Below are 144,179 nucleotides of genomic sequence, written 5' to 3'. Positions count from 1 at the left end.
GTTATAAGATAGACGAATATTGGCTGAAAAGAGCTTGATAAGGATACCTTAAACGGGCCTTATTATCGGGCTTGAAACCGACGGTACCAATGACCTGTCTCAACTAACAACTTTCTGTACACAAAATATAAGTACGCTCTTAAAATTTGGATTTTCCTTTTAATTGAGCACTCTGCTGGAATTCTTTTTCCAAAAAAACTAATCATATATATATATATATATATATATATATATATATATATATATATATATATATATATATATATATATTTGTTTTATATATATATATATATATATATAAAACATATTTTATAACATATATATATATATATAAAAATTTTATAATATATATATATATATATATATAAAACATATATAGTTTTATATATATATATATATATATATATATATATATATATATATATATATATATATATATATATATATATATATAAAACATGGGCAGATAACTCGCATCATATCCTCTGGTCTTATCTTGTTTGATACTGAAACAAACATGACGCTACACTTCTAACGATTAGATAAAAGAAGTGAGACTACAATAAAGTTACATAAACTATTGTGAGACTACAATAAAATGTTAAATCTAAGTGCATCACACACACACACACACACACACACACACACACACATATATATATATAATGATTATATTGCTGTTGTAAATCTAATGAAACTCCGGTGTTTAAAAGAAAAAATCGCTGTATTATTGTATAATTTTCTTTAAAAAGTTTGAACAATAGAACTCGTATATTCACATTTGAAACCAGTTGAAATTAGTGACCTGATGACGCTAGATGCACATAGAAATTACAGCAGAAACATTTATGCAAATATGTAGCCAATAATGTTTGTATAAATAAAGAAAATTGTTATCTATGTATAATTTATTTTTAACAATCCATTTGGGATTGCATATATATATATATATATATATATATATATATATATATATATATATATATATATATATATATGCACTCCCAAATGGATTGTTAAAAATAAATTATACATAGATAACAGTCGTTTATTTACAGTTTATTTCGTTGTGGTAGGGTGGGGAGAAAACAAAGGTATAAAAAAAGAGGTATCCCAACCCTTTCTAAATGATAGACCGTCCATTGTTTTTCGGCTTGTTTGGACGCAGAAACAACGAAACCAATGTCTAACTAGGGTAAAGTCTAGATTTGAGAGGAAAAAGAAAAAATCGGTTGGAGAGTTGAGGAGTATGTGATATCCTTCCAAGATAAATGCAATTTGGGAGAGGCTAGGGTTGAAAAGAAAAAAATTGAAGAATGAGCATCTTAGAGGTTCCCTAATGGGAGGGGGGTATTCACTCGACTAGCTTAGAAACTAAAAGACTTACGTCAGGGACTGGGGTGTAACAGGACCAGGAACTGTGTGCACCATGCTCAAGCAGGGAATACGTACTCATACTTGACTTCTCTGCGTACACACAAACTTGCTACTTTTACTCTTTCAAAAACTGCAGAATGTAATCTTTTTCTAGATATTACATCTAATCTTGACCTTCATCCTGATCAGCAAAAGATTTAACCCCCGGTTTTCATTCAGACACAATGTCTACACCCCTATCTGTGCTATGGTCAGGATCATGAGAAATTCTATCTGTCTCTCCCTGTCCCAACGTTGTGGATGACATAGGATACGTTTAGCAGGTGAAGATGTTTAGGATTGATGCAAGCTATCACCTAATCGCCGGTATTCGCTGCATTCCCGGGCGAATTTATTAATCCAGAACTTTGTTGTATGGCATTCAGGGGTAATGTGTTCTGGGTCAATCACCAGGTCAAGGAAAACTCAGAGTTGTTAAGATCACTAAAACCTTGAGCCCAACTCCATTAGGAGCGGATCTTATGACAACTGTAAATGCTCAACAAGCAGATTGGCGGCAGCTTCCCCTCACTAATTCCCTATAGAGTTCTTTCCTAGAAATCAGAGAAAGATTACTGGACATTGGAAGGGGCTTGAGCATGACTGGGTATTTTCTGAGGAACTGCATATCGCCTCTTGACCTATGACGACTCTCAACTGAAATGATCGAGGATGAGGTCAAGAAAGGCATTATTAACTGCGGGGTTCCACACAGATTCCCCCATCATTGTTCAACAAGAAAGCCAGCTTCTTGGCATCTCGATCACACACCAAGTCAGACATTCCCAATCCCACCTCACCAGAGCCTTTTCCTTTCTCAAATAAGCGAGAATATGAGGCACTGGGGAGCCTTTAGGAATTTTGCAAGTACAGGATATACAGCCAGTTGGTACAAGATGAGAGGAAAGATGTAAGTGATGTACACCTCCGCCCTTTAAGGAAAGTTTCCTTTGAAACAAAGAGCTGACTAATACTTTGACCTTTTATTGTGCTTCTGACCAATTCTTTTCGCGTTTAAAGTCCAGTCTAAGCCATATATCACATGCCAAGGATTTGAACTGGGACATTTGTCCAACTGATGTGAAACTGCTCCAGGCGCCCAACCACAGACCAATCAACCGACTTGCTGCAGTTGATTTTGGGCTCTGTGATCGTTTCATAATGGGTGAGCATCTCTTTCACCATCTCAATGTCTCAGAAGCACAACACAAAGATGGTGATGTTATTGGCGAACACAGAGACTCTGGCCAGGGTTCCACCAGGCGAAACGATTCTGTGAAGGACCAAACTTACCTTATCTTACAAAGTAGCAGCTCCAATGCAAGGATGCAAAGCAGAAACAACAACGGACATACCTGACTCACCGACCAGGAGATGGCAAAAGATTTTCAGTGCTTTCCCTTGACCTTTGACATTGGCACAAAATACAGTACAAAGATCCATTTTTGAAAGTCCGGTTTAAAACCGGCAATCTCTAAAACAAATGCCAGGAAGCGATGGTTGATCCTGTCAAAAGCTTTGGACTGATCCAAGTTGATCAGTGTGGCTTCCACGTATTATATCCTCCCTCTAGGATCGTACCAATCAGGTGCAAGTTATTCTATATCAATCTCCCTTTCACAACATAGTTCTGCTCAGGTTCGATCAACTCTCTGATAACAATTTGCAGCCGAGTCAATAGGATCTTGGCTCAAATCTTTTACTGTGTTTAGCAGTTATGGGCCTGTAGTCGTTTAGTTCTTCCCTGCCAAGCTTGTTTCTTTTCCTCAGCAACGTGATCACTTTCTTGGTGATTGACCTGGAATGGAACCCTCGTCAAACCAATGCTTTAACACATCCATCAGAATTGGTATAAACATGTGCGACAACCTCATAATATTTAAAACATTACTTCTCTCATACTCTGAAGTTTTTAAACTATGTGCTAACCAGCAAAATTATAGCTAGTCTATATGAATGTTATTTTGCTAACAATTTTTCCTTTGAGGATAGGAGCCATTCTTTAAAATTCCATGGATTATGGAAATAATCATTTTTAATCTGTGTCCCTTGTTTTGAATAATAAATATTGTAAATTCTAATTTGCAAAATTTTAACTCCCTATTCCTGATGTAGTTTATACTATTTTCTAATATATTTTTAGATGTTGATCCTAAGATTTATTAAAGAACCGTTTTTCTTTTTTGAAATATCATTAATGCATCTCTACGCTATTTTTATTTATAGCACTAGTCAACAACAAATTTGTTATCTGCGTTTTTCAGGACGAATCTGATGTGCTGCATCTAAAAATCACATTATTTTTGCTAAATGAGGTCAAGTTTATGAGCTATGGCCACATGTTGTTTATGATTATAATTATGCAGAGACATCGTCAATTTAATTATAATATTTTTTTATTATTTTCTTATATGTTAATTATTTACTATTTATCATTATTACTTTCCATAACATTATATATATATATATATATATATATATATATATATATAACTACTTAATTTACTCGCATAAAATTAATATACGAAAGTATAGATTTATGCGTAAACTTTAAGTATTTACTTCAAAAGTGCTCAATACGTAGGTAGAGCTAGTTAGTAATTTATAAAATATATATGGCGATTAAGCTACACTGAATATTCCGCATTTCATCCACTCTAGGACTCTTCGCATAAGGGTCCTAGAGTGGATGAAATGCGGAATATTCAGTGTAGCTTAATCGCCATATATATTTTATAAATTACTATATATATATATATATATATATATATATATATATATATATATATATATATATATATATATATATGAGTGTGTGTAATCCTTACTCCTTTTGATGTATCTTCCTTACTGAATTGATAATTAAATCTATGTACTCCTGTATATACTTTCGTATTGTCAATATTTTTCCTTGTGTCTAAGCTCCACCTCACATGTTGAGTTTTTTATTATCTTCAATACTTCTTTGATTCCCCTATATTGTTAAGGGTGTTACACAGAGATGAGATGAGATGAGAGCCAATACTTATTGATTGGAATTCGATGCCTGCTAAGTTACTACACTGACTAACTGCTTCTCTCTCTTGGCTCAATCGGACTGACTGACTGTTTTCTAAGGAATAATAGTGGTCCAGGGATCGACCCCAAGGCACTCTCGCATTAATGTTATGCTGTTTGGATGAACGTCCATCAATGACAACCTGGATGGTCCTATTGTCCAAGAAGGATCTTATTATATTTAGTATTCATCCAGTTATATCATGCCAGACTTTTTCAAAAGCCTTGGATATATTGTCACCCACCTTATCCAGTGCATGATATATGTGTTTAGAGTTGTATATATTAATTCTATACTTCTTTGTGACATCAGCACGCGTCCCAAACATGTGAATCTCTTGCACATGCTCCTGCTTCCAACACTTGCCCTGGCAACACAAGTATGTGTTGTATTTGTGTATGTGTATATGCGTGTATGTGTACATATATAGAAACGGTGGATTGAAAGCAAATTGAGGGAGTTTTTGGAGAGGGCAGAGAGAATGTGTTGGTGCCGAAGTTGTAGTAAGAGTTATTTCATCTTAACTTTTTTTCTTGCAGTCAGTTGATTACCAGCTATTTCGGCACAAAGAGCAGATTATGGAGTTAGAGATTATGAAATTAAGCAAACATGTGATATTGCTGTTTAGTGGGGAATGTGATGCAGCTGGGGAGATGAAAAAGTGAAATTGATGGCTAAACTTCAAAACGTGAAAGACCTTGCTTGTTTCCTGTCATTTTTTTCTGTACCGGGGTGAGTGATGAACTTCAGTTAAATAAGGAACAGGTGGAAATTAGACTAGTGACAACGTTCACTGAAAAGCATTCTGAAGCATATGAAAAGCTAAAATGATTCAGGTGAACTAGGCTATCAGTAAATATTTACTCCTGTATAATTAATGATTGGTCAGACGAGAAATATACCTAGGAAACGAGCTGGCTAAGACAGTTAATCTAGCTTTCATTACGCGATTATCAAGTGACGTATCTATGGCACCACAACAGGTACCCCATATAAAGAGAATGGGCATCAGCAAACTGATACAAAATGCACAGCTTTTAGTCAGCAAAATAATTCGAGAAACTGGGACAATGGCTACAAGTATATAAAGCACTTCTCTGAGAAACAAAGTTCAAAAGGAATCATTAAACATTTGCTGCTTTAGATACCGAGGACTGCACTTGATTAAAAATTGTACGGAGCCATCTAGAGTCAGAGTAATATGATACGATTGTGGAAAATTTGGTACATTACACGGAAACAAGAAAGGAGAATCTTCTGCTCTAGTAGTTACCCCAGCAACAGAATAAAGGCACAATGCTTGTCTCTTTCAATTATAGAATTAACAGTGAATAATGCAGCAATCACAGCACTTGTCGATATGTCGATACCGGAAGCATCACCACTTTACTCGATTCCAAACTTCTGAGTGAGTGTGATAAAAATCATTGTATTTTTTTTTTTTTTGTAAGCGGTCAATTTTTTTAAACTTTGACCCCTGTTATGACCCCTTAACATTTATTATTTTGGGCTCAAATCAAGTTATTAAGTTAGATCCATGTCCAAGGAACCTATATTTAAAATGTCAAGTGTTTAGAACCAAAATTGGCGGAGGAGTTTGGTAGAATTCTCAAAGGTCAAATTGTTGAACTTTGACCCCTTAAGAGCCAAATTTCCTGCCGAAAACCGATCACATAGATTTTCCCAAATCTCAGTACCCTGTATATCAAATTTCGAGTCTGTAAACTGAATGTAGAAGGATCTACATTGACAGAGTTCTCTCTCCTCTGATCTTGAGTGCGTGGTACAATGGGGGAAGAGGTGGCTGGTCACTTTTAATGCATCCAAAACCAAGCTTCTATCTTTACATCATCAACGCTCTGATCCCAATCAGCCTAACAAAGTGGGACCTATTAGATTGCAGACAATTTTTTGGGCCCTATTCAAAAGGAAGAGACTACTAGTAAATGCACCAGCATCGATGTGGCAACAATACTCCATACGAGGGTGAATGATAGCCTTATAGAGGTACAGAATACTCTCAGGTGTGAGCAGTTTTCTAGCACAATAGAGGGAGCCCACCTTCCTTGTGGTAGCCTTCTCACCGTCTTCAATGTATTTATTCCCATTCATATTTTCTGTGAATGTTAAGTCAAGGAGTTTGAAGGAAATATTCTCAAGTAAGGAGTTATTTATCATGATTATCGGTGGTTAGAGAGACTTCTCGTAATCATTAAAGGAGAGCAGCTTAGTCTTACTCGCATTAAATGTCACCATCCATTTACGCCCCCATTCAACTACGGTCTGGAGGTAATTTTGTAAGGATTTAGCCATTGTCTTGGATTTGCGTACATCCATTCTTCCCACATGCATGTTATAGAGCGTTACATCATCAGTAAATATACCCATCTCAGACTCAATATTATAGAAGTCATTGATGAATATCAGGAATAATAGTGGTCCAGGGATCGACCTCTAAGGCACTCTCGCATTAATGTTATGCTGTTTGGATGAACGTCCATCAATGACAACCTGGATGGTCCTATTGTCCAAGAAGGATCTTATTATATTTAGTATTCATCCAGTTATATCATGCCAGACTTTTTCAAAAGCCTTGGATATATTGTCACCCACCTTATCCAGTGCATGATATATGTGTTTAGAGTTGACTGTTAAAATATCTGCAGTAGAATGACATTTTCTAAATCCGTACTCTTTGTCAGAAAGAAGATTAGCTTTTACAAGGTGGTGGATTAGTGCTTGATTGATTAGTGTCTCAAATATTTTAGCAAAGAGGGGAAGGAGACTTATAGGGCAATAATTGAGAGGGTCGGTCTTTCGCCAGAATTCTTGTGCATGGGTACTACAGGAGCCATCTTGCAGCTATTAGGGAAGCAAGATTCAGCAAGGCATTTGTTGTAGAGTTTAGAAAGTATGGTGGCTAACTCAGCTGAGCATTTCTTAATTAGTATAGCAGGGATAAGATAGGCCCACATGTCTTGGAGGTGTCTAAGATTTTTTTTATGAGATTGTGGACACGTGAAGCAGTGATTTTCAGATCATCTAACTTGGACTTGGACATGGGTAAAACTTTTTTATTTTGATTTGAGACCAAAATAATAAATTGTAAGGGGTCAAAATTGGGGTCAAAGTTTAAAAAATTACCTCTGCGCTCTCTACAAAATTACTCAGACAAATTTTGGTCTAAACATTTGAAATTTTACATAAAGTGTATTCACACAGAGGGCAAGTTATGATTAGTACATAGAGCCTGAGCAACGCCAGGCTGAACTGCTAGCCTATCTATCTATATATATATAAAAGTGAAAGTGTCTGTGTGTCTGGGTGTCTGTGTACATTTCCGTATGCAATAACTGTCAATTTTAAGCCTACAGATTCGAAATTTGATATACAGGGTACTGAGATTTGGGAAAATCGATGTGATTGGTTTTCAGACAGAAATTTGGCGATTAAGGGGTCCAAGTTCAACGATTTGACCGTTGAGAACTCTACCAAAATCCTCCTACAATTTTGGGTCTAAACACCTGAAATTTTAGATATAGGTTCCTTGGACATGGATCTAACTTAATAACTTGATTTGAGCCCAAAACAATAAATGTTAAGGTGTCAAAAAAGGGGTCAAAGTTTTAACAAAATTGACCTCTGCGGTCTCTTCCAAATTACTCAGACAATTTCTGGTCTAAATATTTGAAATTTTACATAAAGGGCATTCAGAGATAGGCAAGCTTTTTCATCGGTTTGGGTCGAAAATTTTTAGTTACCAATATATAAATGTATGTATGTATGTTTGCATGTCTGCCTAAAACTTTCAATAGAGGCGACGGATTTTACCAAGATTAGTATCGTTTTGAAGTTCGACCTTTCATACGACAAATATCAAAAAATTGGCTAAAAACATTAATATCTTCCCCTTCAAATAGGCACTTTTCTACTTTTTTTTGCCAATATTTTTTAAAGTTATCCTCTCCTTTAGATTGTCTAGCCTTAATTTTAAAAAATATCACTTCCGGTTTGGCGGTGGTCGTAACAGCATAGACGTTAGGTTTTTACCCCGTTCTTTTCCTCCGTCGCGGTACAGATTCGAGCCTGCCTTCCTACTTCCACATTTTGTTTTTGTTGTTCAACAGACACATCCAAACACCCGGGCAACGCCGGGCCGAAATGCTAGTATATCTATAAAAGTGAACGCGTCTGTGTATCTGTCTGTCTGTGTGTCTGTCTGTGTGTGTACATTTCCCTATGCAATAACTCTGTCAATTTTGAGTCTACAGACTCGAAATTTGATATACAGAGATTTGGGAAAATCTTTGTGATCAGTTTTCGGGCAGAAATTTGGCTGTTAAGGGGTCAAAGTTCAACAATTTGGCCTTTGAGAATTCTACCAAACTCCTCCAACAATTTTGGTTCTAAACGTTTGAAATTTTAGATATACGTTCCTTGGATATGGATCTGACTTAATAACTTGATTTGAGCACAAAACAATAAATGTTAAGAGGTCATAATAGGGGTCAAAGTTCAAAAAATTGACCGCTTTTTTCTTTTTTTTTTTTTGCTCAACATACACCTCCAAACCCCCGGGCAACGCCCGGCTGAAATGCTAGTATATCTATAAAAGTGAAAATGTCTGTCTGTCTGTGTGTGTGTGTACATTTCCCTACCAAATTACTATGTCAATTTTCGGTCTACAGACTTGAGATTTAGCATAAGGAGTAATGAGATTTGGAAAAATCTTTTTAATTGGTTTTTGGCCAGATATTTGGCTGTCAAGGGGTCAAATTTCAACGATTTGACCTTTGAGAACCCTACCAAACTCTTGAAATTTTAGATGTAGGTTATTTGGACATGGATCATACTTTTTAATTTGATTAGAGCCTCTTAACATTCTTTTTGGAGGGGGGGGGCCTCCAAAAAGAATGTTAAGAGGTCAAAATTGGGGTAAAAAATTTTTTTAAATTGACCTCTGTGGCCTCTACCAAATTACTCAGCCAATTTCTGGTCTAAACATTTGAAATTTTACATAAAGGGTATTTAGAGATAGGGCAAGCTTTTTAATCAGTTTTTGGCCGAAAATTGGGCTGTCAAGGGGTCAAAGTTTTCAAAAATACCTTTGCGGTGTCTAGCAAACTACTCAACCAATTTTGGGTCTAAGCATTTAAAATTTATACTATGTATAAATTTCACGGGTGTTCATACATGCGGCAAGCATTTTAATCAGTTTTGGGGCGAAAATTTGGCTACCCAGAGGTCAAAGTTAAAAGAATTGACCTTTGCAGATTTTACCAAATTTCTCCGCCAAATTTGGGTCTAAATACTTGACATTTTAGATGTAGGTTACCTAGACATGAGTCAAACTTTCTAATATATATATATATATATATATATATATATATATATATATATATATATATATATATATATATATATATTCATATGCACATACAGTTATGAACAGTACATAAGGCTCGAGCAAAGTCGGGCTAAACCTCTTAAAAACAAAATAAAATAAAATAAAATAAATAAACAAGAGAAAAGAAATTAAAACTATAAATTAAAATTTACAATTAAATTTATTATTCGACAGAATACTCCTTGGGGGATATTTATGCATGATTATATGTATACAAGCGCTTTCAGCGAATTTGAGTAATCTTGATAAATAAGGGTGAATTTAATGTATTGGTGACAGATGGCGCGACGCATCGGTCAGAGTACAATATATATATATATATATATATATATATATATATATATATATATATATATATATATATATATATATATATATATAGCCGTACACCTGCTTATGCGACTGACTGGCTGATTATTTATGAAACTGTAGTTGTATCGCTCGGGAAATGTAGTGGGGATGGGAGAGTCGCAGTTCATGAAGGAGAATGGAAAGGAAGCAAGAGCGATAAAAACGAGAGCGCTGTTAGAGAGAGAGGGAGAGAGTGGCAAATGCTCCTGACATATATTTCTCGTTGCTATGCAGTCCATAGCAACGAAGGAAATGCTGACGTCATTTCCTTCTTTCATGACGCTCCTCTCGAAATGTCTAACTTTACACACGATTATTTTAACCAAAACTCCCCCCCTCTCTCTTTCTCGTACACACACTCTTCGACTCTATTTTACCACTATGCACACCACATCACCACACCACTCTTTTGCTGATGAAACCACGAAGCAATTCAATCACAGCACTTTTTTTCGTTAGTGTGTGTGCGTGTGCGCGTATTAAGGCTGCATTTTTTCATTTAAGCAAACATTGTTAAAAATAACAGAAAGTTTCTGCTTTATAATAGACTTATTTTTCAATTTTCCCATTACCTTTTTCATAAAATCAAGAATATATATATATATATATATATATATATATATATATATATATATATATATATATATATATTATATCTATAAAAGTGAACGTGTCTGTCTGTCTGTCTGTCTGTGTGTGTGTCTGTGTGTCTGTCTGTGTACATTTCCCTACGCAATAACTCTGTCAATTTTTAGTCTGTAAACTCGAAATTTGAAATACCGGGTACTGAGATTTGGGAAAATCGATGTGACGGGTGTCAGCCAGAAATTTGGCTGTTAAGGGGTCAAATTTCAACGATTTGACCTTTAAGAACTCTACCAAACTCCTCCGACAATTTTGGGTCTAGACACTTGAAATTTTAGATATAGGTTCCTTGAACCTGGATCTAACTTAATAAAGTGATTTGAGCCCGAAACTATAAATTTTAAGGGGTCATAATAGGGGTAAAAGTTAAAAAAAATTGACCGCTATTTTTTTTTTTTTGCTCAACATACACCTCCAAACACCCGGGCAACGCCGGGCTGAAATGCTAGTATATATATATATATATACTTTTTATTTATTTTACCTAAGAATTAATATGTCGCAATGCTAAATAAAAAGTATATCTTGCGCTACTTCCGTATTGAGCACTCTTTTATTAACCTCCTTAGAACTTCATTGATTGCTTTAACCTCTGAAAAATATTAACCTAGAATTATATATATATATATATATATATATATATATATATATATATATATATATATATATATATATATAGTAGTAGTAGTAGTAGTAGTACTTACTAACCAGAAGTTTTTTCACTGATAATAACCGGTGGTGTTCCTTGGAGTTTGAGTGACAAAAAATCTTCCCCCATATCCCGTACTCTCCACTTCTCTCGATAACCATAATGAATGACTTTGCGTTGTTGCAAAAGCCGATTACCATTGATTTCTTGCTAGAAACGACCATTGATCTTTTCTGGGATTTTTGACAGTAATAAGGTTATCCTAGGTCCCAGTACAGCACTCATCCTGCGCTCTCTCTCTACCTGTTTTTTCCATCCACCTTGACTATTTTCTGTTGTATCAGTCGAGGCTAGTTGTTATTTATTTATTTATTTATTTATTTTTGTCTTTGGTGGTGGGGGAACAGTTTATAAGATTTTATGCAGTTTCTGTTTCCTCAGGTTCATGTGGTGTCCTTTCCATGTTTTTGTTTCATTTCTGTTGCTATTACTACTACTAAGCTCTGCTTGTGTATTGAGCACTCTTAAAGTAATTACTGAAAAAATGTATTCATAATATATATACTATTATATAAAAAGAACTTTGTCTGTGTGTCTGTGGGCACGTTCCCTATGGACTCGAAAACGGCTGGGTCGTTTTTTATGAAATTTCACACAAAAGTACTTTATGTGCCTGGCAATGTTCTTAGATAGGTTTTGTATCGAAATGTCTTCAATAAGTATCGATAATCAAAATAATCTGATGAAAGAAGTAGCAAACGTATGATCAAAGTTAACACCTTACACAGCCTAACATCACAAGTGCATTTGAGAAGTTTTATTACCACACAAGCCGAAAGGACTAACATATGAAATCAACTTTAGGTTTTTTGATATGACAGGGGCGTGTCATAAATGAATTTCTGTTTAAAGCACAAGTTCACAATGCTACCTGACATTTTCATTTTAAACTTAAATTCAAGCTATTATCACCGCACAAGCAATAATGCCAGGCATATAAAATCAACAGTAGGTTCTATGCATGTGTTCAAAATGAATGTTTCTGTTTAGAGCACAATTGAATCATGATACTTGACTTTTGCATTTTAAACTTTAATTCAAGGCATTATATATAAAAAATAATTTTATAAAATAAACAGTAGTTTCTCTACAGTGCAATGTAGACTACAATATATTGTGAACTTAGTGACTGCGAGAGGCATGTGAAGCTTCCTCCAAGGGCATCGTAGTAAGTCCCCAATTAGAGCAGGCAATCAATCCATTTAATTGAAAAATGGGCTATTTCATCGATTTTAATGACAATAAAAATATGGGAGTGTGAAACATTCATTGAACATCATTCAATCTCGGGCAACGTCACGTCATCCTGCTAGTATTATATATTTGGTTTTGGTATCTACTATAACAGTACTTAATGAATAGATAGAAGGATAGATAGATATTCTTTCATTGTTAAGAAGGAAGAAAAACAAGACACTTGATATCGTCAAGAAGTCGTGGTATGACATCCATTGTTATTTTTGTTCTTAAACTCGCCCTGAACAGAAACTTAAACTCTGTTGATTAGAGAGTTCTCTAAGGGGAGATAGCAATTACATACTATCACATCCCCTTTCTTTCAATGATAAGATGAAAAAATAAGAAAAGGAAATTTTTTTTGAAACGATGAAATAAAATAATAAGTCAATTAGTAACTGTCCCATCTCTAAAACTTTTTTTTTTTTTTTGGGGGGGGGGGTCTGTTTTAAAGTTGTTGTAAGTGTTTGTGTCTGGTACTCCATGGGGTGTTTGTTTAAATGGTGACTATTGCTTTTGCGTGCTGCTGGTCTCTATATTGGGCAAACAGTCTTTGGTAGGCTCCTGAGGAATTTCAGTTGAGTGTACCTCTGAGCGTGATGCGATTCTGGAGGGGTCTAACCCTAAGGTGCTGTCGATATCGAAGAAGGGTTTTTCCGAAAGGGGTCTGTATCATGTACACCTTGGGTCTCTGCTCATTTGTGTGACAAGGGCAGGAGACCACTCACTTGATTCTTTATTCAAAACATGTCCAGGTTGTCCTATGTGCAGTCTGGGCAGATCTTTTGTATCTTGATCATGGTGCATTTTCTGATTTTCTTGCTTCGGATACAGTCATGTCATTATCTTTTTTAGAGCTCTGACAGGTGTGAAATGAAAGGTGCCATGTATGTGATGATTCCTAGTGGCGTTCGATAGACTAGGTAACATTTCTATTTATGTTACTTTGCTTGGATCAAGGTGCATACCATTTTGATCGTAAATTGTACCAAAACTGAATCTGTTTCTCATTGATTGCACACTTTTCACGGTTGAAACAACGTCCTTAAAGTCCTTCCATCTGTGCAATTCTCATTAAATTGTGAAGGTTCTTGTTATGCTCTTTTTGAGTTCCTCCCAAAACAATGACATCATCGATCAGCCCTAGAGTGCCAGGGCACTTCTTCAAGATCATGTCCATGTTCTGGCAAAACACATCCTGAGATATCACCAGATCAAAAGGCATCCATTGGAAACAGAATCTTCCAAAAGGAGAGTTGAAGATAGTCAACAGTTGTGAGACTGCATCGAGTTTGATGGATCAATAGCTATTTCTGGCATCCAATTTAGAAAAGTATTTGGCACCAGAAAGCTTATGTGCAAGTTCTTCCATTGTAGAGGTCTTGTAATGGCATCTCATGATGGCCTTATCTAAATCTTTCGGATCTAAACACAAGCAGAGGTTTCCATTGTCTTTATAAACATAAACCAAGCTGTTGCCCCATTTTGTAGGCTCGGTTACTTTTCTTATGACACCTTGTTTTACCATATTCTCCAACTCAATCTGGATTTCTTCCCTCATATGTATGGGACATTTTTTTTTTTGTGAGTGTATAACAGGGTGGTTGTTTGGTTTCAGGACAATATGATATCCACCCTCAAAATTACCTATACTGTCAAAACGGTCTAGGTACATGTTTACCAGCTCCTGTGTTGATCTTATTGAAACTGGAGTTTCCTGAATGTAGAGTTACCAGTTTAAGGTCTCTCGTCGAAGGTAATCCTATGATGGTAGGCCTTTCTGTTGTCACAACAAAGAACTTGAGTGTCGTCCATTTTCCTTTGTGTGAACACGGTATTTTTATGGATCCGTACTATTTAATATTAGAACCATTATGTGCTGTTAAAACAGTTGGTTCATCCTTTATTGCACCGGGAACATCTTCTGAAAGGTACGTAACGGAAATGTATTGCCTTCAGCTCCAGTGTCAACTTTAGCTTTCAGAAAGTGGATGCTTGGGAGGTTGGGAGTTTGATTATAAAGTTTGTGAAAATCTCTGTCTAACGATCACTTTGTTTTTGGGTAGAGTCAAAAGATATTTGTTCAAACTTGTTAAATATCTCTTCATTGTCCCTCTGAGTTGCTATATTTCTGGCGCTTGTTCTGGTTCCTTTGTATTTCTCAGCATCTTCGTTTACTATTTGCTTCCGTCTATATTGTAAGTGTTAGTACATGCCTTGCTGCCTTCTCATTTTTGTTGGTGCAGACTTTGGCTCAATGATTTTTCTGTCCACAAGCTGAACATATGATACCCCCTGCTGGAATTTTCCACTTGGATAGGAGCCTCTACATCGTTTACCATGCTTGCATTTCACTGCATCTATCTCTTGCTTTGATACAACCTGCTCTATAAGTTGTTCTTTTGTTTCCTAGATATCTTGGAATTTGCACTTTAATGTCTTTAATGTCTTTAATTTACATCAGGCTAGAAAGTCATCGAAATTCTCCGATTCCCTTTCTTTATATTAAGGCAGATAAAAATGAGTAATGTTGAAATTCAATTGTGATTGTCATCTTTCTTCGAATTTTCGTAAAATGATTTCTGGGTTTCTTCTATCGACTTCATTTTCAAATGCCCAGATGTTGTACCTTTTAAGGCCTTCTTCTCCCAACAGTAACAGAATGTGATTAGCCTGTTTTTCTAACAGAATATTTTTGACTGAGAAATAAAGGTTACAACGCTGTTAAAGAATCTGAATGTTTCAGTTAGGTCTGCAGATGTCCAATACATAGACGGTTCGTTCGTAGCCATTACCGTAGTATTTTGTTCTAGACGATATTAAATTCACAGGGTTTTTTTTTTTTAATTATTTAAATATATGTACGTATATATATATATATATATATATATATATATATATATATATATATATATATATATATATATATATAACTTTTAACTTTCTTGAAGTTTTACATTTGGATTTTACCGTCACTGGATTTTTTATCTTCCACCAGAATATCCATTTATGTGTAATCACCTTTTTCTTTACCATATTCCCTCTGCTTAACTTATTTTGTTTTCAAGTAAGATCTTTGACTTACTTGTTGTTTCATCAAATACTTCTGCATGCAAAATCCGATCCCGCATTTTGCTAATTCCTACCCTCTGATGAGAAGGAGAGTATTTTTTCGAAACTCCACGGATTATAGTGTTTCCTTTTCAGATTAAATATGTTTTTAACTCATTTCAAAGTGTTTTTTAACATATTTTATTAACTGTTTGCTCATATATATATATATATATATATATATATATATATATATATATATATACTAGCAAAAGTACCCGTCGTTGACTGGGTTCAAAAACAGCCTACAGAAAATGGATTCTGATTTATGAAAGTATGATAGGTTATGAAAAGGAAGGGTTGTAAATTTGGGTTGAATTTGAGGGTATCAAAACCAAAGGAAAATATGATGAAAGTAAAAATAAAATAGATAAACCCCATAATTTATTATACCATACCTGTTCACACTGAAACACTTATCACAATATTCTGTGGATCTATATTAAAAAACCTTGTTAAACTTTGTGACATATTTCCATTCTATGGAGGTCAGGTGCAAACGAACGCCCCATAATTTTATTATACCATATTTCTTCAAACTGAAACATAATTATCAAAGTATACTTTCGCAGATAGACATGAAAAGTCTGTATTAAAGTTTGTGCCTATTTCCATTTTATGGAGGCCAGGCGCGAACGCTGACCCCACAATTTTATTATGCCATTCCTATTTAAGTTAAAACATACTTATCAAAGTATTCTTATGTACATCTATATCAAAAACACTTGTAAACGTTTTAATTTTTTATTTCCATACTTTGTGGACCAGGCGCGAAGTCATACCCCACAATTTTAATGAACCATTGTTCTGCCAGATCAAACATAGCCATTCCTGTGTCTCGATACATCTTCTATCATTATATGTAATCAGTTTTTTAAAATAGTCAACCATATAGGAGCCTATTCATGACACACACACACACATTCAGTTTTATATTATAGATTATGAGAGTTTTAAATTTGAAGGATATATACAATGAAAACAATCTTTACTCACGGTTTGTAATAAGACGTCGTTTGTATTGTTTCACCAGGTGGCGTGTCGCGTGCTGTTTAATTTTATGTTTTGAAATGTCGCCTGTATATATTTAACACATCCCATCTGCTTAGTTTTAGTTCAGAAGGGTAGAAACAAAAGGAACCACAGCTGCCACCATGAAATATTCTTTTAGTGTTAAGAAGGAAGAAAAACAAGATGCTTGATATAGTCAAGGAGTTGTGGTATGACCTCCATTTTTGTTCTTAAACCCACCTCAAACCGAAGGAGTTGTATACCTTAAACTCTGTTGATTAAAGTTTTCTAAAGGCAGGTAATGATTACTTACTATCATAGATAGTGGTATACTTATGGCAAGGAATTCGTCCGGCTCAACGTTTTTTGCCTGACGAATTTCCTTGAAAATGAAAGAAATGTTTCTGTGAAGCTATAAACACTGAAGAACTAGTTGGACCGTTATATTTTATGAATCTCCTACTAACGTTAGTTTGATAATATTGATCACATGTATGTGCATTTTCAGTTTAACCAAAAAATATAACGAATTTGAAACACTCATAACAGCAAGGAAGTAGGATTAGTTCAGATGGAACTGTATATATTTTTTTTAAAATATGATCTTGAAAGTTAAATTTAAGGTAAAATCTAAAGTATACACTTTATTATGGCTGTCATATCTAAAAATCAGAAATTGTAAAACAGTGTTAATCCCACATTAACCCCCCCCCCAAAAAAAATCCCAATTATTATTGGGCACATAGCTTTTGGCGGAATTTTTATTTTTATCCTTTGAAAGAAAGAAAGTTTGAATTTATCATTTAATTATAATTGTAATATTATTATATTTGATTGATAATTTATTATTAAACTCTTTAAAAAGATTAAATTAAAAAAAAAACATTCAAATTATAAAATAAAATGTTTGATTTAATTATTTCTTAAAAAATATTTTCAAAAGTATTTGTTTTTAATTTTCGAATCATTAAAAAACAGTTTAACTTTATTTGTTAATTAAAATTAAGTTGAATTTTTTCTTCTCCTTTTGGATTAACAGTAGTTTGCAATTTTCAATTTCAGATATGGCGGCCATGATGAATGGTATATTTTCTATTTTGCAGAAATTTAATTATTACGATATTATTTGGTTATTAAATTGAACCAAATTGTTGTAAAATATACTAATTAATTTTGTTAGGGTAATGTTATTACAGTGTCTATATTATTGGATTTAAATAGCTTCCAAACCTTTCAATCTTTTAATACATGACAATATGTTAAGAATTTTAAAATCAGATTCGACTTTCTATTCGACAATTTGAATGCTTCCAAATTCTTTCTTTTTTGTTAATGACTGACTTGTTTATGAAGAAACGGAAATGTATCCTGGTGAATTTCATTTCTTAATTATTATTTTTTTTAATAGGATTTGTAAAAAGCTCCTTTCTTTTTGTGCCTTCCTATCCCATTTTTTTATTGTTCAGTAAATAATCAATTAATAAAAAATAATAACAAGTAAGTCACGTAGAGGCGAGAAATACACACACATACACAGACATATAAGAATTGGTATCATAACTTTTATTAATGTAGAAGTGTGTCTGTAATACGGTCAACGCGATTCTCTCTCTCTCTCTCTCTCTCTCTCTCTCTCTCTCTCTCTCTCTCTCTCTCTCTCTCTCTCCCCCCCCCCTCGGTTTCTTCTTCCGAAACGGTCAATGTTCTTCTGACCATTTCTATCTCTGATCTCATCATTCTATGATTCTACACACAAAGAATATTGCTACTTTTGCCAGTTTCCACCTTTTATATGACAATAGTAAAAGTAATAGTAACATAAATGTAACACAAGGCCATCAGTATTTGAGTTCTACGAGAGAAAGAGTGTTCAAAGACTTATTAGCAAAAGTCTGTTACACAAAGCAACTTATCTGCTTACCTGACACAAGGCCTTCGAGTTTGAATCGGAAGGAAGTATGGTTTTGTACAGTTCTAGGAGACTACCCCTCCAGGCATTATTACTTCCTTCGAGTGGTGGGAGATTGTAGTTGCTTGAAGCGCTCCTACTGGGGGAATGCTGAAGCATCCAATTACAGTAAATTCTGCAACCACTCATTTTGGAGCGAAGCTGGATTCCCCATTATAAATTTGCTGCAGTGAAAAACTGGGAAATATTACTTACCCAAAACAAAATCATTTATATTTAATTTAAAAAAAACTTGACTTTCTTTTAATGAAGATAATTATTATTTATCAAATCCAATCATCAGAAGTGTATTTCTATTTTACACGTTTATATACATCCGAATGTGAGCTCAAATATGTTGGCCATCTCCTTGGGATCTGTTACAATATGCAACTGATCTAGAAGTTAACTTTGATTAAGTTGTGGATTGGAGCATGAAATGGGTCGTTTTGTTTAATTTTGTTAGGTCATCTCCCATAGATCAGTTGAAACATGCAGCTAATCTAAAAGTTGACCTGGGTTTAGTTATAAATTGAGGAACGAAATGGCTTGTTTCATTTAATCCTGTTAAGTCATCTCTCTCATATCAGTTGAAATTTACAGTTGATCTAAAAGTTGGCCTGTGTTCAGTTCTGAATTAAGATATGAAATGACTTGTTTTGTTTACTTATCTTTAGACTCAGATCTTGTCTTTCGAGTGGACAACTCTGAAGCACCAACTCAGAGACAGCAAACAACTCACAACATTTTCCATTTACCTGCACCACTTCCGTTAGCAGATGATACAAAAAAATACCATTTGCGGAAGTCCATTTTAAAGCTGACAGTTTCTAAAATAGCTAACAAGAAATGATGGTCAACTTTGCTGAAAGTTTCGTACTAACCCAAATTGATCAGCACATCCTCTTTATTGTATCCCTCTATGATCGTACAACTCAAGTGTAAATTGCTCTGAATTGATCTCCCCTTCACAGCATACTTTTGCTCAGGCTTGATCAATTTGCCAATGACAATCTGTAACCAGTTTGATAGGATCCAAGCCAAAATCTTTAATTCTGTATTTAAAAGAGTTATGGGCCTTAGTTCTTCCTTGCCATGCCTGTCCTGATTTTTCAGTAATATGATGACTCCCTTGGTCATCTTGTAGAAAATAAGAAAGTTTCATTTGAATATTGAAAACAACTTTATTGATCATCTTCGTTAACATGTTAATAAAAAAGAGGAATGGAAAAGAGGAAAGTGTAAGTAATGGAATAAGTTCATGAATATAAACAAAAACAAAAAGGTTAGGAAGTCCACGTGCTGTTTAATGAATCTCTCGCTAGGGAAGAGAAAATCGTTTATTTATGAAGAAAGGATGAATGTCCTGCTTGTAAGAAATGAAAATCTTCATTTACGAAGAATGCATACTGTACATCTGCAATGAAGTCAGTGTGGTCATGTATTTATGCGTGTGTGGATGTATAGTAGCCATCTTATATCTATGGTGCTTCTTGTCAAAGGAATAATAATGGTCCAAGGATCGACCCCTGTGGCACACTCGCAATTATATCATGTTCAGATGTACAACCATCAAGAACAACCTGGATTTTTCTATTATCTAAGCAGGAGTTGATTATGTTAAGTATGCATCCAGTAATACCATATGCTTTAATTTTGATGAGAAGACTATCATGCCAAACCCTGTCAAAGGCCTTAGATATGTTTAAGGCCACTGAACTAGCTTCCCCTGCCTTACCCAGAGCATTGTATATACACTCTGAGATTACAATTATATCTGCAGAACGGATTTGCCTAAATCCATACTTTCAGTCAGAAAGAAGTTTATTATCTATGAGGTGGCAAACTAGTGCTTGATTAATTAAGGACTCAAAGATTTTTGCGAAAAAGGGAGGAGACTAATGGAGCGATAATTAAGTGGGTCTGTTCTCTCATCAGAATTTATAAAAACTGGTAAAATAGATGCAATTTTCCAAGTCAGGAAAGCAAAATTCACTAAGGCATTTGTTGAAGAATTCAGAGAGAAACAGAGAAACCTCAGCAGAGCATTTTTTTTTAATAATATAGCAGGGATAAGATCAGGCTCAAATGCTTTTGAGGTGTCTAGGTTTTTTATGGCATTATGAACGAGGGAAGGGGTGATTTTTAGATCATAGAGTGCGCCTTTTGTCAACAAAGGGAAATTTGGGAGGGGGTAGTTAGTTGGATCTAAAGTGGAGTTGGAGGTAAACTGTCGGGCAAGCAGAGTTTCTTTTTCAGTTAAATTAAAGGTTAAAATGCAAAAGGTCAAGTATCATAGTTCAATTGTGCTCTATGCAGAACATTAATTCCAAAGGTTCCCCTGTCTTATCAAAAAACCTACTGTTGATTTTATACACCGAACACTTCTGCTTGTGTAGTGATAAAATTTCTCCCCCTAGCATTTCCTAGACAGTGTTTATGTAGATGACTGGAAGCTTTGCAAATGTTGCTATAATGATAGCATCTGGGAATTTGGTTGGATCTTCCACATCACTTGCTCGCCATCAACCAGATATTCAATAGAGGCCTCAAGTTCAACCTTCTTTGGCAGAAGAGTAAACCTGTACTGATAAACAAAGGGATGATCTTGCAGGCATTCTCGTCTAATTTAAAAACGAGAAGTTTTGCTTTTTCACTATGGAGTAAATACTGCCAACTGACTTATTCTTGTTCCTGGCTTAATTTGTTCTTGTCTGGTGGACAATTTTTATCAGATGTTGATAGCGTATGAGTGGGGAAAGTGTTAGTGTAGGTGTTGAATGTGTGTGAGAAATATTGATGGTGTAGTGGAGGGTGTTTTAGCTGGATTTGGTAGTTTAGGGAAAGATGTTATTACTGAGATTGTAGAGTAGAGGTTTGATTCCTGAGGTTGGTTTTGGTGGTGTAGCAGAGGAGTTTGCTGCATGTGTGGAGAGTTATTCATTGAGTGTATAATGTTGGGAGTTTAATCATGGATAGCACCCCCTGTTCATTACTGCTGTGACCTTTCAGAATTTCAGTTCCTTGTAACAGTATAAACTTCTGGTGAATCCTTTCCTTTCTCATTTTTGGGAAGTGGGGAGAGATATCACCACTTATAAAGGCAATATCACCTTTTCTGTGTCAGCTCCCTATGTGTCAGAAACCCAAACTGTTGGAATGGAAGCTTTTTCTCTGTGGATGAGTTATTGGGGTTGGTTGTTGTAGACTTTTCACTTCTGTGATGTGCTTGTCTCTTTCATCAATGTAAATAGATCATTTTTAGTTTTGACTGGTGCAGAATGTGGACATATGGAGAAAAGCATATAACACAAAAATCGCCAAGGTCAAAAAGGGGGCAGAGGAAAGAGAAATCGGAGTGGGGAGGAACGTTCAGCAAGACAGAAAAATGAGTGCTTTCTCTCTAAGCACATTTAAAATTTTAGAATGAGCTGATATGTCTTTACCTGAAAATGATTATGACCCATAGAAAGTGGGAGAGAGGAGATACCACAAAAACACAGCTTTCCTGTTAAGATCCATGAACAGATATTGCACTCTGATCTTATCGAAAAGGTTTAGAAGTAGATCAGATAGATGTTACATTTTGATCCTCGTCCAAAGACTGCATATAGATGGTGGCAATGACTGCATATCCATAGAATGCTGATTTAGCAGTCACATTCATCACTGAGTCTGTATGTTAGATATTGGCAGGCAACCCCAGGAAGAAAAACATTCATTGGGTTGCACACATGCAAATAAATTCCATGTGAGGACTGTGGGAATTTCCACCATTGTCTATTGGAATGAATAATTTGACCCAGAAATATGTGAGATGATATCGGTCAAAAGATTGAAACAATAAACAATAGTAAATATTAAACATTCCAACAGGAAAAGAATATTTATATAAATAAATCGTCACAAAGAGAAAGCCGGGCAGACGGTCAAAGAGAGTGAGGCTGTCTCATTTTTTCACCACCCAATATCTGACACAACCACGCACCCCCACCTCATGCAATTTTCAGCAACGTCAAAACACCAATTTAAAGTGATGGAGATTACTGGAAATCTGGAGAGACTTGTTGTCACTTAGGTTCCAGAGAACATCACACGTTGTTCTCAAAGAGAAATCATTGATGATGGCTTGTGTGACTGCTCCTAGTGAGTGAATAATGACTTAATTTATGCAGGAGTCAAATCAGTATCTACAGGATTTAAAAGAGAAACAAAATCCTATCAAAAGAATAGACCAATGAAGATCAATCCAAGCATGAAAAGTGTGCTAAACGTCTCAGTGCTACTGAATCTTCCTGACCATTACAATGTTGAATTCTCGCACGTGTTTTATATAATGTAAAAAAGGAAGAGATTCCATTTTCTATCATATAATTTTATCGTTTTTAATTTTTCCATGATTAGCAGGTTTAATCGTGAAAGATACCGCTTGCTGATCCATAATAATAATAAAGTGTTTTCAAACCATGGGATTTTTCCATTTACAAACACATTCGACGATAACATATGCTTCCTTTTTGCCTATATGAAGTCACGTTTCAGAGAAGATTAACGATCAAGAAAAAAAAACAAAAAAACGCTACAGGTCTCCCAGCTTGTAAGAGAGTCCCTCTGATTGCCTTTTCTGAAGTATTGATTTCAATAACAAACAGTAATTCATCATCGAAAATTTTTACAGAAGATTTGACAATGTCTTTTTGATTTTTTCAAAAGAGTTTACAACCATGGGAGACATTGGAAATTGTTTATTTTCACCCAGTAGACGAATTTTGGATAAATAATTAGGTATCCATTTGGCAGAGTAGGCAAACATACCAAGGCATCTTTTTAAAGATTTAGAATCAGAAGAGGGGGAAGCATTTGTAAAAGAGGGCTCAAACGTTCAGGGTCTGGTTAACGAGTTTCATCACAAATTTTATAATCAAGCAAGTTAATAGAACTAATTTAAGAAGGGTATTTCATGTGCATGAATTAGGGGAGTATCGTGAAGTCTTCGTACTCAAAACCGTTGAATGTAATATTCTTCAGATAGTTTGAGGGAAAGGGCAGATGATACCATAGAAATTACAGAATCCTGTTTCCGAGTAGACAGGTTCAAAGTTTAATGAGATTAGCACTAATAGAATTATCAGAGCTGCCTGTATCTATAAGGGCGGTAAGGAGTTTACCTTTTAATTTTACCATTTTAGTAAGAGGAGGAGAATTATCAACAGCGTTAGCATGAGTTACTATAACAGACGAAGTCAAACGTGAAGGTGTAGTTTTAGTAGAACATGAAGGTGTAGGTTAAGTAGCACAGCAAACTTTGGCAAAATAGCTGAGTTTACCACATTTTTGACATATTTTATCATGAGCAGGATAATCTCAGCGATCATCCTTACGGTAACATTTTCCTCCACAATTGTAGTATCGGTCATGAGTAGAAAGGGCAGCCAATAACTCTACAGAGTCACACTCCATATGCAGTTAAGCGTTTTTAGCAATAGTAGTGGCAGCAGATCCAATCTGAGAGGTATTCGACTCAGCACAAAAGTAAGCTTGTTTTTTTATGTTTTTTTAATGAAACGGTAACAATATGATTGACGAAAACGGAAAAACTAAACAAGAAACATTAAGAACTAAAACTAAAGGTACTAGTTAAATAAATCCGAACAATAAAAAAATAGGACGTTTGAAAACAATGAAAGACAGTTTTTACTAAAACATAAACGGACAAAGAATAAAAACAGAGCAATTAAACCTGACAGACACAAGAAATTGGGGGAGAGGGGGCTATATATGAAAACAAAAATGCTGAATGACTCAAAAACATGAGAGAAAAGCTCTAGGAAATTGAAGAAAGAAGAAACCCCGAAATTGAGGAAGAAACATTCAAAACGATTTAAAAAATGGCAAACTGAAATGTGACAGTCCGCAATTGAATAAATGCATCTTGGTTTTAAAAATTCACAATCATACATGAAGGTCTAACACACAAAAAAAACTTAAAATGCATACATGAAACAAACATACTAAAGTGGATAACTAAAGAAAGAACAATGAAACAACAGCAAGAAAAGTATGATGCCAAGTAACAGACCGATAACCTGTCTACTAACCATGTAAGAAATTAAATAGAATAACTACATAAACAGAACTACCACTCTCATAATAACTAAAACTACTTCTAAAAGAATAGAAACGATGCTGGAAAGCGACAAGATGGACGCATGACCTGCTATACAAAGACAAAAAAATCCTCAAGGAGGTACGAAATATTTTTTAAAAGTGCATAGTCATGGTATAGATTGATTACGACAAAGCCTATGATGGAATTCCAAAAGATTGTCAACTGGTGTATAAAATATTAATCTTATAGAGAAAGCAATATAAAAATGGAGAATGGAATTTATATCTGGAATACATATATATATATTATTTTTTATTTTATTTTTTTTTTACATGGAGGTCACCACTTATCAAGGCCCGAAGGCCACTCAGGGATAAGGGTTATTGCGTGTACAGTAATCAATGAGATAGTATTGTAGTAATCATTAGTATTGGAGGTTTTGATAGAGTGTCTTACTGTTATATTCCTAAATACTTAGGAAATAAAGACAAACGTGAGTTACACCGAGTGGTATGTGTAATGGGGTTTATTTATAATACAGAAACGTAAGGCTGCTCGCCTAAGGTAAATAGAAGTACATAGTAACAAGTATGGGGAAGAAAGTCTGATAATCAACACGTAAGACTATCCGTCTTACTGCGACTGCTTGTCTGCCGCTGTCTGCCGCTGTCTGCCAAACAGTCCAATATATATATACAGTTTGTAACCGGTGTATAGCCAGTTATGTTCCTTCACAACACCTCCCCCTGAAGCTGAAATCTTCCTGATTTTAGCTTAAATACCTCTTCCTTTTAGGGTCAGGGCTTAATCTCCTGGTAACTTTTCTCTTTCTTGCGCTTTTCCTTCTGGTCAGCGTTACCCGGGGTAAAGGTTTCTGTCCAGCCCGTATGGTCGGTTCAGGCGAAATATTCATTGTTTGCGGTACACACGCTGGTTTTGGTATATCAAAAATATCGCACAATGTTTCCATTGGTGTCTCTTCCACATTTGGAGACAGTCTGGGACGTATTTGATTTCTGTGTCTTTTGCAGACAAAACTTAATCCTTGGATGGTATAGACCATGCTCCCAATCCTTTTTTTGATAATACCTTCAACCCACTGATTTCGTCCATTTTGAAAATTTTTGAAATATACATTTTCACCTGGGGAGAAGCACTTGGTATTAAGGTTTTCTTTTTTGAAAACTTTCTTTTTCTCTGGTAGCAGCCTATCGAAGACAGATCTTATCTTTCTTGCAAACATTAGCTCAGCCGGGGAAGAATTGACATTATTATTAGGATTTGGTGTCACCCTGTAAATTGCTAAAAATGTTTGAATACATTGTTCGTCTGTGTCCGTAGTAAGATTTTTCTTAAGTGCCCTTTTAAACGTATCTACAAATTTTTCGGCCAACCCATTCGATCGTGGATGGTACACAGGTGTTGTCATATGTAGAATATTTAGTGAGTCACAGAATTCTTTGAATTCATGAGCAGTAAATGCTGTTCCATTATCGCTCACTAAGGTTTTTGGCACTCCAAAACGGCTAAAAATTTCATTAAGCGCACTCACAGTGTTTTTTGCTGTTGGATGTCTAAACTTAAATATTTCTGGCCATTTTGAAAAAGAATCTACAATAATCAAGTAAAAATAACCATTTATAGGTCCCGCATAATCAATATGCAGACGTGACCAGGGTAGGTCCGTCTTTGGCCATGGCGTCGTTTTTACTGGAGGATCTCGAGCTGCTAATTGACATCCTCTGCATGTCTTGACACATTTTTCAACTTCCTTGTCCATACCAGGCCAGTACACATATCCTCTCATAAGGGATTTCATTCTCGAAATGCCCGGATGACCTGTATGAAATTCCTTCAGAATTTTCCTCTGTAACGTTAGTGGAATTACGATCCTCTCACCATACATGAGCACATCTTCACAGATGGAAAAAGGCGTTGTTTGATCTACCTTTTTATTTTTTTTTATCCATCCCAATTGATTTTTCATTTTCTTAATGAAAATGTCATTTACTGCCTCTTTTTTTATTTTTTCGAAAGTTACCGGAAGTTCACGTATCATATTACACATTGAACTTGTACATTCACTTTCGTCTTTAAGCGCAGCAATTACCGTTTCTTCGAAACTTTCGCTTCTTTTAGGGATCAACCGTGATAATGCATCTGCGTGTCCTAACTTTTTTGAGGATACATGTTCCATCTTAAACTGATAGTTTAAGAGGGTTACAGCCCATCGCTGTAATCGATTCGCAGTATGTGTGGGAATGCCTTTCTTTGATCCAAATATGGTAAGTAGGGGTTTATGGTCGGTTTGCAAAATAAAAGATCGTCCATGGAGAAATCGATTGTACTTTGTAATTCCAAATATTATCGACAGCGCCTCTTTTTCAATTTGGCTGTAATTTTTCTCCGCTGCAACCAACGTTCTTGAAGCATGGGCGATAGCTTTTGTCCTACCATCCTCATACTTGTGAAGTAATACAGCGCCAACACCGTAATCACTGGCGTCCGTTGCTAGTATTAGTTCCTTTTCTGGATTGAAATGTGCCAATGCTAAGTCTGACAGTAGACATCTTTTGATATTTTGGAAAGCAGATTCACATTCCTTATTCCAGTTCCATTTAACACCCTTTTTCAGTAACTCGTTAAGAGGAGCTCTTAAATTATGTATGTTAGGGATGTAAATTGCATAGTATTGAACTAATCCCAAAAACGATTTTAATTTTGTCACTGAATCTGGAGCAGGCATCTTTTCAATTGCTTCAGTCCTTTGTGGATCCGGTCTTCGACCCTCTTTGTCGATTATTTGACCTAGATATTTAATTTTTTTCATAAAAAAATCGCATTTTTCTGGGCTCAATTTAAAACCAAATTCCTGTATTCTTTTGAATACTTCTTTTACATGCTTCTTATGATCTTGCAAATTTTCACTTTTAATTAGGATATCGTCAAGGTAGGCCATTGAAAATTCCAACCCTGCCAGCATCGTGTCCATAATTTGCTGGAAAATAGCAGGAGCAACCTTTAATCCAAAAGGAAGCCTCTTTAGCTTAAAAATGCCCTTATGAGTATTTATGCCTAAGTATTTGGAGCATTCATCGCTGATCTTAATTTGCAAGTAAGCATCTGAGAGGTCTATCTTAGAAAAAATTTTTCCTCCGTTAAGCTTAGAGAACAGATCTTCTGCGGACGGAAGGGGATAATTATGGTCCAATAGACAGTCATTTAAACCCGTTGAAAAATCTCCACAGACCCTTATTCTGTTATTTTTTTTCTTTACATACACGGTTGGACTTGCCCAATCTGTGTGGTTAACTTTTTCAATGACTTCCAGTTGTTGAAGTCTATCCAACTCTTTTTCGATTGCGTCCATCGCTGAAAAAGGCACATTCCTTTTAGGTTTGAATACTGGAGTGGCATTTTTCTTTAATTCAAATTTTGCCTCTGTCTTAATACAGAGTCCTAGTCCTTCGGCAAAAACATTGGGAAATTCAGTTTTCAAATCCTTCAGGAAGTCTTCCCTTTGGTTTGCTTTTTCTGCAGTTAAAACGTTACAAAACGAATTTATGGGTTTCTCCCATAAATTAAACAGGACAATCCAATCTACCCCAAACAGGCATGTATTCTTTCCTGGTACGACGTACACTTTGGATTTATGAGTCTGGTTAGCGAATGTCACTTTGCATTTTAATTCTCCCTTGAACTCTAATCTTTTGCCGCACACACTTCTCGCCGTCTTTCTGGTTTTCGTTAATTCAGGTCGACCTATCCTTTTCCATATATCTTCATTTATAATACTAATATCTGCACCGCTATCCAGAAGCAATGTAACCAGATGTCCATTTATCCGAACATCAACATATTTCCGTCTTTCGCAGCTTTTTTCTTTATTCATGCGAAGCGTATTTACATTATCGGTCCCTTGTCTTTTCTTCTGGGCACAGTATGTTCCCTTGTGACCTCTGAGACCACATTCATAACATATTTTGTTCCTAAACCAGCAGGTCTTATTGTTGTGTCTTAAACTACCACAACATTTACACTTTAGCTTTGGGTCTTTGTATCCTTTAAGGATCCTGTGTTCTTGGAACCTGGACTTTCTTGTGGTCCCTTGCCTTTTTACTTGCTGCACCTTAAAAATATTTTTCTCTTCAATGCGAGTGTTGTCTTTCTTTATGTTAATCAGACGTTGACACTCTTCAGTGACTTTTTGCAATGTTATGTTAGGATCCGCCTCCATAATTGTTAGGATCCGTGAACGTATATCTTTGTCCCTTGGTGCTGTGAGACCTTGTACAAAGATTAAACATTTAAATTGGTCTGCGGAAATTTCATTCAATTTAAATGATTCGCATAAACAGTTCACAGTGCAAGCATATTCTAGATAGTCTTCAGCTTCTGCCTTCTGAATGTTCAAACATTTGTATCTAGAGTGAAATAGGCTATCCCTTTTATCAAATATTTTCGACAAGGTACTAATTGTTTCCTCGAACGAAACCTCCTCCAGTTTTTTTGGTAGAATTAGATTTGCATACTTGGTGTTTTCATCAGTACCCAGTTTTTGTAGTAGCAGGGTAACTTTTTCCTCATCGGTCCAGTCTAAACATCTTTTCGAAAAAATTGTTTCGTATCTTCTGTAGTATGCAGGGAAAGTAACACCAGTATCCGGGGAGTAACGAAATTCCGTTAGTGAATTTGAAATACCCTCGGCAGAAAAATTAGTCTTCTTCCCGGTTGACGTTAGAATTAGCTTTTCTAAATTCTTTTGCTGTGTCGACATTTGTCGTTGTAGTATGTTTGTTTGTTCTTGTCGTGCCTCTAAAGTTTTTTGTGTTCTTTCCTGTTGTTGTTGCAGCTGTTGCTGTAGCTGTTGTTGTTGAATTTGTTGTTGTTGTTGTTGTTGCGCTAAAAATTGTTGAGTCATTTTTGTCTGTTCCTGGATGCTAAGGGCTAGAGCCTTAGTTAACTCTGCTAATTGTTCCATGTTAGCTTCTAGTACAAAAATGTCTTTTCGAATTCTACACAATAATTCCAAAGAAAAATCGTAAATTTACGTATATCGTAAATTAGTAGCAATATGCAGACACAACACGTTTCAACAAAGTTCATCCATAGTAATTCAACAGGCTTTGTAAAATAATTCTTTTTTTTTTTTTTTTTTTTTTTTTTCAACAACGTAAGTTCATACACAAAATATTTCTTACTTCCCACGACAAATAGTTCCAATTATTTATATAAAGGCAATAACAAACAATTAATTTTCCAAAAAAAAAAATATATATGGCTGCCGTTCCCACGTGGCATAACATGGTACAATAGTCGTTGTATTTATATTTTTTCTTTCGAAACTCGTAATCCTTTAGTGTAGTTTCGAATTCAACTTGCGACCATTTTTTTTTTTTTTTTTTTTTTTTTTCAAAATAAATATAAATTCCACTTTACCTTGAACATGTTTCTATAATTTCTTGTGAGTTCTTTACGAAGAAAAATCCGTACTTTTCGCTACTTTAGGTAGGAAAAATTTTTAAATTCATTGACGCACGTGGTCAAAAATCCTTGTGTAGTTTTTTTTTTTTCGTAAAACAAAAAATCCTTGCATTGTACACAGTCCTTGGTACGGTAATTTATCTCTGTTAAGAGAAAGAACATCCTTTCGTCGCCATTGTTATATTCCTAAATACTTAGGAAATAAAGACAAACGTGAGTTACACCGAGTGGTATGTGTAATGGGGTTTATTTATAATACAGAAACGTAAGGCTGCTCGCCTAAGGTAAATAGAAGTACATAGTAACAAGTATGGGGAAGAAAGTCTGATAATCAACACGTAAGACTATCCGTCTTACTGCGACTGCTTGTCTGCCGCTGTCTGCCGCTGTCTGCCAAACAGTCCAATATATATATACAGTTTGTAACCGGTGTATAGCCAGTTATGTTCCTTCACAACACTTACTTAAGGGGGCGGTTTGTCAGGAGTTTGTTTATGTTGGACTTGAAGACGTCCAAGTTCTAGTCAGGTGGGAAACAGGCAAGCGGCAATGAGTTCCACTGGCGTGCAGTTCTAAGAAAGAAGCTTTGCTCATGGAATCTACGTTTGGATTTAGGCACAGATAAAGAGTGGGTAAAATTGTAGACAGTAGTTTCAGCCAGACGGGTGTTTCTCGTGAAAGATTGGTGAGGGGGGACAAGGGATTGGAGCTCAGACGAGCACCTGCCATGGAAATAGTGATAAAACAAAGGCAGGCTCTCAACGTCTCTTCTGTGGTAGAGAGGTTGCAGGGACGAAAAAAGGGCATCCCCCACTAAACCACGAAGTCTATTTTGTACTGTGTCAAGGTAGGATAGGCTGTTTTTAGCAGCTCCTGCCCAGATGTGGCAGCAGTACTCCATCCTTGGACGTACTTGGCTTTTATACAGATAGAGAATTGCATCAGTAGTGAGATATCTTCTGGAGCGGTAGAAGGATCCCATCATTTTCCCAGCGTCCCTGGCAACAGATTTGATGTACATGTTCCATTTCAGATCAGGAGTAAAGGTCAAACCCAGAAGCTTGTCAAAACATGGAGTCTCTCCAAGACGAGAGCCATCCATTTCAATTGATGCCAGATGGGGATCAGAGCGTTTATGATGTAAAGATAGAAGCTTGGTTTTGGATGCATTAAAAGTGACCAGCCACCTCTTCCCCCATTGTACCACGTGCTCAAGATCAGAGGAGAGAGAATTAGAGAGAACTTTGTCATTTACAGCCTTTGATGTGTTGCCATAGATGGTCGTGTCATCAGCATAGATGTCAATGAATGATTTAAGTATGTGTTTTGGGAGATCATTGATGTAGATCAGGAAGAGAGTTGGGCCCAGGATGGACCCCTGGGGGACTCCAGCATTAGTACTGTGGGCCTCCGATTTCTGCCCATCAACCACTACTCTTATGAACCTATCGGAGAGAAATGATTTAATAATTGAGAAAACATTTCCAGTAATACCGTAGCTGGACATCTTCTGAAATAGGCCCTTATGCCATACCTTATCGAAGGCCTTTGATATGTCAAGAGCAATTGCCCTGGAAAGGAAACCTTTGTCAAGAGATTCACTAATCCTATGTGATATAACCGTTAGCACATCTGCTGTAGATCTTGCAGAGCGGAAACCATATTGCATGTCACTAAGAAGGCTGTTTCTGTTGAGGTGGTTGACTACTTCTTTATTTAATATGGATTCCAACAACTTACTCATGACACACAGGAGACTTATTGGTCTGTACTGAGAGGGAGATGACTTTTCACCTGAATTCTTAAATACAGGGCGTACTGATGAGGTTTTCCAGGGTGTTGGAAAACACTTCTCCTTAAGGCAACGCTTAAACAGTTTTGTAAGTATGGGGGCAAGTTCTGGTTGGAGCTTTTTCAGCACTATAACTGGAATGCCATCAGGGTCAGTTGCTTTATGAACACCTGACAGAGATAAGAATACAGAGACATTTTCCAAGGATATCCATAACACCACTACTGTTCATTATAGATAATTTATTATAGATATGATACCATTCAACATTATATAGACGATCTGAAACTATTTCCAAAATATAAAAACAAACTAGAAAAGGTGACAAAATATAACCAGAATCTTCAGCCAAGATATTTGTACGGAATTCGAAATAGAAAAGTGTGAACTACAAGAAATGAAAATAGGAAAACTTAAGACAGTAACAAGCATGGATCTACCAAAAATAGATGAGGGTATATGTGAACATGATACTTATAAATATTTAGGAGTTCTGGGAGCAGAAACCACTAGATTAACAGAAATAAAAGAATAGATCAGAAGATAATACCTAAGAAATACACAAAAACTCTTAGAGACTAAATTATAAAGTAAAAACTGATAAAAGGGATAAATGCTTAAGCAGTGTCCATTGTAAGATTGTTGAAGAGAGGAGCGAAAAATGAATGAACCAATCAGAATATTAGACACAAAGCAAAAGAAAGATAACAGCAACGACAAAGAAGAAATGACAAACAGAATGCTTGGTTAAAAAAGATGATAGAAACTCTAGAAGTGTAAGCCATGTTTAGTTTCAGAACAGTTTCCGATGGCTTGTTGTTCTACACGTCCTGAGAGGTGACTGGTTTGCAGTAGACAGTTCTCAAGTTGGAATCCATAGAGCAAAAGATTCTTCCCGTGTTGAGATGGAGAAAACATATGCGAAATTGCTACAGAAAGGTTTAATATTTATGGAGCAATTATGGTTTCTGATTGGTTTGGTAGCAGAACGTGAATTAATTCGATTCATCAGTTCCTAGCAGCATCGTTTATAAATAGAATCTCCCGACTATGCGGGATCATACCCCATTATACTCCAAAAATATTGTAAGGTCCTCTTTTATTTACAATCAAAGATGAAAGATCGTATGGCAAAAAAAATCAAGATAGACTGTCAATATTGGGATCTGGACGTCAGTGGGCATTGGAAGGTATGCATATTTCTTTTTGTTTCATGAATAAGAGATTAAATTTGTGTTTCTTTTCTGTTCGAAATGAGAAAATGGTTATTACTATTTTTAGCACATGACAGTAATGATAGTTATCGGTCGATAGGCGGTGTATATGAGATTGTTTACAAATGGCCGGCATGGTAAATACACACCACGACAAGGCGTTCCCCAGGATAATTGATCATTATCAATCAGAAGTAAATATATGATTTGTACTTCTTCACAAAGGTAACCTTTCTTCTTTGATGTGTCTGCCTGGTTGGAGTGGTGGATGCTTCTGGATTTGATGCTAACTGGTGGAGAAGGTTGCGATCATGTGATTAGTAGGTCAGATGAGATATGTTGAGCTGGGTTCTGAAGTAAAGAGAGTGCTGTATCAAAGACTATTTCTGCTAGAGAACATTCTAAGTCTTCTTTGAGTGAGTTGCATATAGAGAATAGTATTAAAGGTAGTTTATCTGCACCAAGCAGCTAAGTAAACTCCTGAAAGAGTGAGGACTGAAACTGTGCTCCACGATGCTGGACCCACCAAATATCACAATCTACTTCTGATGGACAGTTTTTGCCACTGTGTTAGCAGAGGTATCTCTGATGAGTACTGCTACTGGCCATCTGGAGAAACAGTCAACTACTGTGAGAAGGTACTGGTAATTCTATGTCAATGTGGATATGACTGATACGTGCATGAGGGTTGCTGAATATGCCTGGTGGAGATTTTGTGTTTTATTGTACCTTGCATTTCTGGCAATCACAGCATTCTGTTACCCAATTCCGGATGTCACAATTCATGTTCGGCTAAAAAAAATTGATTGGCAATGAGTTTGCTTGCTGGGATGTGACAATTCATGCAGGTGGTTGAAAATCTGCCTTCTGAGTGCCAACGGTACGTTGGGTCTGGGTTGATCCAGTTTTGTATCGCAGTACAACGTCCTACTGCTAAAAGGCACTAGCAATTCCTTCAGTTGCAGGGATGTGTTAGCTAAAACTTCAGGTGGGGTTGCGTTGGATTCTTGGACTACAGCTATCAAATCTTGACTGAGTGGGCTGTCTTCTATTGTGTTGACATCAGACCTTAACAGGGCATCAGCGACAACATTCTCTTTTCCTTTCACATATCGGATACCAGATGTGAACTGTGAGATGAAGTCTAAATGTCTAATCTCACAAGCCATATATTTGTCTGAGTTATTTGAGGGGGAAGTTGTCAAAGGTGTGTAGCCGGTTAAAACCATGAAATTTCTGCCTTCCAGAAGATGGAAGTGTTTGATGGCGAGGTAGATAGTCAAAAGTTCTTCAGAGAATGTGCTGTATCTGGACTGAGCTGGTAATAGTTTAGCCGAGAAGAATGCAATGGGTTTGAGTTGGTCACCACACTCCTGTTCTACCACTGCTCCAACTCCAGTGTCCGAGGCATCTGCTGTGAAATATATTTGTGTCCAAATGTCTTCATTGAGGTGTGCTAACTTAGTAAAGTTGGCTAGAGAGGTTATCTGATTGCCCTCCAGGGAGATGACTTTATTTTTTCTCTATAGAAGATTAGATAAAAGGTTGAGGAGATCTGAGCATCCTTGGATAAGTCTGTGGTAAAAATTTATCATCCCCATAAAGTGTCGCAGCTGGTTTATCGACATAGGTATTGGGAAATCTGGGATAGCTTTTACTTTATCAGCAAAGGAGTGATTCCACTAGCATCTGTATGATGCCCAAGAAAGTCAATGTGCTGTGCTCTGAATTTGCATTTGTCTGGATTGATTCAGAGGTCGTAGTGTGTTAGACGGCGGAACATTTCTTCTAGGTGTTTTTCATGGAGATCAACATCTCTGCTTGCCACCAAGATATAATCGATGTAAGCGTAGATGTATGATAGGCCATGCAAAACTTTGTCTATAAGTCTCTAAAACATCTGGGCTGCATTGCGCAGTCTGAAGGGCATTTTTGTAAATTCGAACATTTCAAAAGGGGTTGTGACTGCTTTCTTTGGAATGTCCTCTGGAACCACTCAAACCTGATATTTTGGTCAGGTCAATTTTTAAGAAAATGCGGGCCCATGCAGACCTGAGGCAAAATCGTGAATGTGGGGAACAGGATACCAGTTGGGCACTGTGGATGCATTGAGGTTTCGGTAATCCATGCAGATTCTTAAATCATTGTCGTATGGTGAAGCATATGGGCTGTTTGAGGGTTGGATTGTGTTGTCTGCCAGCATCTCTTCAAACGCCTTTTAGGGGTATGCCAATTTATGTGGAGGGAGTCTGCTTGGCCATGAATACATTAGCTGTCCAGTTGTCTTTATGCGGTGTTGAGTTTGATATTCGCCTACATCGGTAGGTTTAATGGGATGAGTAAGGTCCTTGTACTGACACAGTATTACTGCATAGTGTGAGTCGTGCTGTGTTGCCATGCTGATCCCAGTCATAATCAAGCTCGATAGAGTCCCTCTGATCTTGATGGAAGTTTTATTGTTGGATATGGTCCTTGTTTTTATATGCACAGCCAGGTTATAATGTACCAAGAAGTCAGCACCAAGCAAGGGTGTTTTGACGACTGCTACAGTCACTGGCCACTTGAAATTGCACCTGAGGCTGATGTTCAGGATAAGCTCCTTGTTCTTGTAAGTTTCTATGGTGGAACTATTTGCTGCTCAGAGTCGAAAGGGGATCGGTTTCAGAGTGAATCTGTTGGTGGGTGGTATCATACAAATAGCAGGACCAATGTCCACTAAAACTTTGAGGTCGTTGTTACGGTCCCACATGTAGAAGAAACGACTGTGTAAATATGTCCCGACAAGAATTGTCGTCACTGCCTGTCGGTCTATTTAATTCTCTGAGCTCTATTGTGATTGCAGGGAGGTTCGCATTTGTGAGCCTTGTCACCAAAGGATTGTTGGTACCTACATTTGTCTTTGTAGGGTCTTCATCCATGACTTCAGCTGCAGGTACAGTTTTGGTTCCAGTATCATAGCACTGGGCTTCACAACTCTGCCCATATCTGAGAAATGTGTAGAGACACATTAGGAAATAGGCCTCTGATGAGGTCTTTGTCTGAACGTCACATTCATTTGAGGATAACTTCTTTGAGAGAGATGTATGGGAGATGGTCCGGTGTGTTAAGAAGGATGTCTTCCACTTCTTTGACCATAGATGCTGGTAGAGCTTGTATGACTGAGGTGTACTTAGTGCCTTGCTGTGTGACTTTTCAGACTAAAAAAATTGCTTTGAGTTAAATTAAAAAAACCGCTTTGAGTTAAACTAACTCCTGGCATTTACTGAGTTGTATGGTGGGAATTGTATAAGAGCAGAGATATTTATCTCTGGTTTTGTGCTTTCTGCCATATTTGCCACAGCTATTTTTTCCTGACTGTCTCTAAAGATCACATCGGAGTCACCACTTGTTGTAGGGAGGGATGAATGAACCAATAGACCGTACAACTAAGAATATTAGACACAAGGCAAAGGAAGGTAATAGCAAAGACAAAGAAGAAATGACAAACACGGAGTGTCCGGTTAAAAAGGATGATAGGAACAGTCCAAAGATGAAAGATCGTATGCCAAAAAAAATCAAGATAGAGTGTCAATATCAGAAGCTGGACGTCAGTGAGCACTAGAAGGTATGCATCAGCGGGATGCTGACCTGAACATTAGTGGTCAGTGTAAGGGGGGAATCAGCGGGCTGCTTAGTTGGACGTCAGTGGGCTCTGGGAAGTGGGCGTCAGCGGGCTGCTGAGCTGGATGTCAATGGGCTCTTGAACGTGGGCTGCTGAGCTGGACATTAGGTACTGGTATGGATAACAGGACATTGAGAGACTCTGGAGTGGATAGCCTAACGTCGGTCGGCACTGGAAAGGGTAGCTTAATGGCTACAGGCACTGGAACGGGTAATCGGACATTGACAGGCTCTGAAGTGGGTAACCTGATGTCAATTGACACTAGAAAGGGTATCGGACGTTGACAAACTCTGAAGTGGGTAGCCTGAAGTTGACTGGAACTGGAAAGGGTAGGTTGATAGCTACAGGCACTGGAACGAGTAATTGTACATTGAGAGGCTCTGGAGTGGGTTGCCTGACGTCGATCAATACTGGAAAGGGTAGCTTGATGGCTACAGGTAATGGAACATGTAACTGGACATTGAGAGGCTATGGAGTGGGTAGCCTGACGTTGACTGGCACTTGAAAACTGCTGAGAGATGCAGAAGTCGCAGGAAAGGCTGAAGGAAGCTGTGGGAAGCGCTGGAAATCTGCAAGAGGCGCTGGAAAACTGTAGAAGTTGCTGGAAGGCTGCAAGAGGCGCACTAAGGCTGTCTGCTGATAGGTGGAATATATGAGATTGTTTACAAATGGCCGGCATGGTAAATACACACCACGACAAGATATTCTGGACAAAAACAATTTGAGCTTTTGAACCAGAGAACTACACAAGCAGAAGCTCATAGCATTTATGCTGGCATCCCTCAAGGTTTCATCCTGGGCCCAACTTTTTTCTTGATCTTCATCAATGATCTTCCAAATCTTAGATCATTCATAGACTTTTATGCAGATGACACCAATATCTATGCTGACACTTCAAAATCTTTCTGATTCTCTTTCTTCTGATTTTGAGAACTTGGTGTAATGGGGAAAAAAGTGGTTGGTTAATTTTAATGCATCAAAAACTAAACTTCTTTTCTTTCATTATAATCGCTCAGACTTCCATAATTGAAATGTCTTGTCTTGGAGTAACAAGCTTCTGGGACTGAGCTTCGCTCTTGATCTGAAATGAAACACATACATCAAATCTGTTGCCAAGATTGCTGGAAAAATGGTTGGATTACTCTACCACTCCAGTAGGTATCTCATTGCCACTGCAATTCTCTACCTGTACAAGAGCCAGGTATGCCCTAAAATGGAGTACTGTTGCCACATCTGGGCAGGAGATGCTCAGCATGCCCTATTTAGCTTTGATGGAGTTCAAAACCAATTTCCGAACCTAGTAGTTAATGCTCTTTTCTTTTCTCTGCAACCTCTTTCTCATGGAAGAGACATTGTGAGCCTGTCTCTGCTCTATTGTTATTTTCATGGCAAGTGCTCGATTGAACTCCAATCTATGGTTCTCCCTTGTCAAACTTTCACAAAAGACACTCAACTAGTTACAACCACTATATACAATTTCCCTCCACTCTCTAACTGTGCCTACATCTAAACACACATTCCATGAACAAAGCTTCTTTCCCAGAACTGCTTGCCTGTGGAACAGTTCCACTGGCCTGCTTCCTGGTTGAATACAACATGGTAGCCTTCAAATCCAATGTAAATACATTCTTTTTGAGCTGTTCCCATAAATAATCAAATTCTACCCAATTTACACCATTAACGATTACTACACTACCAACTTACATTCAAGAATCTTTATCCTCAAGTAGCCTTCAAGCCTTGATAAGTAGTGACTCCCAAGTAAAAGAAAAGCAAACAAAAAAACAATAATCCACTACACCAAAACGATGATACACACCATGTAAAAAGAGAGAAGGAGAAGAGGACTAGTAAGTATAGAAATCTGTTTGAATGAAACTAGTGAAGAATTAGAAAAAGGCAAAACACAGACAAGCTGATCATTGCTGCAATAAATGCCACCGAAATCAAAAATACAGGGAGCAGAAAATATTTTTTTTAAAAAGTCAAGAAAAGAAAAATGAAAAGAGAAACAGCTACATGGACGATTTATAAGACTGGCGGAAGAGATAGCACACAAAAACGCCTGGATGTGGTTACAAAAAGGGCATTTGAACAGAATCGCAATTGACTTTCACACAGATCAACACGATTAAAATGAACTAAGTCAAAGTTAAACAAAACACAAGGGGAAAAATAAATGTAAACTTTGTGAACAAAGCGACAAAATGGTAAATCACATGATAAATAAATGCAGTAAACTAGCTCCAAAAGAAAACAAAAATGCGATTACGGTGGGAAAATAGTCCATTTGCAACTATGCATTGCAACTACATTTTGTATATGTAGAGACACAATCCGGAAACAGTATTGGAAAAGAAAAAGCATAACAATGAAAATATAAACATACAAACTTATCCAAGCAAGGAAATATAATAATAGTCAACAAAGTGGAAAAAACTGTAAAATTGTAGATTTCATTATCCCAGCAGTTCACAGGGTGACAATCAAGATGACAGAAGAATGAAGTAAATGCATGGAACTTGTCAGAGAACTAAAAAGAATAGAGAACATATGGAAAATCATTACAAGACCAATAATTACAGGAGTACCAAGAAGCACTCAAAAAAAAAAAAAAAAATGGACAGAAAGAGTTGGAGAAATTGGAATCAAAGGAAAGATTGACACCCTACAATAAATGACAATGATGAAAATATCTGAAATATTAAAGAAAATCAACCAATGCAGAAAGCAGAAGCAGTCTACCCAACATAATTTTTAAAAAAATATATATAAAATGTGCATCACACGAGATTAAGGGAACAGAAACTGCAAAAACTCAAATGAAGTGACTTCTCCTATAAATCACACACGCACGCACACAGAATGCCCAATAAGAGGCTACCTTTCAGGCAAACTGAGCACGTGATAGAAATAGATAAAAAGGGTTAATACATGGCCTATTTTCTTTTCTCTGGCCAAAGTGAGCTGACTCCTTTCATGGATACTTTCAACCATAATCTTCTGTGTTTCAAGAAGAAGCACCATGGACTCAACATGGCTACTAAAGTTGTACACAATTGGACTTACTATAGCACACACACTTGCACATACACACACCTACAAGGCCATGACTTCCATGCTGGTATATGGTATGCATCCTTCATAAATGAACACTTTCCTTATAAACAGGATATTCATTCTTTGTTCATAAATCAACACTTTTCTCTTCCCTACTAGTGAGACATTCATTTCACACCATGTGGAGTTTCTAACCTTTTGTATACTTACCATACTTATTCTACTACTCATATTCTTCTCTTTTCCATTCTTTTTTTTTTTTTATTAACACGTTAACAAAGATGATTAATAAAGTTGTTTTAAATGTTAGAATGAGACTTTGTCTTCATATTCTACAGGTTCTATGCGAAAATTATCCATTGCCAAGAGAGAATTTTTTTAAATTTTAAATCTATATATGAACATGCTTAATTGTCTAACAATAGAGACCAATAAACATGGCAGTAAGTTGCACTATTATGTATTTAATTGTTTTCTGGGGGGTTTTTTCTATGAAGCTTATATTCACACACAAACACACACACACATACATTTGAATGCCTACTGGAGATAATTAGAATGCCTACTAGACACTGTCCTCGAGTGTCTAAGATCTCTCTGTACAGGGGTTTGTCAGGATAACCTTGTATGAGCATACTTCCTCCTACAAGTAAATCCTAACTAAATATTTATTCGCAGCCAGTGGTGTAGCTAGGAGGGAGGGGGGCAGACCACCACAGGTGCCAGCAACAAAATTTTTCAATCATGCTAAGGTGCTTAAAATAGTCTGAAAACGGAGAGGTTTCCTCCACATTAAAAATTTTCTAATAAATTGTCATAAAATTTGTAAGCAGAAAGAATACCTAAGTTTTCAGCTTTCATGTGTTTCAGTTGCAACAATTTTGGTTACTAACTGTTGTAATATTTTATCAGATGATATGGTGTTGTAACGCTGCATCATTAATAACAATAAAGTGAAATACAAAGTCAAAAGTGTAACAATTTCAGTCTTGTCTGTGTATTATTTGAACCTTTGTGGGAAACATTTGTTTGCTAGCAATCCATAATGTCTTGGCGGAGTCTTGAAGTGCTGTACACATTTGTTTTTTTGTTTTTTTTTGCTCTGTTGACCCATCACTGGACTATGCTGGTGAAATACATAAGTCTAATAGTGAAGAGACTGTCTATAAGTCGCTGGAGTACATGTGCTAATGCTGTGAAGCCAATGATATAGAAGTTAAACCAGTTTGAAAGCGACGAGACAAAAGGCACTCTGCACAATCAGTAACATGCGATTTTTTTTTTCTTCATTTTTTTCTTGTTTTGCTGGGTGATGTTTTACAAAAAGTCAACTTAGCCTAGAAGTATATGCAAACAACAGGTCTGGACACGGTTGCTACCAAATTAAAGGCTCTCAAAGCCTTTTTGAAAGAGCAGCACACAAAGGTTGTTGACAGTGCCGTCCAGCAAGCACTTGCCAAATGTAAAGAACTTGATATTCCTACAGAGAAGAGAATCAAACGAAAAATAAGAGGTTGATATCCATTATTTTCCTAGGTTGATATTTGTAATTTTCCTAGGTTGATATCTGTAATTTTCCTCGGTTGATATCTGTAATTTTCCTAGATTGAAATCTGTTATTTTCCTAGATTCAGTGATTTGCCGAGGTTGATATCTCTAATTTTCCAACGTTGCTATCTGTTATTTTCCTGGATTGGTGTTATGGCGAGATGAGCAATTCATTGCCGGAACTTTTTATCGAAAGAACGTTATCACCGGTCACCGGTTGTGAGAGCCTTCCCTGGGCGGGAACACTTAAAAAATGTAACATGCTGTCTCTGTAAATATTCTCAATAAACTTTTCTATTTCTTTATTACTTCAGAACCTCTTTATCCATTTATTTCCCTGGTGGAATACCTTTCTTGAATATCCTTTTATTACGGCCACCCACCGCAGGATATATCAATTGGTATCTGTTATTTTCAGAGGTTGATATCTGTTATTTTCCTAGATTCACAATTTATATCTTTCTCAAAAATTCCACACTGATTATAGGCGTTTGTACGTCAACATGTCACATTTTTTTTTAACTTTCCTAAACTTTTTTCACCACAACCATCGCATATTGCGACTGAAAGCGTAATCAGCTACTATGATATGGGGCCAAATTTATGGGAGCAAAGTGGGTGAGGAGTTGGGCAGTAAGATGTTTGTTCACATTACATTTAAATTTCTGCATGTTGGTATAGAGGGAGGAGAAGCAGTCAGCAGGAAGAAATACAACCAGTCCGAGGAAAAAAGCAATCAAACTAGAAAAATTTCCAACGTCTTGGTACCTGTTTTAATTTGACTGTGCCAAATGTATGAATTATTGTGCTGTTAGCTGCATGGACTCTAAGGATGTCAGGTTTTTATAGAATTCCTTCAGAACCTTCTAGGAACTTTAAGATGTTTGTGTGCTATGATTTGATTGGTTAAAAAGATGAATAGGCATTTAACTTGGCATGTGCACTTTATTAGTACAATTTGTCATCGGCAAGTAAGCATCTCTGCTAATAGCATTAACAACACTAGTAGGAGTACAGGCAGTGCTATTGCTTTGTATGGACATAATTTTTTTGTATAGCGAATGTTTTTTTCTTCACAACTACAACCACCTCCATGCACATATTTATTGCAAATTTTTTTTTTACGACATACTACCCAATTATTAAGGCCCAAAGACCACTCAAGGATAAGGGTTAATGAGTGCATGGTAGTCATTGAAACAACAGATTAGTCATCATTAGTAAAGGAAATTGGATAAAATTTGATTATTTAAAGGGATAGTTCAACAAGAACTTGTTTACATTGAACTTAAAGATGACTGTGTTATAGTCAGCTGGAAAGCAGGCCAGCAGAATAGAGTTCCACAGTTCTAGGAAATAAGTTCTGTGCAAGGAATTTGCATTTATATTTAGGTACAGAGAGTGGGAGAAATTGTTGATCATAGTTGTAACGAGCCAAGTGATTTTTGTGTAAGTTTGATTGGGGGATGGGATAGCATAGAGAGATCTTAATCATTTCTGTCCTTTGAATTGTTGCCATAGATGGTAGCATTGTTTGCGCATATGTCAACAAATGAACTTGGAATATAATTTGGGAGATCATTAATGAAGATAAAAAAAAAAGAGAGTTGGGCCTAGGATAGATCCTAAAGGCACACCAGCATTGATACTTTGAACTTCAGATTTCTGCTTGTATAAACCTATCAGAGAGAAAGAATTCAATGGTTGAGAAAACATTTGTAGATATTCCATAATTGGAAATTTTGTGAAATAGACCTTTATGTCAAACACTATCAAATGCCTTTGATATGTCAGGAGCCATTGTTCTAGAGAGGAAACCCCCATTGACAGATTCACTGATCTAATATGAAATTACAGTCAGTAAATCAGTTGTAGATCTCGCAGGTAGGAACTATATTGCTTGTCATTTAGGTTGTTTTTGCTGAAATGGTTGACAATTTCTCTATTTAACACAGATTCAAGCAACTTACTCATGACAAACAGAAGACTAATTGGTTTATTCTTAAATGCAGAAGACTGGTCACCAGTATTTTTCTATACTGGGCAATAATGTTTTCCAAGGAACTATTTCTCTTTTAAGCATCGATTAAACAGTTCTACAAGAATGGGTGCTAGTTCCGGTTGTAGCTTTTCGGGTATTATAATTGTAATATTGACAAGACTAGTTACTTTGCTGGCCTCAAGGTTCTTGATGAGTGTGGCAATATTACAAACAGATATGTTGATGTCGCTCAAATTATTTTTGGTCTTGGTAGGAAACTCGGGAGGTAGGTGGCTCTGATTGCATAGTGTTGAGTTTGATGCCAAGTTATAGGTAAAGAGATTGGTTTTGTCAGATACTGACAAAATCACCTCAGGCCCATTGATGATGGTTGAGATAGAGGATACACATCTGTTCAGAACCTTGTTTGTTATTTGTCAAAACTCATAGGAACCAAACCTTGGTTCTTCTACTTTGAACTTCACGGACTGAGCATATGACATTCTTACGTTTTCTATCATCCTTTTGCAGTGATTGTTGGCAGTCCAAAAAGCGACTTCAATTTCAAAACATCCACTACATTTAAAGCAATTGAAGTAGTCGTTTTTATGAGAAATGGCAACAGCACATTCAGGGGTGTACCTTGGCTGGTCATTTGGTTTCTATTAGAATTTTTTGGAGGGTATGTAGTTGTCAATGCTGATGGTTAACCAATCGATTAAGTCAGATGCTACAGCAGGCACATTCTTTTTTAATATAGAGCATAGGTACAGTTCCGATATGAACATCCGAAAACTGTTCCAGTCAGCCATCAAGTACTGTTCAATGGATATTTGAGATTTTGTTCTCTTTTGTTTTTATTTTTTTTGAGACAACCAAGTGATCAGAAGATCCTAGTGGAGACAGAACTGAGGATGAACACAGTTCAGGGAATGTTGTCAGAAAAAAGATCTAGAAGATTTTCAAATTGTTGGGTACTCGAGTGAGTTCATTAACAATATGTGTTAAATCATAAACAATAGAGAAATCATGACAAAACCTCCCTTTGTCATCTGAGGCCTTTTCATCTCTTTCTTTCTCCTAACATAGTAATTCAATATTGTGAACATTAAAATCTCCACAGATATGAATGTTGGCGGAGAAATGAGCAGACAGGGTATGATCAATTTGCTTAGAATACCCTCAAAGATAGCTACTCCATCATTATGGGGACTATAGAGGAGAAATATAAATGCTGTGCTATGAATAAGTACTACATTAAAGCACATGTGGGAATGTTTGGGGTCTTCTTTGGAGATGTTCTTGCCGCAGGGGAAGCTATCTCTAATGTTGGCACATTCTATTTCATATCCATGGCAATCTTGAGGGTCGGGTTTGGATGTGAAACCATAACTCCCTCCAACACACACACTGCCATTTTATTTATTCCATTGACAGCATGAGGGCAAAAGATGAAATTTTTACATTTAATTCATCAGAACTTATTTTTTTAATCATGGACCAATTAATATAATCAGACCATCATCGGTCCTGAAACATAGGTCTAGCCTTAAGTCCCCATGGCTATACTTTTATCTTCATCTAGTGATGGACCTTTCAAAACATGACTAGACACTTGTTGGTCAACGGAATTACTGCTCTGATGCTCAGAAGACTCAAAACGCACACAACTCTAAGTCTGTGTGGCAATACCTTTAACTTGTTAGTTGGCCATTCATCGTCAGATGTAGTGGTTGAGTTCTCCTTGTAGGTGCTCTGGTTTGACTGGTATATCACCTCTCTCAGCTACAGGTCTGTGTCGGGTTCAGTATAGATCTGAAATTTAACTGGATTATTCTCAATAATGAAAATAATCAATAACCAATAACAACTCAGATCCTTTTCTTATAAACAAAAATAGTTATCGCATTAATTAATTTCAGATACACTTTGTGCAAAGAAAAGTTAATTTGGGGCATTTTCTGGTGCAGGTTTTTGACTTAATTCAATTTTTGTTACAAGTTTCTAGATAATGTTTGTCTACTCAGCCAGTCATGGGAAAAGTTTTTCTTTTTACTTTGCTCTTCCGAGGAGGGATCCAGCTTTGGGCTAGAACCTAAAAGCTGATGCATTCGGTCTCATGATTAGTGTCAAGTTTCCGTTATCTCCTGAACAAAAGGTTTTGATGGAATTCCTAAAACCGCCTCCTATCTCTCTGAGATTAGCATTTCCTCCTCTGTGTTTAGAGCATAGCCCTTCTTCTATTACCTCCTCTTCCTTCTTAATCTCTCTTTCCTTTTTCTCTCCTTCCTCTGAAATCTTTCTCTCTCTTTCTCTCTCTCTCTTTTAATCTATATCTCTCTTTAATTCTCTTTCTCCCCTCTCTCTTCCTCATGAGGCCTTTTCAGCTCTTAACATAGTAATTCAATTATCTACCTTTTGGGGTGTTTCTTTTTGCTTGATATGCATCTATGAAAGACAGCAAACTTTTGTTTTCAATTTCGTTTTTCATATTTCACAGATAGCTTTAATAATTTTGTGTGTGTTAATTCAGACACTGTGTCGCCCAAGTGTCTATTTTACTTCATTGAGATATTAACTTTTCTCCTCGATATCTCGACATAAATACATTCTATCATTTCCCGAAATCTGGGCTCTCTTAGACCTTGTGTCACACCTATCACACCTAACCCTAACCCCTGTAAGCAAGGTAATTTGGCACTGCTCGACATATGATATGAGGTTACATTGCGTTGCATTTATAAAAGCTTCAAAATTACTTTTAAATTTTGAACGGTCATGATATAGTAAACAAGACAGTCATTTTGTATCCATTATTAATACTAGCAAATATATACACCTTCTCATCGGATATTTCTGCTATCACATCCTGTCTGCTCATCCCTTAGCTAACATTCACATCTATGGAGATTTCAATGTTCATACTGTTGAATGGCTAACCCATTCAAACAAAACAAATAATAAGTGGAGCTTCTGTCATGATTTCTCCATAGCTTATAACTTAACACAGATTGTTCATGAACCCACCTGTGTGCCCAACACTGACGGATAGTATGCAAGTCTCCTCAACCTTTTTATTATGACTTGCTCAGAAATGTGCTCATCTTCTGTGCTATCTTCACTCAGATCTTCTGATCACTCAATTGTCTCAATTAAGATAAAAACAAAATGTAATAAGTTCTCAGGTGTACCTCTTTATCATATAGTTGATAAGATAGCTTCCGAACATTTATATCAAATCAAATATTCCTCTGCGTTCCATGTTTAAAAAGAATATATCCTCTATAGTATCAGACCTGACTGCATGGTTAACTGTCAGTATAGACCATTTAATACCTTTTAAAAAATTCCAGTAAAAACCTAACAGCAAGCCATGGTTCACTCGAGAATGTGCCGCTGTGATAGCACACAGAAACTACTATTTCCATTGCTTTTAACGAAATGTTATGAAACTAAAGCCGCCTTCAGGACTGCCAACAATCACTGCAAAAGAGTAATAAAGAACATGAGGGAGTCATATGGTCAGTCCATTAAATCTAAAGTAGCTGAGCAGTACCTTGGTTCCCATGAGTTTTTGAAAATAACAAACAGGCTCCTGAACAGAGGCGTGTCCTCTGCCCCACTATCATCAATAGACCTCAGTTAATTTCATCAGCATTTGACAAAGCCAAACTCTTTGCAGCAAATTCTACTCTTTGCGATCAGGGTCGCCTACCTCCTATATTTCCTCCTGTGACTGAAAACATGCTATGCGACATAAAAATATATGTGTGTGATGTTGCCAAACTTATCAAAAACCTTAATCCCAGTAAAGCAACTGGCCCTGACAGCATTCCAATCAGAATACCTAAACTAGTTCCCATACTTACAAAGCTATTTACATGTTGCTTTTCAATGGAAATGTTTTCCAACTTGGAAAACTTCATCAGTTTGTGCTGTACTGAAAATTCTGAAGATCAGTCATCTGCCTCTCAGTACAGACCAATCAGTTTCCTGTGTGTCATGAGTAAGTTGCTGGAATGTATAATAAATTGAAAAATGTTCAATTATCTGTTAAAAATATAACCAACTTAGTGACATGCAATATGGTTTCCATTCTGCCAAATCTACAGCTGATGTGGTTACTGTAATATCACACAAGATTAGTAAAGGCAGCTTCATATCTAGGGCAATTGCACGACATATCAGAGGCTTTTGATAGATTATGCCATACAAATCTACTTCACAATATTTCCAGCTACAAAATAGCCGGAAATGTCCTCTCAGTTATTAAATTCTTTTCTTTCTGATAGGTTTATAAGAGTAGTAATCGATGGGCAGAAATCAGAAGCTTATAGTATCAATGCTAGCATCCCTCGGGGTTCTATCTTAGGCTCAACTCTCTTCCTCATCTTCATCAATGATTTCCCAAATCACATTCTTAGATCATTCATAGACATGCAAATGCCATTACCATCTATGGCAACATTTCAAAGATCAGTAATGACCAAGATCTCTCTGATTCTTTCTCCCTGTATGTGGTGCAATGGGGTGACTAATTAATATTAATGCATATAAAACCAAGCTTCTCTCTTTTCATCATCAATACTCTGATCTTTATCTGGCCCTAATTGAAATGAATGGCTTTCATCTTGGGAAAGCACCATGTTTTGGCAAGCTTCTGGGATTGACCTTCACTCCTGATCTGAAATGAAATCCATTGCCAAGATCACCAGAAAAATTGTTGGATCATTCTACTGCTCCAGTAGATATTTCACTGCTGATGGAATTCTCTACATGTATAATAGCCAAGTACATTCTAGGGTGGAGTACTGTTGCCACATCTGGGCAAGAGTTGCTCCAAACATTCTCTCCTGCCTCAACAGTGTACAAAACCGACTTCAGCATCTGGTGGGTGATGTTCTTTTCTCCTCTCTGCAGCCTCTATCTCATAGAAGAGATGATGCTGGCCTCTCTATGCTCTAGCATTATTTTCATGGCCGGTGTTTGACTGATCTTCACTCTAGAGTCCCCCACCCCAGAATGTCTTCACTACAAACACCCGACTAGCTACAAGTTATCTGCAATTCCTTTACTTTCTATCTATGGTCGTTTTCAAGTCCAATGTGAACATGTTTTTGAAAAGCCGCACTTTAAAATAAATTTTTTATGAAATTTCCATTACAATACCAATCAACCCTTATTCTTGATTAGCTTCCAGGCCTTGATAAGTGGTTACTATATGAAGTAAAAAAAAAAATAATATATATATGTATAATGTAAGTGCAATGGATGGAAGGATGCTATCATGATGAAGGAGCATATATTATGCACTACCTCCTAAAAGGAGGAGGTCATGCCTGGGAGGATGGTTTCATGACAATGGAATAGATACTACATTACACCTCTGCAAAAAGGAGGCGATAATGTTTGGGGGATATTGTCATAATAACAGCACAAATATTAAACTACACTCCCACGACAAAAATAAAGTAGGAGGTAATGCCTGGAAGGATGGTATCATGACAACAAAATAGATACTACTCTACACCCCCAGAAATAAAAAAGGAGGCAATGCCTGGGAAAATAGTATCATACCGAATGAACATATACTTCACTCCTACAACCAAAAGAGGAGGTAATGCCTTAGAGGATGATATCATATACTATACTACCCCCTCAAAGGAGGAAATAATGCTTGGAAGGGTGGTCTCATAGCAACACAACAAATACTATACTATCACCTCTCCCTCTCCCAAAAAAGGAAGTAATTCTTGGGAGGATGGTCGTAGGTACATGCATTAATGGTGGAAAACTGATAGGGAGACATAGTTTTCAAAGCTGGTTTATCATAATTTTCTTGTAGGTTTCCAATTACTTTTTAATTGTATTTGAAAGATTAAAGCTTAAAGTTAATTTCCAAAAGAAGAAAAAGCATTTTTATACGTGAAAAATAAAGTTATAATGAAAAATGTTTTTATATAACGAGACCGATACTGCACCAACCACACCGGGATTCTGCCCGATATGACAGGTGTTCTTTCGATCGTACATTGTCCTATCACAAGTTGGCCTATTGATTGTCTTCACCCACTGTGGGCGCTTTGCCTCTCGATCGAATCATCTCCTACCTTGTGTAGGTAGTCTCCGGGTACATCAATCAATCCACTGGTCCTTGCGGCTTGCTGCAAAATGAAGAGTCCTCACCACAAACAAACAGAACTCCGGTTTATAACAATAACAAACTATTTATTAATTTCATTACTTCATAACGGCTACTGTCTAAATTGAGGTGACTGACTATAGCAGTGAAACGATGTAAGACCAGACCAGTAAAGTCACAAATTTTCCATTAACACAGGCTAGTTAACATCATAACATTAGGCCCTGAGGGCTCCCAAATTGGGAGCACTTGATCAGCTCAGCCGTTCAGTTTGCTAGCTACGACTCTACTCTTTTTAGAATTCCTTTTTCTAAATCCAACCCCTTTTCCCCACCTCTCCTTCAGAGAGTGGTTACAAATACCCTTTCTTTCTTCCTCTTAGAGCTTATCTCTACCAAATTTTAACCCTCATTTGCACTGAGGTGATTACTTATTATCAAATTAGGAGTGATTAGTTATTCCAGGTCGAACAATGCTTGGCGGCGACCCTTACCCTTGACCCCCATTCTAAGTTGTCAGCCTTAATCAGCTAAGGATCTCTAGATCTCTTCATACCTCTCAACAGAGGTTTTAAAAACAACCTTTCATGTTAACAGATATATAACGACAATGAGATAAAAACAATTATTATTTGTTTTTCTCTTTCTGACAAAATCCCATAGACATTTCTGTTTTGTCCCAATCAGACATTAACACCCCCTCTTCTGCCCTCTCTTCCTCTATCCCGTCCAGTCAAACACCCCCTCTCACCGCAATATGCACCTCGCTGCATGCATTCATGACACCAATAGTGTCATATTTACAGTAACATTTGGAAACTGACAACTTGTCAGTTTCGGAATGTTTTTGTTTTTTTTTTACATAGGAGTTACAACTTATCAAGGCCCGAAAGCCACTCGAGGATAAGAGTTAACGAGTGTACAGTAGTCAATGGGATAATATCGTACTAATCGTTAGTAGTGAAAATTTGGTAGATTGAATTACCTAAGGAGACGGTTCAACAAGAATTTGTTTATGCTGGACTTGAAGATAACCAAATTGTAGTTAGCTGGAAAGCAGGCAAACGGAAGATATTTCTACAGGTGTGCAGTTCTAAGAAAGAAGCTTTGTTCATGGAATCTACGTTTAGGTGTAGGCACAGATAAAGAGGGGGAGGATTATTGATAGTGGTTCCAGCTAGACAAGTATTTTTTGTGAAAATTTGACGAGAAGGACCATAGATTGGAGCTCAGACGAGTACTTGCCATGAAAGTAAGGATAAAGCAGAGACAGGCTCGCAACGTCTCTTCTGTGGGAAAGAGGTTGAAAATAAGATCAAAGGGAACTCTGTCATGACCTTTCTAGCAACTCTTACCCAGATGTAGCAACAGCAATCTATCCTTGGACGTACCTGGCTTTTATATAGGTAGAGAATTGCATCAGCAGTGGGATATTTAATCAAACGGTAGAAGGATCCCACCATTTTTCCAGCGACCTTGGCAACAGATTTGAAGGTACGTGTTCCATTTCAGATCAGGAGTAAAGGTCAAGCTCAGAGCTTGTCAAAACATGTCAGTGACAAGTTTAGCTAAATTTTGAAGTTGAACAAATTCATTGTAAAAATCCTTTGAAAGATAAATATCAGTTTTCTGAAACTGTTTTAAAGATAATTAGTAAAGTCCTAAGATATTGAATTAAATAAATTTTTTAAAAAAGCCGCCTTTTTTTAAATACAAAAATAGCTTAATTAGCCTCCAAAAGTGAGAGATTCTGGCTTCGCATAATCAAAATCAACAAAAAGTTATCTAGTAGGAGTTCTACAGAAGCCCAAAATCTCAGAAAGTCAAAAAACTCTCTGAAAATGACATCGGGTGGTTGAACGGAGGGAGAGAGTGCAAAACCGACTGCCCCCCCCCCCCAGCCGTGCATCAGTACATTCCTATCCCGAACGTTTGTATAATTTTTACCATTTTTTTAATTTAATTATTTTTGTGTGTTCCTGTTTTTAAATTTTTTAAATTTTTATTTTTTTTTATTTTTCAAGATTATATAAAAATTGTTACGCATTTCATTCATGCAAGGAAAATATCAGAATCTTACAAATAAAAATATGGCTAAAAATGTAACCTTAAAAAAGAGGAAATATTTTTTGCAATTATAATTTTTGTGTGTGAAAATATTAAATAAACAATGCTTAATTCAATAGCATTAGTTTAAGAAATTAATTTTTCTTCGCGTTATATCGATTTCGTTAATACGGACTTTAGGGGCTTTTTTCGTAATGTTCCTGAAAAAAATGCTTTTATCATTATTGTTACAATTTACGATGCTTTATTTTCATAGAAAGATAAATAAATTCATTCATTTTTTATTTTATTTTTTTTTTCGCTACTGAAAACTATAACTTTAGTAAAGATGTTTTTTTTTTGTTTAAACAAAATAATACAGTTCCTCTAAGATTCAAATAAAAATAATTGGTTCGTTATATTCAGTGATCATTATTTGATAACTACTAAACATTTCATTAAAATTCCTGATTTTTGGTGAATTTTTAAGTAAAGGAGGGGGTCAAAATGTGTATTGAGCATTAGCATTGACTATTCATTTTGCACGTACCTATAATCATCATCACATACTACACTGTCCCCCCCCCCCAAAAAAAAAACTCCGCAATCCCAAAGAAGGAGGTAATGCTTGGGAGGATAGTTTTAAATTAGAAAATTATTTTTTAACTCACTTAAAATTGTCGATTAGAAAATGATTTATGCTTTTTATTATTATTATTATTATTATTATTATTATTATTATTATTATTAAGTAGCATGGCTATCCGGCGTTGTCCGGAAAAGTGTGTAACCGTCCCGTCCCCCTCTTTCTTTCTCATTTTCGCTTCAAGTACACCCTCCCAATCTCTCAACTGGTTCAATATAATAGAAAAAGGAAAAGGACAGAAAGAAAAAGAACGCTGCCTGAGTATTTAACCTAGTTTCAAGGTTGTTTTTGAAGCCACTACCAGTAAGTATGAAAAACAATTTAACTTTCTCCCCCTCCGCACTAATTTGGTCCCTGGTAATCCAAGGTAACGAATATTACAATATTTTGCTTTGCCCCAACCAGGTCTATGTCACAATGAATTTGATAATGTAAGGTTTATAATTGTAGTGTGTTTGATTTTTAAACTGACACACACGCACATAGAATTACGACTCTCGTTTAAATTGTTTGCTTTAAAAGTTTGAAAACAAAATCAGTACTTATGCAGAATACGGACAGTGCTGCTGAAATGATAACGCTGTTATTTAGAACCCCGTCCTTAACCTAGGGAAAGGAGGGCGTTTATTTATAATTTAATTTATAACTATTCGGTTATTTCACCTAACAATTTCAACAAAATATGCTGTAAAAATTGAATTTAACATGAAAATTCTATCTAAAAAAAATACCACGATCCGTGTTACTATTTTGTATAAGTACTGCAAAAACGAGTATTACAATTTATATATGTGCTCCTAAACCAAAACAAAATGCTCGCACGCGCTCCTATCGTATAAAAGAACCGATATTCTAGATCTTCACTGTTTGCCTTTTGCTCTTTCAGCCATCATTTGATGGGCGGTGTGGAACCGTAGTAAAAAGCAGCATTATGTGCTAGAAAAGCACTTTTCTGGTTTAGAATAAAAGTACGAAATATGACTATTTCCACTCCTGTTTTTATTTTTATTTTTGTAAAATATCTTTTTTTCCTTTTTTTTTTTTTTTTTTTTTTTTTTGCTTCCTTTAATGATGCCATCCTCATCCATATTCTGCGCGCCTTTTTATTTATTTATTTTGACAAACGTTAGCGACGCTCCCCAAAAGCATTTTTTACTTTTTTTTTTTTTTTTTTTTCGAAACCCCGAAATAATATCAATTAATTTAATCGGATTAAACATCACATTTTCATAATTACATAAAGAACAAATAAACGAATATAAAAAATATTCTTGTTCAATTTTTAGCAGGGTTTTTTCCCAAATGTACATTTTTTTTTTCAACCGACTAGTCTTCAACAGCAAAAAAAAAAAAAAATAAAATAAAATAAAAATACGACGCCTTCTCGAAATTTCGAGCAGGGAGATAATTCTACATTTAATACGGAATGAAATCTACAAAATTAACGTCGATTGTAGTTTCACGTCTCCTGAGTCCTGACACTTGTATTCATTTTAGGAGTTCCACCCGGAGCAAAGGAAGAGTTTACAAAGCCACTCTTCCTTATGTTAAGAATGGCTTTCTAAATTTGCCAAGAAAGATGTTAAACTATACAAGTACCAAGTTAATTGTTAAATCAAAATTAATAAAAATTTAGCCTTATGTCAAAACTCCGGATAGAAATTTTTTAAAAAAAATATTTTAGATTTTCGAGCGGGTGTTCCTTTTACAATATAAACTCAACGTAAAATGATCACCCACTTCTTGACCACAAGAGTAACCAGGTTTAATTTTCAAGATTTCTGAAATTTACGTGGGGGGGGGGGGGGAATAGTTACTTGTTAAAACTTTGGTTGGGAAGTAGATGATTATTTTGTATTAAGTGATCCTTACACTCTAAAGTTTTAAAAAAATATAGTTTGAAAAATTTTTACGTATTTTTTAAGTGGTTAACAGGTTCGCATGAGAAAAATAAAATCTCATTTTTCTATTACCAGCAAATGTTAGAATTTTTACCATTTTTTTAAATTTTGGGTTCATTAAATATAACCCCCCCCCCCCAAATAATTTGTTTTAGAATTTAGAATGGGGGTCCAGATCAATATCTGATGTAAATTTAACGTAAATTTCAGAGTCATTTTAACATTTTACGGCAGTTAACTAAATATTTTATCGCTAACCCTAAGTTCGACTGGCAAGGTCATAAAGCCACACGTATCCTCAAGAAAAGTATCCCCTTAAGAAACGCAGTGTTTATCTCCTACAGTAAAAACAACAAAAATGTAACTGCTTTAAAATGCTAGAATGGCCCGTAAATGGATCATTTTACATTAAATTTATGTGCGAAACTGATTCCCCACGCTAAATTTTAAAACATTTGTTTTTTGTTTGGTTTCTTTCCGCCATGTTTTTTTTTAACGGCTGTTCACGCGTAATCGCCTCTAAAAAGTAGAATCTCATGGAAGATTAGAGGGGGGTAGTGTATAAAAAATAACAGAATAAAGTTATTATATGAAAATGTGGTTCTGAATAGCAGTTTAAGGTCTACCCTTTATTTTGTTTTTATTTTAACATTTTAGAGAGGGGTGGCGTATATTACGTCCGCCAATAAATATTTTCCTGGCTCATAGCATAGTACAGTGTTCCGATGACCCCATTTAATCAGCAGTATAGCGTCGTACACATCATCAGATGATCCAACATATTTCTACAGTGAGTACGACGGCTTCACAATATCCTTATTTTTGTTGTGTATACCATTTTTTAAAATCTATTTCTTTTTACTAAATGTATATTTTATATATATTTAGCTTGTTAATGTTTTTGGATACGGTAGGAGAGGAGGAGCACGTGCGAAAATTTTATTTTTAAGAAAAAAAAAACTCGCCTTCTGTTAATTAAAGCCAGAAATAACTTTCTATTCGGCAGTCTAAAGTCTTCAAAAATATTTTCGGACTTTCTAAAGAATAACCCTCGTCTCTGAACCGTTTTTCTTCCTACCTATTTTGGTTCCTTGCAAAAACATGTTGGCCGACCCCCGGACTTAGGGTTATTGTAAGGGTTAAGATAGAGCATAACAAGAACACTCAGTTGGAGACTAGAGAGATTCTAATAAAAAATATCTATTTTAGAATATCAGACATTAAAAATATATACTAAAAGGTAGTAAACGTGATTACCAACAAATTATTTTGGGCATTATTAACACTCCTAAAAAAAAAATGTGCCCAAGAAACAAATATATAACAAATACATGTTACAAAAGGCAAGATAAGTTAATCTATCTACCTGGATAAGTTTTTTTGTGTTAACTTATTTTAAAGTGTTTACTAAGAGCAAGATGGCGAGACATGAGTCTGTCATCTTTGGAGTCCCGATAATCACTCAAAAATCGAAAATAAAACAGTGATAGAAATTCACCGAGTAAATGTCACGAAATACCTTTGACAACTTTTGGGCAGGAGCTGCTAGAAAGGACTTGTCCTGCTTTGATAGAGTTCAAAATCAACTTCGTAGCCTCGTAGGATATGCCCTTTTCTCTTCTCTGCAACTTCTATCTCACAGAAGAGATGTTGCGGGTTTGTCCCTGCTTTATCGTTATTTTCATGGCAAGTGCTCGACTGAGCTTCAATCTATGCCCCCCCCTCACCAAACTTTCACAAGAAACACTCGTCTAGCTGAAAAGACTATCAATAATTCCTCTCACATTTTATCTGTGCCTAAACCTAAACGTAGATTCCATGAAAAAAGCTTCTTTCTTGGAACTGCACGCCTGTGGAACTGTCTTCCGTTCTCCTACTTTCCAGCTGACTACAATCTGGTTGTCTTCAAGTCCAATGTAAACAAGTTCTTGATAAGCTGTTCCACTTAGTTAACAAATTTACCTAATTTCTATTACTAACAATTACTATATTACTATATTGACACTTAACTCTTAACCCTAATCCTCGAGTGGTCTCTGGGCCTTGATAAATGGTGATGCCTATAAAAAAAAAAGAAAACTTAGTCAAAAATGTTTTGCTTTACTGACTTATTTGTGGTCGATTTGCGTTAAAAATATTTAAAAGAAGTTTAAAGGAATTGGGAGTAAAATAATTCGATTATGTATGTACTAATTCCTGTATAATCTGGACGCAGATGTTTATTCCCCCCCCCCCCGTCACTATTTACCGTCAATTACATTGCTTTAAACTTTTAAATATTTTTTAACACAAATAGATTGCGAAGTAAAGCAAAATAAATTATTTTTTACCAATTTCCAAATTTATTTCCTTTAAAATATATTTTTGTTGGTAATGGAACGGTTACTAAAAGATTAATGGCTGACAGATGATGTTTTTTTACTAGTGTGACACTTTGAAATTTTGAAAGTAATTTTGTAGACTTTAAGCTGCCGAATATAAAGTAATTTATTGAACGCTGCTTTTCGCACGCGTCCCTCTCATTACAAAGAGCGTATTTATTTACTTATTTATTTAAATTTCTCGCCATGTTGGCAATTAAAAAAAAAATGCACTGTAGTAGTACTGTAAGAAGCAGTAGGTAGGTAGTGTAACTACGTCTTTTTTTCCTTCCTTTTTCTCTTTGTTGGTTATTCCTCGCTCCACTCCCATGTTCGGCTGAGTCGATCGCACCTAACTGTGTGCCTCCCTAGTCCCAAAATAATATCCGCCATTCTATCCAACAAATTTTTACTCACACACGTGGAGCTCCTGAGCTCCTCACATATTTGGAAAAAGGGAAAGAGAGGGAGAGCAAGAGGAACTTCTGCGATTTAATGTTTGTTCCAAGAAGGACCGGATTCTCCTGCTGTCGAAACCTTGCTCCTTTTAAAAAATGAGGTGTGTAGTTAATTACTCCTATTCACTCACACATACACACACACACACACACACCCACACGGCCACACACATATGTATGTGTACACTGACCCATATTAAAAAAGTATGTATCAGGGCGAACATATACGACCACAAATAACCCAATACACTAAATTTTGTTTCTTTTCGTAGTACGATCGATTTAATTATAGATTACAAATTAGTTCAGTTTTAGCATGGTGATCAGTCTATATTTTTTATGTGAGTTACTCTTGATTTTTTTTTTTTTTTTTTACCAGTTTAAATCCCGTTCGAGCGGAAACGCCTTTTCAAAATTTCGGATAAAGGTATCACTTTGCTCTTAAATTTGTTCATTAACACCTTCAGCGAAATCGCACACACCCTTGAAAAATGAAATGCTACTTTTTTAGTCGATTGAGTTTTAAAACATTGGCGGAAATAAAAATAAAATATTTTAGAATTTAGAGTGAGGGATCATTTTCGTATAAGTTAAACGTCTAATGGTCCCTTATTGTCGGGCTATCCTGTGTTTTAAGGCAACCGTTCTCCCCCATTAACCGTAACTTTAAATGCCAAAGCCGTAACCACGCATAATCACCTTAAACAACAGCAAAAAAATTAGTATAACCCTCTCACACACACACACACACACAAACGCCTAGAATTTATCTCCCCTCGCAAAAAAAGTTAGCTGCTCTGAAACGCTGGAATGGCTCGAAATGGGAAATGATTTTGCTAAATTTGCGGAACTAATCCCTTATTCAAGTGTGTTTTAGCATTTGTTTAATGTTTCACGTAATTGCAGAAAAATAGTAGAATCGCACCTTATTGCGGGGAGGGGCAAATATATCATAAAATCGTTCAATTTTTAGCAAGGTGATCAGTAGTTTTTTATGTAAAATGTATCCTTGATTTTTTTCCGAACAAATTTTCGAGCAGAGGTATATCATTACCTAATCGTTAACAAAAAATGTAGAACTCTAAAAACTAAACAGGTAATGTTCACTTGATCATAAGAGTAATTTAAGTTTGTTTTTATTAAATAGGAAATATTTTAGGTAATGGTGAAGCACTAAGCAGGCATAGGGGAAAAAATCGCTACCATTATGATTAACTGAACTCGCTTTAAAAAAAAAAAAAAAACATCATTTAAGAATTCCGTGCTTAATAATTCAATTTTTTTAAACCTATCTTGTGTGTGTGTGTACTGTATATATATATATACACTAATTATTACACGCAAATACACTCCGTTTACCAAATTGTGCACGAAAACTCACGCATATAGTTTACATATTTACTACGTATGCACTCTAGCTAGATTTCCACACAGCTGTGCTACAGTATCAGTAATAGTTTATTTTTTTCTTCCTTCCATTGGCAATTGTTATTTGTACTTTAGCTCAGCCTTTTCAGAAAAGGAATTAAAAATGATAATGACTGTTTCCAAAATTTGCATTTCTATGGTTTTCCAAGCGAGTTGTTAATCTTTCCCAACTTCATCATAAAATATTCCTGTCATGTTTTACGAGACAACCGAACGAAAAGTGGTAAAAAATATGTTACCAAAGGCAAGACAAGTTGCTTTTCTATCTGGATACGTTTTTGGTGCTTTAACTCACCTTAAAGCGTTTAAGTTTGAAACGCTTAAGTTAAAACGAAAAAAAAAGACGGTTACATGACCACCTTTGTAGTCCTGAGAATCGCTCAAAACTCGAAAACAAAAAATAATAATAAATATCATAATTACATTTCTTGAGTGGATTTCTATCAGTATTGCTTTATTTTCGTTTTGTTGTCTATTGTAAAACGTGCAGCTTGCATATAGGTGTAGATATTGCTCTGAAAGGGGCGTAGAAGGATCGTTTTTTCATAGACATATAATTAAAAATATTGTCTAGTTTACTTTTTAATGTAGTCTTTTTTTATTATTTGATTAAATATTTGATCGGTACTTTGTTATCAAAGTTACGTACAGACGAGAACAAGGGTAAGATGTCCCAACTGTTATGCTACTGCTACAGATGAGCCTAGTTTTGTTTCATTTCTCTATCCTAAATAATAATTTAGTAACGCTTATGATACTTCGATTCTTTAATACGACAGAGGGGCGTGCAGCAGCATTGCTATTAAAAGAATTAATCGTAATACTTGATTGTCTTGTTCAAACTAGAAATTCCGAAGGGACACCAAGTAGTACAGAAATGTCGGCCATTTTCATCTCTTATTAATAGATTTCAAAATGGCTGACTTGATGTGTTATCGTGACCTTTACAAAGGAATTTGCAAGGCTTTAAACTGTCGAATAGAACAAAATATTCGTTTCACTTTAATATTTTATTTTGGATTTCAATAAATATTCGATTAATACTAAACAATATAATAAATATGTATTTATCAAAGTTACCTACATGCATACAAAATTGTCAACTGGTTAAAAATTAACATTTAATTTTTTTAATTTGCTAAAATACTTTTAACTTTAATAAAAAGCATGTTATGATTTTAATTTTTAATCGAAAACGTTTTTACATTCATTTTTAAAGTATTTAAAAAAAAAATAAAAAAAAACTTGTGCAGATTACTGACCGTGCTGAAATAACGTTATTTAGAAAGCCATTCCTAAAATAAGCGGGAGGGCTTTGTTATTTATTTTGCACTTTCACCTAACAATTTAAGAGATATCACAAAAATTGATTTTAACTTAAATCCTATATTTACAAAAAAGAAAAAAAAAATAGCACCGTCCGTAAACAGCACAAGTACTAAATTTTCTTTGCTGCTGTTTAAGATTTGAAATGAAAAGAAAAAAGGAGAGAGAGGTAGTGAGTAGTAAATGGCTACCACATGTGCAGAAAGAGTGTGTGCACTACATGGTGTGACGAGAGAGAAGGTCGATTGTGGCGCGTGTCGGTGAGAGAGAAAGAAAGAAACAAGTATCCGCTCTTTTACTACATGTGATGACAGAGTGAGTAAGAGAGTTACTACATGTGGGTTAGAGAGGAGGTAGAAAGTGAGTTAGTAGCTCGCATCCTCCCTTTTAGAAACCGGCCTCGGGTTTTTTTCCCCCCTCTATATATTTCTCGCCATTCATTTTTTTTTTAAACATCAATATGTGAGTATATCGATTTCACTTTTTAAACACTCATGAATGTGTAAAAAGAAAATGTGTCCTCGTAGTGTTGCGAAAAAATATTTTGGAGTTGTCTTTTTTATGCATGTATAGTGTAGCTGTCGGGGATCTTCGTTCTTGTAGGATATTAGTTTCGGTGGTGATATGATTATTGGTACTACTGATAACAGCCAGGTCAGTATGTACACTACCCGGTAAGATCAAAAGTTATGTTATTGTATTATTATCTCTGATATTCACTCCATTAGCTAAACGTCATATTAAATTTTTTTTTAATTATATTTATCTCTAATATTATTTATTATAAAAAATAATTTATATTAAATAACTATTTATTCTAAATATATAATTATTTAATAGTAAATTATATTTATTTTCTTTGTTACTGACTTCAACATCCTCTCTACGCTTTCAATACTATCAGCGGCAATTATGATCTAATGTCCGAGGATCTTCGTAAAAAATAATGTTATATATAATGTGTGTGTGTGTGTGTGTGTGTGTAAACTTTATGTTCAAGGATAAAAATTTCTATTTTTAGTGTTTGATTAATGATCGCTATCAGAGACGCACAAATTGTTGAAAAATTTGAAAACAGAAAAGACTTTTTTTTTTTTTTTTTTTTTTAATTTTTTTTTTTGGAGGGAAAAAATCTTGAGTTTTTATTCTTCCTCTCGTATATTTCTATAATGTATATATAACTTTTTTTCTTTTTTTTTAAATTTATAATTGTTTCATTTCTGATGTTCGTATTCTTTCCTGGTTATTTTACATACAATTTTAAGCCCCCCCCCCCTCATTGGACCCGTCGATGTATTTAGTTCCTCGTTTCTGCATTTTCATTTTCTTTGTTTATATTTACAGCATAGACATTGTTTTCTCTCTTCTGAAACTATTGTGTTATTTTATATATTACATTTATGTAAAGTGCAATAAATACAGAAACGTTACACTTGGGATTATTCAGACTAATTTTATTGCGTTCTTTGTAAGAATATTTAAGTATTAACATTTTAATTTATTTTAGCTCATCATTATTCTTTACACAAGTGAACTGAACCATACTTTTTTTTTTTATTAAAGCTAGAACAAAATACTCGGAAGTCGCTTTCGAATTTCTCAGTCACGACGTATCGGTCATTTAAATCCATGATTAATGCAAATACCTTTCTTTTTTTTCTTTTTTACAATTATAAATTCATTTTTATTGATTTTTAATATATATCCAAATGCCCCGCTGTTGAATTTTCAATGGTGCAGCATCTTTTCCACTCTCAAAACATCTGTTAAAATTACCACGAGTCGTGGGTGCTGTAAATGAAAATAACGTTTAAAATTCCAGGAAACAAGTAGTTACCAAGATATAAAAATCATAGTTTCAAAAAGTGGGGGATCACTTTTCTATATTAATTTAACGTAAAATGAGTTTCCACTTCAAGGCCACACTTTTTTTCCGGGATCTATGTTCTGACCACCTTATCTTTGGGGTTTTTGATCAACCTGAAAGCTTTTTTGTCAACGTAACATGGTGGACTAAAAGTTAATGTTGGTATTTTTTCCCCCCGATTTTTATCTTTTTGCAGTTTCACGACGACATTAAACAATAAAGATAAATCTCCGTTTAATGAATCAAATTGTGCCAACGCGCATGTCTAAAGAATCAGATTGCACTAACGCGCATGTTTAAAGATGCGTGCGCATATATAATTGAAAATAAACCTAAAATTCGAAGTGAAGTGAAAGTGCTAAATTTTTGACCGGTAACTCAAATTCTTTATAACTTTCATATTCTTAAAAATCATAGCTTTTAATTTTCATCCATACATTTCTTAAAACTAATATTTCTAATTAATTGTAATAGTTTTCATATTCTTAAAAAGTATCTGTGACAGTGCAAATGCACTGAGGGAGGGACCACCTGAAAACCTTTAAGAAGTTGATTTACGGGGAGGTTGAAAATAAGGTGCGAGTGCGGAGAGTGATCCGCGCTATTTTTTTTTACATCGTATTTCCAAGTTTAATTAAAGTTTTATGATATTTTTTTTTATTCAATTGTAAGGTTGAAGTATAGAATAGGTACAAAACACCCTCCCCATGTTTAGAATGACTTTTTAAATAATAACGTTATTATTTACGTCCGGATCACTCTCTGCACTAGTATCAATAAGAAAATGCCTTTCCGAATAAACTCCCTCAACCTTCTCATGTTAAGAACGGCTTTCGGAATAAATACTCTTTGCAGATTGACCGTAATCGGGTGCCCCCCCCCCCGGTGCACTTTCACCAAAATATCTTGTCTTTTCAATTTTTTTTTACAGTTTATTGTAAAAAGTTATATTAAAAAAAAATAAACAATTTTATTGAAAAAGTAAAATTTAAAAGATATATCATGCATAACTGCCACTAATACTTGTGAGAGTTGTACAAATAAATACTTTGATACAATTGGAGACTTCATTGAAAATGAAAAAGCAAAATTTTTCTTCGACGCCATGGTGTCTTACCTAATAATATCCGTTGCCCCAAGTGTCAAAGACCATGTTCTTATAGAGAAGACTTAAGCGTTTGGCATTATCGCTATGTAGTGCCATGACATAAAAAAGAAAATGCTACTCCTTCAGTGTCAGTGACGCCAAGGGGACATTTTTTCATGCTACAAGATAATGTTTGTTAATCATTATTTTCACCATGCTTAGGATTATAAGACGGTCATGGACAACCTGAATATTTCCAAACCTACAAGTGTAGATTAGCGGTCTTTAGTGTTCAGAAGTCTTGTGAAAGTTAGCAGCAAAATCAAAAACCCATAGGAGGCGAAGGAATTGCAGTGGAGATGGAACCCCTTGTTTGGCGCCAGTACAATAGAGAATCCTCCACCAGATTTGGCTCTTTGGTGAAATAGAGCGAGTGTCGAAACAGTTTCATTCTCGTTCTAACAGACCCAGACGAACGAAAGAACGCGGATACTTTACTGCCTCTAATTCAAAAATTTGTGTTACCAGGTTCTGTCATATATAGTGACGTCTGGAAAACCTACAGCAACCTTAACAAGTATTACAGCCTTTGGTCATCAACTATTTTGAAACCCAAAACATTTAGAGCGCTTGTGGCACGATATTAAAGAGTCGGTGAGCGGCCAGCCGGCCAGGTACCTTTTCATCAGAAGTGAGATTGACCATAACAAACTGTTACAAGTTTTCTGTGCAGGCGAGGCGTCAGGCGACTACCTTTTCTCCACGTTAAAAAACGACCCTCGTGTCTAACTCCCTCCTGTGGGGAGGAATAGTAAATAGGTACATTATACAGTGAAGGAGGAAACTTAAGTCGCCTGCCTCTTAGGTTATCGGGTATACTGACTGACATCCAAAATGTACGCAAACAAATAATTTTCCCGCTACATGTTAATTGGAAAAAGCGATGTCTTAAAAGCGGGAAAATTATTTGTTTGCGTATATCTTGAATGTCGTCATCAGCATGCCCGATAACCAAAAAATCCTCCCTCGTCAAATCAGTGTTTTCAAGAGAATTTTTTTTCCTCCACTGGTAAGCACATCATACATATTTGTTAAAAGCAAATTATTTTAGTGTTTAATTGCTTTTTCTTTTATTCCATGTTCTTTTTCACAACAAATTAAGTAAAACAAAACAACTGCGCCCAATGCCCCTAACCCGCAGGTTACCAGAAAGTTGGGAGCTGTTTTACGTTGATTCCACCCCCGCCCCCCCCCCCAAAAAAAAAAATTGGTACTACTACAGTTTATCGCCGATAATGGAGACGCTATTGGGGGGGGGGAACAACTGTTGTCAAACTAAGAGGGAGAAATTCGTATTTTAAACTAACCGAATCATGAAATAAGTAAGAAAAAAAGATAATGATTACTTCCGAAAATAACTAATTACTACGTGCCCCAGCGTTGTATAAAGATGTTAAGAACAGCTTTCGGAATACTCCCCCAACCTCGAAAGCCGTTCTTAACATGGGGAGGTTAGGTGTTTATACTATGCGGGGGCACGTAGTAATTAGTTCTTTTCGCAATTAATCATTACCTAATGCATTTTTTTTTAATTCGTTATTAGCGACTTCGAATACCCTTAAAAAAATTATAATGGTCGGTGTTCTGTTCTAGCGTAGCAAGCACTGTATTTATCGTTATTTATTTCATGTTTGTTACGGTTATAGTTTTAAATATTGATTCCTCCCTCTTATTTTGATGACAGGTGCCCGAAAAAAATAGCGTCTCCAATTTCGGCGATAAACTGTAGTAGTACCAAAAAATTTCCAACTTTCCGACAGGTAAAAAAAAAAAAAAAAAAAATCTTTTATTCCCCCCCCACACACACACAGATGGCCGTAAAGTGAATGCCCATTTTACCTTAAATTAATGTAGAATAACGATCCCTTATACTTTTTATCGGAAATTGTTTTCGTGAATTTTCGGGTGTGCTGAAAACGAATGTTGCATTTAAAATTGGGGCCGGCAACTAGTTTTCACGATACTGAAAAGATACTTTTCCGCATGTTCGTGTAATAATATAACGCGTCTGCCATAGTTATCTATATTTGTCAAATTTTACTTGGTTTCCACCTTAAGTTTCCTTTTAAAATGACGTTTTTGGTTTTCTGGTATGCTGAAAACAAATATCGCGTTTACCAAATTTTCTGCAAATAAGTAGTTTTCCGGATGTAATTCTTTGTTATAAGCTATGGTCATTGTTGTACGCGCAGGCGCGCGCATTGTTTTTATTATTATTCAATTCTTCATTATCTGAAATTCATTACGTTGTTTTTGTTTTCAACAAATATGACCGCTGCGTTATATTACTACATGAAACATACGGAAAAGTATCTTTTCAGTATCGTGAAAATTAGTTGCCAGCCCAATTTTAAATGCGATATTCGTTTTCAGCACATCCGAAAAACCATAGAAAACAACTTTAAGTAGGTTTTGTTGGTCTACCAGGTCACAATTACCTAAAAGTTAATTTAATGAAGAAATGTGTCCATTTATTTTTTTCTCCATTTTCTGCTCTATAAAATAAGCCTATATTCAATCATTAAGGACTGCCAAAATTCACCACAGAATTACCCCACCCTAACACGATGTAACTTTATTATAAATTAATATTATCAGTATAACTTTTGCACCAGTTAAAAGAAGGGCAAAATAAACCAGTAATAATTTTTTTAATTCTTTTCATCATCGAAAATAATGAAATTGCGAGACGAAAATTGTGTTTACATAATTGACGCTTTGGGTTTGTATTACTGTACACAGATTCGAAAAAGTTGTCAAAAAACAAATATATAACAAATAAATGTTATCAAAGGTAAGATAAGTTACTTTTCTACCTAACTGGATATGTTTTCAGTGTTTTTATTTAACGTAACATGCTTATTCAGCTCGAAAAACATACAGTGTTTACCGATGTATTGGAAAATTCAAAATGGCGCCCGACTTTCTCTTTGACACGGTAAGTTTGGAAAAAAGTGTTATAAATAATAAACTAGACAAAATACTATTAAAACCCACCGAATATATGTCAACCTATGTCACGGTAACATATATTCAGCGAGTTTCTAACAGTATTTTGCCTAGTTTTATATTTATAGCGCCTTTTCCCAAACTTACCGTGTTAAAGAGGAGAGTCGAGTGCCATTTTGAATTTTCCAATACATCGGTACAGTATGTTTTTTGAGCTGAATAAACATGTTACGTTAAATAAAAACACTGAAAACATATCCAGTTAGGTAGAAAAGTAACTTTTTTTTATTATAGAACTTGTATAGTTAACAGGTGCTTCTGCAGTTTAATATTACACAAAAATTCTGTTTACATTAGGGGGCGGTGGTGTTGTGGCGGCTCTGGTTTAATGGTTAATGTCGACACGTTACTTTCGGAAAAACGGTTAATTAAACTACAGAAGCACCTGTTAAAAACTATACAAGTTCTATAATTGAATACCCACCTAAAAATAAACGAATGAAAAATAAGTATATTGGAACAATTATATTGAAAACATTGCCAGGGCCGCTGTGAAGAAAGTAAGCTCTCTCTACCGTGCTAGAAAACTACTGACACCTGAAAGTATCCTGTACCTCTATAAGGCCACCATTCGCCCATGTATGGAGTATTGCTGTCACATTTGGGCTGGTGCATCTACTACTAGTCTCTCGCTCCTAGAAAAGGTTCAAAAGAGAGTCACCAATCTGATAGGCCCTGAACTGGCATCTAAGCTTCAGCCTCTGTCCCATCGACGAAACGTTGCATCCCTCTGCCTGTTCTACAAGTATTTTAATGGTGAATGCTCTGACGAACTGCAGACACTTGTGCCCGCACGACGTAGACACTCTCAACAAACCCGACAAGCAGCTAAATCCCACCCCCACACAGTAGAGATCCCTAGATGTAAAAGATCTCAATAGTTTCTTCCCCAGAACCGCTAGACTCTGGAATTCCATTCCAGGTCCCTGCTTCCCCAACTGTACTGACATGCAGAAGTTCAAGTGTAACGTGAACTAACATCTTGCTGCCCAAATCCCAACATAGTGCCCCAGTAGTTGCTGCCCCTGATAGTAGCCCCCTACACCACAGTGGCAATGTGCCTTGTTTGGGGTGAAATTGTAATTTACAAAAAAAAAAAAAAAAAAAATTTTTTTTTTTTAACCGCTCGTGTAAGCTTACTGACACTGTCAGTGATAGCATTATAACATATGAAAAAATGAACGCATCTCTTAGTAAAAAAAAAAAAAAAAAAAAAAAAACAGCGCCGGTTTTCGGGGTGCTAAAAACGAATATCAGTTAAATTTGTTTTATGATATGAAGAAATTACTAGGTGGTCAGAAAGTGGGTGCTCATTTTACGTTAAATTTATATAGGAAAGTGATCTGCCACTTTTAGAAGTAATTTCTTCATATCATGAAAACTACTTATCTGCCCCAAATTTAAATGTGATATTCGTTTTCAGCACCACCGAACCTCTTTTAAAAGTCATTTTTAAGTTTTTTGAGGAGTTGGAAAAAGAAACTTGACAATGACTTTTTTTTAATTTTTTTTTTTTTAATACAAGAGAGAAAGAAGAAAAAATTAGGAAATTGCCCGCGCACCGCTATTTGGCCATTAACTCGACCATTCCACAATGAAGCCGGTATTGTGCTTTTAAACCAACTTATATATATATATATATATATATATATATATATATATATATATATATATTCTCAGTTTTAATTTGATCTAGCTTTTTATTTTCGTAATTTCAAGTCTGGTTTCAATTGTTTAGCATTATTTAAAACTAATTACCACTTGCGATGACGCGTTGCTCTTTTCATTAGTCGTCACCACCTCTTTTGCTTGTTTTAGTCGACCGACCGACATTGCGGACGTTTATAACTTTTTTTTACATGGGGGTCACCACTTATTAAGGCAAGGCCCAGAGGCCACTCGGGGATACGGGTTAATGGATAGTCATTGTGATTTTAGCGTAGTAAACATTAGTGAGAATGTTGTAACTTGGATTACTTAGGGGGACGGTTCAAAGCAGGCAAACGGAATAGTTCCACAGTAAAGGAGGATATTGTTTATGCTTTCTCATTTTCAAATTCAAAATTGTTTATCAGAGGTTTTTAAAAAAGAAAAAAATTTTATTCTCTTAGAAAATTAAAAGAAATCTTGGGTTTGCATTACTGTACACATAGATTCGAAAAAGTTGTCAAAAAACAAATATATAACAAATAAATATTATCAAAGGCAAGATAAGTTACTTTTCTACCAAACTGGATATAATTTTCGTGTTTTTATTCAATGTAACATGTTTATTCAGCTCGAAAAGCATACAGTGTTTACCGATGTATGTATTGGAAAATTCAAGATGGCGGCCGATTCTCTCTTTAACACGGTAAGTTTGGAAAAAGGTGTAATAAATAATAAACTAGACAAAATATTGTTATAAATTCGCTCAATATATGTTACCGTGACATAACTTGACATATATTCGGTAGTTTTTAATAGTATTTTGTCTAGTTTATTATTTATAACACCTTTTCCCGAACTTACCGTGTTAAAGAGAGAGTCGGCCGCCATTTGGAATTTTTCAATACATCGGTAAACACTGCATGCTTTTCGAGCTGAATAAACATGTTACATTGAATAAAAACACGAAAATTATATCCAGTTAGGTAGAAAAGTAACTCATCTTGCCTTTGATAACATTTATTTGTTATATATTTGTTTTTTGACAACTTTTTCGAATCTGTGTACAGTAATACAAACCCGAAATCTTAAAATCGGTATGCACATTGTAGTATCTTTTTTTTTTTTTTTTTTTTTTTGCCTAACTTTTCTATGACGATGTTAAAAGCAGAAATGTATTTCGAGTAAATATATCACAAATTGAAGATAAAAGATCAATAAATAATGTATTCAAATTTAGAACAAAAAGTAGTGTTTTTTAGAAATTTACCTGTAAAGTCCGAAGTTTAAATTTTTTTTTTTTTTTTTTTTTTTTTATGAAACCTTGGTCCTTGCTCCTTTTAATTGAAAAAAAAATTAGGGTTTGAATTAAATTTTTTCGAGCTTGGAAAGACAGAGGTGTCGAATTATTCAATATTTTTCAAAGTTTCTGACACACCTATTCCAGCTGTCCTGAATTTCGTTTTATTTTTGTTGTACCCTTGTAATATATATATATATATATATATATATATATATATATATATATATATATATATATATATATGAGAGAGAGAACTTGCGATTTAAAATAAAGTTATTTTAGCCAGGATTTACGTTTTCTGTTTTAAAAAAAAAAAAAACTTGAAAAAATTTTAAATGGTTACCATCATTTAAAGTCATTTTATTTAAATTTAAAAAAAAAAAAAAAAAAGTGGCTGTATTGATTGTGCTATCGTGACCCTTGCAATGTAATTTTGGAAGAAGTTAAACTGTCGAATAGAAAAAAAAAATAATTTACAACACAAAATACTCTCTCTCAGTAACTTTGAACCTTCCTATCAGCTGTGCAAGTGCATTGTCCTCTTGCTGTTTGAAATATCTTTAACTTAAATGTAACCGTTTTATATAAAAAAAAAAAAAAAAATACCTATATAGATCAGTTCCCATGATTGCCATATTGTCTAGTTAAAATTCGGTAATTATTTAGTGACGTCATCCACTCTGCACGAGGACAAGCAAGATCCAATTTTAGTACTACTATGCTAAACAATCCACATCTAAATTTATTACTATTACTGTCACTGACTAAATAGACGACCTTTTAACCTTTTGAACGGTCACTAGACGACTATGGTCGGTTTTAATGATGTCATCAACTATTGACCGAGACAGATAGGTTTAGTATTTATTTTTTTTTTTTTATTATTGACAACGCATCGTGAGCAACATAGCGTTTTCTTCTGTTGTTCCAATAGTAATGGAAACTGTGTCATAAGAACTTTTATTTTATTAAACATTGTACATAAACATTTATTTATGAAATTGTGACATTTTTTTTCTTACTTCACTTTTTAAATTAACCCAATCTAATAAGCAGTGACGGATCAATGGATGACATCTAACATTTGCGAACGCTAATCTTTAACATCGTTTCTTGTACATTATTAATCTACATCTATATTGTCATTGTTTTTTTGTATTAGACTTGACTAGATCCTGAAGAATGATAGGTTATTTGGGCATTTTTAAATGCTTGTAGGGTCAGGGTACTTTTGTTCACAATTTTGATTGATCTTATTTCGAAAGTTTTTGTCGGTCACTAGTACCTTTTATAATGCAATTAAATAGTGTATATAATGTATAAACGATTAAATACTGTCATGTACACACACTTCCATGTATACGTCTCCTTAAATATATTTACAAACGAATATTAAATTATATGCACATTACACTAATATACAACTATACACGATCAAAATACTAAAATCTATAATAACCGCTAGCCAGTTATTTCTCAAAGTTTAAGAGTGTGGTCCGGCTAATTTCATTGTCAGTCTTGTGTGCGTTGCACACGCTCACATGCCGATTAGGTACATTTGCCCTATTGACAATGAACTAACTTGACCATCGGTCTCGGACTTTAAAACGAGGGTGAGGGTATGTTGGTCGTGTATAGTTGTAGTGTTTGTGTATTTGAATATTCGTATTACTATAGATAAAAACTTATATATAGAATATTGGTTCCGAAATGGGTAAAATTTATTCCCAGAAAGTTTTGCATTATTTTTATGTCCAATTATGAAGCTTAAAATCGAGAGTACTGGTGTATTTAAGCAGTCTTGAATTTTTGGCATTGGAAAAATATAGGTCTTTTTTTTTTTCTTTTTTTTTTTTTTTTTTTTCTTTTTTTTTTTTTTTTTTTAGACTGTGATCTCAAAACATAACCATGTTTAAAATTACCAAGTGTAAGCCATGTTTAGTTTCAGAACAGTTTCCGATGGTTCGTTGTTCTAAACAAGTCCTGAGAGGTGACTGGTTTGCAGTAGACAGTTCCACAGAGCAAAATATTCTTACCGTGTCGAGACGGAAAATACATGCAAAATTGCTACAGAAAAGGTTTAATATTTATGGAGCAATTCTGGTTTCTGATTGGTTAGTAATAGAACATGACTTGATTCGATTCGTCAGTTCCTAGCAGCATCGTTTATAAATAGAATCGTCCAACTGTATGGGATCATACCCCATTATACTTCTTGTCTGATGGGATGTGTCTCCTAGCGGCTTCGGCTGCATGGAGACAGGGTAGTACATGTCAAGGATTCGTCACTTGACATTCAGCCCAACAGGTGAGGGGCCGGGAACCGGCCCAGCACCTGTTGGACTGAGGTACACCGCCTGGGTAATACCTAGGAGGTCCACCCTCCCAGGCCTTGCCACCGGGCTTTCCGGTGGAGCAAGTTTATTGCTTGCTGCCTGAGGCGCCCCGACCGGGGAATGCCGACGGGGTTACTCGGGCAATTTTTAACATTGCAGGAGTGCCCCTCCTTTAGGGGAGCCTGCGGGTATCCCACTTTCCAGGCCTTGTGCCAAATAATGCTGATGTGGGCAGCATTTAAATAAATACCCCATTATGCGTCCAAAATATTGCAACATGCTATTTTTTATTAAATAGATTTTTAGAACAGAAAAACAATTAAATTCAAATTTGTTCACAATTTTTATTGATTTTATTTATGAAAGATTTTATCGGCCACTAGTACCTTACACGCACACTCCTATATATATACGTCTCCTTAAAAAGCAAATACAAATATTAAATTATATACACATTACACGGATATACTACTATACCCAATCAAAATATTAAAATCTATGATGATCGCTAGCCAGGTATTTCTCCAAGTTTAAAGTGATCCGGCTAATTTCATTGTTAGTTTTATGTGTAATAGAAAAGAATAAATTGAATTCAGATTACATTGTGAACATTTTGAATTTAACATCACTCTCACCTAGGCCCATGTTGGCGTGCAACTTCTCAGTGAATTTCTTAACATGATCAGAATCTCTAATTACATTTTTGTCACAATTCTACAGTTTTTTTAATCTGGTGCGAATCATTTTACATATCACTTTCAATATTCCGATGCTTTCTGGTCTATAATCTTCAACTTTCAAACGCAAACAGAAGCTGTTATCTATTGCACTTATCACTATTAAATACTTCAGATTTTTATGAAGGAAAAGAATATTAAAACAAGTGATACAATTTATCTCGAACAAAATTTCAATTCCCTTGGAGCATTGTTATGGAGCATAATATGGGCACAATCTTATATTTTTAATATTCCGAACTTTCTGATTGCATGAAAATTTGATGCATAATTATTCAATATCTTAAAAACCCTAAAACTTAAGTCGCAAATTTTAGACTTTTCTAGAATCAAAATTATTTAATAGATTTTTATTAAAATTGTAATCTGGATTCAAAGGTATTAATCTTCGTCAGAAAGCATGAGCTTTTATGAAATTACAAGCTATAAAAGACAAATGTCTTTTTCTAATCTCTATGCAAATTTCATATATACTTATAACTAGCTGAAGTACTCATCTATATAGTGTTTAAAAACAGATTATGAAAATTCTGAGGATAAATAACTTGTATAATTTTTAGCTTATTCACTCACCAATTGAATCATGAGATTAATTTATTCATCTTATTATGAAAAAATAATTTGAAGAAGGGGTTAATTTTTATGTGCATTTTTAAAGAGATAATGATCTTATTCTTGATTGATCCTAAAAATCAGGTTTACTCATTTGGGAACCAATCAATTCCACGATAGGTCATTGTGGTTCAGACTTTTGTTTTGCTATAAACTATCATTGGTTATGTTGATTTATAATTATTATTGAATGGAGACAATCTGAAAAGTGAATAAATTATTTTCATGAATCAGTGCATTGCCACAAATTTAGTCTCTTGGAAATATCAGAATTCTTTTCTAATTAAATTCATCATTACAATAACAATTTTTGTTCAAATTTCTAGAAAAATTTTAGATTTTTTAGGATTATTTTATTCAACTGTCCGACAAATTTTCAATGGAATGTGTCATTATTTTGAATGATTAATATTGCCTATCAAAAACCAGTCTAGTTTAAAATGTGAAAACGGGTAACCAGAGAAATTCCTTTCCATTGCAATTTGCAATATCTTGTTTCAAGATGCTATTAAGATAAAATTTAGATACAAAATTTTATTTCTCTTTATAAATGTACAATTCTTTCAAGCTACTTCAAGTTAGCCTACTATTTTCAATGATGAGATTTTATTTTTGTTTTGAAAATTTTACGCTTACAGTATTGTTTGTTACTATGTATATAAAGTTAATCCCACATCAATATGCTTGGCTTAATATAGATTTTAAGTTGGCTTTCATAAAATGAGGCAAAGTTGAACATTTTAATGAATTAAATTTTTGTCTTATATTGGTTTTATGTGTTTTTACATAATTCAAATCTGATTTTTTAAATTCATTTTACTGTTAAAATAAATGTTTGTTTTTTTGTTTTTATCTCTAATGCGCTATGACTGATATGAAGAATATTCAATTTATTAGTTATTAAAATGAATTAACAATGAGATATCAAAACAGTAAATTGGAGACAACTAAGCCAAATAGTCAAATGAGCTGAAAACACTTATTTCTCAACAAGTGGCATTAATAGGAAAAGCATTCAAGTAACCTGCTCATCATATCAATTGATTTGTTGATTTTCTTTTTCAAAGATAAAATTTTTTAAAAATAATTTGGAATGTCTTGTTATTTTGCTTTCAAGTATTTAAACAAGTTGCCTAAACCATAGCTATCATTTAGTCACATCAGCTCAACAGAATATGAAGGGTTCCATGTAAAGTTTGGTCGAGTTTTACCCATGGAACATTTATGATTATATTTGGGCTAGTTTACAAACACATCTTTTTTAATGTTATATGTGGTAGATGAGACAATAGATGGAACTGTTTTATGGAGCAGGCACATTTTTTGTTGTCTAGAAAAGCTAATGTTAGACAATCATTCATTTCCTGTAAGAAAAAGCGCCTTTCTTGAAATTTGTTGAGTTCCATCTTCATCACCTGTTTTATTATACATATAAAGACATAATCCTGTTTTTCGTAGATTGTCCCAAACTCTCCTTAGACTAAATTAGTTCACTCAGTGGACTAGATCTTTCAACCCAAGACTAGTAATCAATGACTGTTGTAAGATGTACAAAGACCAGGTTGTTTATGTAAGAATAGACCATGGTTGTACTTTTTTAGTCTTAATTTTATATACGTTTCTTGGTAAGTGCTTATCTTGTTTCTGAATTTCTATGATGAGGATTGATTATTCATATTTGGATTCGTCAGACTACTCTTCTCACCTTGAATGTTGTTTTCACATTTTGGTCAATGTGGCCTCCAACCTTTGTGTATCTTGTCCAACTCATTTGGTGAAGTTAGGTTGTAAGTTACACTGTTCTGAGGGTTGAAGGTTCTGTGCTCTGTGCAGGCAACACTCAAAATACAAAAAATTGCAAATTACCGGCTGACAGAACAAGAGCATGCTACCTCTGTGGATTAAATAAAGGATTCTGTTTGAAGAAAGATTCCCGAGTTCAACAAGATACACTGAAGAAAGTGGTAAGTTACATTAGTCGAAACATTGTGGAAATAACACTCAAGATGAGAACAATAGTCTGAAGAATCCAAATATTAGGAAGTTTTTGTCTTTGAAAATCTCCATGAATTTCAAGTGTAATTTTAAAACAAATTTATTTTTTTATAAGCAAGCACTTGACCTATTTTCAGACCATTTGATCAGCTTCAATGGAGTTAGGCCATACTGGAATATGTTCTCTTTTGCATCGACTTGTTAATCTGTTCCATCATTAATATCAAGAATCTGTCTCCACATCACTTGAACTACTCCTCTTCAACAGTATTGAATGTTAACACCTTTATCATTCTCTAAAAGAATTGATAAATTAAAAACTTAACAATTCTTGAAGCCTAGGCATTTTGCCCCGTTGTGTGTGGGGGAAATGGTGAGCGTCGATGGTCATATCACAATTTATTTTCTTTTAAGAAATTGCATTTTCCCTATACTAAACACTTTCACCAAAATGCCACATTCACTCTGACTTGATCTTTAAAAAGAATTCCTAAATGATTTCAAAAATAAATTTTATTTACAGAACATTTTACATTAAACAGTGGGATCACAATCTATACCCAAAAAGTAAATAAAAATCAAACAAAACACTAATGAAAAAAGTTGGTAAAGCTCTTCCAACCCTCTAATGGTAAACCACCTATTGTTTTCCAGCACAAACTGAAAATAAGCAAGTCTCTCTAATTAGGAGTGGGGTTTAAAAAAAAAAAAAAAAAAAAAAAAAGATTAGTTCGAATGAGTGAGAAACCTGCACTCTATTGGTATTACAGCTCATATCTAACCTGAGAACTCGTTTTCTCAAACTGCATGTCCATTTGAATAACTGAGTCAGCGAGAGCACTCAGCATCCCTTGGAAATAAAATTCCTAAATATGGTTTACAAGATCATCAGTAAGCACTTTTTTCATCCTAGAACCAACATTAGTGAAGCTTTTCTTTGTTTTACTATTACTACCTCCCAACATGGTGTTCCAGCTAGTTCTAGCATGAATGTATAACCCTTTTTGTGCTTATCTTTCAATCTGTCGAATTTGGTCCTTGTTACTTTGAAGAAAGCTCCACATTCTGTGTTATTCTCAACATTCTCTAAACTTTCTTGCACACTGTGTATTTAGGTGGTTTTGTTTTCTAGTCTTCAAAACTAGTTTGATCTCTAAAGCCATTCATAGTAATTTTAACTTTTATTGGTTCCAATTTAAAGAGTATTGGACTGAAATTATAAAAAGTAGACTAAAGAATTATCAGTAAGGATTTCTAATGTTTTTGGTATATGGATAAGATGACTGAAAACACTTTTAGTTCTTTAAATGCCATTGTAAAATGGAAATTATGAAAATTTTATCTGAGAATGAATAATTTCAATCATAACATGCGAATTTAAATATTTTGAAAATGAGTTTTACAAATCTTTATTCAACATTAATTAGATACAGTAGAACCCGAGGATACGTTGGCCCTAGGATACTGTTTTTCAGGTTACGCTGTGGAATCCAGCCCTTAGTTATGGTATTTGCCTCGCCTTACTGTTATTTATAATGTTATTTGATTATATACATATGTATTATATGCTGTACTGTATTTTGTTGCTAATTTTTTAATGCCGTATCCAGGGTTTCTACTGTATGTGCTAAGTGTTACAAAATCAATTCTATTGAATCACAAGTTCTTGGTTCAAATTTTCACCAAAATAATATATACATTGGTAATCTTTAGGATAATTTAGTAAATTTATTAGAAAAAGTAAAAAAAAAAATTGACAATTTTGTACTTATTGGTTCAGTGTTCTGATTTTTTTTTTTAATTTGTGTACTAGTGTATAATAGTGTGTTATATAAAGTGTATGTCGCATGTTACAATTAAGGTTTTCCTTTATAAAAATTTTAAATCTTCCCTGTTATACCTAGGTCTTTTCTTTTTCACTTATGTAGTCTTAAAACATCACTTTTTATGTAATACATAGAAATCTCCATACCTACAACCTTTTTTTTTTTTTTCTTCTCTTCTATATAAATAAAATGAACTCCTTTTTTCCCCTCTGAGTTTGACCTTAATAGGATTAAAAATCTAGACATTTTATGCAGATACTATGCACAAACTGCATCACGATACCTGAGGTGTGTTATAGGCATATTAGCTATCCACTACCTCGCTGATCGGAGCTTCCTATATTTTATCTGGTGAGAGTACACTGCCAAAATTCTACTCTCTAATAAATTCATACTTCCACCGCCACCCATTTATACCGTCCGTGACCGTTCATAGGAGACAATTATGAACGAACACTGGGTTGGGTTTTCATAAAAAACTGAACTGCAATTTAGGTGAAACGCACCACGCTTACTTTTACGTTGGTTAAAAACAAAACAAAAAAACTTTACATTTTCTTTCATTAAAATAGACATTATCATACTTCAATTCCATTTTATTTCGCGTTCTTCGGCAATTATAACATCGTTTCTTTGGATTCTTTTATTGTATTTTTTGGGGGGGTTTCATGTATCTTTCCTGTTTTTTTTTTCGTTTTCTTGATCTTTCCATTTCTCAAATTTATTTCTTCTCTCTTTCTGTGTTTCCTCTTTTTTCAGCAAGTTTAACATCCTTTCTTTATATTTTTATTTATTTATTTACTTATTTATTTGTTTACTTTAATTTCCTATGTTTCTGTTTCCACAATCTTTCCATTTTGTTTATTTATTTCTTCTCTTTCATCGTTTCTTTCTTTGTAAAACAGCCGGGGACTTTCCCATCTCTTTCTTTTTTTTTTTTTTTAATAAACATATCATAAATCATTTCCGTTACATTTTGCTTTGTTCGATGCCTTTCTCTCTATTTTCATTGTTTATTTATTTTTTTTCTTTACTTTTTTCTTTTTCCAGTATTTTCCTTACAGGTAGCACTAGGAACACATTTTTTTTATTATTTATTTTCCCCCATTCTTTTTTTTCTTTTTGGGGTTGGAAATGTCCGTCTCGCGTTCCTATATAACAAAATATTTTTTTTGGTAGATTGCAGGGTGCTAAAACCGCGGTGATGGGGATTCTTCAATTACACCAAATGGAGCCACAGCAACGCGTGCCAGGGTACAGCTAATATATATATGTAATTGTTTTGTTTGTAGTGTCATATGCATTAAATTCAGATATGAAGGACATTTTTAAAAACTGTATAAATTGTTTATTTTTTTCTAACAGGTTTTTCTAATTTTTTATGAAGTCTTCTAATTATTACAATAGTTTGGTAAATTTTATTCCTTGAACTGCTGTGAATTACAGTATTTTTCATGTTACACCATGGCATCATGTACATTACCCATGCAAAATCTGTCCAATTTCCAAAGCTCTATGAAGTAGAAAAATATTAAAATTTGGCAACAAATTAGAATAATGTTCTTAATGTTAGTTTCTGTAATGATAGAATTGATCATTTGGTTTGGACAACGCCGTCCCTTAAAGTTAACGCTCTATATAGAAATATTTCTTAAAAAGATTTCAAATCCGCACTGATTAGTGTAAAAAAAACACCTTTTGTTATATATATATATATATATATATATATATATATATATAAGCTCATCCACATACAGGACCGTTTTGCTGTATTACAGCTCATCAGTGCAGCTAGACAAGCAACTGCCTCAAGCCAGGATTGAAATTCAACTGCCTAGACAACAGTTAGCGCTTCTGTTACACTATTCAGCTGCTGCTACGATGGGCATTTGAATTAAGTGTTCAGACATTGTCCAAACGCCGAAGCTCCATTTGTTTATACACAGAGCATCACTTAATACACTAATGGCAGTTTATCACTTAATATGCTCAATCCATATAGGGAGCATTATATAATTATTTAGTATTATCTTCAAACATGTATTTCATTTTTATCAACTAAGCTGAAAATTATTGGTTGCAAAATACTGCTTTTTAAAATTATTGGTAAATGAAACTTTTTTTTTTTTTTTTTTCAGTAAAAAATGTCTTTGGTGCAATGTAAAATAAATGTGAATGTGTTTCAAGGAAAAAAAAACTAAAACTATTAGATGCAATATTGGTCCTCCAATTTATTGGAGAGGGACCTATGTTTTCAGTGGCGTCCGGACGATTGCTAGATAGCCATCCATTAGTTTTTTCCTGAAATTTTGCCACAAATTGTATTTCATTAAATAGATGTGCACAGTAAAAGTTTTTTTGCAAAAATCCTGTTGTGTCCCCAAGGGCTCAAGCCCCAAAATGGTTTTTAAAAAATGACACGTTTTGCCCCATAACTTTTGATCCATCCCTTAGATTTTTCTGAAACTTGAGCAAAATGTGGAGCCCGTTGTTCTTAATATAAATCCAGTATGAGTGATCCTGGCAAAATTCTGGTTTGCGTCCCCGTGGATTTTTAGTGCTAAAAACATGCCTTTTCGTGGCTCTTTTTTCATATTTTTCAACAAAAACTTGATATGTTTGACTAAATAGTGGTTTTTCACAGTGATCAACCCAAATATGCGTGCATATACTCAAATATACGTGATAATGCACAATTATCCGTTTACACTGGGATTTGGCATCCCCAGAGGTTCTGAGGTTAAAAAATGCCCCAAGATGGCCGAAAATGACACTTTTTGCCTCATAGCATTTGATCCATCCATTGGATTTTCCTGAAACTTGGCCCATTTAGACCATTATTCTTAATATAAATTCAGTATGGTTGACCCTGGCAAAATTCTGGTTCTCATCCCTCTGGAACTTTTAGGTGTATAAAAAACATGTCTTTTTGGAGCTCTTTTTTTTTTTTCATATTACTCAAAAATTTGATATGTATGTCTATATAGTGGTTTTCCATGGTACTGAATTCAAATATACATGTCTTAAGGCGTGAAATTGCACCGTTTGTCCATTTTCACTGGGATTGTGTTTCCAGGAGCTCAAAAGGGATCACAAATGCATCAAAATTGCAAAAAATTACACTTTTTACTCCATCCATTAGATTTTTCTGAAACTTGGTGAAAATGTGATGCCAACGTTGGCCCTTCACACTTCTCACATTCATCATTTCTTCACTATTTTTTGTGGTGTCATCTCACATGCAGCACCAGAGGGTGACCACGCACACGTGGCTTGTTTCATACTAGTTTTTGTTTCAATGAAATGGAATTTTCTAAAATAATTTCTAATTTTTTCATAAGCATACACCTACATTTGGTGTTAGGAAAGCAACAGTGAGGGAGTTTATTTTATTAAACTTCAAAAGTAAAACAACCCATTTTGTAAAATATATATATATATATATATACATATAATTTTTTTTTTTTTTTTTTTTTTTACACTTTACTCCTCATTAATACTTTACTTGACTCAAATTTTTGATAAAAGTACATTAGCATAGTTACAAAAAGTGCATTCATTATCTCTTTTTAAAAAATAGAAATAGTAATAAAATAAATTGTTTTTCATTTTGTGTAAATTATTAGTAGATACTTTGTATCAAAACTTATTGAAAATAAATGGACATATTACTAAGTAATTGTATTTAATGATGAATAGAATGTTAAAATTTCAAAGTGACTTTACTGTTAATTCAAATAGAAAGTCTTTGACTTATAACTACTGTCTTCCATATCCAAAATATTGTTTGTTGATTCAGTTTTACGATGGAAACATGGAGTGAAAAACACATCTATGGAAAGAATGGATCTATCTTTTCAAGAACAAGAAAACACCAGAATTTCAGCCCTTCGAAAAAGTCAGCAAGAAGCAATGAATATAAAAGGGACATCATAAAAAAGTTGAGTGTCCATCTTGGTTATGTAAAAAAAAAAATAAAAAAATAGGATAGCAAGAAATTCTTGAATCACTCCGTCAAATCTGCCAAAGGGTTCCAGACTCCTCAATCATTGAGAAAAGGTGTCCAATAGATAACAACCTGCCTAAGCCAGCTACAAAACAAAGAGCCACCTGTTACTAATGGGTAGGATTGGAATTTAATCCCGAAATCAAACATAACCATGGACAAAGAATGAACCAGAGATTTACAGAAAAGAACAAAAAGTTAACTTTAATGTAAATACAAATGTTGTATATATCATGTCTGCAATGCATGGAACTCTGACATTACCGTGGAGCTCAGTAAATTTACATCTCTGCAGCCTTCAAATGTATTGTTGCTTAAAGATCAGCATCCAGACGTGTGAAATTCATGAAAATTTTATTCTAAAAATCAAATGTCTAGCTATTTCTTAGAATGAACACTTTTGGTCAAGCATTTTTTGTGATGACGATCTTTATTTGTTTTATTCTTGTTAGATAGAGAAAAATGATGCTGAGTTTTTTGGGAAGAATAGATCAAAACTGAAATGGAATATCTGTGAATAGATCAAAAACAAGAGTAAAATTATCTTTTCAGTAAATTCTTTTATTTCAAAGAACATGTAAGAATCAAATGCATTTAGTCTAGTGTTTACAGAGGATAAAGAGATGAGTGCCGTATTTTACAGTGTAAGACTTAGCAATGGTTGCACAGTTGTGAACATCAAAATGAAATTCAATGTGCTTTGTGGTCTTGGAATTTATTTACTTCTATGTAGAATAAGAACAAAGTTTGCCAACCATTTCTGACAATTACAGGTAACCGAGACAAAGGAAAGAATTCTGTTTTTACATTTATTTATAAATGTTTTGACAGACTACATTAAATTTGAAAAAGGTTATATGCTTGTAATCTACAGATATGTCATCAATCAGAACTAGAAGATACATTATTAAACAGGCATCTATATTTATCTAAAAAAAAAAAAAAAAAAAAAAAATTTTTTTTTTTAATTCAGTGCAAGGTTTCCTGGAAATATTTTGCTGCATCACATGTTGATGGAATTGAAGGCTCAGCCAAATCTCTGTTTTAAAAAGAATCATGTGATTGTACAAAACTCAGCCAATTTTTATAAAGATTATATGAAGAGGTTAACAGTTTATATTAGTCAAGCACAAATTTCAGAGTTGATAAAATAAACCTTGGGAAAATATTCATTAGTAAGATGCACATTATTGTTATGATGGTTTAACTATTGAAATGTTAAAAACAAATTTTAGTAAGGATCCATCATTAACTATTGAAGATATGAACAGAGGAAAGAAACTATATAAGTGATTGGGCCTTAGTCTTATATGATGGAAAAAATTTCCTGATACAATTGTGTATTCTGACATAGAAGTTTCAATAATGAAGTATTCCAAAAAAGGTAAATGGTACTGGCCAGATAAGGCTGACATAATTGCATACAGGTCAGGGAATGTGCTCAAAAACTGAGTCTAGTAGGAATGGTAAATATTGGAAGAAATCTGATGTGCTTTTACATTTTCAACTTGAGATTATTCAATGAATCTATTTTATAGCATTGTACAAGTATGTTATGTTAAAATCCATTGGTTATTGAAGGTTTTAAAGTGATATTTAGCATGTAACACATGTTTTTTCAAAAAGAAAATAGCCACTACCACTCCACCACCCCTTATTTTGTTTGTAGTAATATACTAGCTTATCATCAGAAACTGTTTTCTTCACGGATTTTCCATCATGTGTGTTGCATGGATGAGATTTTGTTGTAAAAATGATTAACAGAAACTCAGCTCAATTATTTTGAAAACCATGGAAACTGTAACTGTAAATTCTATATGAATACATGAAAAATGTTTTGGGTCTTTTTTTTTTTTGGTTTTTTGACTCCAGTAAATAGCTGAAGGCAACACTGGAAAGATCAGAATTGGATGCTTTTTTGTAATTTAGGATGTCTTCCAGAAAAAGCCTCAATGCTGAAAAATACTGGATTTAAAATTCTAATTTTTCTATAGTTTTATTTTATCAAAAGGGTGTCACTTTTTGGTTTTTAATTGGAATTTAAGTAATTTTGAAGCTTTAAAAAAAAACATTAGAATCACTCAGTGCTTTTTATCATTAAAATATTTTCTGGCCACTATGAGTTTTTCATTGAACTAATTTGACTAATTGAATATAAGTTTTAGAGCTATTTCTTAAATTTCATACATCCATTTCACTTTTAGACAGGGTAGAGACTTTTTTGTTTGCTCAGATTTTTATAAATTTCAGAAATATTAACTTTTAAGGTATGGGCCAACTTCATTATTTTTTTATTTAAAAAAAAAATTTTTTTTTTGCCTATTTTCGCTTCTGGGCCCACTGCAATTTGAGTAAATAGCACCACAAGTACCTTGCCCGTCAACTTGAGAGGCCACAATTTTAGTACATTGATGGATCCAACTATTACTGGTTTATATGTACAAATTCATGCCATCTGAATTAAATGCTATTATCTTTTTGTTAGATGTTGTTGCAGGTTTGATATTTTGACATCTCACATCCACCGAACATTGGTGATTTCATTTCTCTATACTTTCTCCCATACTTTTTTTCAAGAGTATCTGTGAAAGTGACAGATCTATTTTAATAATGAAAGGATTAATTCTAGCTGTATTCTAAAATGGAATGGTCAATTTTATACTGTTTGTCTTTCATCTAGGTGAAAAAATATTTCTGCTTTTTTATTAATATATTTTTAAATTGTTAACATGTCTTTACTGTAGTAAGCATTGTTATTCAAAAGTAATTTTGAAACTCTTAAAATAAAAATTTATGGCTTGAAGTTTAAAACTAAAACATTGATTCTACTTTTGCTCCTGAATCTGACAAAATCAGTAATTTTAGTATGCCTATCATATAAGAGAACCATTTTTTTTTTCTTCTTCAAAGGTGTCTTTCCAGAAGAATAAAATCCGCAAACTTCAGGTTCTGTACTGTCCCACACCAAAACAGCACTAACTGAAATAGGCAGGTTGGATATGCTTCCCCTAAAGGAGGAGGTTTCATGAGTATGAAATTAACAAGCTGACCTCAGTCGCATGTATATTCCTATTAGGGAAGATGATGATGTTAGGCTTCCGAAGCTCTTGCAGGGAAATGTCGACGTCCTACATACAGCACCTGGTATTCCCAAAAAGTTGCTTGTTTGGTACTGACCAGGTTCAACGTTGCTTAACATCAGTGATCTAACGAGAACCAGTGTCACGTGACCACACCATATACATCTAAGAGAGTGGCTCAAAAAGAATTTGTTAATATTGGATTTTAAAATGAACTTGTAGACAGCTGTGAAGTACCTCACAGTATTGTGTTCTACAGATGGGCAGTCTTTGGAAGGAAACATTGCTCATGAAAGATGATCAATAAAGTATATACTGTGTATGGATTTAGCTTGTCCTCAATTTATTTATCACTAAACATTTTATTTCCACTATAGTTTTAAACATTTTGGTTTTACTGAAAATTGTGTTTTAGTTTAAAAATAGTAATAGCAAGTTTAATCATATACAAAAAAAATGCAGAAAAAAAAACTGACTTGATATTTAAAAAAAAAAAAAAAAAAAGTATTACTTTATCTCCCCATCCCCCACAATGGAATAATGTGACACAAGGTTTGGAAAGTGGAATTTGAAAAGCCATCGCCTTAGAGAACTCTGGCCTATAAAAAAAAAAAAATGGGTATCTCCATCAGCATTGGCCAGTTGGGGTGCCTCAGATGATTAGCAATAAACTAAATCTTTCTCCAAGGGAGAAGGCAAAACCTGGGAAGGTGGACCACCTAGAACTGCACAGGACCAGAGAACAAGCCATCTCCACAATCATCTTGACTTTGTTGGCTTTGGTACCAAGGGAAGTTATTTATCTCCCTCCCAAAGCAAGATTGTGACGCAAGAGTCAAAAAGTGGGATTAAAAAGCCAGCGCCTTAGCAGAAGAGTACACTAGTTTGCAAAAAATGCCGGGGAAGCTTCGTCAGCATTCGTTGCTAGGGGCACTTCAGGCAATTAGCAATGGGTTAACCCATTCTCAAAAACTAGGAAGGTGGACCTCCTTGAACTGCAAGGGACTAACTAACAACTGTACTTCAACCAAAAGAGAAAGGCCAACTTAATAATGGCCCAGACTGGGTTGGCTTTGGGGTCAAAATTATTTTTCTTCCACAGTGAGAAATGTGATGTAAATTAAGTAGTTTTTTACTAAAACAAAATCAGAATTTACTAAAACCAGTTTTAATTATTTTAAATACACACAAAATCTTGGTAGTTGAATTGAATTGTTCTGTGACCTTCGTAATAGCCATGTTTACAAAAGCTATGGTTATCTGCCCTTGAATTTCAACATATTTAAAAAAAAGAAAAAAGAATGGATGCTCCTGGTTCTCTCATCTCTCCTCATAAAATTTGAGTTTCTTATTTTACAAAAAAAAACTTAATCAATTTACATGATTTTTGGTGGGTACATATATCATAAAAATTTGTATTATACATATATATTTATGAAGTCAAATTCTAAATAAAAACCCAAAATTCATTAATTATTCAGTTTTTAGTATTTATGCAGAATGTTTGCTTTAAAAATATTTCTTTATTAGTAACTTCATATTCAAATTATTTCTTTGAACTTAAATCATTTTCAAAATTATTATTTGATTTTAATTTATTTGTTTAATTATTGTTTTTTATACATAATTCAGTTTTTGCAGTTGATTCTCTTGCTTCAAACATACATAATTTTAGATACATAATTCTTGATTTTGCTTTTTTATTTATTTTCTTCTCTATATAAATAAAATGAACTCATCTGCTTTGCCTGATTTATGCTTTCTGTTTTTACCCTAAATAAAATAAAATAAAAAATATAAAAAGACACCTCACCGATTATTATTCTCTTCTTTTTGCTTTTTTTTTTTTTTTTTTTTTTTTTTTTAGTTAGTGTAAGACGCAACTTGCAGAACTAACCAAACGACTCTAATCTGGAAATATAACTATACCTTTATTATTTGAACTAAACATTTATTTTTACACAAAGAATGAATTCTTTACTGTTTATTATTACAACGCAACGATATCGTGAATTCACTTGCATTACACTTAAATTAAAATTAAAACAAATTCATTTAGAATTCGAGAAAACAAAAAAATAATTTAGAATTCATTCACTTTTTAGTTAATTCACGTTCTTCGCACTTTTGCCTCAATGATTAGAGTTCAAGCTTATCAAACTTTTTGGGGATTTTTTAAACACCTGGGCACCGCCGAACTGTTCGTATTGCATCACGTTCATTTTTTAATTTTTTTTTTTTTTTTTTTTTTTTTTTTTTTTCCACAATTTTTTTTTTTCTTGATAGTTTTACCATTGTTTTTATAATATTTAAACGGGGTTATTACTTCGCTTTGTTTTCATTCCCCCTCAACCACACGCATCTAAGACCGGGTACCCACCGTTAGTGTTAAATAAAAATTCAGTTTTAGTAGAAATCAAATTGTTTTTTTTTTTTTTTTTGTTGTTTTTTTTTTTTAGGGGGGGGGGGTCCCTCTCTTTTATGCAACTTTTTACGTAAATAATAAACAAATTTAAGTTTTTAAATCCATAAAACAATATTTATTCACGAATGTTGTTTCACATAAGCAATAAAACTCTTCCCTTTTGATTTTTTTTTTTTTTTTTTTTTCAATACTGAATAAGTCCAATTTCAGTATAAATTATTCTATTTTTCTCTTTCAGTGCAAGTTTTCTAATGGTTTTTAAAAAGCTTTTCATTCATTAGCGACAGTCTGACTGTTTGACAGATCTGGCTAGGACCTCTAGCGTTACGTCAGGTTTCAATGATTGAATCCGTTACTGTGAAGAGTGAGCCAGCTCCATCCTTTCTTGTCACTGTATTCCTCAAAGACCAAACCTTATGGTTGGTGCTACCAAATCAGGCTGCCTATTGGCTTTCTGAGACAAAATGCACCTACATCGATTTCTATTTTTGTTTCTCTTTTTTAAAACTTAATTATGTTCAACAAAAACAGCTCCCTTCCCTCTCCTTTCTTTTTCCTTCCCTACTTCCCGGTCCTGGATATGACCTTTGTGGACTTTGGGCAGCATGGAGCCACCCTTTAATTGCCATTGCTCCCAGGTCCACTCTGACCCGGAGTGGTAGTACCTGTTAGGGTCCCAACTATGGGTTAAATAGAAAACCAAAAAGAAAGAAAAAAAAACAAATATATTCTATTAAAAAATTGTTTTTCAAAATCTGACCAGATTCCACTTGACCCTGTTGACAGGGCATCAGAATATGCCGACTACCTCCCTACAGAGAGTAGAAGTCCCTCAATGGGGCTACCTGTACCCTTCTCTTTCACCCTTCTTCCCTCAGCCTTTCACTGAAAATTCACTAATTATTTCTCTTGCTTTTTCGGTAATAGTCAACTGACATACTAGCCCTGTCGGTGTGGCATTAGAATACGCTGACTGCTCTCCTGCAGAGGGTAAAAGTCCCTCAATGGAGCCACCTGTTGACCATGGGTGGCATCCCGTAAGGCTTACGAACAGAATCCTGGTGGTTGAGCAGATCATGTCCAGGGTATTTTAAGGACATGAGATGCAACACACCTCTTTGGCCCTTACTTAAGCTAAGACGGGCAGTTGGATAGGCCCGATCCAATCAATCGGTTGGATAGGCCCGATCCAATCAATCGGTTGGTCATGTCTAGCCCTAAATCAGATAGACATAACAAGAAAATATGCTTGCACTTCCCACACTATACAATAAACTGATTTAGTAAGCGGTGGCTGGAGGATCAATTAACTTGCTGAATAATGGACTAAACACGGCTGAAAAACTAAAATTCTTACTGAAAACGAGGCTTTCAGAAAGAAATGGAAGAACCACAGGTGCTTGAATCCACCAGCAAGATGAGTATACTTTTCCTGTATCCTTGTTGGGTTGGAGGCTCCAAATCCCAAAAATATAAAAGACCTTGGTTTAATGAAGATTGCCAAAAGGCGGTAAGATTACGTAAAGCTGCACTGCGAAAATTTAAAAGTCGTCCCACTACCCACAATCTAGACCAGTTCAAACAAAACCGAGCAACAGCCCGTAGAACAATTAAGGAGGCCAAAAGAATGTCCTGGAGAGTCTATATCAGCAAACTGAACTCTAACACCAAAACAGAACAAATCTGGAATATGGTTAGAAAGATAGCTGGTAAAAATCAACCAACACCGCTAAAACACCTGTCTAAAGATAATACAAAAATAACCAGCAAAAAAGATATAGCAAATGTACTCGCAAAAACCTTATCAAAAAAACTCCTCTACAAAAAATTATAAACCACGATTCAAAAAAATCAAACTAGATGCTGAAAGAAACAAACTAAACTTCAACTCAGACAATGTAGAAGACTACAACAAACCTTTCATCCTATCTGAATTAACCGATGCCATAAACAGTTCACACAACACTGCAACAGGGCCAGATGAGACCCACTACGAGTTCTTGAAACAACTACCTCAAAAATCCTTAATCTACCTCCAAAACATCTTCAATGACATTTGGATCAGGGGTAAACTCCCTGACATATGGAAACAAGCAACAGTGATCCCCATCCCCAAACCTGATAAAGTTAAGTCTGATCCCACAAGCTACCGACCCAAAGCATTGACAAGTTGCGTATGCAAAACATTCGAAAGAATGCTAAACAAAAGATTAACCTGGTACCTCGAAGCAAATGGCCTGATAACAGACTCCAAAGTGGATTTAGAAATAAAAGAAGCACCATTGACAACCTGGTACACCTGGAAACTTTCATTAGAGAGGGGTACATAAAAAAGAACACATAACGACCGTCTTCTTTGATTTGGAAAAAGCCTACAAGACAACATGGAGATATGGCATTATGAAAGACCTGCACAATCTAGGTCTAAAGGGAAGACTACCCGAATTAATAAGATTTTTTATCTGACAGGGACTTTAGGGTCCGTGTGGGATCCACCCTTTCTGACCTCGAAAACCAGGAGGAAGGGGTCCCACAAGGAAGCATACTATCAGTCACTTTATTTAATATAAAGATTAACAATATTACCAAATGCCTAAGTCCTGGAACCGACTGCTCCCTATATGTCGATGACTTCTTGAACTGTTATAGATCAAAAAATGTCCAAACAATAGAGCGACAGTTGCAGCTGAACCTAAACAAAATAAACCGGTGGGCCACAGAAAATGGTCTTAAATTTTCCGAGTCTAAAACGAAGTGCATGCACTTCTGTAATATTAAAAAAATGCACAACGATCCAACCCTCAAACTCGATGGCAAAAAAATTGATATTACTGATCAATATAAATACCTAGGGATCATTTTTGACAAAAAATTGAATTTTATTCTCCCATCTGAGATATTTAAAGTAGAAATGCCACAAAGCACTACAATTATTAAGAGTTGTCGCTAACACAGACTGGGGAGCAGACCAACAAACGCTCCTAAAACTATACAGGACTCTAATTCGTTCGAAACTGGACTATGGCTGTTTCATTTATGGGTCAGCAAGGCCTTCCTACTTAAATATCCTTGACCCCATTCACCATGAAGGACTAAGACTAATCTTGAGAGCATATAGAACATCCCCCAAAGAAAGCCTATATGCAGAAGCCCACGAAGCACCCCTAAAGCTCAGACGGGAAAAACTTGGCTTACAATACTACCTGAAACTAAAGTCTTGTCCAACAAACCCTGCTTATCAATGTACTTTTGACCCCAAATATAGAAACCTATTTAACAGAAAAGAAAAAGCCATAAAAACCTTCGGACTTCGAATGGAAACCAGTATAGAAGAATCTCAAATTCCAATAACAAATATCCACCATTCTGTAATATCCGAAAACCCACCATGGACTATGAGACAACCAGATGTAACGCTGAACTTAAATGTAAATAAAAATCAAAAACAAATCCTGCCATATTTCAAGAAGAACTTGAAAATATCAAGCTATGCTACTCTGACTATACATACATATACACAGATGGCTCGAAGGATAACAATAGTTGGATGTGCAGCTACCTACAACAATACAAAAATTAGCAAACGACTTCCGAATGAAGCCTCTATATTTAGTGCTGAAACCAGAGCCATAGAGTTAGCACTGGATATCATTGCTGAAGAAAACTCAGAAAAATTCATTATATTCTCTGACTCCTTATCTGTTTTAACAGCTATAAAAAATAGAAAACAAGAGAACCCCACAATTATCAAACTCCTAAACAAAATAAATCTCATTACGGCCCAAAAGAAAATAATATTCACCTGGATCCCTAGCCATATTGGAATCAGGGGCAATGAAACAGCCGATGCTATGGCTAAGGAGGCAATGAAGTTGAACCTTGATGGGTACAGGATCCCATACACGGATATTAGACCCCTGATCAACAGCCATATACTTGGGAAATGGCAAAGTCAATGGAATAAAAATACAAATAACAAATTATACAATATAAAACCCACACTTGGAGAGAGGAGGCAGGATTATCAAAAAACAAACAGAAAACAAAATGTCATTTTAACAAGACTTATAATAGGTCACACACACTTAACCCATTCCTACCTCCTAAAAGGAGAAACTCAACCCCAATGCATTCCCTGTCAAGTACCACTTACTGTAAAACATTTACTAACTGAATGCACAGATCTTTCACAAATTAGGAAAAAACACTATCTAGAAGTGTAAGCCATTTTGAGTTTCAGAACAGTTTCAGATGGTTCGCTGTTACACACAAGTCCTGGGAGGTGACTTGTTTGTAGTAGACAGTTCCACAGAACAAAATATTCTTACCGTGTCGAACCCCGGGAAAGAACATGTGAAATTGCTCCAGAAAAGGTTTAATATTTATGAAGCAATTCTGGTTTCTGATTGGTTGGTAGCAGCACGTGAATTTATTTGATTCGTCAGTTCTTAGCAGCATCGTTTATAAATAGAATCGTCCGACTGTGTGGGATCATACCCCATTAAAAGGGTAAAAATATTGCAACAGCTCCCACGTACTAATTTGTCAATTTTTTACCCCTTAGAAGCTCTTTTTACTAACTGAATGCACAGATCTTTCACAAATTAGGAAAAACCGCTATAAAGAAATAGATCTTCAAATAATCTTCAAAGAGAACACCAGAAAAATCTTATCTTACATTAAAGAAATAGGACTCTTCCAAAAAATATAACCCGCAAAAGCATCCTGCAAGACAGAACAAAAATGATAAAATCCACTATAAAACAACCAAACCAAAAGCTACAAACTAACGATTGAAAATACAAAGAGCTTCAAGACTAAAAGTCTCCTATAAAATCACTGGATACATCAAATACTATCCCCAAAATGACTAGATTCACCATTGAATGGCCCAGAAGGGGTTGATAGAAAAAAAAAAAAACATTAAATGACCTACAAAGGTTGATATGCTGATTAAATAACCCATCTATCCATCCATCCCTGTTGGGTTGGGACGAATGGATGTTCCCCCCCCCCCCCCCAAAAAAAAAAAAACACTTCCCATATAGGACTCCAAGGCGGGTGGGGAGAAGTATCTGATGTCAGTAGTTCTGACTCTGAAATAGTTTCATCAAAAAACCCAAAATGTTCCCCCGCTTCATAGTTATAGAAGCAACTGAAATGGAACCAATAACCAAAATATATCCATTCAAAATTGAAAAGATTCTGTCTAGCATCAAACCTAAAATGATAAAAAAACAAAATAATGGTACATTACTTCTTAAAGTAGAAAACCAAAAATATGCTGTTGAAATTTCCAAATGGAGACGTTTTAACAATCAAAAAGTTAAAATTTACCCTCACAAATCTCTGAACGTTAGCAAAGGCGTAATCAGGAGTACTGAATTATCACTGTGCCCTTTGGAAAAAATTCAGGTTAACCTACAAAAACAAAATGTCACTGACGTTAAGAGTCCAAATTAATAAACTTGTCGAAATAATAAAAACAAATACTTAAATTTTAACATTCAATACTCATCAAATCCCAAACAAAATTATAATAGGGTATGAAATGGTAAACGTCGAACACTATATACCAAACCCACTCAGGTGGTTCAATTGCTAGAGATACGGACACCATCGGGACCGGTGTACCCGCCCTCCAGTATGTATAAGGTGCGGAGATAATGAATCTCATATGGAGTGTAAAAAAGAGCCGAAATGCACTAATTGCCAAAAAGGCCATAGCGCCAATTCAAAAGAATGTGACAAATGGAAGAGTGAAAAAGAAATCAACAAAATAAAATATACAAAAAATATTACTTTCCAAGAAGCTCGCAAACTATCAGAAAATGCAAAATATTCTGAAATAATAAAAAAAACAAAAAAAGCATACAGCAAACTACCGAACCAAATAAACAAACAAAAGTAAATTCACTCAACATTAAACCCGAGGATATTATTAAATTACTTAATGAAATGAAGGAACTTATGGAAGAATTTTAAAAAATTATAAAACAATTCAACAATGAAAAAAAAGGTTCTATAACTGAACAAAACTCTTAAGCTAAAACTAAACCAAAAAAACTCATAAAACCCCAAAATACAACACCCATAGAAACATCTCCACTTACAGAGGAAAAAAACAGATATCAAAATACGCCCATGAAGAGAAAAGAAATAAATCTCCACTCAACAAAGAAACAAAAACAAAACTAGAAAGATCACGCTCAACTTCCAGACCAAGAATCTGAACACAAAACAGATTTGAAGAAATGAACAAAGAAGACCGAAGATCTGATACCAATGACTAACAAAAAACAAAAAAAATAATCCATTGGAAACAAATATGAATGAACTACTTCTACTACTAACACAAGAACCCCCTGCAATAGTATGTCTTCCAGAAACATTTCTGAAACCAGAAGACAACATTAATATTAAAAAATATGAAATTTTTAAATATACTCATAACTTTGGGGGCAGGGCCTCCGGGGGAGTAACAATTCTAATCAGAAACGATATACTCCATAGCAAAATAAACATAACAACCAACAGCCAAGCAATTGCTATTAATGCCACGCTACATAAACCAATGACGGTGTGTTCACTATATATACCTCCAAATGATGACATAGATAAAAATGAGATTAAAAAATTGATTGATCACTTACCCAAACCTTTCACCCTATTAGGAGATTTCAGTAGTCATAACATACTATGGGGATGTAAAGACACCAATAAAAAGGCAAAACATTGGAAGAATTTATCAATGAAAACTATATATGCTTCCTCGATGATGGAGCACCTACACACATCAACCCAACTGGTGGAAGCCATTCAGCCATTGAGCTGAGCCTGTGTGATCCATCACTTGGTGGAAGCCATTCAGCCATTGAGCTGAGTCTGTGTGATCCATCACTTGGTGGAAGCCATTCAGCCATTGAGCTGAGCCTGTGTGATCCATCACTTGGTGGAAGCCATTCAGCCATTGAGCTGAGCCTGTGTGATCCATCACTTGGTGGAAGCCATTCAGCCATTGAGCTGAGCCTGTGTGATCCATCACTTGGTGGAAGCCATTCAGCCATTGAGCTGAGCCTGTGTGATCCATCACTTGGTGGAAGCCATTCAGCCATTGAGCTGAGCCTGTGTGATCCATCACTTGGTGGAAGCCATTCAGCCATTGAGCTGAGCCTGTGTGATCCATCACTTGGTGGAAGCCATTGAGCTGAGCCTGTGTGATCCATCACTATATATGGACTTAACCTGGAAAGTATATGACGACACTTGCTGCAGTGATCATTTTCCAATAGTGATAGAAATTCCAGAATTCAACAGCGAAAAACTTCCCAGCTGAAAACTAAGGCCAACTGGCAATTATACAAAGAAAAATGTAGACATAAGTTGAATGATACAGAGACAAACAACACCGTAGAAGTTTTCACAGAAACATTAGTAGAAATTGCAAATGAATGCATCCCTAAAGCTTCAGCATCTAACTGGTACAATAGACCCTGCTTTGACAATAAATGTTAGGAATCCATCAAATTGCGAAAAATTGCACTGAAGAAATTTCAGAAACAACCCACAACTTCAAATCTGATAGAATACAAATTAAATAGAGCTAAAGCTCGTAGGGTAATAAAAGCAGCTAAAAAAGAGTGTTGGGAAAAGTATGTCAAATTAAATTCCTCTACAGAACCGAGAGTAATATGGGAGATGATTAGAAAAATATCCGGTAAACATCAATCAACACCAATTAAACACCTGCTTAAAAACAACACCAAAGTAACTGATGAAAAGAATATAGCAGACCTACTAGCTGAAACTTTTTCTCAAAACTCCTCTAATCAAAACCATAACTTTAAATTTATGATGATTAAACAAAATATCGAACAATACAAACTAAACTTGAAATAAAAAATCCTAGAAGATTATAATAAACTTCTTACATTAACCAAATTAGAAGATTCTATTAAAAGATCCCACAACACAGCCGTAGGACCTGATGAAATCTATTACGGATTCCTGTGAGAACTCCCTTTGGAATCATTGAAGTTGCTCCTAAAAATTTACAACAAATTATGGACAGAAGGCGAATTTCCTGACTTGTGGAGGCAAACCACAATAATAGCAATACCAAAACCAGGAAAAGACCATTCGAATCCACAAAACTACAGACCAATCTCATTGACTAGCTGCTTGTGCAAAATAATGGAGAGAATAATAAATGATAGATTGGTTTGGTACCTAGAAACCAACAATCTTATCTCCAACCTATAATGTGGATTCCGTAATAAGAGAAGCACAACAGATCACTTGGTTAGACTGGAAACAGCTATAAGGGAAGCCTTTATCAGAAATGAGCACCTATCAGCAATATTTTTTGATCTGGAGAAGGCCTACGGCACTACGTGGAAATATGGAATTATGAGAGATTTGCAAGAATTTTAACTAAAAGGCAAACTCTCACAATTTATAAAAGGACTTTTATCTGACCGAAAATTTAGAGTCCGCGTTGGAACTACTTACTCAGACACCACAAATCAAGAGGAAGGAGTACCTCAAGGTAGTATTTTATCTGTGACACTGTTCAATGTTAAAATGAACAGCATAGTAAAATGTTTGGACCCTGGTGTAGAGGGATCTTTATATGTAGATGACCCTCTGGTGTTTTGCAGATCAAAGTTATATATGCACCATTGAACGCAAACTCCAACACTGCTTAAATAAATTAGACAAATGGAAAATGGATATAAATTTTCCCAATCCAAAACCAAATGCGTTCATTTCTGCCACAAGAGAAAACTTCATAACGACCCTACATTGAAGCTTGGAAGAACAATAATCCCCACCGTAGAAGAACACAAATTTCTGGGTCTAATATTTGACAAAAAACTGTCATTCAATTACTAACGATTACTATATTGTCCAATTTCTACTGTACACTCTTTCTCTTTGCCTGGATAAGTGGTGATGCCTATGTAAAAAAAAAAAAAAAAAAAAAAAATCTGAAGAATCTAGGAAATAGATATAAAGAGGCATTTGAAGCAAAAAGAAAGGCTATAAAGCCCTTTAGTTTTAGAATGAAAGCAATACTGCAGGAATCAGAAATGACTGTAGAAAATATCCAAGAACATATACTACCTAAAAACCCCACCTTGGATACTCAAAAACCCGAAAGTAATCCTAAACGTAAATGAGCTCCCAAAAGCGAAAACCCACCCTAATATCTACCAAGGAAAAGTCTATGGTATTCTCCTGAAATATCCAGACCATCTACCTATTTTCACCGATGGCTCTAAAGACCATAATAGAGTGGTATGTGCTGCTGTATCGAATGAAAAAACTCTTAAAAAGCTCTATTTTTACTGCCAAAATATGTGCCATCGACCTCGCACTCAGCATTCTAGAAAAAGATAAACATAGGAAATTCCTAATTCTTTCAGATTCACTTTCCGTTTTAACATCTCTGAATGACAAAAAACTTGAAAACCCTCTAATTATCAAACTAATAAACAGAATTGATTCATTATCTGAACGCAAAGAAATATTTATATGTTGGATCCCAAGTCACATCGGAATAAGAGGAAATGAAAGAGCCGACTTAGCAGCCAAATCAGCTTTAAACTTAAATCCAGATACAATAAACATACCATATACTGACTTCAAACCCAAAATTAATCAATTAATTCATGCAAAATGGCAACGACAATGGAATAACAACATAAATAACAAATTATACCAAATCAAACCTGGAAAAATGGAGACAAACTCCCCCAAAATCTAGAAAAGAACAAGTCGTTATAACTAGAATCCATATTGGCCATACAAAACTCTCACACTCCTTCATTCTAAAACAAGAACAACCCCAATGCCCATTCTGCCAGAAAACTTACACCATTAAATATCTTTTTGTGAAATGTAGAGCTCTAGATAATGCTAGAAAACAATATCTCAAACACAACAGCATGAAGAAGCTTTTCGAAAACAACTGTTTGGATGAAATATTATCCTTTTTAAAAGTAACAAGGATATTTACAAAAATATAAATTACTCTGAAACAACCCAACTAAACCTTATGAATGAATATTTGAGGATATAAAAGACTTTTAAAAAAAAAGGAAGAGATCGTTAGATATTAAAACAAACAAAACTATTGAACTAATCAGAATAGATAGATACTTGAAGACAAAGTTCTTTGAATACGTATAATTTTTTTTTTTTTTTTTTTTAATTCTGAGTTTGGCATTAAATAACCTGAAAAGGGTTGATATGCCATTAACCAAAACCAAACAAACCTTACGGTTTGAAGTCAACAATTGAGTCATCTCTAGACACTCCTTACTCCAACGACGAACTCCATAGATACAGGGACCCGGGTGTGGTTCCAGATTAGCTTTAACCGTCATCCAATTTTTCCATTTTCACCATATGGTTTTTTTTCTCCCAACTCTGCAGGGGATATGGGACAATTTCTCCAGAGATGAACTCTGCTAGTTGACAGCAAAGAGTATAGCACAGCTATTACATAAGGATAACTTGTTGCAGTGAGGGTGTACCAAGTTTAAGATGAAGTGCTGTCATCACACAAAAGGCATTGGTGATTGAAAGTTTCCAATCATCTAACACCTGCTCGTATTGGACAAGACTTGCTGACATGCAAGAGGATTGTTTGCACCAGAGCTTGGTAGATCCTTACTTTGGTTCTACCTCATCATTTATCTATTCATTTGTCCACATTTTTCTCAACCATGCCTTGGATTTTTTTTTTTTTTTTTTGCACAAACATCAGTCATGGTGAAAATAAATTTTTTACTTGTGGATGACAAATGTCAATCCTTGTAACCTTCTTTAGTTATAAACTAGCAGTACCCGTGTACCGACATTACCCGGTGGAAGCCTGTACAAAAAAAAAAAAAAAATGCTGGTTGTTAGTGGATGCTCTGCTTGTTGAATATATAAATTCTTAAATTTGACATTTGTTGATAATCATATTTACAAGAAAGTATTTAAATGGAATGCACAATAAAGGATCAGTTCTGTGATCATTTGTAGGTTTCTGCGTGAGTGGTTGAACCACTTTTCTAGGCAGTCACAAAAAGTCAAAATTTTAAGCACTTAGCTATAATTTTTTTCTAATTATAACTAATCTACAATTAAAAAACAGTATTGTTGTAAACTGTTTGGATTAAAATTGGTATTGCGAGTTCAAACAAAAGTTGTTGATTTGTCTTCATCTTATGAAAGGATGAATCCGTTAAGTCCAAAGTAGCTGAGTGGTGGCTTGGTTCCCACCAGTTCTGGCAAATAGGATCTTGAACAGAAACGTGCGCTCTATCCCAACCATTATCAATGGACCAGAGGTCATCTCGACAGCATCCGACAAGGCCAAACTATTTGCCAAAAACTTTGCAGCAAATTCTACCCTGTGTGACGAAGGCCATCAACTCCCCATATTCCCTTCTATAACAGAAAACACGCTATGCAACATGCAAATATCTGTGTGTGAGGCCGCCAAGCTAATCAAGAGCCTTGATTCCAGTAAAGCAACTGGTCCCAACGGTATTCCAATTATAGTGTTAAAAAAATTACAACCAGAACTTGCCCCCATACTTTCCAAACTGTTTAAGCGTTGCCTTAAGGAGAAGTGCTTTCCAACACCCTGGAAAACCCCATCAGTATGCCCTGTATTTAAGAATTCAGGTGATAAGTCATCCCCCTCTCAGTACAGACCAATAAGTCTCCTGTGTGTCATGAGTAAGTTGCTGGAATCCATAATAAATAGAGAATTAGTCAACCACCTCAGCAGAAATAACCTTAACGACACGCAATATGGTTTCCGCTCTGCTAGATCTACAGCAGATGTGCTGACGGTTATATCTCATAGGATTAGTGAATCTCTCGACAAAGGTTTCATTTCTAGGGCAATTGCTCTCGACATATCAAAGGCCTTTGATAAGGTTTGGCATAAAGGCCTACTATACAAGATTTCCAGCTACGGTATAACTGGAAATGTTTTCTCAATCATTAAATCATTTCTCTCAGGTAGGCTCATAAGAGTAGTGGTTGATGGGCAGAAATCAGAGGTCCACAGTATTAATGCTGTAGTCCCTCAGGGGTCCATACTGGGCCCAACTCTCTTCCTGATCTACATCAATGATCTCCCAAAACACATACTAAAATCTTTCGTTGACATCTATGCTGATGACACGACCATCTATGGCAACACATCAAAGGCCGTAAATGATGATGTTCTCTCTCCTCTGATCTTGAGCGCATGGTACAGTGGGGAAAGCATCTTAGACCAAGCTCCTATCCTTACATCATCAATGCTCTGATCCCCATCTGGCATCAATTGTAATGGATGGCTCTCATCTGAGGGAGGCCCCAGGATTTGATAAGCTCCTGGGTTTGACCTTTACACCTGATCTTAAATGGAACACATACATCAAGTCTGTGGCCAAGGTCGCTGGGAAAATGGTGGGATCCTTCTACCGCTCCAGAAGATATCTCACTGCTGATGCAATTCTCTATCTATATAAGAGCCAAGTATGTCCAAAGATGGAGTATTGCTGCCACACCTGGGCAGGGGCTGCAAAAAACAGCCTATCCTGCCTTGACGGAGTACAAAATAGACTTTGTGGCTTAGTGGGGGATGCCCTTTTCTCTACCCTGCAACCTTTTTCCCACAGAAGAGACTTAGCGAGCCTGTCATTGTTCTATCGTTATTTCCATGGCAGGTGCTCGTCTGAGCTCCATTCTCTGGTCCCCCCTTGCCAATCTTTCTCAAAAAACACCCGACTAGCTGAAACCACCGTCAATAATTTTCCCCACTCCCTATCTGTGCCTAAATCAAAACGTAGATACCATGAACAAAGCTTCTTTCTTAGAACTGCACGCCTGTGGAACTCTGTTCCGCTTGCCTGTTTCCCTCCCGACTTCAACCTGGATGTCTTCAAGTCCAACACAAATTCCTAATGAACCGCCCCCCCCCCTTAAGTAATGACACCTTATTCTCCAATACTATTGCTACACTATCCCTTTGATTACTGTACACACAATAACCCTTATCCCTGAGTGGCCATTGGGCCTTGATAAGTGGTGGACTCCATGTAAAAAAAAAAAATTGAAAGATATGAACAGATGACCCATTAAAAATGCAATACCAGGTGGAGTATATGAACTCCACCAGTACACTGTAATGTCACGGTGGCCAACTCAAAACCTAACTCGAGACAGTGAAGCAGAATGCTGAACTGATTCTGGGCCTGTTGCTGGAATAGCAAATGGCTTGCATTCATAATGGTGAAGCCTTGAATTGCTGTGACTAGTCGACCGATGTTCAGGGCATAGTAAACTTGTCAGAAAGAGCTGGCCCAACCGACCCACAACTATGACCGACTGCATCAAAAGTAATAGACTCTTTGAAAGACAGGAATTTCAGCTCCTGTAGAAGAAACCAAAGATACAATTGCTAGGCTTTATCACCTTATGATTTTATTAATAAATTGTATGGGATAAAATGACTTATACGGTTGATGTGCCATGAAACAATCTCAATTCAGTCTATGGTTAGTTTAACTGCCCTCATTCCGACTTGGTGAATATCTTCCTAATCTTATTACTAATAAATATTATGAATCTAAAATTTCCAGTAAAGATTCAGTTGTTGCTGTTCAATTTGTGCTTTAGTTTTTTTTTTTTTTTTTTTTTTTTTTTTTTTAATATCATGACATGCAAACCAGTACATAAACACAGATAAAAATGGTTGAAGAGTAGAAAATTGACCTTGGGTTTAATTTTTGACAGCCTTGTAACTCTTGTTTCCATGAGCAATGTTTCTGACAAGAGGGAGAATTGCTGTTTTCTCAGTTGGAGTTCTATCTCTATAATTGTCATTAGCATTTTTGACCTTAAAGTGTTTTAAGCTATCTAAGTTATCCTCAGTGGCTGTATCTCCAAATAACATTAATACAGGTCTGCCACAAATGTCGATCCTTGGAACCTGCTTTAGTTATAAACTAGCAGGACCCATGTACCAGCATTGCCTGTGGAAGCCTGTATGGAAAAAAAAAACAAAAAAAACTGTGGTTGTTAGTGAAAGCCACTGCCAGCTCAGTGAAATAGCGAGCACTGGCACCTGTGGTCAAAATGAATGCCGAAGTAACCTTAATATCTATAAACCCATTCTTAACGTGAGGATTTGATTATGTGATGTGATTATTCTGTGCTTTAACCTAACGTGTCAAATAAAAGTAGGGTAGTGTGGCCTATTAGATAGCAGGTGTTACCGTCTGCCTGTAATGTTTAATGAAAATAAAAGAATGAGGTAAAAATGAATTATAACAAAGTGCATTATTCTGGAGGAAACATTGTTTCATGAGGAAAAGAAACAATAAAAAAAACATTTTAGCGAACCTGAACAATGATTCCCATAGCCTTTAAATTTTTCCTTTTCACTTTGTCGTAATTTTTTCCGTACCGGTTTAATTTTCAATTTAAGGTAATATTTTTAATGGCTAATAGCCAGGGATCAATTTGTAATGATAACATTCTAATAAATAGAAAACACAGCCATCCCTTTTCTGTTGGTAAGGTGTATACAACTCCTTCCAAGGTATTTTTGTAATGTGAAAGCTAAGTGGATGTTCACTGTAGTAGAATGTTATAATTCCAAGATTATTCCTGTAAGTGCTGATAATCACCTGAAAAATCTACGAATAAGTGAAAAATAAAAAAAGGAAATGGTAGGGGGCAGCATTGTTCAGGTCCACTAATTTTTTTGTAATCTGAAAGGCGGTTTGAGGGGCGTCTTGTTAAAGGAGAGCAGCTTAGTTTTACTAGCATTAAATGTTACCATCCATTTGCGTCCTCATTCAACTATGGTCTGGAGGTTATTTTCTAATGATTTTGCTATTGTCTTAGATTTATGCTGCTTGGATGTATGTCCATCAATGACAACCTGTATACTTTTATTGTTTAAGATGGATCTAATTATATTCAGTATACGTCCAGTTATAATGTACGATTTAATTTTCATTAGCAGCCCTTTGTGCCAGACTTTGTCAAAGGACTTGGATATATCAGTTATCGCAGATATGAGAAGGGGTGATTTTTACATCTAATGTGGCTTTAGTCCTCATAGGGAAAGTTGGGAGAGAGTTGTTTGTTGGCTCTAAGGTGGAGTTAGAGGCAATTGCCAGGACATCAGTTCCACCTTAGTTACCATTCATGCAAACTTCTGGTTGTTGCTTAGTAAAGGAATTACTGATTATCCTTTATACACTACACTAGTATAGATTTTTCTGAAATCACGAGTCTCTATCTTGTGCGATTCTATGCATTCTCTGATTATTTCAGCATGCTTTCTTTTGGCTGTCCTTATTTCTCTCTTACAATGATTTCTAGCATCTACGAATTTTGCCTATTTGTATTTGACTTATGACGTACAAACTGGCGGAATACATGCTGTCTTTGTGCCATAGCAGCTGCACAATCTGTAGTGAACCATGAGAGTGAGTGGGGCTTGCTATAATACTTCTGTGTGGGAACATGTGCTTCAATTCCCGCTGTGCACCATTCAGTTGTCTTATTGGCACTGTTCAGCAGGAAGAGAGAAGATATCGGTCCATGGGCCATCTCAGATGTGTTCTCTAATGGTTTCTCAGTAAGCCCTGTTAGTACCATGTGGTTTTCAGCAATAATTCCTCACCTTGAGGTTGGGATTTAAATGTGATGTCAACTGATATCACGAGGTGGTCTGCGTTTCCAAGTTGACTGTGGGCATTAGTCACACAATCCTCAAGTACTGTGGCGAGGAATAGGTCTAGAAGTGAAACTTGCTGAGGTTCACGATCTTGTAGGCCAGCTGGAAACATTATTGTCTATGTGAGGGAATGGGCTATATGGAGCGTCCAGCTGCATCTGTGTAACCTGAGAAACCAAGCCAATTTTTATGGTGGACATTAAAGTCACCAAACGCATGTATTTGGGCATTACTATCTAAGGAGTGTTGCATCTATACTATCAAATACATGATCGATTAGGGTATAATCCTGACTTGAGGAAAAACAACAGAAAATATAAGTAACTAACGCAGTGATGAAATGTTAGTCGAAAGCACATAAAAGCCCGGTCATCTGATTCAAGATTTTTCTCTCTAATTTAAGGGAGGGTGCTACGAATATAGACTCTTAAGTGCGTGCATACATCTATCCGGGTCCTTACGGCAAAGAGGAAGGTATCCTGTAATGCTAAAGAAGTTGGAGGGGATTGAAGAGTGTAAGTTTATTTCACTTAATGCTAAGATATTAGTGACATGCAATATGATTTCCGTTCTGCTAGATCTACAGCAGATGTGGTAATGGTTATATCTCATAGGATTAGCGAATCTCTCAAGGGCAATTGCTCTTGACATATCAAAGACCTTTGATTGGGTATGGCATAAAGGCCTACTTAAACAGATCTCCAGCTACGGTATAGCTGGAAATGTTTTTTCAATTATTAAATCATTTCTCTCTGATAGGTTCATAAGAGTAGTGGTGGATGAGCAGAAATCAGAAGCTCACAGTATTAATGCCGGAGTCCCTCAGGAGCCCATCTTGGGCCCAACTCTTCTTACTGATCTACATCAGTGATCTTACAAATCATATCCTAAGATCATTCGAAGACATTTATGCTGATGACATTACCATCTATGTCAACACATCAAATGCCGTAAATGAGCAAGTTCTCTCTGATTTTCTCTCCTCTGACTTGGAGCATGTGGTGCAATGGAGAAAGAAGTGGCTGGTTTATTTTTATGCATCTAAAACCAAGCTTCTACCTTTATATAATCAATGCTCTGATTTCCTATCTAGCATCAATTGAAATGAATGGCTCTCGTCTTGGAGAGGCTCCATGTTTTGACAAGCTTCTGGACTGGAAAAATGGTGGGACCCTTCTAGTGCTCCAGTAGATATCTCACTGCTGATGCATTTCTCTGCCTAAGTAAGAATCAGGTACATCCACAGATGGAGTACTGTTGCCACATCTGGGCAGGAGCTGCTGGAAAACTCTTATCATATTTCGATAAAGTTCAAAATAGACTTCATAACCTGGTGGAGTGCCCTTTTCTCTTCCCTGAAACCTCTTCCCACAGAAGTGACGTTATGAGCCTGTCTTTACTCTATCACTATTTTCATGACAGGTGCCTGTCTGAGCTCCAATCTATGGTCCCCCCCCCCCCCAAACTTTCATGAAAAACATTCGTCTAGCTGAAACCACTATCAATAATTTCCCCCACTCTTTTTCTGTGCCTAATCCTAAATGTAGATTCCATGAACAAAGCTTCTTTCTTAGAACTGCATGCCTGTGGAATTCTCTTCCAGTCCCTGCTTTCCAGCTGACTACAATTTGATCATATTCAAGTCCAACATAAACAAATTCTTGATGAGCCACCCCCTTAAGTAATCCAATTTACCAAATTTCCACTACTAACGATTACTAGGATATTGTGACATTAACCATTATCCTCAAGTGACCTTTGGGCCTTGATAAGTGGTGACTCTTTTGTAAAAAAAAAAAAAAAAAAATAGGAAGAAGCTATAAAGGGCTATAGTGCCATGGTTTGCTTCTTATTGATTTATGCCCGGTATTTTTTGGGGTGGAGGAGATAAGATTGTGATTCCGGATTGATCCTGAACTAATCCAATTGCCAAATTCCATTTGATTCAGTAACTGGATGACTTTCAGATTACAATCCGATTGTTATCCAATGTAATCTACAGTGATCCCACTCAAAGACAGAACTTTCATTGATCTTGTGACATTACAAGCAAAACGAAAACAGCTGTCCAGATAGGATTTGCACTTCTCTGACAGACCGAAATATCTTGATGAAGTGGAGGCATTACAGTACAGTATAAAATATGAGATATCTCCAAAAATAAAAGCAAAACCATACAAAAACTACTAAATTGTGCAAACCATTGATTATGAAGCAATTAAGTTATCGCTTATTCACCAAACCTGTTTTTCTGTTCTTATTTACTTATAATGCTTTCCTCTTTTTGGAAATTATAATTTCGCATTCTATGACTAAGTGTAATGTTTAAATATAAGGTCTATATTGGCCACATGTATATTGTTACTGATGTATGTTACTAAAATAACTGTTATGTTATTTCTAAATGTCTGCTTTACCTCCAAGACGCCTTCCTATCTGTTTTGCATGATAAACATACTCTTAAATCCTCCCTAAATCCCTGTATATCTATATTGTATGTTAATGCTGTATTCTTGTAAGTTTTATCATCTCTCCTGTTTCAACTGGTCAAAAAACCAATTGCTCTTCTCCCCAAGCTGATATAAAATCACATACTTTGCATGTATCTTGGGAGGAGGGTTTAGCTTCCGGTCCTAGTAGGCTGACCTTTTCAAAATCGATATCTACTAAACATCTATAGATTTCTATTGCTAAGGCATGCATTAGCTTAACCTATATTTATACTCTATAGAATATCTATAAAATAGATAACGAATAGCCACAGTTTGTGCCCAGATTATTAGTGATCTGTATTAACTAGCAACTATATCTTTCTTTCATTAGATGGGATAAAGTACTAGTGATTATCTTTACTTGAAAACTAACACCTAAAGCACATTTCAAAATGCACCCTAACCTTTATACTATAATTTTCCAATTAGTCACTAATCCACAAACTACATTTGATCTTTTCTTAACCCTAGTAGATATTCACCTTTAATCTACACCCCACACCCATACATACCTCCTTTAAAAACGTAAGCAATCTTAATCCTATTCTGAGGAGTGTAACTTCAAAGCAGATACTAATTCTTTGATATTAACTCTATCAATATTAACTATCCATGCAACCAGGTGCAGGGAATTCCCTCTCAGTGCTGATGGACCAGTAGATCTGGTTAGATCATCCATCTAGGATGAGGAAAATTCCGATTTGTAAACCTGTGCTACTGACCTCATACGTCTTGGCATCAAACAGGGGAGGGAGGCCTCCTCATTCTTGGATGACAACCTCCGTAGAGTGGGTGACTTGATCAAATCACTGGTTTGCAAACCTAAACTGCTTAAGGAATAGTAAGGCTCTGCCTATCTATACTCCATATTCCTTCTTTGACTATTAGCCAGGGGCAGAGGTGCGGCCACAAGGACTCATTAGAGACGCCCAGTGCTTAGCCTTGTTTCCTGACTATGGCAATGAATGCCGTTCCCTACATTTGCCTTATTCCCTTCTCCTATAACTGGGCATCTTGGGGGTGCTTATTTACCATATATGCTAACATGATGGGACTGCGCCACTACTGTCGGACAGGTTTGAGGGTATCGGTTTGACGTGTTGGTTGCTATTTCCAACTGACAGTACAGAAGCCCTTTGATAGCACTTAGAGCGACTGTTTTATCGTCAGTTGTGTAATATCGGGATATTTGTAGTGCCATGTCACGCATAGAAAGACACCCTGTACTCATCTCTGGTTGGCATTCCCGAGGCTACATTTCTGTGGATGAGAAGCCGGCTGATGGTCTACTCATGTTGCATGATGGTGCCTACGCACATGCGTTTTGCCTAGCACCTCAATCTAGATCTGAAACTACAAAATAGAATGAAATGATAGCTCAATCCAAAAAAATGTTCAAACCAGACACACACGCCTCCTCCCTTGAGGCTTGCATTTACACATATCCGAGGATTTAGAACTAACTTAGATAATGTAGAATCATTTCTCCTTGCAAACTCCCCGGATATCTTAGCCCTAAGTGAAACTAACTTGCACTCCTCCATCCTCTAACATCTTTAACATGTCTAGTTATCTTCCACTTTGTCATAAGGACTTTAACAGGAACGGACTTGTAGTCTATATTTGTAACGCCCTCCCCATGTCTAGGGAATCTAAACTAGAATCAGGTGACCAGGCCTTCATGTGCTTTAAACTAAATTTACAACATAGCGTTAGCTACTTGTATTTTCTTTATTGCTCTTCATCCAGCCAGGACTGTACTATAATCAATCATGTCTCTTACAGCATGGATATAGCACTCTCCCTTGATACTAGCACCAAAATACATGTATTTAGTGACTCTAACACCCGCCACAGAAATATGCTTGGCTTCTCTAACTACACTGACAGCTAGTAGCATCATCCATAATTTTGCTATATCCCATTCCTTGACACAGACAGTAACATTCCCGACCCGTCTCCCAGATCGTCAGGACCAGCAAGCCTCACTTGTGGATCTATTTCTGACAAGAGATCCTGAGGATTGTGTAACAAATGCTAATTGCCCACTTAGGAATGCTGATCATGTTGTGATAATGATAGAATCACTCTAAACTCTCGACGACAAAAACTAGACACCTCAAAAGCATGTGGACCTGATCTCATCCCGGCTGTGCTATTAAAAAAATGCTCCGCTGAGGTTGCTCCAGTTTTCTGTAAACTCTTTAACAAATGGCTTACTGAATCTTGCTTTCCTGACAGCTGGAATATTGCTTCTGTGGTATCAGTTTACAAAATCTCTGGCAAACGAACTGACCCATTAAATTATTGCCCAATTAATCTCCTCCCGCTTTTCGCCAAAATATTTAAGTCTTTAATTAATCAAACTCTAGTCCATCACCTTACAGCTGCTAAACTTCTGTTTGACCATCAATATGGATTTAGGCAAGCCTGTTCTACTGCAGATATTCTAACTGTAATCTCTGAACTTATATATCAAGCACTGAATAAGGCAGGGGAGGGGAGGGCAGTAGCCCTATATATATCTAAGGTTTTTGACAGGGTATGGCACGATAGTCTTCTCATGAAAATAAAATCTATGGTATTACTGGACGAATGATTAAGATAATTAAATCCTTCTTAAATGAGAGAAGAATCCAGGTTGTCCTCGATGGGCGTACGTCCAAACAATATGATATAAATGCAGGTGTACCTCCGGGATCGATCCTTACCGGATAAAATTGTCTCTGACATGGGTATATTTGCTGATGTCATCACGCTCTATAGCAGGCACCTGGGGAAAACTAATGAGCACATATCTAAAGCAATGGCAGAAACCCTTGAGGAAGACTTTCACTCTGTAGTGGAATGGGGTCAGAAATGGATGGTAACGTTCAAAGCTGCCAAGACAAAGCTCGTTTCCTTTAATAATTACATGAAATCTTACCAACCACCAATAGTTATGGCTAAAGATACATTACCTGAAAGTGCTTTGTTCAAACTACTTGGCTTAAAGTTCACATGGAACATGAGTTGAAATAAATACATTGAGATCATTGCCAAGGCTGCTGCGAAGAATATGGGCTCTCTGTGCCATGCTAGAAAGTTACTTAAGCCTGAAAGTATCCTGTATCTCTACAAAGCCACCATTCGCCAATGTATCAAGTACGGCTGTCATATTTCGGCTGGTGCATCTGTTACTAGTCTCTCGTTCCTGGACAGTGTTCTAAAGAGTCACCAACAGGTCCTGAACTGTTATCTTAGCTTCAGCCCCTGTCCCATCGCCGAAATGTTGCATCCCTCTGCTTGTTTTACAAGTATTTTAATGGTAGATGCTCTGACGAACTACAAGCTCTTGTACCTCCTCGATGAAAATACCCCCGATAAACCTGACAAGCAGCGAAGTGCCACCCCTACACAGAGATCCCGAGGTGTAAGAAAGCCGTCTACTCTAATAGCTTCTTCCCCAGAACTGCTAGACTTTGGAATTCTCTTCCGGTTTCAAGTGTAATGTAAACAGACATCTTGCTGCTAAACTTCCTACAGAACCTAGAACTTAAATCCCTGATAGCAGCCCCCTACATCAAATTGACAATGTGCCTTGTTTGATTAGAAAATGTAATCATGTAAGTAAAAAAAAAAAATGAATAAATTCATTGGACTTAGGGAGTCGGAGTTGGATAAAAAAAATTCCGACTCCTTGTACTTTTAGAAATCAGACTCCGCAACCCTGCTTTGGAAAGGGGGTTTCTATTTCACATGCAACTTTATAGTTAATATGAAAAACAGCTATTTGGAAGGGGAAATTTTATGCCCATGTTCTTTTATGGTACAGTAGCTTAGTGTCCAAGTGATAATCTGCAGAATTAGTTTAAAAAAAAACGAAAAGGTAAAAATATATTAATGTGTGTTAATTGTTAGGGTGCACCCATGTTTGCATTACGGAATGTGTTGTATAAAAAAAAGCAGATGGGGTGTCTGTCGTGCAGTGTTTTCAATTGGATAAAAACACAAGCAAAAGGTTTAACTCGAGGGAAAGTGTTGTAGTGGATAGTGTTTTAAAGATTCTAAAAAAAAAGCATAATGTTAAAATTAGTGAAAGACTATGTAAACGGGAGTAGGTCTGTATTACGAAGTGTGTTCAATGGTAAAAATACTCAATCGCAAGGCCTGTTTTTTTTTTTTTTTTTTTTTTTTTTTTACTAGGACGAAAGTTTCTTAGTGGATAGCGTGTTTTAAACTTTGTAAAAGAAAGCTAGTAAACTGATTATTGAACGTTCATTTAATGATTTTTCTCTCGTGTATTTTTCAATTTTACATGACTGAAATGAACTTGACATTGAGTGAAATAATGTCTCTTAGTGAGACCATATTTTCATGTTAGTAACTGTTCATTTATAAAGTGAAGAACTGAATTTCAGAATATGAGAATTATCAGAGCTTAGACAATCAGAATCGATGAACTTTGGCGAGCGAGGTTTTATTATTTATGAATCAGAAATTGGAAAGATTATGTTAGATCTATGTATATATGAGCCAGTTACAGTTGGTGTACAGAATTTGGAACGTGTAGAATTTCTCCTGGTGACTACTGGTAGCAGTGGTAGGACTAAATATTTAGAAAGAAAAAGAGGGACACCTTTCTCTAATGATGTTGTGATTGTGTTGCTTGTAAGATGTAATGTAATATTTTATTATCACGACTGAATGTGGCATCTATTGTTGCAAACCTACAATATTTTTGTCTAGAGGGAATTCCTGCGGCTACTTTATTGATATAAAGATGACCTTGATAACATTGTCTCACATGGTATATTTTGCTGATGACACCATGCTCTATAATAGATATAAGGGTAAATCGAACATATGCAAGGCAATGGCAGAAACCCGAGAAAATGGCCTCCAATCTGTGTTGGAATGGGGCCGTAAGTGGATGGTAATAGTTAATTCTAATAAGACTAAGCTCCTTTCCTTTAACAACTACAAAAACCCTCAACTACCGATTACCATGACAAATAACATCTTTATATATAAATGACAAATAACATCTTTATATATATAAAAGACAAATGTGGCGTGCGCATTTTTGTATGTCTCATAAAGGCTTTTTTCGCCGCGATTCTCGGGGGGGGGGGATTACTATTGCTTAGAAGTGTTTATATACCCGCTAGATAATAATATCTAGGATTTGGGAATGCGCATAGCGTCTAGATTTATTTACATCGACTTTTATAAAAATCGCGCTATTTCGCAGTGTCGCCTGTTTGTCCTGCTTTTTAGTATAAAGTGAAACTAAATTCAAACGGGTCGTGTTCTCGGCTTTCGTGCCGAAACGTCCAGAAAGCAATCAGCTTTTGATCAATGCGGTGGAAACCTTATATCAGACAATTGCTTTCATATGGACACCCCCTATTTTTTATGAGGAGCTGGTTTTCAACCCAACATCTTGGGGAAACTAAACCAAAACAAACTTGACTGGGTATTGATATTTGACCTAATTCACTTTTTAGTTAATTCATCACTTTTTTTTTTTAACATTGTTTGTTTTTATAATATTTAAACAGGGTTATTACTTCGCTTTGTTTACACACCTCTAAAAAAAAACCTGGGCAACGCCGGGTACCCCCGTAGTCTTACCTAAAAGCACATCTTTCAAACTCCTCGGCCTAACATTCACGGGCAACATGAATTGGAACAAATGCATTAGACGTTGTTGCCTCTACCATGCGAGAAAATTTATTGCACCAGAGAGCGAAAGTCATGATTTGCCTAGACGTTTCTTTCTCCAATTTTACATGGCAAAAAAAGAAAGAAAACAACATACTGCGGATGAAGTTTAGCTGCGAAATATATTTATGTTATAAATTTCAAACAAGTAAAATATTTGTTTATTTTCTAATATTACGTTGTGATTTGGCTTCCAAGCACACTTGATGCATATTTTATTCAAATTAAATCAACATTTCTATATGGAACTCACACCCTTGATATCAAATTAAACTTTGACATCAGTTGATAAAGCAACAGCCAGCAATTGCTGCTGCTGCTTTCAAACAAACATCTACAGCTTTTGACATTATCATTCATCCTTTATGATGTCAGAGCTTTTGGTAATAACCATTCTTCTGTTATGACCTCATTTATTTTCAAATATAATTCTTCAAAAACTAATTGCAATCTGAATGAAAACGGATCTAACAAATGACAAACTATATTTCCCTCAGGTGAGATTAGCTTTTTTTTTTTTTTTTTTTTTTTTTTTTTTTAATTTAATTGAAATAAAATCCATAATTTTTTTTTTCTCCAGAAAGATAAAACCCTGAATTTGATTATATTAAAAGCAGAATAATATAATCTTTTTTCTAGAATTTTAAATTGAAAATTAAAAGTGTTTTGCGCAGTTTTTTGCCGAACGAAAAAGAAATTAATATATTTTTTAAAAGGTTTTGTAATCAATTAATTTTTATGTCTAAATAATATTTACGATTAAATAATTTCATTTTAAAAAGTATTTATAAATAGAATTTTACTAAGGACTTATAGTTTAGCAATATTGAACCGCATCAACCATGTGTGAATTGAACACAGTCAACCAAAAAAAAAAAATTCAAAAGAAAATGCGGGTTTGTATTACTGTACACATACATTCGAAAAAGTTGTCAAAAAAACAAATATATAACAAATAAATGTTATCAAAGGCAAGATAAGTTATTTTTCTTCCTAACTGGATATATTTTTCGGGTTTTTATTCAATGTAACATGTTTATTCAGCTCGAAAAGCATACAGTGTTTACCGATGTATTGGAAAATTCAAAATGGCGCCTGACACTCTCTTTAACACGGTAAGTTCAGGAAAAGATGTTATAAATAATAAACTATACAAAATACTGCTAGAAACTCGCTCAATATATGTTACCGTGACATATTTTGACATATATTCGGTGTTTTTTTAATAGTATTTTGTCTAGTTTATTATTTATAACACCTTTTCCCAAACTTACCATGTTAAAGAGTGTCAGGCGCTATTTTGAATTTTCCAATACATCGGTAAACACTGCATGTTTTTCGAGCTGAATAAACATGTTACATTGAATAAAAACAAAATAAATTACCCAGTTTGGTAGAAAAGTAACTTATCTTGCCTTTGATAATATTTGTTTGTTATATATTTGTTTTTTGACAACTTTTTCGAATCTGTGTACAGTAATACAAACCCCAAAATTTAATAGTAAATTATTTGTTTACAGATAAACTGAATTTTCTAATATGGCCCAAAGTCCAAAAAAAAGTCTTTTTGAAGATGATGAGTTGAAAGCCATTTGCAAAGTCTGTCAAATTAAAATATCACGAGGAATAAAACCATCTAACATGACCACAACCAACATGTTAAAACATTTAACTATGAAGCATTCAAATAAATTGGAGGAGCAAAATAAAAAAGAAAAGGAACAAAAAAATTACCAACTAGTCACTCAGAGCAGTTTTATTAGTGAGGGTCGAAATCGCAGTGTCTTTTTTTTTTTTTTTTTTTTTTTTTTGCCTACGTCATCATCTAGGTGTCACCATTTTTTTTTTTAACCCTCCTTAACTTCAAAGAGTAAATACAATATATACAACTAAAAAAATAATTTTTAAAAATGCTGATTCCATTCATGAAAAATTCTTTTAACTAGAAATTAAAACTTAGGTAAAGATAGCTGACTGACAGCAACAGGAGCACTGGTTAACTACTGAACCACGTGGAAAGGTGTGGGGAGCGGAAAAAAAAGGAAATTAAATGATGATAATAAATTATGATAACCGTCTTTGAAAGGCACTAAACTCCGAAAATTTACTTCTTTAAAATTTTAGGCGGCACTCCCCGGCGATTTTAAAGCACTCTCTCTCTCAAAAAAAAAAAAAAAAAAAATTTAATTTTTAAGTTTGGGAAAGATATATTTATTATAACCAAATTCCTGTATGAAGACTGGATCTACTTTATTGGACGTTAATTTATGAGATAAGTAATTTTTCAATGTTTAATATGTTTTTAAAGTTTCAATTATCAATTAAATTTTTTTAATTGCATTTATTTTTCAATTTATTTTTAAAAAAACAGGGTTTTAAATGTATTTTTCAAGGTAACAAGCTTCGAAAGAAGTCTAATAAAAAAAAAATCACTTAATTTTTAATTTCGACAACCCTGAGAATTTAATTATTAAAAAAATATTGAAATGTGACATTTTTTTTATTTAACATTTCTATTAGTTCAATTAATTTTCTTTCAATAATTCATTTCACTCAACAAACTTCACCATTTTTTTTTTTTTTTTTTTTTTTTTTAATCTTTTTCTGTAATTTTGGCAATTATGTTTGCTCAATTTTATCTAGTATTTCATTTGTTTTTTATAGTGGTATCATTTTTATATGTGTTCTTTGATATACCCTATTTCAAAATTAGTTTGGCTAAACTTATTCTTCACGTTAGAAACAACGTGTAAAAGCAATGAAAAAGTAAGAAAACATAATAGGTGTTAACTACTCCTTATGAATTATGGAGGTCTGAAGAACTGCCGTCATAAATACAACTATCAATAGCTAAACAAAAAATCGTTTTTGAAATTCCTTTAATTGTAACTTTTCGCTATACCTACCTTTTGGTATAAAACACAAAAACTTTCGATTAATGGTATTTCTCATATATGGTCGTTAACTTTGGAAAGGTTATTTTGTATCTACGGCGCCATGTCACGTGGTATATTTTTTTTTTTTTTTTCATTACGCACGTTCATTTATAAATTATTAAATCAAATATTTATCTTTTTTATATTTAATTAGTATATATTTTCTTCCTCTTTCGCTATATTTTTTTTATTTAATTCATTAAATCTGTTAATTATGAGGACCAAAATAATGAATCGTGTGTATTTATTCTCTAATTTTCTTGTTTTTGTTCTGTTGTATAAATTCTATTTTATTTGTTTTTTCTCTGAAGGATAAATTCTATTTTCTTGGAGTTTTTTTTTCTGTATTCCAATTAAGTAAAATAAATTTTCTCTAAAATAAATTTTGCTAATTTTTCCGTTTAGTTTACTATATAATAATTTTATTTAAACCAAAACACGACGGTGTAGACATAAAATATCTCTTCCAAAGTTAGGGAACATATTTGGGAACTACCAACCATAAGTATAAAACTACCTGGTATATTTCAAAACAATAAATTCCCTAGGAATCGGAATCGTACTTGGTATCGGAATCGTTAATCAATATTTTCCTGGAATCGGAATCGTATAAAAATTAGGAATCGTCCCAACACTAGTAACAATGCACTTGGACGATTGAACGCTTTGGATAATTACAGATTTCGAAGGGGTTCTGCTAAAATTGTCATATTTTAAAAACCAAAGCAACTTAAGTCCTCAAAATACCATCGTTTTGTTCGAAAATGAATATATTTTAAGAGTTTTAAGCAAATAAAGTGCTAAAAATGTAACATTATAAAACAGCTTTTTCGGTAAGATTTTGTAATAATGTAATAAGTGCCTAAATAAAAAAAAAAAAAAGAAAAACATGGTTCCTTAAAGAAAAGTGCACCATTTATCACCCATAAAAAAATAAATTAGTCAACTGTCCTAAAACGCTAGAATGGTCTTGAAATGGTGAATTATTTTACATGAAATTCATGTGAAACTAACCCCCACTCTAAATTCTAAAATTGTTTTTGTTTTGTTTCTATCATGTCTTCAGGGTGTTCACACAGAATTTTCCTTAGCTCTATCATTAACCCAAAGTCAGTGGCAACCTTTCCACCCTCTCATAATTGCACAAAGACTCTTAAAACCACACATAATCGTCTTTAGAAAATGAGAGAAAAAACGCGCACAGGATTTATCTCCGATAGAAAAAAAAAAAACATGGTTAACTGCCCTAAAACACTAGAATGGCTCAAAATGGGGAATCATTTTACATTAAATTCCAAAATAATACTTGTTTATCTTTCATTAAAGTTTTTTAAGGTATTCACACATGATTGCCTACAAAGGTAAAATCGCATATTTTGGAGAGGAGGGGGTAAAGGCGTATTAATCTACAATAATACCAAAGAAATATTGCAATGTATTCATTTTTAGACAGTTCTAGATTTCAATTTTAGTTATTTGTATCTATAATGCATTACAATTCAGTTTTGAGTTCTTTAACTTCTTTTCTGTTAATGAATACCTGGCATTTATAAGGAATTGGAGCATATTTATGTGCATTTACTGCAGATTATTTGGAAACCATTAATTTTTGGAGATTTTTCAAAAGCATATTCTAATTCCTAGCACAAAAATACACTTATATGGTAAATTTCATTGCTTAATCTTGTGTTTTAACAAAGATATAGTATTTTTACTGAAAAAGTAGTGTAAAAAATGTGACAAAACGCATATGGTCTTAAGAGCGGAAAATATCCAAACGTGTGAGGCACAGAAATAGTCATAACTTAATTTTAATTGGATGTAAAAAAATTTAAGATTCTTTCTTAGCTCATCAAGCTTTTTCCATAGATATCAATATTGAAATATTTTAAGCTATTTCAATTTTTTCATGTGTATTGCTAATTAATGCTGGAGTCCCTCAGGGGTCCATCCTGGGCCCAATTCTTTAAATCACATCCTTACATCTAAGACTGTAAACGACCAAGTTCCCTCTGATTCTCTCTCCTCTGATCTTGAGCAAGTAGTACAATGGGGAAAGAGGTGGCTTGTTACTTTTAATGCATTTAAAACCAAGCTTTTATCTTTACATCATCAACGCTCTGATCCCCATCTGGCATCAATTAAAATGAATGTATCTCATCTTGGGGAGGCCTCATGTTTTAACAAGCTTCTGGGCTTCACTGTTACTCCTAATCTGAAATGGAACACGTACATCAAATATGTTGCCAAGGCCACTGGAAAAATGGTGGAATCCTTCTATCAATCCAGTAGATATTTCCTTGCTAATGCAATTCTCTATCTATATAAGAGCCAGATACGTCTAAAAATGGAGTACTGTTGCCACATCTGGGCAGGAGCTGCTAGAAAGGACTTATCCTGCTTGGATAGAGTTCAAAATAGACTTCGTAGCCTCGTAGAGGATGTCCTTTTTTTTCTTCCCTGCAACATTTTTCTCACAGAAGAGATGTTGCGAGTTTGTCTCTGCTTTATTGTTATTTTCATGGCAAGTGGTCGACTGAGCTCCAATCTATGGTTCCCCTTCGCCAAACTTTCACAAGAAACACACGTCTAGCAGAAAACACTATCAATAATTTCCCCCACTCTTTATTTGTGCCTAAACCTAAACATAGATTCCATGATTCTTTCTTAGAACTGCATACCTATGGAATTGTCTTCTGTTTTCCTGCTTTCCAGCTGACTACAATATGGTTGTCTTCTAGTCTAACGTAAACAAGTTTTTGATGAGCCGTTCCATATAAGTTAACAAATTTACCGAATTTCCATGACTAACGATTACTATATTGTCCAATTGTCTACTATACACTCTTTAACCCTTATCCCGGAGTGGCCTCTTAGCCTTGATAAGTGGTGATGCCTATGTAAAAAAAAAAAAATGTAAGCAAGTTTTAAAACAAAAGTTTTAGGCTGGAGTCTGTTCATAAACTTCTAGAATTTTGGAGGTATATATTCTGAAACTACATTACCAAGATTATTTGAATAAGTATATTTCATTTTGATCAAAAGGGGCCCAATAATATTTAAATTTTCAAATTTTAACTAAATTCAAATAGTATAAATAAATTCAAATAAAATTATTTTTAATATCTAATCTTCAATGTATGTATCTATTATTATAGTTAAAATTACATCTTTTTCTCAATTTGTAAAAGTATAGATACTAGTGCCTCCTTTTGAACCAGACGTAACTCTGCATTCGTTCAGCTTTCCCTAGAACATAATGCCAACAACTTTGACATAACATGGCGATCAGCCAATCAACACTACACGCTTAGTTTCCATTCTGCGCACGAGTGCTACTCCCCAGCAACAGACGAGAAATTGGATAAATATTGGAGGGAGGGGGGGGGGCAAAGAAAAGAAAAAAAAGGCAGCATATCATACATACAAGTCAGTTAGGAAGAGAAGAGCGAAACATGAATTTGACCGTCTTGGGCCAATAACAGCTACAGACACCGGGCGACGTAATTGACTTTTGTCAACAGTGGAAACTACTGGCAAAAACAATACAATGTGCAATATGCGGCCACAAGTGCAGCCTAGCAAAACGAGGGAGCATTACTGACAGCTATGGCTGGATATGTGCAAATGTGAAGTGTTCACAGTGGACAGCAATCCAGACTGGACCCTTCTTCGCTAAATCTCAAAGAAAAAAGAAAAAAACCCTAACACATCCACTTTTGTTTCAACTTTTTTCCAAAAATATGTGAAAAAAGATCCTAGCCACCACCCAAATACCCCTAAAAAGCAAGTTGAACTTTTTCACAAAGAAAAAAGTTTGTTCCAATTTTCCTTCATAAAAAAAATACTTGAAAACAAATGAAAGTTCTTTTTTAAACAAACTTTTTTAACTTTAAACCTTTTCTTAAAAATATTTGCTTGAAATTATTTGACCAAAAAAAGCACTTCTAACCTTTTCTTCACAAAGTTAATAAAAATTGATAGTTTTTTTTTTGTTTTTTTTTTTTTTAATTTTTTTTTATGTTTCTACATTTAACATTTTGCTATTTTATCTGCGCTGCTAGGCATAATCCAGCTGTTGATGTCATGTTCCTGGGAAAGCTGAGCAAACACGGAGTTACATCTGGTTCAAAGGATGCACTAGTACTAATGTACATTTTTTTTAACAAAAATTCTAATTTCATGTAAAACAAGTTGATCCATAAAAACATAGCATAAGCATTCTTCATGGTTACTATGAAACAAAACAGCTAAAGAAAACATCTTATGTGTCTGATCTCCAATTATTCATTTTTTTTTTTTTTCTTCAAAAAAGACATTTATTTGAAAGAAAAATTACAAACCATCTATGATTTACATAATCTGGTTTCCCTATATAAATAACTGTCCACGCGTGTGAAGGGTCAAAATGTATCATTTTTAACAGAAAAATGCTTTTTTTATAAATGATGTATGGGTGGTAGTTAAGTATAAGCGTGTGTACTTTAATATTTTGACTGCCTATGTATTTTTCATCAGAAATGAAAATACAGATCATTCAAAATCCAATAATTAAAAAATAATAAAAAAAAAAGTAAAAAAATAACCCTTGTTAAGGTGCACACCACAAATCCATCGAACCAAAGCTTTGTAACTTCTCTGCATCCCTGGAAAGACCGAAATATTAGGAATCCAGCATTCACTCACATGGAATATGGCACTACACATCTGGTTGTTGTAAACTCTATATCAAGGGAGAATGAACATGTTAAGATGAGCTCAAAAAACTTGCTCCAGTATATATATATACTGAAAGAAAATCTTTTTTTTCTCTACCCTCAAGTGCTGGTTTGATTTAATAATTATTGCTTCCATCTATATATATATATATATATATAAAAGCGAAAATGTATGTATGTTCGCTTTTCCTCGATGTCCACGAAAAGCTTCTTTCAAAGCGCTTGCTCACTTCACAACTTTTTAAAACTTTTTATATCATCTATAAATTGTAATATCTACGAATTATCCACGGAGCTCTCCTCTCTATTTAATTTTATTGACTTTCAAACGTTAATTATTCCACATTTCCCGCATCGGCACGCGTTACATTCGGGTTTTTGGTATAAAAAAAAGCGAACTTCGACTCTAATCACTAGGGCTGTGACAATATTCTCTTTCAAATATGCAAATAAAACCTGAAGAGCATTCTTAGCTTTGGACATATATTAAGGTAAAAGAAGACCTACAGATATTTCGGCCTTACTATAGTATTTTAATAGAACGGGTATAGTTGAGTAGTTGGTAATTTTGCAATGTTAGGGTCGAAAGGGTTAATTATTTGTTTTTTATAAATTCTATTGATGATTTTGTAAAAGCTTCAGTTAATGCCGAAAACGCAAGAAAATATATAGAAAAAACGTTTATTTTTATGCTATAAATACTTCTAACAATTAAACACTATCAAGCTTAAACAAATATTTTATTCATTGGATTTTACAATTAAATGCATTTTTAAGTTCTCAAAATTGAAACTTCTGCGGTTGTCTGCTAAAACGGTCTTATACTGGGCAAAAACTCGTTCCACGTCGCATGAGACTACTGGGGCATATTTCAAGCTGGCCATTTCTTCGGCACTTAAAACTTTTAAATGATCTATGTCATCCAAATTTCCTTCATTTTCAAAAGCCTTCCCACTAATACGTGCATTGAGACATTTTAAAGTAGCAAAACCTTTGTTCTTTGAAATGACATTCTTCAGCTTTTTACGAAATTGGGAGCCATCCATCTCCTCAAGTGTCATTTCGACCTCTCTAATTTAATTCAATAGACTTTGAAAGACTCAGCCCTTTAGTCTCCAACTTTGCAATATTTTTTGTTAAAATGGAAAAACTGTTGGTGATAAAGCCGAGATCAAATGGCAGTGATTCCTCATCCAACAGTTTTTTGGACTCCAATATACTTTGGGCCTCTGTTGAATCTAGAGACATTATGACAGGAGTAATTTCGGGCAAATGTTTGGCGTAATAATGCGCTGCATCTAACCACGTACCCCATCTTGTTACAATGGGACTCGGTGGAAGGGGCACTCCTGGGACTAGTTCCCTGAACTTTTCGATCCGATTGGGTGCTTTTAAAAATATACTTTTTACAGTTGAAATCAGTTTATTTACTTTTGGGTGCGCCTGCCTGACTAATTCCGCAACCCTGTGCAAGCCATGGGCCAAACAAGTAACGTGCACCATTTTCAGGTATAAAACCTGAAGAGCATTCTTAGCTTTGGACATATATGCAGCTGCATCAGTGGTTACAAGGAGCACATTATTATAAAGGACTTGCTGCGGCCACAAAAACTGCAACAAATCGTTAAAAAAAGCAGCGATTGTAGAATGATTAACTTTTGGCAGACATGCAATATTTCCCAAATAGCACTTGCTGCGTTCCTCTTCTACCCCAAGAATGCCAAACACAAAGCAAGCAATAAAACGCTGCTCTACATCAGTGGTTTCATCAATCGAGACCTACAGTTTCATTCCAGCAGCTTTTTCTCTGAGTGACTTCACTTTTGCTTCGTACACTTCATTAACGTAATATTTTCTTAGTGTAGTCTGATTTGGAATATTTCTATGTGTGTACCTATGAAGAAAGTCTTTGAACACATTATTGCTCAGTTTATGAAATGGAATATCCGCTGCAATCAACGCTTTGCATAAGTCAGTGTTGAACAAATTATTCGTACTGGCTCCTAAATCAGTTGCTGCAGTAGGAACTTCGCCTAACGTTGCCGTGTAGGTCTTTTTTGCCAGATGTGCGTTGGTTTTTAAATGCTGCTTTATTAGAGATTTTTTACAACTTTTGATCTGTAAAAATAAAAATCAATTATTTAATGGTAATATATACATTTAAAGGAAGGGTGGAAAAAGTTATTTGAAACCGATTAACATTTATTAATTAACGTAAAAAGTAGATAAAATAAATTGTAAATTTCAACGTTCAATCAAAGTTTAATACGGCTAGATTTACCGTTATAGAATTTCAAAAACAAAACTACTATAACAACGCCAATCTATTAGTCAACTATATTGCAAATTTTATGTATTAAAGTTTGTTCCTACCTGGATATTGCAGTATTTGCAGGTTAAGCAATTGCCAGTTAACTGGTAATCTTCAAATTCATCGGCATATCTTGCCATCCGTTCAGCAGGAATGCTAATTATTTTCGGCATTTTTTGTTTAGTTTTTTTAGATCTTGTAAATTCGTCCTGGGTACTAACACGCTTTGAGTATCTACAAGGACGAGATGTCTGTACATATTTATATATATGCCTATAATATCACTCTTTTTCAACAGACAAAATTTTAGACCCCCTTTTTTTTATGTAAATTCACATCTGTTAGGGTTATACCACGTTTAATTCATCTAAAAAAATGAATAAATTAAAAACTCTTATCCAAATATTTTCTTTCAGCATATTTTTGGCAAAACAAAACTTATTCCATAAATATTTTGCATATTCTTTTTTTTTAAGGAATATGCTTTTTATCAAAAGAATATTCTCTAACCCAATATATGTAAAGAATTGTTTTTTATTAAAGAATATTCTTGACATTGCCCTACTCATTAATGTATATACTGTTTATATACTGTGAACAATTGAACACTCTATGGAACTTAAATATTTTATTTATTGCATTTTATAATTAAATTAGTCTTTAAATTATCAAAATTAAAGCTTCTTTGGTTGTCCGCTAAAATAGCCTTATAATGAAAAAAAAACTCGTTGCAATCGTAGGAGATTACTGGATCATATTTAAACCTGGCTATTTTTTCGATACAAATTGTAGTTACAATCCTTTGGACACTACGGGGCCGATATATCGGCCCTGGAGACCTAGGGCAAAAAGGATACGCGGATATTTCGTCCCTAATATAATCCTCTAATAGAATGGCTCTCATTAGGCACCAAAGGTTATTGTAAATTCCCAACTACGAAGGTTTTACCATGTTTAATTTAATTTATATAAAAAAGAAAACTTCGTAAAATTAAGACTCGTATGCAAATATTTATTTCAACATATTTTCGGCACAACTTATTCCATAAATATTTTGCATATTCTTTTTTTTAAGAGAATAGGCTTTTTGTTAAAGGAATATTCTTTAAAAAAAAGAATATGCTTTTTGTTAAAAGAATATTCTCTAACGAAATATATGCAAAGAATATTCTTTTGTAAAAGCATATGCTTGTCACAGCCCTACTAATCACAGGCCCAGAGCCAGTTTGGTCAATGTCAACTTCGTCATATCAGACTGTAGCTTTCATTTCGCTCCTCCTAATAAACAGGGAGCGGGTTTTTTAAAAACAAACAAACCGATTTATTCAAAACTGTCCCGCACAAAATAACTGCTGAATACCTATCGCCGTCACGTCAATCAAAAACGCGCACCTGTGTTTTTTTTTTTTTTTTTAACACTTTACTATTTTCCAACTGCGCGTCGTCAACGCTTCGGGTTTTTTTCACATACCCCAAAAAACACCTGGGCAACGCCGGGTACCCCTCGCTAGTACTTTCATAAATCACAGTTCATTTTCTGTAGGCTGTTTTTGAATCCAGTCAACGACGGGTACTTTTGCTAGTTATAATGAATTCCCATTGACCACAAGATTACGTTACGTTTGTAAAGATATTTTTTTTTTTTTTTTTTTTTTTTTCCCCCCCTGTTTGAAACTTGCATTTTGAGATATACACTAAAAATGGTTTTCTTTATCAATAGCACACAAAATTGCAAGTTTAATTTTATCAAGAGTCACCAACCTAATAAATCCTGCACTATCAGCTAGGCTTCAGCCATTATCCCATCGACGAAATGTTGCATCCCTCTGCCTGCTTTATAAGTACTTACATGGTGGATACTCTGAACTATGAGCTCTTGTGCCCCCTTGATGTAAATACACCTGACAAAAAGCAAAATTTCACCTCTATACAGTAGAAATCCTTAGATGTAAGAAAGTCTTCGACTCTAATAGTTTCTTCTTTAGGTCTGCTAGACTTTGGAATTCCCTTCTGGGTCCTTTCTTCCCTGACAGTACTGACATGCAAAAGTTTAAGTGTAAGGTAAACAAACATCTTGCTGCTCAACTCCCTACATAGTACCCTTACAAATTGTTGCAAATAGATCCCTACATCAAAGTGGCACTGCTTTGTTTGGTGTGAAAATGCAATAAAAAAAAAAAAATTAAAGAGTTGCTGGAAAGTGAATGTCGGGATACATGAATTGCCATATTTATCTTAACTGGAAAAGAAAAACTGAACATTTTGTAGACTCATTTGTATTTTTCCAATTCAATTGATTTTTCAAGTACCTTGTGTTTCGTTCTATTAACAAATATTTTGAGGGAGGATAACTAACTTTTCTCTTTTCCTTTGTTAATCCTATCATTCGTAGCTCTTTCTAGTTTTCATACTAAAAAGCTTTTCTCAACTACAGTAAAAACCCATAACTATTGTCTAATTTGATTTTTTTTTGTCAGATATTAAAAATATAATTTTTTTAACTTTCTTTTTTTTTTTTCTCCCCCTTTTAACAGGATTTTCAGTTGACATTGGAAATTCCGTCAAGAGGATTTTATGATGGACATTTTCTGAAATTGGAAATTCTACGGACACTATCTTGGATATTTGTGACAAATTTTGTTCTGAGAACCTTGGTAAAAGGAAACTGGTTTTCTTCCTAATCAAAACTTTAAATTTTAATTTTTCAATCAACATTCTGACCAAGTTACTTGAAACTTTATGTAATGATTAAGTATATTCAAATAAATTTTTTCCTGGAAATTGGTTCATAATTTAATAATAAAGCACTGATGGCTTAAAAAAAAAACTTTTTTTTTTTTTATTTAAAAAAAATAAAAACCTTGAGCCTATTTCCTTCATTTGGATTGATTTGTGTTCATCATGGCAGAATCTGCATACAGCCAACCAGAAGTCTCAGACAGTGATAATTCTGTCAAGAGTGATATTGAAGAGAAGTTAGATGATGATTTCAACTTAAGAATTGAAATGAATGACGATGATGATGATGAGATGAATGGAGGAGGAGGAGATGAAGAAGAGATGGGAGTGGACGAATATGAGGAGGAAGCAGAGGAAACTGCTGAAGTCGAAGAAGGAAATTCTGAATCCACAGAACATCAAAATTCTATGTTAAAAACTGATCTCTCTAATGATAATGAAAATAATGATGATGAAGTGATGGATAATACAGATGGTGATGATGCATCTATATCGTTAACGTTACCTGAAGAAATCAAGTCCCAGGAAGATTCTAAAGAGGAAGATTCCAATGAGTCTGCTAAAAAGGAAGACAATACCAGTCCCCCAGCTCAACTTGATGATAATGCTACCACCCACTCTGATAATGCAGAGGCAGAAGCCAATCATTCAGATAATGCGGAGACTGAAACGAATGAAACCGATCCAGTACGTAGTGGAACACCGAATGCCCACTCTGACTCTGAAAGTAAGCAATCTTTCTTTGAGAAAATCGGACTTCTTGGAGAGGGCATGAAAATGAAAAAGAGTTCAGAGACCCTCGACAAAAATGTCATGCATCGTGAGTACAGCATGTACGATGAAAGTGCTTTCCCGGCTGTTGATCTTGATGAGAACGGTTTGCCAATTAGTGTGGATGACATGAATGAAGAAGATCGTGAAAAGAGAGAAAAAAAATTAAAATTTGTGAAAGAGATCAGCGCTCTCAGGCGTATGCTCTTAACAAAGGGTTTCATTCGTGGCTCCAAGTGGCGCCCAACTCCAAGCTACATAAAACAGCGTGATATTGCAATGAGTGGCAAGAAGGGCTTTGGTGCCTTCTCACTCGACAAAGAAATCTCAGATGAATCCACTCCAGATTCCAGTATGGATGGCTCACCATCTCGGACTATTTACCGTCAAGATGGTAGTGCTTCAGCTAGAATCTACCATCTAGATGGCAATCCTTCAGCAACTATTTATCGTCCAGATGGGAGCCCATCAGCTAACATCTATTGTCAAGATGGTGGTACTTCAGCTACTATCTACCGCAAAGGCGTGTCCAGAAAGAGAGGTCCTGTTAGAGAAATGATAAAAAGATGTCGGCCATGTAAAGTTGGCTTGACAGATTTCTTCAAGGAGCTTGACATCGATGTTTCTGAACTTTCCAAAGATTTCCCTCTTGTGAAGCGTATAAAGGTAATTGACTACAATTCTCAAGCCAACAACCCTCCTAGTGTCGAGCAGGATAGCTATGAAGGCAGTTTTCTTAGTTTCATTTCTAACCAGTCTGACTCTAAAAGTCCTGGCAAAAATTTCAAGCGAACATCCTACTCTAAACAATGGACTGAGGGGAATGAGAATCGGACAGTAACGGTTTCGAAATTACGTGCAGCTTCAAAGTCATCTACTGCCCCGCTCAGTTTTAGTTGTGTTCATTGCCAATATTCATGTCAAGAGAAGGAACTGATGACTGAGCATATTTACGCTCACATTACCACAAAGGTTTTCCGATGTGGCATTTGCGGCTTGGATTTCACGACATTTGGTACAGCTGCAATCCATCACCAGGCGGTTCACCAGTTTAGCCCTCAAAACATAGAAAAGACAGCCGAGATCGATGAAACTGAGCATTATCTGGAGATTAGGGAAAACGTGTCTGATGATGAGAATAAACAGACCAACGAGACCGAAAAAAGTGATGAAACAGAAAACAAGTCAAATGATGAGGGAAGCAACTCTTCTGATGAAAAGGGTTCCAAAACCAGTCCAGTGTTTATCTCGGTCGTTGTCAATGGCAACAAGTCAGGGAAGGACAAGAAAATTGTTGTGGAAGTTTCTGACAGATTTCAGTGCACGTACTGTAAATTCTCTACCGATCAGAGAGAGATAGTGCAGCAGCATATCGTAGCCGAACACACGGGCGCTGTGCATTACACGTGCACTCTATGTGATGGCCTGGTGCTTACATCTAAGGCCAACTTGCTGAGTCACTACAACACAGTCCACCCAGGAAAGACCATCAAATGTAGAAAGCTACCTGATTTCACCGACACTGAAGAACCTCAGCATCCAATTGAACCACCAAGTAACCGATTTAATCGGTACCGCAGCAATGCGTATGGTGGCAGAGGTGGTCTCTTGACACAAGGAAGATTTGGGTTAGTATTTTGTATTTCTTTTCTTTTTTATCTGTAAATTAATGTCTTATATATTTTTTTTATTCTTCCTACTATTTCAACCCCATCTTCAATATTTTTGCTAATAAGTGACATTGATATTTAAGCATTTAATTATCATGTTTAGTGAATCACTAAACATTTACTTGTATCGGTCATCCATGCTTTTTTAGTCTTGTTGTGCTGGTAACTATAGTGACAACACAGCAAGAAGACCAAAAAGTCTAAACAAAACCTATAAAAAGAAATCCAGAAAAAGTGGATGTGTGCTCCTTTTCGGCCTATGAAATGGCTTGCTTTAACATCACTCACCTCTGGCAGATAAACTCCCATCCACTGAATATGAAAGCAAAGATTTCAGTGCTATACCCAATTTACTAAAAGCTAAAGTAGAATTTGGGTTCCCTTTTTTTTTTTAAGTTTCTCTTCAATATGCAAACAGAAACATGTGATTGATAATAAAAGGAATAGGCAATAATTTTTACAATATCAGTACCCGAATTTGAATCTCGCATAAGTATAAGGGATTTTGTTTTTCTTTTTAAGTGAATGTGTTATGATGTTGATTTAAAGAAATTCACATTTATTTAAAAGAAAAAAAAAATCATCACTTCTTCTCTTTCTCATATCTATAAATATATATTAACAAAGTAGTCAGTAACTTTTTTTTTTTTCATTAAAAACTATGTAATTATATATTTGTAGTTAAATTAGCGTATAAACTAGTTTTTGTTAATTTACTTAATATTTTTAAATGCATGTATGCAGTATAGTGGATGTCAGATAAACATTAATCTAAAGCAGAGTATTTTTAATCTTTATCAATCTACTTAAAAAATGTAACGGATATTGTTTATAAGCTGCTGAACTGAAAGCAGGGTCTAGCCAAATTGCTAAAACTTTCATTGGTGTTTTTATTTATCTTTGAATTTTAGAACTTATTATTTTTCATTACAGTACATATTTATTTAAATCTGTTTTTATTCAAATGAATTGGATTTAATAAAGTAATTTTAGGTTTATCATCAGTCTATATTTTACTTGTACAAGTAATTAAAAAAATTTATTTTTTTTAAATTTCATCACAATATTAAACATCATATTTATGTTATTTGTTCAGGGATGCAATTTAAAACAAAACTATATCAATGATAACTTTTCTCTAGAAAAATTTAGCAGGAAATCTGATAATGATATATTACAAGTTTTTAGGGTTCTTCGTCTTTATCAGATGAGTTAATACTTGTTCGAGGGTGGGGGTGGGGTCTACTCTTGCTGATACTGAGTTTGTATGGAAGCGAAACAATCTAAGTTGCTGAAACAGTATCAGGTCCAACTACAAGAATTAAGAAATGGTATGGTAAGATGAAAGGTAAGGCTACAGGCATTGTTACAGAAATGTTGAAGACTGCTAGTGAAGCCAGCTTTATAAGGTAATCAGACTTAATAAACCAGATTGTAAAAAGAAAAAAGGGTGTTTCAAGACGTGGATCCTAGTACAATTGTGACTTATTACAAGAGTAAAGAGAGATCTGCATAGAGGTAATTACAAAAAAAAAAAAAAAATCAGGTCCTTCAAGTGGTTGGAAGAATAACTAAGCAGCAAATTCAATGTAATTCAGGAACATAGATGAAATGCAGTTTGGCCAAAGTACAAATTGTGCTATATTTATCATGAGACAAATGAACTTGTTTTTTGCTTTTGTGGATCTGGAGAAAGCATTTGACAACTGTCTTTGTGTAAACTAGCAGAAAGTGGTTAGTGAAGGTTCTTCCAGCCATATACAAAGTTGTATGTTTTTCATGGCGGGAAATGATATGAGAATGAGGTGATGGATGTGTAATGACTTCAGAGGAAATTATTTGGACAATATATGGAGATGTGTGCAGAGCAGGAGATATTGTTGGTATGCTCACATTGAAAGAATAGATGAGTTTTGGGGTTAGGTTCGTTGGGGTGGAATGGGAAAAAGTGATAAGGATAAACTTCAGAGAAAGGCATAGATTAAGACCTACCCAGAGATAAGTTGGTTTAGAAGTCAATTAAAGCACATGCCACATAAATCTGACTTTTTTAAACTGTTTAAAGAATGTAATTAAAAACATATAACGCTTGTATAGAGTAAAAATATATAGAAATACAAAAACTTATGTAATTGTTTATTGATTTACATGTTTAATATTTATAAATATTTAAGAATTATTTTAAAATTTATTTTAATTAAAAAAAAAAGGTTCATTTCTCTATAAACATTAATCTCCAACTTTTTCTTAATCGAAATTCAAAATGAAATCTTTGTCTTATGTTATGATTTAGTGATCTTTTAAAATTTAGAAAGGTTTTCTGCTTAACAAGTTTTACCTGTTCATTAAATAATTAGCATTATCATCAGATATGAGTCTGACATTCATTTTGGCAGTGAAGAGCAACGTCTTTTTAATTAAGCTGTTAAAAGCTTTGAAGGTACCAAAAGGAGTCACCACTTATTAAGGCTCGGAGGCCACTCAAGGATTAGGGTTAATGAGTGGTCAAAGGGAACATGTGATAGTAATCATTAGTAGAGGAAATTTGGTAAATTGGATTACTTAAGAGGATGGTTCATCAAATTTAATCACGTTGAGCTTGAAGCCAACCATATTGTAGTCAGCTGGAAAACAGGTAAAAGGAAGAGAATTCCACAGGTGTACAGTTCTAAGAAAGAAGGTTTGTTCATGGAATCTATGTTTAGGTTTAGGCACAGATAAAAAGTGGGGGAAATTATTGATAGTGGTTTTAGCTAGACGTGTGTTTTTTGTTAAAAGTCAGGACTGGGGACCGTAGATCGAAGCTCAGATAAGCACTTGCCATGAAAATAACAATAAAACTGAGACAGGCTCGCAATGTCTCTTCTGTGAGAAAGAGGTTGCAGGGAAGAGAAAATGTTTCTCAAATATGTCACCTTTTGGTGAACCATGTTCCTGACTTGGTTAAGTAGATGAATTTGGAGAACTTATAATATTTTTTTCAAACTATCTAATTAACTGTCAGATTTCACATGATTATCTGATTTGGAATTCGTCACTAAATTTTTAGGTGATTTCCAAATCTTACTAAAGATCTTGTTGCTAATAGTAACAGGCACTTTGATATATTGTGTGTGAATGGCATATATTTTTGAAATTTTTAATCTTATTCAGCTCGTGATATGGTTTTAATGATTTATTATGATTATCTTTGCAATCCTTAGAAAGCTTTTTTTTTAATGTTAATTAATGCAAGGAGTTGAAAAAAAATTGTGGAAATAATAACAAAATATGGGGGGGGGGGGTCTCGTTTTCCTTTTCAGTGAATACACATCTATAACTTTTACAGGTTGATCCTGTTAGAATATCTTTTTAGATTCACATTCTGCCTTCTCTCTTACCTTTTTAAACGTTCATTGTACATTATTATTGCATGCATGGTTGTTATTATGACATTGGGGTGGGGGTGTGAAATACGCTTAAATATGTTTTAATTCCTGCAGATTTCATATTTATTATTATAAAACAAATTCAGTATTATATTGTACCTAATATATAGCATTGATTTCAAAAGTTTACAAACCACCAGCTAGAATCAAAATATTTACCGCTCCAGGTGTTTCCTACGAATGTAGATATTGAAAGATGGATAAAAGATTTAATATTAAATGAATTGAATTGAGGCATGTGCAGAAAGAAAAAGAAATATTGAAATGCAAAATGTTAATTTCGACTTGCTAGTATGTCTGTACACATTATTCATCCAAAGATTTTGCTCACTGTAAACCATCCTTGGTGTATGATTACTATTTCCTGTTAATTTCAGTGTTATGTGACTAATACTTTTAAGAGTTTATTGGTTAAATATCTACTCACAGATACATACACACATACATCTACTGTTTTATTTATGTAGATGTAAGACAAGTTATGAAATTTGTACATTTGGCAAGAAATAAAATGTCTTTGTGTTTCTAACATTTACTTTTCTACACAACTTAATTTATCTTATATAAACATTAAAATATTAAAATGTATTTTGAAGATTTCAACACCAAATTTACCAACTATTGTTTTTTGTAAATATAATTTTATATTGAAATTTGTTTTATATTTTAAATTTTTTTTTTTTTTTTTTTTTTTTTTTTTTTTCCAGTTCGACAGATGGTGTTAGTCCATCTGGCACTGATATGGGCTTAAAAATTGTTAATGTGGTCAGTCTACACAGTGGTCGTAATTCTGGCCAGTCTCGGCGTCCAGGCTCCGGTTCCAACAATAACTGTATCATCCCTCCAGTTGGATTTATGGTTCCAGTTTTGCTCAATGCAAAAACAATGTCTTTAAAATATGCCAGTTCCAGTGCAAATCGCAAGTGTAAATATCCTGGTGATGACGACCCACTCATCAGTCGCTCCATCTATATGTGCAAAAAATGTGGCTGCGAGGCAAAGTTCCTGAGTCAGATGCAAGATCATATCATCAATTCTCATTCCGCTTTTTGTATGTACACGTGTGCGTATTGTACATTTAAGGGTGAAAAGGAAGCAGACATCTACAAGCATATAAACGCAGCTCACAGTGAATATGATGCTGGCGTGCCTCTCTCGTTCTTCCTCGACCCTGTTTACATTACTAAATACATTGCCAATATAGAGAAAAATCAGCAAAATCGCTACAAAGAGAAATTGGTAGGGAAACTCTCTCACTATAAATGTCGTGAATGCAGTCAAGAATATCCAGACGGTATTTCTCTGTATATGCACTGTTTTCGGGTACATGATCAGAAATTGATTTATCACTGTCCGTATTGTACCGAATTCTGTTCAGAGACATCTGACCCCATGCGGGATCATGTCACCGGTATCCATGGCAAAGACATTAGCAGTGAAGCGGTTTTCGCATTTATCTGTGATGGCAAACCAGAGCGAGATGAAGATTCTATACTTTCTGCTGAGCCCAGTTCTACACCTTCAACACCAGTGTTGAACACAACAAAAGCTCCTGAAACAAAATCATTTCGGAAAGATGATGATGTTGTTGTCATACTCCCAGACAGTCCATTAAAAAGTGCCGGTTCACAGCAAGTGATAAGGCCATTCACCCCTCGTGGCCGGAGTCGAGGCCGACCACCTCGCTCTCAGACCATTTTATTGCGGAACATGTTGCAAGCAAGAGCTAATGCATCTCCATCCTCAAGTTCACCTGGGCCCCTCCAACCGATGATGATTGTTGCAAATGCAGCTCATGAAGAAAACCAGGGCTCACCTCCTATTGTTATTGATCACCCAGAACGCACCCCCAAACCGCTATCTCTCAGTTCTCGTAGCACTCCAGAACCAAGTGGTGATGGTACATTGGATATGGACTGTGAGACTGTTGACGAGGATAATCCTGTTGATAGTGTTGTAGAAGAAGACTGTGATGCCAGTATGGGAGAATCCAGTAATGTTTCCAAATCTGTTTCACTCGGCCGTTCTAAACGGATAACTGGCAGCAACTCTTCACGTTCAGCCAGTCACCAGCTATCGGAACTTGCTGCACGTTCAGCTGCTGAGCATTCTGCAGACCTCATTCCAAACCAACCGTTCCCGCTAAAAGTGATCAAGAAGGAAAATGACATGTACCTAACTACAGATACTGCACTGCACAATGACCAAGTAGTACCTGTTTCTCTCCAAGCAGCATCAGGTACTGCACCCCTTGACCTCTCTGCTAGTGGCACCAATGAATCTGATGATATACCACCGGATGCATTCAAGGTGTTCAATTTGAGCCCAGCAGCCAGCCAACTGTCTACTTATCTCCCCACCACGACCAGTACCTATTCTAGCCCCGTTCCAGTTGGACCTCCAATTCAAACTGCAGACTACTCCAGCTCTCATTCCATCAGTAAAACTTCCAGTTCCGAAGATAGATACAACAAAGAGATCTACAGGTGCGATAAATGCAACTTTAAGACAACTTATCGGGCAGCTTTAAAGACCCACCATACTTTCAGACATTCACAAATCTACAAGTGTCCATATTGCACAGACACTGTCCCATTGGATAGCTTTGAAGTTGAGCCTCACATTAAACAACTTCATCCAGATGAGAAAATTGCATACATGCGGATATAATCTTTTATTTATTGTTTGGTTTAGGTGTTTTTTTGTTTTTTTTAACCAACTTTCTAAACAAGCAAAGGAATTCACATGAATTTCTCCAAACACTTTGTGACCAAAATAAACACTTTCAGTTAGCAGTAGACAGGATTTTGGTAACAAATACTAAATACAAAGAACTCTTTCTAACAGCCTTTCTTTTGAGAATCAAAATCTTTTGCTACCACCTATTTTGACTGGTGGCTGAAACTTTGTAGATGAGGATTGAAATCGGTTAGGACTGGATTTAAAGAAACATGAAAATAAAGCCGGGAGAAAACACCTTAGTTCTGTGCACATGCACATATAATTATTTGCCTCTTTTGTGTATAATTTAAATTCTTTCTCATACCTTCAGTGAAGTCCACTGAACTTGAAACATTGCCCATTAACTTAATTTTGTTGAATGCAAGAAATGTTGGATTCAACGTGGTTTTCAGATATTTTTTTTTTAAGCTTAATACAAAAATCTGCAAGAAAGAAACTTGTGGCAACATCTCATTTTGTTTCTGATGGAAATTTGTTTGGAGACGCTTTAGCCACTTCAGGAAAAAGGAAACATGGCCAAAGTCGGATCAGTACACGACCTCCAGAATTTTTTTGTACATTTGAGAACATGAAGAATTTGATTAAAACCCAAAACTTTCAAATACTTTTCATTGATTTTTCAATTAGTATGTAAAGTGTTGCAGCTTATTTTGTAAATCGTTTCAGACAGGAGATTCCCTTTCTTCTACAAATTGTCAAAATATTTTTTCATATTTTTTACAATGATTCCTAGAAAAGTTAATATTATTTGTACTTCATTGAAAAAAAAAATCTTATAAAAATTATCAACTTAAATCATTCCCTGTCTTTAAAAAAAGAAAAAAATATTAAAAAAAAAATAAATAAATTTCAAGTTAATATTTCCCTTGTGTTCCATATTTCCATCTCCAACAGTAATTTTTGTATAGTAAACAAGAGTTGAAGATCTGGACCATTCCAATTGATAAGCATGATGCAACAAAATTGTTATAATTTAAAAACAATTTTGAGAACTTATTTTAAAAGAATCCATTATATTTTTAACAAACCTTAATAATATGCAATTGTCCTTTTAAAGAAGTCTCAAGTGTTTTGGGTAATTTTTTTTATTCCCCCCCCCCCCCCCAGTTTTTGTAATATTAATTCTTGTATATAGTTTTTTTTTTTTTAATTATTTTGTATTTTTATTGAATAGGACTGCACTGTAATTTTCTGATTAATTTAGTCTTATGGTTAATCTTGTTATTGGGGTTTTTTACTCCATATCAGAAACTTGTATCTTTTCTAACCTAAAGAATACTGCATGATGGGATTAAACTAAAGATTCTAATAAAAAAAGGGAATATTTTCATGAAGATGTGGTAAGATTTTTTTAATCCAGTAAGTCTAAATGATCTTTCAATCCTCTCACTAATTTTCAGATTCTTTTCTCTGCAAAAAATCGAGTAAATTAGCTTCATCTGTTCTTAAGTGCAGAATTCAATCCGATTTAGTTTAACTCTTGGAATTTCTTTTCAATTTACTCTCAACTATAAGGGGCAAAAAGTGTTATCTTGTTCTCTTCTAAAAGTAACCAATTCTTTTGTTAACTTCCTGATTCTACCTCATTCTCTGTATTTAGATCTCCATCTCCTGATCTACAAATGAAAAGACAGTTATTCTCATACTTTTTATAAAACATTTAACTTCAAGAACTTCAAAAAGAAAAAAAGGAGGGGAGCATCCTTTGTTTCTTCCAAATGTTTCATCAAAAACATAGCCCTTTTTTTTTTCCCCACCTCTGTGGGACTTCAATGTGGTAGTTGTGACTGGGGAGAGGGGGTTGGGGGACAGTGTCCATCCACACAGCATCCGTCTAGTGCTCCACTTTATATTGCTGTGTTGATTGGCATGGGGGTAAGGGGTAATTGATCTCTGAAACCGGCGGGGGGGGGGGGGTATAACCTTACAATAAATAGTTTTTTTTTTTTTTTTTTGTTTTTTTTGCTTAGAAAGTTATCCTTATTTTTAGTTGTTGAAGGCCAGAGGATGAGTTGGCCGAAACATGTGAAACAACTGTAAAGATGAGGATAACAGTCCACAAAAAAAAGAATGTACAAATTATGAAACCTCATCTCAAAGAATCCCCCCCCCCCATAATAATAAAATAAAGTTATGTTCTATTGACCAAATATTAAAAAAATCTTGCTCTGCTCACATGCATACACACACACACATGTATAAATCACAACTACACACTTGTATTTCAGCACTAGCATTGTGTCATGCCATTATTACATTTCAATATTATCCATTTTAAACATGAATAAAAAGAAAGAAATATATTTATTTTCAACCTGTGATTATTTTTAATTTTTTGTCCCTTTTCTCTTGGAATTCCAGCTGTACTTAATGAATGCGTTTTTTCCCAGTATTATTATTTAAATAAAATATAAAAAATAAACCGTTAAGTCATAATACAAAATATTTCTATTCTAGAATTATCAGGGTTTTTTTTTTTTTTTTTTTTTTTTTAAAGCATCATCTACTGATAAATTTATTCTGAAAAGAAAATTAAAATAATAATTATACAAAAAAAAACTTATTTTATTAAAGAAAAAACATGACTGCTGTACCATATTTGGTCATATTTTGGCAGCTTTATATCCAGCAATCAAGATATTATTCTTGACATGACTGAAATTTGAATGTATTCATTTTTCTGTTTTTCTCTGTCCTAGTTGTTTCAACATTTTCCAACTGTCAACTGACAGTACAAGTTGGAAATGGCAAAAGATTGCCTTTATTATTTATTTATTTATTTTTATTTTTTTTAAGCTAATTCACATTTTCAGCAGACATTTTGATCATAAAATGATGATATCCAAAATATTAAAGTTGTCAATTCGTTCTCATTCTCCTGGAGTTGTTACCTTGGCACAAAAATCCAGAGTCTAGACCATTTCTGAAATGTCATTTTCTCTGGTGATTGCAGTATGTTGCTGGTCCTATGCAGTTTTTTGAGGTCCGCTCTCCCAAGTTTTGCTTTCTTTTTTGAGAAAGGCTTAGTTGCTAATTGCCTGAGGTACCCTTGCCAGAGGAATGTCAACAGGGTTGTCCAGGCAACAGAGGTGAATCAATCCCACTTTCTGACTCTAATCTTGTCGTAGGAGGAGACAAATTCATTCTCCTTGACTTTTTGGCTAGGAGCAAAGTGTAGTATCTGTTCTGATACTATACTTCATCTTTTTGTCCTCAGTTTGTGAAGGAGAAACCCTTATAGACTGAGATAATTTTAAAATTTGTCTTAATTCAACATGCCGCTTGTAAATTAAAAACCTACCTACCTTGTGTCTAACTGACCTTATGAGGAGGCAAATAAAACCTTGTTGCATTTTAGCAGATATTGTGGAACCCATTCCAATCTTTTTCTTCCCTTAGGATGAATCACATCTGTTACATAATAAAATGAATAAATTCCCTCATCGAAATAAAAAGGAACTAAAATCTTGTCGATTACTATTTAGATTTTAATTAATTTGATTTAAACGTTTAAATGCTATTAAATGTTTCTCTGCTAGCTTTACAATTTGGGTAGCCATTTTCATGGTTTGTGTAGTATACATAATTATTTTTTGCATACACGTACACCCTTTAGATTGCTCACCATGAACTTTGTGGGATTGGGGAAATCAAAAAAAAAAAAAATTAACACAACCAATTTTAAAATTGTAATTCTTAAATTTTTGGCTTTTAGCCTCCCCAAGTTCTTATCAACCTTACAATTATTTACCATGTATGCTTTTTAGTCACCATCGTTATGGACACAGCAAAAATGTCCAATATGTTTGAGCCGGACAACAAGGAGGTGCTTTTGATGCACACCTCTGCTTTCACACTCAGTGGATGTTTTCACACTAATGAATTCACTAAAAACTGGAGTAAAATTTGTGTTGCTTCCCTTATACAACTCTGGCCAATAGCAATGGAAGAACAAGTAGCTAACCATCTTCTACAACCTTATTCAAGACGTGGCAGAAGTTGATAGGAGTTCAGTAAGTATGCAAACGAATTCTAACAATCTTTACTTGTGGAATTTAAGACAACTTAAGACAAAAAGGGGATGTTGTTAATGACTGCATAAATTCTTTTGTTCCAGTAGTTGGTTTTGAAATACAGCTAAATATTTAAAAAAAAAAAAAAAAAAAAAAATTACAACTTTCTATTTAATAAAACAAATATACTTTATCTGTCTGAGATGCAATGGTTTAGGAGATAATTGCATCTTGATTATTTGAAGTCCGTCCTAGATTTTTAAGGCATAAACAATAACCATTTTCCATAATTTAAAAACAAAATGTTTTTTCTAATAAAATAATTACAACTACCAGGACCCGTTAACCGGTGTCATTCCAAACTCCCCATATTAAGAAAGGTGTCTGGAATAGACATCCCCATGTAAAGGACAGCTTCTGGAGTAGACAACCTGCGGTAACAGTCACTGTCAGCATACACACCCACAAATGCACAAAAGAATGGGGGAGTGGCAGAGTCAGTAGGAGAGAAGTAGATTTGTTCATTGTGCATGCATACAAACTATAAGTACTTGTCTCCACAAAATTTGAATGAGATTTTTTTAATTAGCATTCTAAAGAAAATTGTGATGGTGGACCTAATGTACAAATTTACCCCACCCAAGAAAAAAAAAGTTAGTCCAGAAAAGAAAATTGAATGAAATACTTCACAGAATTCAAAATTAGTGAAAACATAAGTATATAACAAATAATTTTTTCCCCAATGTAATGAAATTTGTTAAAACTGTAGCATAGTTAAAAAAACTTTCAAACATGCCTGTCAATGAGTTATGGAAGCACAAAATGGATACAATACTTCTGCTATTCGTCAAAATTGTTTACTTAGATATTTGCGCAAAATATTAAGTTTTTTTTTGTTTTTGTTTTTTTGTTTTTTTTTTAAACATTTGTTTTTTATTTTATTTTTCAAATATAGTTAAGTTTCTTTTTTTGTTTTTCTTTTAATGTACTTTATTTAAATATACTTTATTTAAACGTGCAATCTATTACGATCGTTGCCAATGTAAAAATAAATGTTTTTGGCAATAATGGGTTTTTTTTAACATATGTGAAATGTACATTTTAAAACTTAAACTATTTTCTGTTCAACCTTAAAACTGCTAAAACTAAAAAATGTGACACATTCATTGTTTTCTTCATGTTTCTGTAAATAAATAGTTTGACAAAATATAACATATTAGCTTAAATAAACATAGTTATTTGAAAAGATTTTGGATTAAAAAAAATCAATTGATAAAGAGTTTGTATTTTTATATATTTTCATCATAATAAAAATAGTTTAACAGTTTTAAAATGTGAATATTTCACATATCTTTATAAAAAAAAAAATAAAAATAAATTCAAACAGAATAAATATGATATTGCCAAAACATTTTTAAATCGGCGACGATTATAATAGATTGCAGAGGTCTAAGTATATTTAAAAAAAAAAAAAAAAGAAAAGTGTTTGAAAAAATATAATTACTGGAATAAATGTTCAAAATGAGAGATAGAGGACATTTTTTTTTTTCTTTGGCATAAAAAGAAATGTAAAAATTAATTGATTTTAACGTTTATCTGTTTATTTGCACATGTGTAAAAGTAACACGTTCAGTCAACTTATACCTGTCAGGTCCACCGTTTTTTTTTTTTTGTTTTTTTTTTTCTCTCTCTAATTTAGATCCCTTAGCAGCTATTTTTACTGACTAAAAATCAAATTGAATTTGTTTGACTGATCCAAATTTCCTATATATCAAATTTCAAGTCTGCAGACCAAAAATTAACAGAGTAGGCCACTGCTTTGATGGAGAGGAGACTAAAACTTGCTGCTATGGTTTCAAATGATCTGAAATAACAGCAAGGAGAGACTTGATTGCAAATATTTCTCATATGTTATATCTCCCCTCTTTTGGAAATAGAGTACAATTATGAATATCTTCAGCATCAAATAATCCTTTTACACTGTGAAATTTACTTTATGGATGAAAACTAAAGAAGGGTGATATTACACATGAGAATATTTATAATCAAGTTTCTTGTTGCTGTTATTTCAGATCATTTTAAGCCATAGCAGCAAGTTTTAGTTTCCCCTCAATCAAGGCCAGAGGTTTTGGGGGAAATGTAACATATTTTGTAATTCATATGCAAAACTAGGAAAATAAATGATTGAAACATTAGTAAAGGTGCAGTATCTTTCCACCCTCAAAAAAATCCTTTAAAATTACCATTGTAATAGGTTTTTGTGGGTGCTGAAAACGAAAATAACGTTTAAAATTACAGGAAACAAGTAGTTTTCAAGATACAAAGAAATAGTTTCAAAAAGTGGGGGTCGCTTTTCTACATTAATTTAATGTAAAATAAACGGCCACCTTTGGAGTGGGGGAATCTGTTGTTTTCTAGGAGTGGTATTTATTTGGTAATTGTGGCCTGATAGATCAACACAAAACATAGCTAAAAAAAAAAACTTGTTTGCAATGTAATTTTTTGTTATAAGTAGTGGCCATTGTTTTTACATGCAAGCTCGCATATCCAAAAAACACTTATGTGCAAAAAATTTAAATGTGATATCCGTTTTCAGCACACCTGAAAACCTACAGAAAACAAGTTTGTTTTTGTTTTTTTGTTTTTTCTTTTTTTTAAGGTAGGTTTTGTGGTCTACCAGGTCACAATAAATAACACCCCCATCTCCCCTAAAAAAAGAAAAAAAAAAGGTGGCTAAGTGGGTGTTCATTTTACCTTTCTGAAACTATACATTCTTCATATTTTCTCGATTGGATTTAAATCCGGGCTTTGACCTGGCCAAAATATCACATCAATTGAATTATCAGAAAATCAATTTTTTGTGACTTAGCAGTGTGTGCATGGGCATTATCATGTTGAAAAATAATGTTCTGGGATATTCTCAGCTTCTGGATACTTAGTAACAATCCTGTTTCTAATATTCGAATGTATTCCTCCGCATTGATTGACTTTTCACATCTATAAAGTTCTCCAATTCCTGCTGCAGTAAAAGTTGCCCATACCATTATCCCTCCATTCCCGTGTTTAACTGTCGATTTTATGCAACTTGACGAGAATCCTTCTCCAGTACTTCTATTGCACCGTTTGGGAGCATCACTAATAAGGCAAAATCTTGATTCATTTAACCAGAAAACATTCCTGAACCAGTCTGTATCTTTCTTGCCATAATATGAGAAAAATCTTTTTCTATCATTGATGTTCTTAGATAAAAATGGCTTCTTTGCACACCTTTTAGAGGAAACCCCATTTCTTTTATTCGTCTGGAAAGAGAATTTCCACTTATATGGTATAATAATAATGATCTGCAAAATAGAAATTTTCAGCGAAAATTAACAAAAATTCATAGAAAAATCAATTTCTTCCTTCTTTCATGCTTGGACCTTTTTTTTGTATGTATATATATATATATATATATATATATATATATATATATATATATATATATATAGACAATACTTGTTTCTTGTCACCATGCACACTCAATCTGTACATGTTTTATATAATGGAAGGACGAATAAGATTTATTAATAGAAGAATGACAGATAATTTTTTTAAAAAGTAAGAACAAATAAAAAAAAAAATAGCTTGATAAAGAAAATCTATATTTACTTATTTTTTGATAATATTTATTCAGTGACTCTTTACAAAGTTGACCTATGAAAACAGGAGTAGTACCATTAAAACAAGTGACCTTTTGTGATCCAGAATTAATTTTCCTACATAGTCCCCACATTCTCAATGCACGCTTGCCAGGAATTCAATGACCTATCTCTGCTTCTGATGCACATCCATGACAGGGTTTGCTTTCTTAATTTAACATCATCAATAACTTTCAAGTCATGAATGCATAAGTTAAATTATCTTAACAATGCCATTTGCAATCCCCCTATGATCTATTTGGATGGATAAAAACAAAATAGGAGGCATTACTTTCGGAATGCCATTTGTAAATACACAAATAGGAAATATATAAGATTTCCAAACCAAAGCAAGAAAAACATTTTGAAACATCATGTGTATTTTTCAAGAATTTTACAAGTGTTTCAACACCATTCAGACAATTTCAAGTTTTGTTCTTCAAAAATATTCCAGAATAGCATCTCATCAGACAGTTAAAAAAAAAAAAAATATGGATTAATACACATATTTGAACAATTTCAAATCCTATTTACGGTACCAAACTGTTGAATCTACCCCCCTTTTCACATATTTTTGATTATTTTTTGGTGGCTATCGTAATAGTAATCTGTTTGCTCTTTTCTCTATGGCATCATATCTGCAAAGGAGTTCACATCTCACTTTAAGTCTGATACTTTTGATCTCATCCCATCAACTTTTGACTCTATAGGTTAGCTTGGGCCATGATTCATCCCGTCAACTAGTTTGAGAAACAAACGATCAGTCATGACAGCCTGTACTGATTCGTCCATATTAAAATTCAAATTAGTGCATATAGCATTCATCATGCATGTTTCGACAAAGACTTTCACATATATTTAATAATATATAAATACTGATCCAACGACTTGTGGGTGATCTAGTTTTTTATTTAAATAGTAATAATCAACTTAATACAGTAGAGTCCTTCATATTATTTGGATTCATCAGACTACTGTTCTCATGTTGAGTGTGATTTTTCATGTTTTGGTCGTTGTAACGTGACCTTCAGGTGTATCTTGTCAAACTTGTCTACAAGGATCTGTTGCGTAGTGGTTAGAGTACTTTAAAAAATCAAGTGTAAAAGTGACCTTCTGAAGGTTCAATCCTCAGGGTGAGTGACCAAAAAATACAATTGTGAATACTTAGGACCTCTATCCAGTCATGGCTGACGGAATAAGATCATGCTACCTCTGTGAAGTAAATAGAGGGTTTAATATGAAATTCTGTCCAAATTCCCTAGTTCAACAGAAATATTCCCGAATTGGACAAGATACACCTGAAGAAGGTCAGAGGTTACATCGACCGAAACATGAAAATCGGCACTCAAGATGAAAACAGTAGTCCAATGAATGCAAATAATATGAATAACCAATCCTCATCTCAAAAATTCAGAAATGACATCAGTTCTTTTCACATTAAATTGGTAAATAAAGAATAGAGCCAAAATAACCAGTTTTATTTTTTTCAATAATTAATGTAAAGTGTCTTTTACTTCTATAGAAACCGTCATGGATTTTTACACCGATCGAGAAGAGTGCATCGTTTTATTCTATTTTTACTTTGTTTCTACAAAGCGTCAATTTTTTCATTTTGCCACAATCTACTGGTTACTCGTGTGCAGATAATATAAATAAAATATAGCGCCTTCCTATGTGTTTGTATGTGCACCCGTGAAATTTTTTTCAGCTGAGCAGCTACAGATTTACAATCTGGTTTACAAATACACCAACTCAATGCGGCACCGGAGAGGACATCAGCAATGATCAGGAAAGTAAATGTCGTGTACTCTGTCCAACTTTGAAGAATTCAACCTTTTCTAAAACAACTTTTATTCCCTGTGCAAACAAAATATTAACATTTTTAGGCATAATCTACACATTTTCCGGAGGAAATGAAAGTATAAAAGAAATTGATAATTTTAAAATTATCTTTCAAATATTATAGATGTTATTCAATTTAGGTTCGTACGTTGTTTTACGGCATATCAACCCTTTTCAGGTTATTTAATGCCGAATCCAGTTATTTCGAAGAAAGTTTTTTTAATAGAATGAATATATATATATATATATATATATATATATATTTTTTTTTTTTTTTCAAGTCGGTTTCTATTCAACCCATAGTTGGAACCCTAAGAGGTATTACCACTCCGGGTCAGAGTGGACCAGGGAGCAATGGCAATTAAAGGGTGGCTCCACACTCCCCAAAGCCCACAAACTGGGGCTTCACCATCAGATATCAGGACCCTCAATTTAGGAGCACAAGTGAACCATAATACTTTACTTTGATCTTTAAAAGTAAAAAAGTTACCCTGATGCTGTCAATGGAGAAATAAAAAATAAGGTGGCAACATATGAAAAATAAAATCTACGACGTACTGATAGTACTTGCAACTATTTTAAAGATACAAAACTGGTTAATTGTTCGGTCTTATGCGACCAACAATTTTGTGATCATTTTATGTTGAATTTATGTTACAATGAAACTGTTTTCTTTTTTGTTTGTTTTTTTTTTCCAGATATTTCTGAGATGTTAACCTACAATAGCATTAAAAATATACATACAATTTCATTTTTATTCCGTTATTCTGATTAAAGAATAAAACTTTATCCATTAAATTTGATTCAAGTTGGAAATTACTTTTAATTGTATAACTACTTTATAAAAACTTCCTTTTTAACATTAATAATAAAGACGGACATTTTAATCCTTTATTAATGTTTTTAAATAACCGAAAGTGATTTTGAAGCCTTTTAAAACTGTTGATTAAAATGATTTTTGCGCTTTACTTTAACTTACAGGGCAACCTGGCATTTTTTCCGAAGGTATGGGAAAATAGAGTTTAAAACCTTGTTACCAGCGTCATTGGCAACTGGTTCAATATAAAAAAGAAAAAACTGTTTGACCATGACCAAATACTCGCAAGAATAAAATGTTGTATGACATGTAAAATACTATATTGGTCCCTGTTGTCGTTGGCCTTGTGAAAATAGTTTAAGATAAGACAAAGAAAATGGACAATGATGCTCAATTAATTTCTTATTATAATAAAAGGAACTGTGTGTGTGAATTCGTTCCCTATGAACTAAAAAATGGCTGGCCCTGATTTTTTAATTACACCCAAAGACAGTTGATGTGTCTGAGTGTTCTTACATAGGTTTTGTATCGAAATGCGTTTGATAAGTATCAAAAATCAAAAAAATCTGATTAAAGGAAGTCCCATTTTGCCCAAAGTTAAAACTTTTATACAATCTAATATCACAGGTGCATTTGAGAAATTTTAGTAATGCATAAGCACAAAGGCTTAGTCTATAAAATCAACTATAGATTCTTTTATAAGATGAGCACGTTTGAAATGAATGTTTCTGCTTAGAGCAAAATTGAACCATGATACTTGAATTTTGCACTTGAAACTTTCAGTGAATCCATTATTTATAGATAATTTCACAAAATCAATACTAGATTCTCTACAGTGCAATATAGACAATGTATTTTAGACAGTCACTCCAGAGAGGATTGCGAAGCTTCTTTCTGGTACACTGCAGGGAAGGGGGCAATCAATCGATTGGATTAAAAAGTTGATTTCTCAGATTTCAATAGCAATAAAAGTATGGGAGTGTGAAACATTTGTTGATCCTCATTCAATCCCGGACAACGTCGTGTCTCCCTGCTAGTTTAATGAATAAAATTTATTTCCTAGAAATCGTGTTAGGAAATGTGTGTATGTAACATCACTTTCTATTTATAATGAAAGTTCAATCAAAGGGAAATAATTCAGTGATTAAGTAAATTATCTCCCTTGGTATGAGTTGCGTTAAGTGTTATACAAACGACATAAGTCATAAACGTATCCGTTCTGTGCATGGTGCTGTTGCCCCCGATTGAATCTCACCTAGCATGGCAAAGTATTTCTGTGATGTTTCTATGGTCAACTTTGTGCAAGGTTCTAGATTAAATCATTTCTTGTTATGCATACATAGGGTCAACCAATATGTGTGTGATTGGTTCAGTTGTGTATGTTTATTCATTCGGCTTTCTATCCTTTAAATGAGCACAATTCTACCAATTATATCATTTAGAAAATAAGTGAATGTTGACAACATATGTAACAATTTTTTTTTTTTTTTTTTTAAATAAAAAAAGTAAAGTTAGTAACAGAAAAAGCTCACAGATCTTTGGTAAATATAACTTATGCAGGTCATCTAAGGGTGAACTTAATCTGTGGTTGATTTTCCGATTGCATAGTTACTTTCTTCTTTTTGCAAGCTCATGATGTACGACACAAAGTGGCGTCCATTTTTTCCCTCTTCAAAAAATAAAAATATCAACATTGACAAGTGGATGGTTAGAAAACTTCTTCATGGTATTGCTATTGGTAACAAAACATTATCATAGCTACTACAGCAGTATGAGAGGGCACTTAGTCCCCTCTGACCCTTCAAAGTGTCATGGAAACTTTTTCATTGAAGCATAGCTTCCCTGATTGACCTGATGACTACTAAAAGTTTGCAGCCATTATTTTTATCTGCATATGCAGAATCCATTTTCTGGACAAATATCACTTCATAGATCAGTGGCAAAACCTATTAAGAATCAGGAATGCATAATACTGCCTCAGGAATGTATGCAGGGAATAATACAATATGCATCCAAACAGCTTTTTTTCTTTTTGCTTCAGTAGCAATGTCAGAAAGTACAGCAAATCATGTTTTCATGAAAATCTAAAATGGGTAGTAAATAGACCAATGAGTTCTAGTTGCCTATTCTATATAACATGCAAATAGTGACTATAAATTTTTACCAAACATCAGATCCGGTGTTGCATAACAACAGCTATGTTTCAATAGAAAAGTTTGAGTGACACCTAGTCGACTCCAAATGGAACTTGCTAAACCATGAGATTTCCAGGCGAAGGCTTTCTGTCTCGTGACTAGCAAGATTTCAAGCAAAAAAAAAAAATGTGTTTAGAGTGCTGTCCCGAGTGTGGCTAGGTTGAGCAAGACAAGCTATTTATCTATAGATTTGTCCTTCTCTCTCACATACTCCAATGTTTTTGGTGACTGTTTCTGTTATTAAAAAAACTTTTATATAAATCAATATCAACTTTTATATAAATCAATATCAACTTTTATATAAATCAATATCAACCTTCAAGTTTTGTGTTTACAG

General features: G+C 34.7%; 1 protein-coding gene across 10 annotated transcripts; it reads left to right on the top strand.

Moving 5' to 3' along the window:
- The first annotated feature begins 52,732 nt into the window (after nucleotides 1–52,732).
- Nucleotides 52,733–133,612, top strand: LOC145291956 (uncharacterized). Of its 10 annotated transcripts, none has more exons than XM_080137922.1 (4): nucleotides 52,814–52,877; nucleotides 57,673–57,720; nucleotides 122,483–125,086; nucleotides 129,264–133,612. In XM_080137922.1, exons 3-4 carry the CDS (start codon nucleotides 122,850–122,852, stop codon nucleotides 131,224–131,226), a joined length of 4,200 nt encoding a protein of 1,399 aa, XP_079994048.1. In that variant the 5' UTR covers nucleotides 52,814–52,877; nucleotides 57,673–57,720; nucleotides 122,483–122,849; the 3' UTR covers nucleotides 131,227–133,612. The 10 variants fall into 10 exon arrangements, with proteins under 10 accessions (XP_079994064.1, XP_079994048.1, XP_079994072.1 ...); XM_080137931.1 differs by lacking the exon at nucleotides 52,814–52,877 and adding an exon at nucleotides 55,185–55,265; XM_080137954.1 differs by lacking the exons at nucleotides 52,814–52,877; nucleotides 57,673–57,720 and adding exons at nucleotides 57,137–57,394; nucleotides 77,706–77,780.
- The last annotated feature ends 10,567 nt before the right edge of the window (nucleotides 133,613–144,179 follow it).

Source organism: Euprymna scolopes, chromosome 2 (assembly GCF_053919585.1).
Source record: "Euprymna scolopes isolate OS-2025 chromosome 2, ASM5391958v1, whole genome shotgun sequence".
NCBI lineage: Eukaryota > Metazoa > Mollusca > Cephalopoda > Sepiida > Sepiolidae > Euprymna > Euprymna scolopes.
Note: the sequence above shows the minus strand (reverse complement) of the source record. Positions and strands in the feature narration are given on the sequence as shown.

Bases quoted from the DNA above. Each gene is read 5' to 3' on its own strand.
- LOC145291956 (XM_080137938.1), top strand. From the start codon at position 122,850: ATGGCAGAATCTGCATACAGCCAACCAGAAGTCTCAGACAGTGATAAT. The intron at 125,087-129,263 runs GTTAGTATTTTG...TTTTTTTTCCAG, and splicing joins TTGACACAAGGAAGATTTGG to TTCGACAGATGGTGTTAGTC.